This window comes from Pararge aegeria, chromosome Z (genome assembly GCF_905163445.1).
Source record: "Pararge aegeria chromosome Z, ilParAegt1.1, whole genome shotgun sequence".
NCBI lineage: Eukaryota > Metazoa > Arthropoda > Insecta > Lepidoptera > Nymphalidae > Pararge > Pararge aegeria.
In genome coordinates this window covers 12291632-12435810 of record NC_053208.1, presented here as the reverse complement: position 1 = coordinate 12435810, position 144179 = coordinate 12291632, and the positions used below count along the sequence as shown (strand labels likewise).

At 34.3% G+C, this 144179-nt stretch overlaps 8 protein-coding genes across 13 annotated transcripts; 5 read left to right on the top strand and 3 right to left on the bottom strand.

The window, feature by feature from the left end:
* The first annotated feature begins 17054 nt into the window (after nucleotides 1-17054).
* LOC120636557 lies at nucleotides 17055-29578 on the top strand. Its single transcript, XM_039908093.1, has 13 exons — nucleotides 17055-17118; nucleotides 18322-18475; nucleotides 19095-19267; nucleotides 19747-19860; nucleotides 20448-20648; nucleotides 23114-23268; nucleotides 23798-23942; nucleotides 24899-25050; nucleotides 25632-25845; nucleotides 26613-26828; nucleotides 27576-27740; nucleotides 27878-27969; nucleotides 29471-29578. The coding sequence occupies exons 1-13, from the start codon at nucleotides 17055-17057 to the stop codon at nucleotides 29576-29578; spliced, it is 1953 nt and encodes a 650-aa protein (XP_039764027.1).
* A 6808-nt stretch (nucleotides 29579-36386) lies between these two features.
* LOC120636538 (calpain-C) lies at nucleotides 36387-61189 on the top strand. 3 transcript variants are annotated; one of them, XM_039908058.1, is made up of 14 exons: nucleotides 36387-36498; nucleotides 43585-43723; nucleotides 48829-48898; nucleotides 51865-51976; nucleotides 53127-53267; nucleotides 54555-54723; nucleotides 55397-55462; nucleotides 55793-55890; nucleotides 56584-56816; nucleotides 57534-57753; nucleotides 58276-58615; nucleotides 58801-59065; nucleotides 60479-60537; nucleotides 61068-61189. In XM_039908058.1, exons 2-14 carry the CDS (start codon nucleotides 43586-43588, stop codon nucleotides 61092-61094), a joined length of 1938 nt encoding a protein of 645 aa, XP_039763992.1. In that variant the 5' UTR covers nucleotides 36387-36498; nucleotide 43585; the 3' UTR covers nucleotides 61095-61189. The 3 variants fall into 3 exon arrangements, with proteins under 3 accessions (XP_039763992.1, XP_039763994.1, XP_039763993.1); XM_039908059.1 differs by having other exon boundaries at nucleotides 36397-36507; XM_039908060.1 differs by lacking the exon at nucleotides 60479-60537.
* A 3298-nt stretch (nucleotides 61190-64487) lies between these two features.
* On the bottom strand, nucleotides 64488-87313 carry LOC120636020 (serine/threonine-protein kinase prp4). Of its 3 annotated transcripts, XM_039907250.1 has the most exons (13): nucleotides 87078-87294; nucleotides 83864-83899; nucleotides 78669-79776; nucleotides 78328-78471; nucleotides 77711-77995; nucleotides 76928-77016; nucleotides 75710-75856; nucleotides 73352-73620; nucleotides 72244-72620; nucleotides 71252-71413; nucleotides 66808-66811; nucleotides 65795-65976; nucleotides 64488-65335 (listed from the first exon to the last, which is right to left on the bottom strand). In XM_039907250.1, the coding sequence occupies exons 2-13, from the start codon at nucleotides 83872-83874 to the stop codon at nucleotides 65123-65125; spliced, it is 2991 nt and encodes a 996-aa protein (XP_039763184.1). In that variant the 5' UTR covers nucleotides 83875-83899; nucleotides 87078-87294; the 3' UTR covers nucleotides 64488-65122. The 3 variants fall into 3 exon arrangements, with proteins under 3 accessions (XP_039763184.1, XP_039763183.1, XP_039763182.1); XM_039907249.1 differs by lacking the exons at nucleotides 64488-65335; nucleotides 65795-65976; nucleotides 66808-66811 and having other exon boundaries at nucleotides 69788-71413; nucleotides 87256-87313; XM_039907248.1 differs by lacking the exons at nucleotides 64488-65335; nucleotides 65795-65976; nucleotides 66808-66811 and having other exon boundaries at nucleotides 69788-71413; nucleotides 87128-87287.
* A 1282-nt stretch (nucleotides 87314-88595) lies between these two features.
* On the top strand, nucleotides 88596-89650 carry LOC120636651. Its single transcript, XM_039908214.1, has 2 exons — nucleotides 88596-88786; nucleotides 88920-89650. Exon 2 carries the CDS (start codon nucleotides 88947-88949, stop codon nucleotides 89445-89447), a length of 501 nt encoding a protein of 166 aa, XP_039764148.1. The 5' UTR covers nucleotides 88596-88786; nucleotides 88920-88946; the 3' UTR covers nucleotides 89448-89650.
* Nucleotides 89651-95490: 5840 nt separating this feature from the next.
* Nucleotides 95491-97181, top strand: LOC120636555. Its single transcript, XM_039908092.1, has 2 exons — nucleotides 95491-95565; nucleotides 96726-97181. Exons 1-2 carry the CDS (start codon nucleotides 95491-95493, stop codon nucleotides 97179-97181), a joined length of 531 nt encoding a protein of 176 aa, XP_039764026.1.
* LOC120636222 (protein ALP1-like) lies at nucleotides 95611-98073 on the bottom strand. Its single transcript, XM_039907595.1, has 2 exons — nucleotides 97471-98073; nucleotides 95611-96626 (listed from the first exon to the last, which is right to left on the bottom strand). The coding sequence occupies exon 2, from the start codon at nucleotides 96500-96502 to the stop codon at nucleotides 95690-95692; it is 813 nt and encodes a 270-aa protein (XP_039763529.1). The 5' UTR covers nucleotides 96503-96626; nucleotides 97471-98073; the 3' UTR covers nucleotides 95611-95689.
* A 6440-nt stretch (nucleotides 98074-104513) lies between these two features.
* Nucleotides 104514-124809, bottom strand: LOC120636529 (importin-7). Its single transcript, XM_039908044.1, has 14 exons — nucleotides 124645-124809; nucleotides 123665-124216; nucleotides 123213-123397; nucleotides 120306-120479; nucleotides 119675-119820; nucleotides 118788-119591; nucleotides 118348-118571; nucleotides 114379-114555; nucleotides 113656-113792; nucleotides 112007-112209; nucleotides 109674-109813; nucleotides 109374-109485; nucleotides 107260-107403; nucleotides 104514-105621 (listed from the first exon to the last, which is right to left on the bottom strand). The coding sequence occupies exons 1-14, from the start codon at nucleotides 124726-124728 to the stop codon at nucleotides 105566-105568; spliced, it is 3138 nt and encodes a 1045-aa protein (XP_039763978.1). The 5' UTR covers nucleotides 124729-124809; the 3' UTR covers nucleotides 104514-105565.
* Nucleotides 124810-125953: 1144 nt separating this feature from the next.
* LOC120636583 (inositol polyphosphate-4-phosphatase type I A-like) lies at nucleotides 125954-143636 on the top strand. 2 transcript variants are annotated; one of them, XM_039908125.1, is made up of 19 exons: nucleotides 125954-126324; nucleotides 127607-127765; nucleotides 127853-128044; nucleotides 128322-128473; nucleotides 128833-128994; nucleotides 130805-131160; nucleotides 132086-132276; nucleotides 132561-132717; nucleotides 133181-133374; nucleotides 133916-134031; nucleotides 134415-134852; nucleotides 136443-136608; nucleotides 137676-137860; nucleotides 138276-138487; nucleotides 139639-139735; nucleotides 140110-140296; nucleotides 141077-141199; nucleotides 142086-142221; nucleotides 143193-143636. In XM_039908125.1, the coding sequence occupies exons 1-19, from the start codon at nucleotides 126207-126209 to the stop codon at nucleotides 143323-143325; spliced, it is 3474 nt and encodes a 1157-aa protein (XP_039764059.1). In that variant the 5' UTR covers nucleotides 125954-126206; the 3' UTR covers nucleotides 143326-143636. The 2 variants fall into 2 exon arrangements, with proteins under 2 accessions (XP_039764059.1, XP_039764060.1); XM_039908126.1 differs by lacking the exon at nucleotides 127853-128044.
* The last annotated feature ends 543 nt before the right edge of the window (nucleotides 143637-144179 follow it).

Sequence of the window (144179 nt, the reverse complement as noted above, 5' to 3'; positions counted from 1 at the left end):
GAAAGTCGTGAAGTGTTGTGCGCTAAACGAAGTAGCCTTAATGATTCGCGACTGTTACTTGTTGATTATCTGTGCAATAACTTATATTTATAGCGTTAGATGTACCTACTGTGTAATTCGCATAAAATAGATTTTTATTGTACAGTAACGACAGAAAAACAGTGGTTTATGTAATACGATACATGTTTTACACCGATGAGAATTTTACGCTTGTGATATTACAATAATTAGTGTTTCGCCTTTAACTAAGACCTCAAATTACAAAAAAATTACCGTACAAGCATATCCTTTTTATCTATACTTACTACATACATACTACATTTGACGAATAAGTTTTATTAGTTATTGTGGTTTAAAAATAGCATATAACCAAATTCATACAATAGTTACAGATTAAGTTATAGCATCCGGTACAAAGCAGGTCTTTGATCCCCTCCCACAGTAAATTCTGATAGTATATTTATATCTTGAATGTTTGTGCTTTATTTTACAAGTTATTTTATTTATACATACAAATTATTATTTCATTGTTTTTCGGCTTGAGGCCGTAGAATTTAAACATTTGTGGAATTTGCAATGACTATGTCCCTTATTTTACAAGTCATAGAGATCTGATAGGTCGGGTCGGTCAATTATATAATATTTTAGATGTTATTTCATTCGTAATTCGGTTGTTGATTCGGAATAATGGATTGCTGTGAGCGTTAAGGTAAAAATTATACATGAACTAAAAAAATATTTCGGTACCAATTAGGATTTGTAGGAAATCAGTTTACAAATAATAATTTTATTGATTGTTCGCTTATATACTTTATCAATTTGGCATATTTTGTATGCCAAAGTGATAGAGTTTGGCATATATAAATATGCCAAAGTGAGTATAATACCTCGATAATCCGAAGTATCAAAAATCTATGCTTATTCGGATAAACGAAGAATCCTCTGAGTAGATAATAAAACCTTCTTAAAAAAAGGCGTACATGAAAAAGAATTTGTAGTATTTAGAAAGTTCACTTTTTATTCGAAATGAATTACAAGCTTTTAAATTTTACAATAATATTTACCCGTATTCGTCGGATTATCCTTAATGCTTTCTAAGTTATTTTGCGACATAAACGTTACTTCCAGTCGAATCAGCAACCGAATTTGATTAATATTTTGGACATCCTTCAATGTCGATGATCTAGCTCAAAAAACTTTATTTTATATTTAATTGAATGTTTTCGATATAATTTATGACATACGTAATATCTGACATCATAACGTTATATGACGGCGCTAGAAACACGTAGCGTACATTTTAGTGGGTGAGAAACGTGATGATTATGTTAAAAAATTAAAAAAACATCGGGTTGCAAAACTTTGGCTTACTGCGAGCTTGTGTACTATTTTATTATTGTATAGTAAATACCAAATTTGTTTTGGTTATTTTTTTTTCCTAGGAAAAGTTATTTTATTATTTATAAATAGGTCTGTTTAAAGACCGTAATAAAATATAGATTTTGCTTTTTTGTTTTGTAAACATATTTAAAGTAATCCATATTCTTTGGTGAAATGATGAATTGCATGAATTTTTATAGAATAATATATCATAATATTTTAATTAATTTAATATGTGATTAGATGTATTTATTTTTAGTATAGATTTATTAACAATTTTTGTGATTCTTCATTGAGGTTGCTTACCAAAAGTAAAAATATTAACGAATTTACAACTGTACCGTTTATAGTGCTTTGATAAGGCACCAGTAACACGTTTGTATAATAGGAATTAATAATTCTGGGTAACTTTTACTCAATACAATTGACGTATTTTAATGAATTTAACAAATTGTAGGACGGTACCTCGCAAGCTATGTAACCAAGTAAAACTGAACTGAAAATATTTATATCAAATTACTGTAATGACATGCTTTATATCCGATGTAATATGTTATGACTTTAGGTGGATTTACGTTGTGCCCTGCTCCGGACCTATGGTGCACCTGTGCATGAACTGAATCTATGCTAAGAGTACACCAGATTGCTTCGGTACTCTGTCTGGGCATATAACTAATAACACTCATTCGTTTGAGATGCGCAAGGTATAACGTGAATCCATCTTTATTGGATCTAAAGAAGACTACATACCACGACTGGTGTAGGCCGCGCGGTTAGGATGAATGTATCTGCAGCGATGTAAAGCCGGCAGACCTTTGTATAATGTGTGTGTGTCTCCTATACATTCAATATCCTACGTAAGCGAAAAATGCTATACTGGTGGGTTGTACATGAAGCAGCCTCCCAAGGCAAGAGTGATAGTATACATATTATTATTATAAATAATCAAATATTACATATTTTATTCCGTCGATAATTCTTTACGGAGCTTATAATAAAAGTAACAGGGTTTTTTTTATACAACTTGCCATCACTAACGAACGGCCTATGCACGCCATATCGACTCAACACTGAAGCTATTGACAGCTTACCGTCACAGCCCTGTGCTCTCGTTCAAAGTCGTAACAAAATTTTGTAGGTGTTTAATATCTTTAACACACTCTAGCAGGCAGCAATTCAACACGATTTGCTGTACCTGACATTCTTTCGTCGGTATACCTTAGTTGCTAGAGATCGTGTATACGCTCTTCTCAATTAACATGATAAATGTTAGCTTGCTTGTTTGATCTAGCTTGATGATATAAACTTCGCCTTTCAATGCTGCAATTTATGTTATGTGTTGACTGGACATGGTGTACGATAGCCTTTAATTGCACTGATACGCATATACCGCTCACGTAGGAGGATTCTTTAAAGCTAAATTAATATTTATATGTATATTTTAAAAAGCATCGAAGTGTAATTCATCAAGAGAATATCATGTTGCCAATACATTATACCTTAAATGTATCCTGTAGCAATTTGTCGCGTATATGAAATTCATATCAAGTATATTTAGATGATAGCGACTTGCTTCACATTGAAACCGGCGTCGGGTTGCGTCTTTCAGTTTTATTTTTATAGAATTTTATTGGTGGCACGGTGTCGCCGATCGAATGTCAATGTTTGCATTTGTTTAAGAATGCATAGATTTTCCTTTGATAATATATATATTATGACTAAAGATCGGATGTTCGGATGCGGCTTCTATAAATTTTTATTTGAATAATTTACCTCGGCATGCAAAGATCCGGGAACGTACAGCTAATTGGATGCATTGTATTAAAGCGACTTGCTTGGTATTTCAAATGAACTTAAAGTAAATATGCATCTGAACAGTTATACCGATTATTTTTTGTATTTAATAAATAGTTTAAAGAAGTCGCTTCAATACATCCGATTAATTTTATTTTCCCTGATTGTCTCGTGATTAACTTTTCAGAATAAATAATATTTTAATAATTAGCTTCCATAGTGTCTGAGTATTGTTACTTTGGGAAAATATGCATCCGAATATCCAATCTCTAATTATGACCTATAAATAAGCGTTATAAGCGCTTGTAGTGACTTATATAAATTAAAACATAAATAGGTATATTTAAAAGAAATCTTCATAACTTAATTGTAATAAGTTTGTGATCTGATTCAAGGTGGAATTCACTATGATTAACTAGAATTTTCATGTACAATTAAATATCTGTTGCTTTAGTTGTTGCAATATAACTATTTCGCAGTGACGTCGCTGGGGACAAGTGATGTTTCCATTGCCTTCTATAGATAAAAAATACAGTTTCATAGATAAAGTAAATAGTATCACTATTTACTTTATCTATGAAACTGTATTTTTTTGGATTGTGTGTAAGCTGGTTTACCCTGGCTAGTTTTTATGTTTTCAACAGAATATCGTAAATGGGGCTCTGCTAGGGATGAGTTTGAACCCTACAGCTCGAAGAAGCAAAGGGATCGTCGGCTCTAGGGCGCCTTGTGTGGCCGAATCTTGGCATAGGCGATACTTGTAGTGACGGGGCTTCGGGCGGTAATTAGTCCGCTTGACTCCGATGACATAGTGTAAGCCCAGGACCGGATGACTTCAAAAGTCCTATTTCGCGAATAGGATACCACCGGCGCTGTCATATTATGCGTTTTCTATGGAGACAACCGGTTGTTATATTTTTGGGAAAAACGGTTAATCGGGCTGAGTTCTTAGTGGAAGGTTTCACATTAACAAAGGCAATGCCGGAGTTATTTTTATCCAACAAATTTGGACTTGACAATTCGTCTATACAAAATTACAGTTTTCGCTTACACTGATTTGACGCATCCCTAGGTCTTACTGCGCAGGTGCTTGTTTATACAAATGACATAAGATGGGTTGACTTTAGCATTTTTTTATTTTTATTATAAAATCTAACATTAATGTTTATAACACCAAATAAATATTCGTTATTTAATAGAATCGCACTCACTAGCATGCAATCGTAAAATTTGTTCATTGCGCACGTCGAACGACATTGACATTTTTATGGGACACAAGCTACACATGTCTCCATGGAAACCTGCACTTGGGCAGAGATTATAGAGTATACTTTAACAATACTCAGATTTACGAAACCGTTTGTACGAGATGGATTTATGTCTGATAAACATCTGTCTCGGATTACTACTCAGTAAAATCCGAGCAAAGACTACGCTATATTCATGTCAGCTTTAGAGCACAGAATAAACCTTTTCAAGATTTCATCACTTATGGTACACTCCTTAGCGACGTCTCTGGTAATTTGTGTAATTTCGTAAGTCCCTATGTTGGACCAAATGAAACAGTTAAGGATGGCGCACATTAAAAAGAGCAGTTGCAGTGCAATATGTAACTATAATCCACCAAATTAATCGACTGGTGTGGGACGTACAAAATGTACTAAAGTGATTCTAGTAATTCGCCCCGTTACAATGTGCGCTAACCTTTACTAGTTATTTTTAATGACATGCTAGAGCCTAGATGCATTTTCCTACGCAGTAATATTATATTATTATTTGTTGCTTGAAGAGTTTTGTTTTAAATCCTTATCTTTTATGAAATAAATTGTTTTTGTGGTATGAATTGTGTTTTCTTTTATCATAATAATTTTACTGAACGGCCATCATCCGGCCAATTACAGAGCACGGGTCTCCTCTAAGAATGAGAAGGTTTAAGGCCGTTGTCCACCATGCTGGCCTAGTGCGAATTGGTGGAGAGGATTATGGAGAACTCTCAGCCAAGCAGGTTTCCTCACGATGTTTTCCTTCACCGTTAACTTCACCTTAAGCAAGTGAAATGGAATTGCTTAAATTTAAACGCACATAACTCCGAAAAATTGAGATGCATGCCGGTGCTCGAACTCTCCCTCGAAAGGAAAGCCAAATCCTCACCCAATAGGCTATCACCGTATTAATAAAAAATAATAATATTACACCTTTATGGTTAAGTAAGTAGGTATAAAAATCTTGGTCACTTTATTACTCACTAAAACTAACTATCAAAGTTTGTTCATGGAGTAACATTGGCTTAAAAACACACCCGTTATCCCGAAGGAACCCTATGGTTTAACAGGTTATGAAATAAGTCATAGTGTTTAATGTAGACTATAGGCTACAAATTTAGGTAACATAAGCAGTCAAATCTTTAGATATTGTGTGAGCAGCGTAATAAAATACGTGAACAGACAAAATTAAAAAAAATACTATTCTAGTTCTGCTCCCAAATCCATATTCAAGCTTAGTCCAAAAGAAAATAATGTTCCGAAAGATCAGTTGCACCTATTTAAGTAGGAGTAGGTACATGGCCTCATTAATCAACGTGGCATAATGTTGGAATAGCAATCACGCCTTGAAACTTGAAAGGCACTGTCAGATGAATCGTGACAAAACACTGCTTAATTAATCCGATGTTAATTAATAAGGCCCAAAGAGTTCTAGTTCTTTTTTATTTAGTTATAAGTTGGTTCTTGATAGTTATCTTTTCTGGGTATAAAAGTAAGGACTGTTTAGCCTACAATCCTATATGTGTATAACCGTGTACAAAGTTTATCACAAGTTTCGTAATCGACTCAATAATGGTGATTCAAGATGGAGTTTAAGATGAGAGCGCAGTGATTAACATTGAATCTCAAAAATACATTCCAATCTTATCACACTTAACAACGAGATGAGAATTAAAAACTAGCAGTCCTTAAATGTAGAGTAAAAATTTAAATCATCAGTCAGCTATTTCCGTTCCGTTCCGAGTATGGGTAAGGGTGTATATAACTGACACTTCCCCCCCCACCACTTATCGCCAGATGAGATTGCAGTAGACTGGTGGGACAATAAACGGCATTTTGTGTGTTGTTATGATTGTCACATAATATAAAAGTGTTTTGGGTTCTCTATCTATATTAAGGCTTCTTAAATTAAAGCTATTTCATGTACAGGAGTCTTCTAGATACAGTTTTAAGCACGTGTAGATTAAAACAATTTTATTTTTTACGCTGCATTTTATGTACCTTAACATTTAATATGTATAACATTGACGTTACGGTTTATTAAACCAAAATAATTTTGTATATTAAAGTTTCACCACACTTATAAATTGTAAGGGAAATAGAACGTCGCTTTCCTATTACTAGCGTTTGGCATTGACTATATTAAACACTGGGTTAGAGTGATTCACGAATAGGAATGCCATACGTCCGGAATTGTCCGGACATGTCCGGTAATACAGGTTTTTGTCCGGAATGCGGGGGGAAAGTCTAAACCGTCCGGAATTTTTACATGTTATGCACTGACATGTTAATGCGAGCGCGGGCAGATGGAGAGTAGAGGCGCTTCCCCTCACCTCACCCCTTGCCCCGGTCTCGTTCACAGTCATAAAGTCCGCACGCGCAGGAAAAATTTGAAAATTTGCTTCGTTTATTCATAAACACGATGTTTATCAACAATATTAAATTTATAAGAAAGTCAGGAAATTTCATCAAGTCTCCGGCATTTTCTCCGGAATTTAGATTTTTTGATCTGGGAACCCTATTCACGAATGAGTCACGATACACCCCTTATCACAACGTGGCACCCCCACACCGACAAACAGTTCTTCGAACTTTACCAATTACTCATTAACTCCATTAATTTCATAATGTAGAAGTCTGTTTGACGTGTACTTACTAACATAGTGTTAAGACAATGCCTTTAGACCTATTTCATACAATCGATTTTATTATTTATAGTCCATGTTCAATCCATAATCCATCACTGAATAAAAGTCATCTTTCTTATAGAAGAGGGAGTTGGCGGACTTTAAGGATAATTATCATATATACTTATCTGGCTTACTTCGTCTGCACCACATCGGTTATTACAGATATTAATATCTTAAAAAACCTAGAACCAAATTGCATCGCCACCTACCACCTCACCGGGTCCAGTTTTATTTCCAAACTATAATATAAACGGCCGGGCAGCCAGCGGTATTTTTCTTGCTTTTATTACTTCTATAACCGTCGTTACTTCTAAACGATAGGTCTAAGGTTTGCAGGTACATAATCAATGTTAATAATTATAAAACTATTTATTTTGGTAAGGTTTGATATCATGACAGGATTAATGTCACCATCTTGCGATTGTACCCGTATTTTGATTGACAATATATATCAAAAAGCGGTTATTAAAGCTTAACTATAACAGTTAGACAGATAGCCTTGCTTTTTTTTGATAATAATGATTACTTTAAACATGTAGTAGGTACTTATATTTTTATGTATCATCAAGCATTTATGCGGCGTTCGCAAGAGAAGCTCCTAGTTGGTACAATATGTTTAACAAACATCGCTATATTTACAGAAAACCATAACAAAATGTTCACTAAAACCTTATGAACCGTATGAAAAACCGTTCGGTAGTTTTTCAGTTTTTCGCGCCCCGACAGACAGACAGACGCGGCGGAGGTGTTGTTTTATAATATCTAAAGATATTAGTTATATTAACACGAACCGAATGGCATTGTGTGTACAACTTAAATTTATTAAACCCAGAGTATTTTAAAGTTTTTTTTTTTTTTAATGTAGGTACTTGGTGTATTGAAGCAGTTTCCTGACTGACATGGAACTACCGCGAGCGCTAAAGATACGATGACTGATGATGATGAAGATTGGACGAGTTCTTTATAACGGGGTGCACTATGAAAAGATTTTTATTCGAGATATATAATATCCTGAATATTAACGTTATTAATCATCGTCATCATCATCATATCAACCCATTACCAGCCCACTACAGGTCACGGGTCTCCTCTTTCAATGAGAGGGGGTTAAGGCCAGTGCGCATTGGTTGACTTCACACACCTTTGAAATCATTATGGAAAACCTTTCAAGTATGCAGATAACTTCACCGATATTTTAGTAATATGATAGAACACTATCATATTCGGAAGTATTTACTATATGAATAAAATATTTTATTTGTGCAGAAAATAAAGGTTTTAATGATATAGGCGTTGCACCGTTCATAGCAGATATTTGCGGTTTTTTTTAATTAAAATAAATACCGTTCTCACTTCGAATATAAATAAAATACGTTATTCATAATACATGTTATAACTGTATGAATACAATATTTTAGCGATTCTTTGTTACTGTCATCATGCGTTTTCCTGCGTTCCGGCATGGAGGTTGTTGATGCCGGTGTTATTACAAATAAGGCTTAAAACCTACGCCTCAGGTTTATGGGCACAGGGCGAAACTTTATAAAAGTGTTGCTCTGTTAGTAGTCGATGGTTTTTCCATTAAGTGTGTTATTCGTTTTTTCCATGACATATACTTATCTATAAAACACAAACTTGGCGTCATTGCACTATTTTGTTAAACATTGCACTATGCTGTTAAAGCTTACAGTTTCAGTTGTTAAGCTCTTACTCATATTTTTTTATTATTATTAGTATTTTTTGTGTGCAATCTGGATAAGTAGATATTAGTGTGTAATTGTTCGTAAGTATGTATATAATAATAATACACCCCACAAATCGGTTTTCCTTGGTTTTTCTAATCCTTAGGTTGCCTGGAAGGGATCGCTACTAAGCGATAAGGCCGGCCATTGTATCCTCCCTTATATTGTTTCTTTTGGTTGTGTCCATTGTTTTTTTTTCTATTTGTGGTGTACAAATAAAGTGTAAAAATAAATAAATAAAATTAAAATATTTTCCTGCACAATGTCGTATGTTTGTTGATGTAAAATAAAAATACTACTCCTTATTACCAAGTTATTCTTCCACTTTTATTTTAGGTATTTCTACCTGCCAGTTAGGTATAACAGTAATATATGTGGTGTTAGCGCATTAGGCAGGAGCTCGAGTTCTCTTTCGGGAGGCAAAGTTCGAATCCCGGCACGCACTGCTAACTCTTCTAAGTTATGTGCATTAAAACATCGGAAGAAAACCTGCATGCCTGATAGTTCTACATAATGTTCTCAAAGGTGTGTGGAGTCCACCAATCCCCACTAGACCAGCTTGGTGGACCTTAACCTCTTCTCATTGTTAGAGGAGACCCGTGCTCTGTAGTGGGCCGGTAAAGGTTTAAGGTGAAGTTGATTATGATGAATTAGCTATATGATGTTTGATGCTATGAAATTTTAATGAAAGTCTTGATCGATTTAGTGCAAAGATTTTGCAAAATCATGCTCACTTCTATTGATTTATTTATTTACTTTACTGTGCGACCAAAAAAAAAACTTTAAATAGGCGGACTTCATGCTAAAGCATTTTCTACCAGCACGTCAGCGTCTGCGGACGTGAGAGAAAATTAGAGTTCAATTTTCAATTGTGGCGTATTTTTCGTAAACATTAACAGCAGTTTGAGAATACGTCTTATTTCCCATTACAATACTCAAAAAAAATTGTAAGTACTGACCTTGAAAAAATAAAGTAGGGTGCATGGAAAAAATTTGGGGTGATTTTATTTTGTTCAAATTGCTGGTCTTTTTAATGATCCGTACCAAAAAGGTAAAATAAAAACTCTAATAATGTAATTCGAGCTTTTGTTGAGTTGATATGGTTTGCGAAGGCCATTATGATCAGACTTTGTAGTCACAGCAACGGAAGGTGCCCTGCAAACCTATCTATCTATGATGCTCTCTATACGATACGTCCCAATTTTATACATATAGTATAAAAATTTAGATAGCTAGGTATAAATAATGTTTATCCAAAAAGATACCTAACAAGAGGTTCCCCAACCTACCCTAAACATGGCAAGTTTCCATACATTTATCAGATGCAATTATGAAGGCAAAAGATCGAAGTTAAAAGTACTAGAAGATTGATGTAAAAACTTGAAAGAACAGCCTCGGGGCTCATCCGGTTGATGTCTTGGTGGCTTCTTAAAAAACCCAAATTGAACTAATTTCCGCACCAGTTGGTTCATCTAGCCTTGCGTTAAAATCCCCTATCACAACACTCTTGTACGTGATTAAGGCATGGAAAAGGCTTTCGGAATATCCTTTTGGTTGAGATCGATGCGTATAACCTTCAACGAACACCGTATGGTAATTATGAGTATGAGAAACGCACCATACTGGACACACTTCCGACTTTTTTGTACAATGCTGTTGAAGAGGGACTTGTGGACAATGAATCCGTCACCACCCTGGGACTATTGTTGCCCTCGCGAATTTCAGGATGACCGACGCATCCCCGGACTTAAGATGACCGGTCACGACCCAACTCAGCTTAATCACTGCTTCTTTTCAACTCATTCACCTTTTCGGCTATCCTCAAATGTGTGTTATGTTGACAGGTTTAATTATCGAGGTTAGCAGATCTCTCTCTCTCGCTCTTGACACCGTCTGCCAGAGCCATGAATAGCAGGGCTGCCTTGGTCTATGGGTTTTGTGTGATTTATAGCTACCATCTACAAAGCTTATGCTTAAATCGCCACGCTTTATCGGTCAGTGTATTTTGGACCAGCAGATATAGGAGGGCTATACCGCCATTGGATGGTAGTAAATTTCCAGGGTATCCACGTTCGTTTCACACACAAAAAAACTTACCGGAAGGTTTTATTTTATTTGTATCCTACAAGTTCACTACAATCTAACCTTGTGGTAAGTGATGATGCTGTCTAAGGTGAGCGGGCTGAGCTATTTGATGTTTGGAAGTTATATTAAACCCTTAACCCTTATCGGTTCTACGCTACATCGTGCCGGAACCCCGTAACTAGCCACGACTTAGATAAGCCTTCAGACAGGTGAAGTTGGCAATTCTGGAGGATGTCTGGTACTGCCCTCTTCCTTACCTCTTTATAATTGGTGATAAGGCACTTAAGTAAAAACATCACAGCAGCATTCGACTATACAGGCGCATTATACGCAATAAGTAGACATAGTTCGAAAATTCTATATAATATGGTGTAAACATTTTAGTACTCACAATACATGGCAGTATAGGCAAGGCAAAACATGAAACAAATATTTTTAATGGACAAAGAAAAAACATGAAACAAAGAGCTAAAAATTTACTTAGCTAAGCTTTATTCGCCTTTTAATAAAAATATCTTTGACATGTTTTGTAAACAAAGCGAGTTAATCGCGATATTAAATCCAACCGTCACTAACGAGGGTTGGTAAAAACACGTTTCCAGATATCCAACGTCAAAGCGATCACTCGAGTTCTTTATGTTCCACGCAAGGGTACGCTGTAGGTAGATGTATGTGCTCTAAACTTGAACTGAGAACAATATGGCCCTTTTAAACGCGTTTGTCGGAGGCGGGCATGTTAGAGTGTAGGTATTATACCTATACTTACCCTGAAATGCTGGCAATTAAGGCATATTAGCCGCTACATGCACCTGAGGCTAAAAGAGACGATAAAAGAAACCGATAATGTGGATGACATGGTTTGACGAGGCCACATCTATGCGTCCAGATCGCGTCAGTCTGCTTTGCCTCCTCCTTGCGCCAGTTACTCACCAAACTCTTGCCCCCCCAGCGCCCCTTGTAGTTGGTAGTACAGGACTCTGTTTAACGAGGGCTGTTTATTACTGACTGCCGACCAAGTTATTCCAATGTCATTACAAAATCTATATACTGACAAAATATATATGTCATACCAACCCTACATAAACCTACAAAATCTGGTATAATTATTAAATATAACATTCCCTTAATTAAATTAGTGAGGTCAATTTAAGAGCACTTTGAACCGTGGATTAAAAGACCACAAAAAACGGCCTGACAAGGCCTCCTAATTGAAATTGCACGAAAGCACACATACCTACTTAATGAAAAGGGTTTTAATGAACTGGCGATATGCGACTCTAGGGGAGCAAGAACCCACCTCAGGACTGTTATCCAAACAATATAGACCTTATTGTAATCATATAAGTTAGTGATGAAGGATCATTATTTTTGGTTGTGATACCAAACATTACAAAGGGGCCCGCCCGTGTATTTAAACGACTTTTGTTAACCCCGAAAACTTTTGAGATACCACAGTATTTTTACAAATTCGGATGTGTTTGTAGGTTATTACTTGCACAGTAAAGTTACAGTTATAGGAAGAGCACCAGATTAACGATGAGAATTGCTCAAAGCAATATAAAGAGCCCCGCAATGTCGGATAGAGGAACAGAATCTCAAATGGTTGATTAAGCTTTTATAGTTACATTTCACATCAGCAATCACCAAAAAACGATGTAGGTGGTACACAATAAGAATGTATCAGGTATACGGCTCATAGGCAGTTTATCGATGAATATCAGCGGTCACTTTGTTTTGCGTTTCTGGGGTTTGGGTATGCCTTTGATTCCAAGGTTGCTGGCTCACTGTAGATTTGTAAAATTGACTTCCAGTATATCAAAGTTTTCAAGTATTTGTAAGAAAGAAAACCAGATTAAGAAAGAAAGATTGCTGTTTACCGCTCCGTTGGAAGACATTTTTAAGGATTGGAACTGAATTGGTTGATACCGTTTACATGGATTAGGTATATCACACAACTTCAGTTTATCGAGGATGTTATCTTGGTGGCAGAGACCTAATACAATACTCAATAACCTGCAGATTTTCTCCCAAGGTGGGACTACACATGAACATGAGCAAGGCGAAGATTATTTCTGATGCTTATGTTCCGCTCCACCCAGTATCACAAGTATTTAAGTGCTTTTCACTGGAGTTGGAACCTATATTCAGTTACGTAGGGTAGGTCAATTTGAGAAAGATGTGAACCACCGAGTCAAACATAGCAGCGCTCGAAAAAAATTGTGTAATTGTTTCCTCCAGATTTCCTCAAAATCTCTAAATTTATCGTGTTGTCAGTGATGACTTATGACTCTGTAATATGTTACTTATTATGGACCTGATAAGAAAGCGTAGAGTCGCTAAGAGGGTGATGGAGGGAGCTATGCTAGAAGGATCTCTAGGTAATCAAAATGAAGATATGTGAAATGCAAAATTTTGACTAATCAAAGTTCAAAAGTCCATCGGTTAATATGATGATGATGATATAGTTTTGTTTTTTACTCACGTGGATTATATCTAGCTTTGTAGGGAGTGAATAAAGCTATCCTCATAACAGTTAAAACAAATTTTACGTGTATATAAATTAATTAGTATAACCTTGGCTGTAAGTGGGTTAAATGTATAACTAATGTCTATGTACTTAAATAAATAAATAAATAAAATAAATAAGTTCCTTTCAAAGGTTGCCCTCAACAGAATGGTTTGCCTACTAAATATAGACTTTATTTTAACCACTATTATGATTAAAATAAACGTAACAAACGTGCTTGGTTTACCCCTGGTCGGTTAAAATAAGGCATTTTTATCAATTTGAGTATAGCTAAGTTACTATGGATATTTTTCGAAAAATTATATTATAATGCCTACTTAATAAACTTTAGTAATCAAAATCTACAGAAATGAATTATTTCAGACTTATTACTTGACAATTTTTTATTACTGCACCTCTTTTTTTAATTTTAAAAGTAACGTTAGATCTTCTCGCTATCGTAAAAACAATGAGTAGAGAAAAAAATCTACTTACTCAAAACTTTTACATAATCGACTTTTATATAATTGATAACAAATAAGATTATTATTAATATGACTTAATGTCTAAATTTTGCATGTTGATGTATTAACAGAATATGTTGGAACTTTATATCCTAAACACCAATAATTAACCCATATTTAGCTCAATAAATATTTCATTTCATTTCATTTCATTTTGATATCTGTTTTTATTTCAGCGAACACTTAATAGGACAACTCACTTATTATAGATCAGTAAGCGTTTCTCATTTGTCAAAAGGAGGTATTAAATAGCTATACCTAAATGTAACGAGAAGATAATTTGAATAAAACGTCGTAATATTCTAAATATAATAGGTACTAGCTGACCCATGCAACTTCGTCTGCACCAAATCGGTTATTACCGGAAAACACGAAAAAAATGTTATTTTCTAAAAATGAATCCTAGCTAGATCGATCTATCGCCCCCGAAACCCCCTGTATACTAAATTTCATGAAAATCGTTGGAGCCGATTCCGAGATTCCAATTATATATATATATATATATATATATACAAGAATTTCTCTTTCTCTTTCCTTCTCTTTTCTAAAGATATAAGATATATTAAAATAAACTTAACATTATTAAATGTTAAAAGTGTTCTCCATACTTTTCCACCAGAAAAACCGCGCTGTACCTGGCATTAACGTGGGACTAAAAAGTTTATTTGAAAGAAAGTTTTTGAGTGTAACACACGCGTGCTAACAGTGATTATATTACGATAAGATATTTGAGAAAATACAGTACATGATGTTTACAGGTAAGATTTTGCCTCTACTTCATTCAAATAATTTTATTTAAATAATAATAAATAATACTGATGCTGCAGTCCATTTCGAAATATTTTCTTTAGATGTCAATACAAACGCTATAAGCGCTAACATCAAATAAATACTGATTAATTATTATATAAGTTTACGGCAATAGTTAATAATTAATGTCTCTCTGAAATGATTGGAATCCACCTAGTTACTTATATCGGAAGTGAATAAACTTCGGATGCTGTACATTTTTAATTCTTAGACTAACTTAAATTAATTAGATATACATACCTATTTATTTAATACAATTGGGCCATTATAGATTATTATATAAAAATATTATAAGTTTATTTTATGTTATTCGAATATTCGATTCGAATATTGATAGGTAAGTAATATCATCTAACTTTCTTCTTAATTTTACTTTTTATGCTTAAGTACATTTATTTGTTTCTATCTTTTTCTTTTATTTCTCTAGCTCCATATTATTATTAAATTTACACGTGCTTTGCGATTATGAGTAGGTATGCAATTCGCTTGTTGTATGATTTGTTGATTTGTTTGATATGTTACAATCGTTATAATTTTTTAACTCTGTGAAAGCTTTGCGATGTGATCGATAGAATATTTTTCAACATTTATGGAGGACAAGGCGTCTAATCTCGATGAATTAAAAATAATAAAAAACATTAGTTTTCATTAATATCTACATTAAGAGAGTATTTGGATGTGGCTACTGATTTGCCCGCTGAGGAATTTTATCCTTCTTCTCCGGAAATCTTCTTAGAGTTTTCATCAATTTCAAATTTACGAGCCAGATATCGTGTATCACTATATAGTTAGTTATAAAATAATAATTTAAATGAGTGTAGATTTGGCGGAGTCATGGAATATAACTTTCTAAACACACGTCGTATTGGAAATTAAGTAGTAGTTAGTCTACGAAAATTGTGAGTTTTTACGTCAAGAAGACCCGGGAAACTATCGTCACTCCGTGCCTCAGCGTGGTCTTTCATTCTCAGTCATATCACAATAGTAATAAATAACTAGGGTTAAAGGAGAAATTCAACTGTAAAACTTTAACGTGTTGTTCGAAAACGGTTCTAGAAAGGATTTGTCGGACGATTTGTATTTTCCGAGTTTTGAATTTTTAAGATTTTTTTTTATCTATCAGGTACCTACTGATTCGCCCGCAAATACACAGTTTTTTTTTACATAATATCGTAAATAACGCAAATATAACGAATCAGAAACTTTACATACCTATGTTGGGTTGAGAATGTAAATATTTTAAGTTAACCTTTGGCTCTAGTGATATCTTTTATAATAATTATGTTCTCCAAAACAAGAATATTACAAAAAATTACACAAAAGCGCCCAGGTTTAAATTCGTTTTTTCATTTCCCATGCAATTTTATTATCTACGATACTGGGTTTAATTACTCTATTTCACGTAGCAGCTTCATTAATAATTGTCGTAAAAGGTGCTACAATAGTTTTCTTTTTGCTTACCCCCTTTACACACTACAATAGTGAGTCATTCGTAAAACGAGGGAGGTTGCGTGTACGAATGCACTTCTTTGCCTCATTCGTAACTAGAACCGCCTGCCCCCACATTACACTTACTAATTGGATTAGCCAGGAAGGAAAGCTTTACCGGCAGAGGCCTAGCTAAGCTGGTACCTACACGATACACCGATAGGGCTGTATATCCGATTGGACTTATTTATATTTTGTTTGTGTGACTCATGATGATAAATGTTTAGTCCATTTTTAAGATAACTTTATTTAGGGTGTAGTTATAATTTAATATTAACATATCAAATTCTTTTATTTTATTTGTGAATTCCGTACCAAAATTGAACCTTAACTTGTTTTACGAATTCGTTCGTAAAGTCTTTCCGTCGATCTTAAACATTTAAAAACTATGATAATATTAAAAATGCGAAAGTGTATCGGCCTGTTGGTTTGTTTGCTACCTTTGTTCGACTTAACCACAACACATAAAAATGAAAATATAAATGAAATTTGGAACATTTAAAGCTTGCATTGTTCACGTGTGATTTAAGAAAATTGTACATACCGCAGAGGAATTTTCTGGCAATAGCTAGTACAGTAGGTATATGCTACAAATTGTGCGCTGGTGACACACGGAGGGACGGGCGAAAACATAGTCAAACAGATAACGGAGTGTTCCCATATATTATGTTATAAATGACTTTGATAATTCTATTATGACTTAAGAATCTAGTATTTTTTAGGCCAGACCGACTATTAGATTAGTATATTGCGTTTTTGTTTCAGCCCTAAGTATGATTTTCTACGGCATCTTCTTCAGTATATACATATCAAGATATGTGGCTAGCCTAGATCCAGGTAAGTACTTTGTTTACTTCCTTATAATATCGTAGAAGATTATCTTGACGAGCATAGCAAAATGGCACCTAGTTTCGTGTTTGATTGAGTTTATATATTTTTGCAAAAATATTCATTACTAGCGGATGCTTGGACTCATTCGCGGCATACACTGGGCGTGCACTGGGTTTTTGATCAGGGTATGAAGTGCACGCCACTAGTTCCATAGTACCTTGAAGTAAGAAGTGTGGGAAGGCAATTACAAACACCTAAGGGAGTTTTCAAATAAATAAAAAGATAGTATTTGTAGGTAAACTTTAACAGTGTCTTCTGAAAGGTAAATAAATTATCATTCTTTTAACGACTACAATCAACAATATTAATTAATCTCTATATAATCAACTTTTTTAACAAAAACAAAACCCTTAAAACACTTTTTGGACTTTCAAAAAAGTCTTCATTACAGTTAGTTACGTATGCATAATATGTATCGATGTTCTATATTATTTATTTGTTTTATGTATTTAAACTTTACTTTGTCATCTGTGTCGTTTTAAGTCTTCTCTATCTTAGCACTATTATTACAACCCTGTCAATCCATATTACCAAAGATTAGACTGGTAGAAAATGTTTCGCCTGTGTAGTTACATATTACTTTTTAACTGTGCAATGAAGTATTAAAACAAACAAACAAACACATAGGCGACGACGGTGAGCGTTGTCTTATAAGTAAGAGGGTCTGAGCTTGATCCCGTGGAAACTAAGGTAGTTTATAATTTCTGAATTTTCTCTGGTCTGGTCCTGTGGCCCTAGTTACACCCCTACCAACAAAAACGTGCTGCCAAGTCATTTATACCATACCCCTAACCAGGTTAGCCCGCTACCATCTATGCCTGTATCACTATTGCACTATTGCACTATTATATTGCCTGGCTAAGTTTATTGTGGGCTCTTTTAGAGGGCGCGTTTGGAACCCTCGTATCTTTAGAATTAAGTTAGCCACCGTTGGCCCATTACGTCACAATTATGTAAACATATATGTATGAACGCTTCATAAATGCTTGTGATAGTACTACATGAATAAAGAATTTTTGAACTTTGTTTTTCTCCAGCTGAGATTGCAGTCAAGGGCTTACTTGTAGTGAAATAATAAAAAGAAAACGTCAATCCGTTGTTCTATAATAAAATTAAAATATGGGACTAGTATTAATTTTAATTTTATAGAGGTCGTGGTACTTCGTGCTGTGCGAGGAAGAGACGCTCGACTTCCGTGTGGCCAAGGAAAAGTATTCTTAGATGGGCCAGACTCATACGTTCTTTGGTTGAAAAACGATAGAGATTTCCTTTACCGGTTTCCCAACGAGGAAGTTGAGAGGAGGTTTGTAAATATATGATATAAAAAATATATGATTGCTTTAATCAACAATAACCTCATGTCTCATGGCTGGGAATTGACCCACATATTAGGAGAAATTAATTTGGAGCTTCGAACTTCCACGCTATTCGATTTTTTTTAAAGTCTTTAATGATTATTACCTATATAATGTACTTACATACATCTTAGACCATGGGGAGAAGAGCGCTCTCAAATAGGAGAGTACCCGTCCGGCCACAAATGCGCTGAAAAAACGACGTGAACACGGTAGCCGGTTCGAATCGGATACAAATACTGCGAGATGGTGATAAAAATAACTCCGCTAAGTTTGCTGTGGGCTCTTAGACCATGGCGCGTTCAAAAACCTCCTAGGTTTAGGTTTAATTTAACGAATTTGAATTTGCAAACAGCTCAATGACACGTTAAAAAACGCAGGAAAAGAAGAAGAATACAGCTTAATATCTCGCCAATGAGCGGGAATGGACAGAGCCGTTTTCCTAACTTCGGGATGGTACCATTTTTGGCAGGGTCCTCGTGATTTGTAGTTGAAAATGCTTCCCACTAGACAATCGAAGCAGAGTAAATTAAATTGAATATCTTATTATTATATGTTTTATCCTAGAGCCGTGAACCGCGATCGAATATTTGGTACGTCATGCGACGCAGGGGCATGTTACGATGACACCTCTCTCCTTCTGAAGCGTGTATCTGAGCAGGATAGCGGCATTTATCGATGTAGAGTCCATTATCAAGCCTCCCCCTCGCTTGACTACGTCATTGACGTGAGGCTGGTGGGTAAGTAATAATAGTTTTAATTACTTTTAGCTATAACTCTAAAGGCATTCGCATATCATATCGATTCGCCGCAGACTCGACACCTCGACTACACTACTCGAGGACAACGCGTTGCCAACTCGTTGTCGACGCGTTGCTGACTCGTCGACATCGCGTCAGCAACGCGTCGCTAATGTGATAAAAGTAATACTTATAAATTGACCACTCGTTGACACCAGATCGACCGTCTAGAAGACTGCTCGTTGACGGTATTGACCCGGTTGGAGTTGACCCGGCGCTGGAACGATGGCGACGGCATGACGGATGGGCGTAGGCCTTTATTTCGTCGATATCCCAAAACAACACTTTTTGCTACCAACATTAATTGTATATAGTTCCTGAATTAAGATTCCTTGTCTTATAATAATTCACTATTCTTGCACACAAGGAAGAATCAAATCGATGAAGGAGTTAAAAATTATGCATTTAATTGATTACAGATTCCCCAGGCATACCACGGATTTTAAACGACGCGGGAAAGGAGATTAAACGGGGTTATGTTGGTCCTTTGAGTCTTGGAGCAGACCTCACTTTGATCTGTGAGGTAGACGACGGTGTGTAGATATATATATTTTATAATTTAATGAGTTAATATAACTAACTACAGATCTCGAGGTCCTATGTTCGATTTCTGGGTTGGGCATGGTCATAGGACCATGCCTAACCCAGAAATCTGATCCAAAATTAATATACCGATACCAACTAATACTTGTTCTGACCCTGTAATCGAACGCAAAGTTCGTGATTCGTTGAGAATGGACTCAAATATCTTATTATGAGACCAACACTGCCTCATTCGTCATCAGGAAAATTTATAGACGCAGATATCATCTTCATCATATACCCACCAAGTTACTTTAATGTGGGTTGAAGGACTTTTATGATTTCTTATGTCAGTGGTTTTAAACGGTACCGACAATTTATTAATATGCTTTCTAAGGCACGTGGGTGGAAAGAATAAAGACTTCGATTTATATAACTTGGAGTTTTTCACCCGATCTGGAAATTAAATTAAGGACTTCAGGATCCCTAGTCTAATAACCACCAGATCAACCAAGAAATAAACGAGAAATTCCTTGTAAGAGAGATTAATTTGAACTACTTGTATACTAGTATAAAAAACAAAAATGCGATTTTTCAGATCAACCCGATACGTTGGTGTACTGGCGTCGAAATGGCATAGTAATCGAGCGTGCGCACACTATACGCGCGGGCGTACTTCGCGCAGACGTGCGCGTACACAACGCGACCCGCGACGAACTTGACGCACACTACGAGTGCCTCGCTCAAAACGCTGATGTCACCGAGCCGTTAAGCGCTAGTGTCGTCGTCAAAATGTACCGTAAGTACAAATTCACCATTTATTGTGTTCAAGTCTCTTATACTTTATATCACTTTTGTTACTTCAAGTTTGATTCTGCAGTTTAACTCTACTAAGAAGAAGCCGAAACTCAGCGGTTGTTCTTTTCAAACACGAATGTGAGAAATTTAAGAACCTTTTTCTATTTTAAGGAATGTACGAGCGAAGCTATAACCGTTTCCAAGTAATTTTGTCATTAATGACTACCAAAGGGAGGACAATTAGTGTTGCCCAAATGCAAGAACAAGACGAGACTTAGCCAGTCTTGGTCTTGGTCTTGCGCCAATACACCTGGTCTTGGTCTTGCGCTCCCAGTCTTGGTCTTGGTCTTGGTCTTGCAGCAAGAGTCTTGCAAGTCTTGCAATTACCTATTAGTCTATTACTTTATTAAAGTTTACTTTAAATCTTAGAAAAACGTATTAGAATTGGAACATTGTGAGCTTGAATTAACATAGCCATAGTAAAGATCAAGCAGATTAATAAATAACTGAAGATTTGATAAGAAATTCGAAAAATCAACTGACCTATATGTCGTTTTCCATGGAAGTAACTGTTTCTTAATAAACATGTATGATTTATAAGCTTACATTTGCTAAAACATGTAAAAAAACAAATTAATTACAATAACTTGACTGTATTTTAAAGAACAATACTTATCTGTCTAGAAAGAGATTGAACCCTCAACTTATAAGAAATTTAATAAAAGAGTTTTACGATTTATCATTTATTTGAATAAAGCTGAAGAGTTCGTTTGTATGTTTGATGACAGAAGTTTTAAAATAAATAAATAAATCCTGAACGTCACCTCCAAAGTTACTATTCCTCGTGGACGAAGTCGCGGGCACAGCTAGTAAATACTTACTCTCATCATCTCTCTCAGAGATATTCGAACACTTTTTTGCTATTTTTTCTTGTAAAAACTTAAGAAATATAATGACTAAATGTACAATAATAGTACCTAAGTAATTAGTTTAAAACCATATAAGTAATCAATATTATAATTACTTACTAGAATGAATTATTATGACATCTACTACCTATCCTCACCATTTTATCCTAATCATAATACTACTTGCGTGATCAGTATAATGTATTCATTTTCATTCTAAGCACTCTGAAACTTATTTATTCTTTGGAACACCTGTAGGTACTCTTGAAATTCGAAATTATTTTGCATGAATAGTGTCAAATGTTATGATTTCGGCGCGGCGGCAACGATTGTTTTAGATTTCAAAAGAAGCCGCCGGCGCGTGTATCATAACCATGTACTTCCGAAAAGCGGCAAATTTCTTTGAGAAGTAAGTACAAAACCTTTGATGCCGCATTATCAAAGTGCCGATGGTTAAAACATAACTATGCATGCACTCAGTTTGATTTTAATAGATATTTTTTTATTCGCTATGTTTATGGTATTAGTCGTAATGCGCATAGGTCCAGTTTTTCATATTCTTTGATATAGTTTTTTGCGTCTCATAGAATTCCTAAGCGTACCTACCTACCTATACACCGAACTGTTACACCTAACTACTCCGTGAAATAGCGCTAAGTCCTAGCTGCAAGACGCAAGAGTCTTGCAGGCTATGTCTTGTTCTTGCTCAAGTCTTGCACGGTCAGTCTTGGTCTTGGTCTTGCTAAAAATACGCGGTCTTGTTCTTGGTCTTGGTCTTGCAAAAACGCAAGAACAAGACCAAGACTGCAAGACCAAGACTGAATTTGGGCAACACTAAGGACAATTAGCCTTTTTGGATTACTTGTGCTATAAATGCTTCATCCGGGACTCCTACACAAAAATACTACAACAAAGCATTGAATCTAAAAACCCAAATTACAAAAAAAACATATTTCTAAAAATACTTAGTTGTTTTCAAAGCATGTTAAAACATTATATTTTTATTATATTTCATAATTAAAAGCAATTATGCCTAAGCTACAAAGGCTTCCTAATTAATATTTTGACCCACTTTTTTTTAGTTAGCATACCAAATACTAGTTATATAAATAATGTCAGAAAATGTTTGCTATAATATTAATAGACACATTAGCATCTTCCTCGCTGCAATTTCTGAAAAATTGAATACATGCAATGCAATGCATGAAAAGCATATTGTGATTTTATTAAATCTATGTGTATAAAACATATCCCGATCATTAAGGCTAAGATTTGATGTTTAATAAGAATAACAGTGGGCCAATAAGGTTGCCCTGTCCGAAACCATATATGATGATCTATGACTGTAAGCCGTTTAAAATTTCAAACGGCTTTAAGAAAAAGGGAATAGACGTTATTAGCTTACACATGTAATGTAAAACGTAGTATTTGAATACGGTGTATTGGTATGCGTGTAAATTTGTATACGTGTAGACTACGCAAATAGATAAATAACCTAAAGAAACTAGAAAGTTTTAACACATTAATCAGAATTATCAATTTCTCTATTATTTTACAGTGCCTCCCCTAAACGTAGAGATCCGATTAAACAATAATGTTGACTTTGAAGCTGGTCAACCACGTGTAGTCGACTGCGTGGTGGTGGGATGCGTACCTCCGCCTGCCATCACTTGGCATTTAGGAGATACCTTACTTAGGCCTAGTGTGCATAAGGTAAGAAGCTAATTAACCTAGTTTAATATTTTGCTTCATCAGCTTTGATAAAGCTTAAATTACTTTAATCCTCACCATTCACTCAGTTTTGGAAATGCGCACGGACTTATTATTATTGTTTGAGAAATTTCGTTCTCGTAAGATTCATAAAATCATCGCTAATAAAAAAAAGCACACTCCACATTAATTAAAATCATTAGTTATTATAAATTTTAGGCGCAGATATGGAGTTCGCCATGCCAAGGAGTCCGCTAACACCTCATTGTTAGAACATGGGTGTTCTTAACTCACTTCTTTTGTAGAACACATAAGGCCTACGTTCTCAATTCTTTAAACCCACATGCGATAATCAACACCCGCTAATATATATATAAATATATATAATATATTTGTATATTATATTATATGGGCATGGAGGGTCTAAATTAAGGCTTTAATCCTTCTTAGATATGAGAGAAGGTCTGTGCCCGGAATGAAGATAAAGAAGTATCAACAGAATTTAAAAGTCAACTAAATGTTTATTTACTAGGAGCTACACGATGGAAACTACACGGTTTCATCTCTCACTCTGGCGCCATCTCTTCGCGACAGTAAGCACGACCTAGTATGCCGTGCCCACAATTCGCATTTACCGACCTCAGTCTTCGAAGATAAGGTCACCTTGAATGTTGGATGTAAGTTAAGATTAGGTATAGTTTGATTCCCACTAATGGAAAATCTTTGTGCGATAAACATGAATGCTTTTCAGTGTCTGGGTATATACCTATGTCTCATATGAATATTATAAGCATTTATGTATAAGTATTATTCATAAAAATATTCATCAGTCAACATAATACCCATAACACAAGCTACGCTTACTTTGGGGCTAGATAACGATGTGTGTTTCGTAGTGCTCAAAACGTAAACTAAGTAAGATCCCGTTTCCCATTGGAAGAAGTAATCAATTAAAATGACTCTTAGCTAAGATTCATAAATAACTGTTAAATCGTTAAAGATGTAGGGATGTAGGGAGTTTAGTCGTTATCTTGCGTTTGTAATTAGGATAGTCTGTGAACTACCTAATTTCACGACGACTTGCAGTTGACGCGATTTGTTTGCAGTCCGGTTTTTGTAGAATAAGACTGTTGGAATGGTCGGACGGTTGATAGAATCGACTCCGTATGACGCAGTTTTTTACACTGCAGAGCAAGTATAGACTACAATCACGCCTGCATGGCAAGCATAGTCAGCAGGGCTAGCACAGGCAAGAAACAACAATTATATTCCCCGGTTATATCCCCTGACAAGGTTAAAATTAACGTGTCCACCTGTCAAAGCACGGTAACGGGGAACAGGAGAAGTTTACCCCATTTATTATGACACGTATTATGTTTGGATATTATTTCTACAAGTGAGCCAATGCTCGGGGAGTTGATAAACCTGTGGGAGAAGATAAAATTTTGTCCTTTACTCGCCAAGAAAAATGTCTCATGCATGGGCATGCAAAACATCATTTTAAAAACATATATATCAAAGAAAAATATTTCTCCAGTCTTAGGTGGCTCTATTCACAACGTTTCACGGTTGGTTTATAGGTGGCCCGGGAGTTCTGCAGTCGTAAGTTTTAAAACTATCCATTTTTCTATAGATCGGCCGATCTGCCTTACAACTCGAGAAGAGACAGTTGGAGCAATTGTTCAGGAGGCAGAAACAGTTACATGTACAGTAGAAGCCTCGCCAGATCCTTTGCAATTTAGCTGGACCTTTGCTGACTCGAGGACATTGTATACTAGTGTCAAGGTAATTTGGAATTGGTCAATGTATTGCTATTAATGCATGAGGCAGGTGTGGTTAAGGTACAGAATTAAGAAGATACAGAAATCGTATTCACCACTAATATAAGTAACATTCCACGGATGTGTAGTGAGGTGTTTTCTGCATGCAATAATGAGAATTCTGTATGTTCTTATTTCTGTGAGTTAAGGATGGCTTAGCATTATTAGTAACTGGATTGGAAACGATCCAGATTTTGTGAAGATCTTAAAAGTCAAACGTCAATAATTTTGCACAAAAGCAATTACGCTTGAAATCAGGGCAACTCCTTTGTTGACAGTAGGTATACTTTTAACAACAAAGTAGGCCTAGTAAATTACGTCTTTAAAAAGATAGATTCATCAGTAATAACTTATACCAATTTGATTAATTTTTAATTATTATTTATCTCCATTAGTTTTGTTTACGTATATAAACCTTCCTAAGTACATTACGTTTATAAATTTGGTCGGCTGGAATGGATCGCTATGTAGCGATACGTATCTTCTATGTGATTTGCTCTGTTATAACGATATTTACAGTGTTTTAAAATGTACTAAATATTACAGAAAGTAGCCGGTCACCACAATCGCTTCACATCAACACTCACATGGCTCCCTCGCGACAGTGACTTGGGTTTACTTCTTTGTCGAGCTACCAACCCTTTTGGGGAACAAAAGCGCCCGTGCTCCTACACCATAGCACCGGGAAGTCCACCGCACGCCCCAGAGTGCGTTGTGTTACGCTCCTACCCCCATTCGATTCGAGTTCAGTGTCAGAAAGGTGTGTATGTCTTCTTCACTAACTCTGTTTATCCGCTAACTGCTCCTAAACCACGCGACGGATTTTTATTTGGTTTCCATCATCGTGGAGAAATGTTTCTGAAAAGATAATTGGGTGATATAATCATCATAATTATTATGTAGGTACAAGATATTTTTTTTTTAAGTTAAAAATATATTAGAGTATTTTGCACCCAGACGCTGAAAAATAAATTTGTTTGCCAAAATTTCACTCTTTTTTTCTAATTTTCTCGAGGCGGGTCGCGGTCCATATCGTCTGGATAAAAAGTAAAACTAGTGGTAGGTCTTTTATCTAGGTATGGTGATTAGAAATGTGCACATAACCTTAGCACTATTATCTCTAAAAATGTGCTATAAGTAAGCAATAGTGAGTACAACAACCCAATACTGGCCCACTAGAGGGTACGGGTCTCCTCCCAAAATGAGAAGGTGTTAAGGCCGTCCACACAGACTTATTGGAGGATCCATTTGCCTTTGAGAACATTATGGAGAACTCTCAGGCATGCAGGTTTCCTCACGATGATTTTGTAATTTTAATTGCTTAAACCGCACCTATCACCGCTTTAGGCGGTTGATTTGTGTTTATTCAGATATAAATCTAAAATTTTTGGCAGCTGTCCTGTAAAGCTGAATTTCCGTAAACCTGTTTTTGTGAAAGGCTTGAAAACTTTAGTTTTATTAAATATGTGTTACCTAGTGTACTTTATAATACCATAATTAATAGAACTATTTGATTCATTTATTAAGGTTGGGATGGTGGAAGACAACAGACAATCCACCTAGAATTATTGAACCCCGACGGCACACTTGTCCATAATATATCCAACGTTGCTGGTCATTTCCACTTGCCCGATATCGAAGACGACAGAAACTTGACAGCCACAGTTTACGCGAGCAGTTCCAGAGGGAGGAGTGAGACGAAGAATTTACATTTACAGACGATAACGCCATTGAGTGCTTCAGGTAGATATCTCTAATGAATTTAATTAGAGGCTCCAGAGTCAGCATGCCATTTTCCTTTTCGCATGAATTAATATTTCGCCTCTTTGTATTAAAATTGCACGTAGTGCCTAATCGGTTCATGTGTTATAGGATGCTTATATACATACCCCATTGTAATACCATCTCTAATTGCAACTATTCAGCATTATGTGCAAATAAGAAATAATTGGAAATGTGAGAAGATGTGTGTGAAATATGCGACATCTACTGTGACATTCCAAGGTTAAGATACCACGTGTGGTTAACAACGTAACAACCTCGCTTATATTTGTATGATTTTGCTAACAAAATAATTTGATTTTACCCTGAAATTGTCGGGTCAAGTAATCCTGGGTCCAGGCCCGTTTCTTACTACCTTGTTCTGCCCGTGGCTAATAAGCTCTACCAAAAATCATAAGTTCCTGGTTTCTATACCCTGTGGTATGGTTGAATGTTGTAATTTACTGTAAAGACATTCTTTGTCCTACCAGCGCGAAACTTTGAAATTGGCGTTACTTACATCTTTGCCACGACATATGCCGTTTATTATAAACAACTTGTGGTAATACCAGTTAAAGCTCGACATCACATATTGAAACATCGGATATTAAACTTTAAATCCCCCTCATCTATTAAAGAGGACCCTGCAATGGGAACTTAATAGTCATAGGACAACGATGGTTAGTTATTTATGTTACATGAAACACATCCAAATTCTAATATTAGCAGTTACAGAAGCCGTGCCAGTTCGATCGTGGACCCGTTGGCTGGAGGCGTCGGCTGGCTTGGTGGCCCTCGCCGCTGCCATCGTGGCAGCTGCCGTCTGTATCAAGCTGATCAAAGCAAAACGAGATAACCTGGAGCTCAACCCTGACTTAGTCCCACGGTCTGATGGTAAGCGCTACTGATAAATATAATGCTTTTTCAATTCCACCACAAGTTAGACCTTAACATCAATCTAACCTGGTTTATATTATTAAATATCTGTATTTTGTATCGGTATTTTTTACATTGCTCTTTGGTGTTCTAAGGTTCGTTCCATCGAGAGCCTGATTTTGCCAGAGAGGAACGTGTTTTGGGAACCACTAACATAACTGTTAACCAGCTCGCTTCATGTCAAAATGTAAGTACAACGATGGTTACAAAAAATTAAATATTAAAACTAACTAGTAGTTTGATTTTTCATTATTTTTCAATGTACATCTAAGTATTTTAAAGAAAACGTTGTAGGATATACTGAATTATTGCATGGATGTTATTATGTAACTATAATTTAATAGAATGGCATTAGAATAAAAATTGAAAAAACTATAACAACATTATAAATTAAATTGAATTCAGCAAGTCATTTACAGTCATTAATGCAGTACCAATAAAACTAATATATTCATTTATTATTTGAAGTAAATTAAAGTAAACCCGCATTAGTATTTGGAGCCGTGTGGTGGGTCTATCTTCCAATGAGAGAGGAGGTCTGTGCTAGAAGTAGAAGCGGTGATAACCAAGTGGTTAGGACTTCGACTTCACTTACGGGGCTGAGTTCGAATCTCAGCACACACCTATAACTATTCTAGGTTATGGGTGTTTTAAGTACTTAAAATATCACTTACTTCAACGGCGAAGGAAAACATCGTGAGGAAACCCTCATGCCTGATAGTTCTACATAATGTTCTCAAAGGCCTGTGGAGTCACTTTTGTGCAGCGAACCATTGCGATTAAATGTTATCTTTTTTCTCAACGAGATTTTATTTTCCTTCGGAACACACTATCAAGTTGCATTAGAAATAGTCTTAATCTTCCTGAAAACTCTACTTCTTTATATATCGATTTCGGTTCTTTATTTCGCGCCAATGGTCTAAAGAGACTAAATTGCATCGAATTTCTTCTTATATTCATTGTTAAGAGTAGTTAAACTGTATTATGAACATTTGGAATAACAAAAATTAACGTTCAAATTACGATCGTATCGAGTTTAAGAAAATTAATTCGACGGCCGATTGGCGCAGTTTCAAGCGACCCTGCTTTCCGAGTCCAAGGCCGTGGGTTCGATGCCCACGATGAAATTTGTTTGTGATGAGCATGAATTTTTTTCAGTGTCTGGGTGTTTCTATGTATATTCTAAGTATTTATGTATATTATTCATAAAAATATTCATCATTCATCTTAGTACCTACCCATAACACAAGTTACGCTTACTTTGGGGCTAGATGGCGATGTTGTCGTAATATATTTATTATTATTATTAATTTCAATTCAAGGTCATTTGGTAAGATCGTTACTACTAGAAGAGAGGAGATGATTAAAATTTCACACAATCATAAGTAGGAACATATAACATAAATGTTATCACGAACGAATTTACTTGACGTCACACTTGCATACGCTGTGTTATTAATCTAAAAGTAGTGTTAATTATTGTTTTGTGTTAATTTTTATTTTATCTAGGACCTTAATTTTTTTACCTCAAATTTAAGAAGCTGCTTTGTACAGTTATTTCTATCAAAAATTATAAAAATCTATGGATTTTTATAATTGTGAATACTCTCAAACCCCGTTGGCAAAGTGTCTCGTAGAAGTTTTGTAGATGTAGATTATTAAAAAATGTTTTCTTTTGATTCTTTCAGCAATATTCGGCGTCACCTGTACCGTCGTGCCGTGTTCTAGTTGGTTGCGGTACTCACGCGGCCCCTCAAGACTCGTGTCCCACGAGTCAACACTCCTACTATGTTTAAACATTCGCACTTGTAGATCCTTCAAAGATACTTTAAGAGAAAATTTCAAATTCATCACAGCTTACTTATTCATTGGCGTGATAGTTAACTACAATGTGTATGGTATCGAACGTGCGCCATCTAGTGACAATACTGTTTTCCAGAATTATAACTTGGATTTTTTAGATATCTCACACTTCGCAAGTACTCATGCCTCTCAGATAAGCGGTGGGCGTCAAACGGCATCTACAATTATAGGACTCTTGACAATTGCTAAAATGTATTTCTGTTTGTCTTTTTATTCAATGAACATGTAATGATGTTAGCAGGTGTATGTGTGCGTATTTTTATACACCTACTGACCATTATATTATCATTGTGTAAAACGACAGTCGGCAATAATATTTATTGTTGAGTCGACCGTTGTTGTTCCGATCGTCGTTTCAGTCAATGGTCTTCTCGCGAAAAGCTTTGACCAACATCTTAAGAAGCTTTCGCTTGGCTGTTGGATCAACGGTCGGATACAGAAGGCAGTAGTCCTTGAAACGGCGCGTATTGTGAAGAGGTTCCTCACTCTGGAGCCCTGACCACCGGTTGCTTAAGCATTCAAAAGCCCCGCAAGAGGAAGGTGAAAGTTTTTTTTTATAAATTTTTAATAGTGTTTTTTAATTTATTTTTAAGCATTGTTAATAATTTAAAAAAAAAAAGAAAAATAATAAATGATTTATCATAATAAATATTATTAGTATCGTCGAAATAGTTAAAGAATAAAAAAGACTTCTGGACTTCCAGGCTTAATGCAGATTAAGTATTGTTACCGTTAAACTCAGGATCATGAGCTCCTGATTTTGTTTTAAGTTACTTACGATTGCCATTAATTAAACAGTCAAATAATGTAATTTCTAATCTAAATATAATAATACTGGTATTATTGTGATAATTCTGTTGTACACAAAGCACTAAATTATAAAAGGTTTGGCCAAGCTATGTAGCGTTCCGGTACGATACCTTGTAGAAACCGATACATATAGTACAGATTAGCACGCTACCATCTTAAACTGCATAATCACTTACTATCCAGTAACATTGCAGTCAAGGGCTAAATTGTAGTGGAATAAAATAGGACACCCTACATTTAGCCCTGTCAATATTGTTTACTTTAGAGATTCACTTCAATTCAAATAGGTATACAAAATAATTGAATGGATCCCGCCAAGCCACATTGAAGCAGCGTAGTGGGTTTCAACTCCAAATCACTGTACTTCTTGCGAATCTTGCTTCAGCTCCTTGATGCTCATGTAAAATTGTATAAGCACAATCCACGTTACGTCGATAATAAGTTTTACTAATGTAATGAGTGCTAAAAAAGCAGAAATACCTACTTACCCACCCATATATAGGAAAGGCTCGTGTTATTATGCCTCAACATAAAGCCATTCTTGTTATTAAAAATATTAAGTATCCAATTCCAATGAGATGTTATTAACTCTGGAGTCTAGATTGCAATCGATAAGTAAATGTTTGAGTGTGAAAGAAAGTAGGTATCTATATATTAATACGTGAAGCAAAAACTTTGTATCTCTTTTTACGAATATTGCGCGGACGGAGGAATATGAAATGAATTCACTTAAAACATACCTACATAAAATTAAATAAAAACATTAGACACACCATGTACTTGGCGCACACACGCATACTTACTCTATTTAATCAGTTTTTGGTGTATAGATTGTTTTAATAAAAAACAAATTGACAGTGTAGCCTTGGTGATATCTGTGGTTGAATTATTCCTTGACAATAGAACCTCAATAATTTTTAAACACATAATTTTTATTATTTATGGTCTAATTTCGACCTGTCGGCGGCCACTAGTATTTATTAAATTACTTTGTAGCCGTATAATAAAACATGATTTATGATTGTTGTGTTGAGTTGTACATAAATCTTGTTTAGTCTATGTTTACATAAAAATATAGATAATTAAGTAGTTTTAAGTTGCGTCTTTATATGTCGTCCGGTGTTTTCTCACTTGGCGTTTATCTATAAGGTAGGCCTCTAGAGGTAATAACATATTAACTGCTATTCTCTGTATTAGATATTGAGATGTGTCTCATCTAGTCAAACTAGTCGGAATTTAATGTCATATGTATATTTAATACACTTTCAAAAGCAGCAACGGCTGCTTGAATCTTCTATTCTCGGAACTTGTTACATAATCCAAGCGAAAATATATGTTAATCATAACCTTTTATATAGCCTTAGATACCATAATTGTATCGCGAGGCAGGTATAATGTATTATTTTTAAGTGTTATGTAAGATAGGATAAGCGATGGCCACACCAATGCGTTCAAATAACGGGCGTCAATTTTTGCATACTGTAGGCACTTACTCTTGCCTTAACTAGGACGTATTGTGATTGGATGTAAATCTTCACAACAAAATAGTCAGAAGTTAGACGTGTTGATAATGTCGTAAATGAGAATTGAAGAGCGTAAGAAGATTTTAGAAGTAATAGAGCTTTCCGTGACAGAGCTCCTCCGGATAAATACTATCGCCAAGCGTATTCCTGCCATAAAGCAGCATTGGTGTTTGCCAGTCCCTCGCATACCTTACGAAATGTCGCTCACTGAATGTCACGGACATACATGGATTTTCACTTTCCATGAATAAGCCATGCGTTCGTTGCCCGTCAACATTACCATGAAAGAAAAAAGATTATATGGAAACATAACACACGTTAAAAATTGATTGGAACCAAATTTTTTACCGTCGCACAACGGATGTCACAACGAAATTGACACAAAAAATGAATGTAGCGTAAGCTGTTAAAAGATTATCCGTGTCCTTTGTACTTCCAAATTGGCAGATGTAGTGACATTCTCTTCAGTTTTATTAGGAAACACTTCGTCTGAATTAAATTAATTAACAAAAATAGTCACTCAGTATGTCTCGGCCTACTATCTCGCTCTATTAAGTACTATTATAAATGTGAAAGCTTAAATGTTTGTCACAATGAGTCAACCGATTTAATTGATAATTTAAAGGTAGCTTATACCCTGAACTAATACTAAGTTTATATTTATATTTAAAGTAGAAATAACTCTTACTCAATTTCTATGCGTAGTGTGCCTACTGGCCGCAAATTTGCGAACACAAGCAGTTATAAAATATAATAGCGTCAAATCGTACTTTTTCGGCTTTGACAGAAAAACGTTTTTTAGTTGCATCAATATATTTTAACGGACACGTATTTACAACCTTTAAACATGGCGCAAAAGACATTGTTTTACCGGATGTCAACTATAACGTGCGCCAGAAAATTACGCTTGCATTAACCCGTGCTAAAAGCACAGCTTATATATTTGGGTTTGTAATCTTGTTTACAAGAGAATCATCAACGGCCTGCAACAGTCCATTGCTGAAGTAGGTGTCCCAACGGAGGGTTTGCCCATAAAAACCACGCTGGGCAGACTGTTTGGTGATCGCAGTCGGTGGTACTGGTAGTAGGAGCACAGAGGAAGTTTCTGCCCGTCAGTGAACGCCTTGTGTATATTCCTTTAGTCTCCCTCATACCCGTGGGAAGTTGTGGAGTGATGACAACTGTATTCTGACCTGCCGTCACTACACGGCACATTAAATGGGACATATTAAACTCAAATTTAATTATCGAACCTTAATTATATGTGAGTAGTTACAATAGTAAGTACTTAGTTATTAGCGATGATAGCGCAGTGGGTAGGAGCTCGACTTCATTTTCGGGGGGCGACTTAAAATACCAACACGTAACTCTAACTTTTTTAATTCTTTTTGTTATTAAAAATATCACTTGCGTGAGGAAACCTGCAGGCTTGAGAATTCTACATAATGCTCCCAAAGGTATGTGGAGTCCACCCATCCGCACTGGGCCAGCGTGGTAGACCTTAACCCCTTCTTATTATGGGTGGGCCAGTAATGAGTCGATATGATGATGAGTTACAATTTATTATGAGAATATCGCCTGGTAATAATTATATATCATAATTAGCTTACTCATAGCAGAGTGGCCTTTATATAGGCGCTTGTGATCTCTCTCTATTGCTTCTATTCATGTTAATTGTGAGAACAATCAGTGATTACGGAACGGGTGGCAGTTCTAATTAGATCGGTCGGTCGGTTGTTAAAGATCAACCGCGTGGACCTGTCACCTCGACTCGACCTCATAAATCTAGACCTTTTAAATGTAGTTAAATTGAATGGTCGGTAGTGCATGCTAACTGTCGGAAAAAATACGCGGTACTTTAATGAAAAAAAAAAATTTTAATTCACTCACATAGTACATTATAATAAACAATAATAATTTTCTTCTTGTTGTAAGTAGATATAAAGTATATGTAAATATTCCTTTATTTCACTAATGAATTATCTATGTGCCTACTTTGTTTCGTACCTTTTATTTGCATGCGACTGAAACTATGTAAAATGTAAAGGAAAATATTACAAAAACTATACTTCCGCATTGTTTGTTTTACTCCCAAAATTCAAAGCTCATTTTCTCACGTATGATTATAACATAAGGAAACTAGTGAATTCATATTAAAAATAAATCCGAAAATAAAACTTTAAGCAAATAAAAACAAACAGATATGAAAATAAATATAAGTATTAATTGTGAAAGTTTTTAATCGTTTAGGATAATGTGGTGTTGGAAACTACTTTTACAATGAAGAAAACTTTATTTAAAAAACAGTTTTCTCTTGCATATCATTAGCAATTTTTTCTGTATTGCATTTAACTTAGTCAAAATTATGAATTCACTACGTTCTTTATGCCAAAAGATAAAGGGATCTGATAAAGAAATCGCCTAAGCACTTACACCGTAAGGCGTCCGTACACGAAATGGGTTTCGTTCGGTCAATATTACAGCGTAATATCTGATTCATCATCCGAAGGTCCGATTGAATCAATAAAATCCGCCTTTCGAAATGTAATCGGCGCGAAATTGAAAAGGAAAAAAAATCCTAACAGCCATTCACAAAAGAGGTTTTATTCATTAAGTCCCAAATCGCGTTCTTTAAATAGTTAGTATACAAATGTTGAATTTAAAGCATTGAATTGTTTGTTTTACGTTCCTGTGCAGATATATATATGCTTTATTACCTAAATTTTATAGTCGTAATTATTGTCGTAATATTTCTATAATGACTTGAAATTAAAATCGATATCGGTAGATTTATCAACGATAAATACTGCACAAGCCAACTGCCAAAGTCATTCGAAATAAGCTCGGTATGGAATATTATTAGAATGTTGATAATTTATTTTTATTGTCGTAAAAGTACGATAAATATAAAAGTGTAATAAAGTCGTTAATATCGGCGAGTTAATCGGCAGTTTTGTTTTGAACTAAGACTCCTCGAAACGTTTCCTATGTGATAGACGAAAACTTATATATAAGCTATATTTATAGATCTAAAACTAAGGGGTGTACCCTAGAGCGTAATTCTGATATTACCAATTCAAGCTACAATAGAAAGGTTTTAATCCTTCTCTATTGTAGCTTTTCTATGTATCTTATTTGGTCATTGTTCATTCAATTTTCCATACATTAGCTAAGTAATCAGCAAATTTCGAAAAATCAAAGCGAATTTTCAACATAACGACCAGAGGCAGTGTCCGGAATCAAAACAATGACATTCAAAAAGTACGTATGCAAAGCATATTTTATCTTTTTAGTTCCTGATCAACAAACCTCGAACGGGACTGATAAGTTTGTCAGTAAAACGCTATACATAACGTAAACGTTTAAAAAAAAAATTTAATCAAGGTACGGGCTGGGCAACTTGTTGCTAATAGTGATTACTTTTTACTATTTACGCTTTTTAACAGCTGAGTTACTTACACGAAGTTCTAAAACCGCGATTACATTCATGGGTCAATATTACACCTACTCGAGTACTTGACTTATAATTTATTAAAAACTTAGTGATTCTAGAGCGAGCGAGAAAGTTAAGGGTTGTCGAAAGCAACCGACCGATGCCGAAGGCTTTTGTCGCATGAGCCGCGCACGGTCTATACACTTTTCTGCGAAAGGAGGTCACTGTCAGAGCGGAAGCGTTTTATCATAAGAGCTTTGGTGCACAAACGTAGCGTTAGTTTTTGAAAATATCACGTATAAAATCTCTCATACTTATATCCGAATTTAGGATACCAGCAAATAGCAATACTGTGCTTTCCAACAAGTTACAATTTTCCGAGATTAATAGCATCCTAAGTCCGCCTCCAGGTTGCTATGAAATTGTTTATTCCAATATTTCTAATAATATAAATAGTCACGCTATTAAAATATTCACTTTTTAAGAAAAGAATAAGAAAAGTATCATATGGAATGGTTTTTTTTAAATTCAAATTTATATAATAATTTCTAAAAAATATTTATTCTGCCAGTTCCGGACTTGGCAAATACGTAGTAAGCTGTAATAGTATCATTATGTATTCAAAGCCCTCAAATTTGGTGATTTACAAATAACTTATAATCAAAATGAGTTTCGAGATCACGATCTCGAGTTGCCTTTTTATTAAAATATCCGTTTAAAATAATATAATTCAAGTAATATTTTTATCAAAAAGTTCAAAAAACGCTAAAGTAGTACTAATTATTCTTATTTTGCTAGTTTTTACATCTTTAAATTGAAAATTTACCTTTCACATATTACCTAAAACGACAGCGTGGTATCATTCTAATATAATGCATTTGTAGAAGAAAATAACATAAGTAGGCTTTATTTTTATTTTCCGCTCTCACGCTTGTTTACCTACTGTCTTAGCAAGCAGGAGGGGGAACCTCTTTCGAGAAGTTCAGTGGGAAACCAGTTACCTACTGACGGCGTGGCGTGCGCATGAGTGGATTTTCAACTTGTGTAAAGTGCTGTGTTTTTTAGACAATGTATCACACTGAGTAAGGTGAGTGACGTAAGTACTGTTTATCAAACTTGCGATTTGTTATCATCGTTACGCGTGCATTTTTAGGCGTGGCTAAGCAATTAAATTTTACAACTCCATTAAAGTAGACGTCTAAACACCGCTGGAACTTAGCTTTGTTCGTTCGACGTAACGTCTTCTCCTTATTCATAGAACCGATAATTTCAAATCCAAATAAGATATACAAACTCAATACTTCTTATTCGAAATATATATAACGCAGGCGCCTGATTATCGTTCAATACATGATTTATTGCATTAATGAAGGGTGATTATAATAACTGCACGTAGGTATTATTTAACTTACATTACCTACCTTAACAAATTATTTACCTACTAGGATATCAAGCACACACTTGTTATTATGAAGCCCATAATTACATAGATATAAGTTAAAAAGACTAACATGCTTTTATTATTCAGTTTCTCCGCGGCAATCGTAGGTACTTAAGTATATTTTGGCAAATGAAAATATTTCGAAAATAGTTTAGACCTGGGGTCTAAACTACTTCTCTAGAATAAAAATAATCGCATCTCCGTCACAAGAATGCAAGCTAATTTTAAGCAAGTAAAAACTAATAAATAAACTTTCATTTACTTTATTTGGAAGGAAGCATGGATTTAGCTTACCATGTACCTACCTACCTGTCACGGTTTAAATATATTTCTGTGGATCCGTGTATGTTACGTACAATATATTGATTCTTAAAGTAATTTTAGACCAACCAATACATAACTTTAAGCAATGTGTTAAAACACAATAATTAATGCGTGTACTCTATAATGTCTAGAATCAATACATTTCTAAAATGATAGAAAAATGAATGATAAATTGTAAATTGTTGATGTTGGAGAGCCACTACAAGCAGATAGACTTATCGTTTCAAAAGTGACTAAAAAATTCTTGAAAAAAAGAATTTTGAATTCAAATTTAAATTTTGTTTACCACGTACAGCGAAGGAAACTAAGACTATTATGGATAGTAACATTTATCAAGTTCCGGTATTTAAATGTAGAAAACAATTAATGTATAACGTCTTAAGTTAAATAGAATATATTACAATAGAACCAAACCATGAGAGTTAAGTTTCTCTTTTACTGATATATAAGTAGGTATCTACCTAAGTAGTTTATAGAGCATAACCCATTACACTATTTTCCAGAGGATTGATCGATTAAAGTGTTTTGTGCTGGATTGGGCACAGCCAATTTATAGAAATGCATTGAAAATAATAGAATTTGTGCCTTAAGCCAACTCATGGGCATCGACGCCATGCGTGTTCAGACAATTAAAATCCTAATATCTTCTGTGCGTCAATCACTTACGTGATATTGTAAAGTTATGGTGATGCGTTTTGCAAAGCATGTTGAGTAAGATATTAAAGATTGGATTTGGCTCACACTCAGTAGCGTGCACTTCATACAAGTACAAAAGCACAGCCTATCCTAAAATTTATGTATGTCTCATAAACGAGAAGGATTTTTCCATTTCGTGCGATTTATGCATACCCTGGTCAAAGACCCTGTGCACGCCACTGCTCACACTATTCCACGTTACGTGTATGGGAATAGCTATTTACTTGCATGTGCCAATATTTAATTAATTTTAATATATAGCTACCTACCCGGTAGTAGTGAGATTCTTAATATTAATTGGGTCATAATATTTACTTCATAATAGCTACAAATCATATAAGTAGACTTACCTATACTTATGGACAAATGGTTACTTACGGTGAATAGGTGGTAAAGTAACAAACTTATTTTTGGCTACTAATCTATATTACACATATTTCATACAAACTTTATTTAAGTATGTACTTAATATTTTTGATTTAAGATAGATATTCTAAAATCTCAAAAGATGCGAGTATCTTATACTCAAACACCTTTTTTAGACATACCTATCAAACTGTTTTTATTTACATTTAATAAAAATGTTATGCAAGATTCAGAGCCAAATAATAGAAATAAAATAACCATTTTTTGTAGACGAAGAAGAAAATTTTTGAAATTGTCTACCGAAAATTTCACAAATCTTTAAATTTGGAATTATTTCTGTTCTCCTTGACGTTGACACATAGAGAAAGTAGATTGACAGGTGAGATTCATAGTTTAAGATAAAGTTCGAACCAACGAACTTATAATACCTAATATTTTTAGTTCGTTGGTTCGATGTCAGTTTTGCAAACATCAAAACTTGATATTACACTCTGTTTTTGGCGTTAATATTAATTACTTATTTTTAATTATTTTTATGTTGATGAGCTTTTCTGTTTAAAACTTTTCGTACCTGCCCGGAGTTAGTTATTTTGTAGTAAGTAAATTAGTCTTAAACATCAAACCGTCGGTCTCGTTAATGCCCACCAAACCGAATGGGAGCCGCGATGTGGATCTTTGCTCTAATCCGCTTTATCTCCACTTAATCTAGTACATAGACTGATGATGATTTGATAAACCATTTAGCCACACAACCAACGAAGACCAGTCCATAATTGAGAGTAGTTTGATGTTTCTATCACGTAATCGAATGGCGTAGTTCTTCCTCGTGCTTCGGAAAGTTTTCAGTTCTAAGGTGACATGTATAGGCCGTACTTTGACTTTACTTTTACAAAATTATTGTTAAAACGAGACATAGTTCTTCTAAAGCATTAGGTAAGTAGATAGGCTGAAGATAATTATGATAATAAAAAAAACGCAGCCATTTTTTCAATGGCATAGAGACCAGGGCCTTGATGTTATAGGCATCTAGTCCAACTTGATTTCAATGCAAACCACACGTTTTAGTTTAATAATACTTGCATACTCGTATGTAGACACTACATACCAAACATATAGCAGATTCTACTACCCTTATAAGCATAAGATAAAATAGCTCCGGAAATTCTTTGAGAATACCTTGTAAATTAATAGTGTAATGTAACCCGTCGCTTCGATAAAGGCCATAAAAACCGACCGACCGACTGCTCTGACACAACATTAACATTTTAAAGGCTCTTAGTCAAGCAGAGTGCTAACAATTTTGAAAACAATGGGAATAAAGAACTGGATGCATATCGTGGATGGGTGTAACTGGATGCATATATTCAAATTGAGGCCACCTTCCAGTATTATACCTACAACTACGTTCACGGTATCCTTACATGCCCCTACGGATATTAGTGCTTAAATTGGTTATAAGTCACATGACCTTACTTCTTTTATATATATATATATAAAAGAGAACAGAACCAGTCGCTGCTGCTGCACGATAACGACAATGATAAATCCTTAAAATATTGAGTCTGTTGATATAAATAAACACAAACAACGAAAATAAGAGTTTACAGTGCAAAAGAAGTTAGAAGGCAAAAAATAACCCGAATTGTTACGTATGCAAAGGACTGATTCCGTCAATAATTTAGTCAGAAATATAATGGAATTGAATTAACATCTTTTTTTTTTATTCCTGTTAACTACTGCATGGATTTAATAAATTACTATGTCGGTTGAACCGCACTTTGCAATAACCAGCATGTTAAAATTAGATGCGGACGATTCCTTAAGTAAGGCCCATAGATAACCTAAAATCAATAATCAAATTAGATAAACCTACACTTAGTGTTCGGATACCTTTTGGGACTTTATAATAACGAGAACGTCTGCATACGGATGTAAGATATAGTTAACTAAGTACGAATTATCTTTTTTATTGCGTAAATTTATTCGCAAAGACAAATGTACTGTACGCAATACACACAAAGTGTAGCCGCATTTAGCTCATTTTCCACACCAATGCGGAGTGGAGAGTTGAACAAGTGGGTCGGTTAAACTTGTTCCACTCTTTGGTATGTGTGTGGATGTTGGTCGACGTTTCACCCACTACCACAGACAAGCTCCACAAATGCATACCTACTATTTTTCTTTAAAATTAATAACCATTTAAACCCAAAGGGTACTTTGAAGAAATCGCCGTTGGGGTCTAGATGATTTACTTTTAGTAGCCGGTTAACTAGTTCTAATACCTCTATCTTCTAAATTCCGTTCTTTGTTTATATAAAGTTAAGGATTGAAATAAACTCAAACGTAAACTACTCTACCATAAAAGCAGAACCAAAACTGAGAACCCTCCGTTTGCATTCAAAATAAAAGATAAGAATATTTCTTCGTCCTAATACATACATCACCAATGTTTACAAAGGATGCAATAAGCTAAAAACCAAATCTGTATATGATATGGCTTTGTGAGAAATCATTATAAATAGTTTTTATAAAATAATATCCCAGAAGTTTTGCATCTAGGCATCTATATAGACACAAACTTTCTAGCGAATCAGGTTTTTGTAGATAAACCAGTTAGTATTTCTAAGACTTTACCAAGACCCTTCATTGAGATAATGGCTGTAAGGCAGCTAATGTTACCACTTCTCTGTTAGAAATTTAATATCAGCAAGACATATGCAAAAATATAACGATATCATAATACATAAGCATTAAGCGGTGATAGCCAATGAGTAGGACTTCAACTTCACTTTTAGGGGGCCAAGTTTACATCCCAGCAGTCAGCACTCACCTCTAACTTTATTAAATTATATGCGTTTTAATTGGTTGTAATATGCTCCAACGGTGAGGGACAACATCGTGGGGAAATCTGCATGCCTGAGAGTTCTCCATAATGTTCTTAAATGTGTGAGGAGTCCACCAATCCGCACTAGGTCAGCGTGGCGGACTAACGGCCTAAACCCCTTCTCATTGTGGGAGGAGACCCCTGCCCTTAGGGCCTGTAGTCAAAAGTACCAATTGTGCCTACTTGAATCAAGAAATATTTGACTTTGACTTTGACTTGGTAGTGGGACGGTAATGGGTTGATATAAATAATAAATAAATATACTACGACAATACACACATCGGTACCTAGCCCCAAAGTAAACGTAGCTTGTGTAATGGGTACTAAGATGACTGATGAATATTTTTTTATGAATAACACCTAAATACTTGTAATATATAGATAAACACCCAGACACTGAAAAACATTCATGTTCATCACACAAACATTTTGCAGTTGTGGGAATCGAACCCACGGCCTTGGACACAGAAAACAGGGTCGCTGCCCACTGCGCCAACCGGCTGTCAAATGATATAATTATGATGATGATAATAATACATACATACTAGTGTTTATATTATTTAAGAACGATATCTAAACTGAACGCAATCAACTAGTGCTGTACTTTCACAATTTTTTCAGTAAAAAAGGATAGCCCAATTTTAGACCTGTCAATATAGTTTAGTTCAGACGTTTGCGCATAAATTCATCGATTCTATCGATTGTAGGCACAGGTAAAAAAAATTTAAGCTATCAACTCAAAGTAAAACGCAGACTGCTGCTAGTTTGTAAGTATTTGGAGCCGCATGCGCAGCTGCGGACGTAAGAAGCATTTAGAAGAAGACGATCATCAGGCCAATCAAGGTCATTCACAATCCTTCCGCTGCTCAAATAATTCTCTATTGAGAAGGTGACTAGAGCCTTTTGTGTGGCTTTTGCGCAACTTACGGAAATCCGGCAGTGTGCGATCAACATTAGTGGTCGTCTATTAGCACCTCCATCTGTTAAGAGTACAGTACAAACAACTTAAACTGAACTCAAATAATGATACCCAAAATGCTAATGGCTATTATTGTATGTTTAAATATGAATTCATAATTTATTATAGAATAGTCTCCGTTTGAAATTTGATTTAGACAGGGGACTGAAGCCCGTTGAAATCTTTTTAAAGTAGGCATATTTGTTATGAAGTATTTTTGTTATAAACAAAATATTACAAATAAGAGTTTGTTTGGTGGGTTGTATTTTATGTTCTCTAGAATACTGATCCTAGAAATATGTAATAAAGCTGTCTCTGAGTAATATCAACCATTTTTTTTTATTATTCGCGTTTGCAATCGCTAACTGTATAAATGGCAAATACAATTACATAATTAAATTCAACCAAAATTACTACAAAAAAATACGTAGTAGTATTTTCCTTAGAGTGATTCTGCTAAGAAGTGGATGTTTGTATGTTTTTTGAAAATCCGCCCTCGAGACGATTAGATGAAGTTTCGAAGGCTCCAAAGGGTCAAAGGTGGACCCTTTTTCCACCACGTTCCACGGGTCTCCTCTAAAAACAATAATATTTTAGGTCGTAGTCCACCACGTGTTTCTGTACAATATTGTGTTCATAATAAGAATATAAAAAACATAGATCAAGATTTCACCTACTTACTGAACAAGTTGTACTGTGAATACAACTTAAATCACAATAAACAATAATAAACTAAGCTCATGATGTGTCATCAATGAACACAATTCATGTTTTCTCCTTCGATGTGTAAAATAGAATCAATTGTTTCGACTGACAATGGAAATAGCTTCTCTCTTTGAATACCATCGATTCGGTATCTTAATTAGACATGCTATTAAAATATCCGTATGCTTATACGAAGTTTGATTGTATTTAAGACATATGATGTCACAACAAGAAGGCATGCACTGACTTAATTAAGGCCAGGGTTACACTTTATGTATCGACTATAAAATTGGTTCATTATTTACGATATAGGTGATATTGACATTGATGCAATTATTATTTTTATTATTTTGGCGTGATTTTCTTAACCTCTATTTTGTTACCTTAGTATATTATATGTGTTGGTATTTATTTCTATATTCTTTATATTTGTATTTAGTTAATGTAGTTTATGTTATGACATAAAATATTGTACTATCCCGTTTCCATAATCATTTATTTTCTTCTTTCATAAAGGGTTGTCTGGAGGAGTTCGCTTAAAGCGATAAGACCGCCTTTGCGCATTTTTATTTTTCTTGTATTTCTGTTTGCAATATTTATTATCTTTATCCCTTAATTGTGTACAATAAAGAATTTATCTATCTATCTATATTTTTCGCGCCCATTCGTGTTTTTCGTCATCCCTCAGATCCGCTTTTTAAATGCAAACGATAGCGAAATATTAGTAACAATCTCATTCTGAATTATAAAGTGTGTTCAAGTTGTACTTAGAGTAAAAACATTTTTCACTCAATTGCAGCATGACGGATTACGAAGTCATCAAGGCAGGTTGCCTTCAACGGCGGGAGCTCTGGGAAGATCCAGATTTTCCAGCAGTGCAGCCTTCTGTATTCTATCATCAAGTCCCACCGTTCACATTCGAATGGAAAAGAGCTAAAGTAAGTAAATGTTTAACTTTTCATCACCGAAAACCGATATGGTTTTTAATATACATTTACATGTTTAACTTTTTATCACTGAACCGAACCGATATGATTTTTAATAAATTTTATTTACCAACCTATTACCAGTCATCTACCAGGTCTGCTCTCGATATGAAAGTGGCTTAGGTCGTAGTCCACCAAACTGGATAAGTGTGGAATGTGGATACTTCACATGCCTTTCAGAACATTATGACGAACACACACAACATGCAGGTTTCCTCACGGTGTTTTGTTTTCCCTCACAATTTTTTTTTTCAGTTCAAAGTCCTAGTTAATATTGCTAAAGTAATTTATTAGAATCTATTCGATTTTTCGTAATATAACCGGATTATTATTCCTTAAAGCCACTACTACTAGCAGAAAATAAGTCTGATAAAGGGTATGGTGCTCTCGGAGAAAATAAGTCTGATAAAGGGTATGGTGCTACAGCTTCATGTTCGAAGCTGCCCAAGAAGCGCAAAAATGTGAACATTTACGCAGTTGGAGATGAAAGCTTCATTTTTGTGGGTAAAGATTCTAGGGGGAGGAATCGAGTTATCGAGACACGTAATTATAGTGAACAATTCTCTAAAAAGGGTTATAGAGTATTAACTTAATCAGAGCATCTTAGAATTTGCAGATACCTAGGCTCAAAAATCAGATATCAAAGTAAAATTCTACATTTGTTTTCGTTTAAATTTACTTAATGACAATAAATAAGAAACTTAAAATATTTATAGGTGGTAAATATAGTAAAATGAGTGTGTAGGTATCACGCTAAAATGAACAGTTAGAGAAAATTTTATATATTTTAAGAGTGCGTAAATATGTAAGTAGGCATAAAGTTACTATAAAATGACCAAGATTAAAATAAATAACTTTGTTTACTGTTTTTTTTCACGCATAACAACTTAAGTTACCTATAAATATTAATAGCTGAATAAAAAATACCTTCCCATTTATACCATCTAATAATCAGCTGCGAAAGTGCGTTTGTTTAAAATTTGGAACATACCAAATATTAATTATGCATGCGTTTTACTAAGAGATATACAATATATCCCAAGGTTAACTGTTAATTTTTTCAAGATTTATTCCTATGTTCCTCCGTAATGCACTACCAACTGTATGTCAACTACGTGTTACTACGTGTGTACTGTACTACGAGTAAAATTTCACCAACATCGGTTTAGCTGTTAAGTCTTGCATAGGTAACAAAGGCTATATTTAAATCCCTCGGGAGCGTTACCATGGTGCAAGTTAGCCGATATTACTCTACATCCTTTCAAATAACTCTATGCCAAAAATCAAGTCGCTTAGTTAGGGCGTGAAGGAAGTACAACAAAAAAACACCCTCGCATTTATAATATTAATAAGGACTTGATTTTGTTTAACGTAGCATGAAAATCGGTAAACCAATAAATAAAAATTTCAAATATGTGCCAGATGTTGGTTCTTTTGGGCTTGTTGTGGTGTTAATATAGCTTCCAAAAATGTAGGTATGCTGATAGCCTCCGACATGTGTTAAATATGTGGGTCACAAGCCACGAGATTACTTTCACCTTTCTTTTCATGTTTATTCATAAATTAAATCATAAACATAAACTTACGGCTTTGAATATTTTATGTGATCATAGTCGTTACTGATATAAAACCACGTCTACAACCATAAATATAAGTAAGAATAATTTGAAAATTATAGTATTAATTATATAAATATTTTTAAACTACGTTTACTTTTAACGCTTTTAGCTGTAAGTTGGGTTAATGTATTAGTTGTCAAATATATTTTTTCTTCAATGGAATGTCCGCGTGTTTATCAGAATTGAACTTATTAGCAATTCCAGACACGTTTTAGAAAAGGAAAGAGCATGGCGAGTCCAACTGAACTGGGGCTGTACCGTTAACCGTGTGGCGCTACTAAGCGTTTCAACATTAAATTCTGCTCTGTTGCGCGCACTAACAGACGAAAAATAATTGAAAACTACACCTTTTTGCTGGATAAACTTATCATCGGCCTAGTTATCGGAAATAGTTTTATTTATATAAAAAGGGGTCTAACTATTGTAATATCTGTTACTATGAATACATACGATTAATTTATCGAAATACCAATCATAGATATTTACTTGGAGTTACAAAGTCTAATAACAAAATTAATTTGCCAGAAAATATCTTCCTTTAAGAAAACTGTAATTTTTAACATCATGTTTCATAAAATGATGTCAAAATTTTAAGTCTGTATTTTAATGGTCTTTTAATAAATTAAACTGACACTACTGGTCACTAGCCTGCTCTCTTAAGAGAAAGGGATACGAAGCTTAGACCCATCACGCTACTATAAAGGTAACCTACTTCAAATCTAAAGAAATGCGTAGGTACTATCAGCGTTAGTGGTAATGACCGACATCGACAGCGTAACGATAATGGTCTCTGAGACGTGGAGGAAAGATAAATGCATTATTTTACGTGCAATCCACTAATTTGAAATGAAGCGCCACCATTCTATGACTCTAATAATACCTACCAATAATTATCAAGCATACATTGCCCGCGACATAAAAAAAAAAGCGAGTCTCTTTGTTTAGCGTGACTTAAAAATATCCTTTATACGTCTCCAGAATACAAGCTATGTCTATGCGAAATTTCATAAAGACAAGTTGTGCTGCTGAGCCTCGATAACCCTTCGTTTTTCCAGGCAAAAAAGTATCATACTTATGCCCATGTAAAGGATTCAACTTATATATATATATATATATATATATAATAGGTGCCAGATTTCATTTATATCGGTCCGTTAACCGAACGTAGTTACCAAATAAACACTCAATTGGTCAGAGATATTTTCGCTTTTATAATATAGCAAAATGTACCACCCATCCGGGTTCTGACCTGGGACAATGTTATAAAGTTAAAACATTCCATATTTTATCCTAAAGGCTAAAACGACGTAAAGCAAAAACTCGTAGGTTAGGGTGATTCGAGATACTATTCGATATACCTTTCTGCGTTTGGACACAAAGTATCGCGCAATTGTTGCCTAATCCGTTTCCATTTTTCGTGTTAAATAGTAATAAAAGGCTTAGCCGTTGACCTTCGTGTATCCATCGCAGTTTGATATCCCCACCTACTTAATGTATATAATATATACTTCATAAGGGCAGCGTTACGTGCTTTAAAATTAGTTAACAACTTAAGTTACCTATAAATTATAATAGCTGAATAATAAATACCTTCTAATAATCAACTGCGAAAGTGTGTTTGTTAAAAATTTGGGACATAATATTAATTTAGCTTGCGTTTTGCTAGGAGATATACGGTTTATCCCAAGGTAACTGTTTATTTTGAACAGATTTATTCCTATGTTCCTCCAGAATGAAAACTGTCTCTACGAGTAAAATTCCACTGACTTCGGTTTAGCTGTTAAGTCTTGCATAAGTAACAAAGGCTTTTTTTTTTAAATACGAGTAAAATTCCACCAACAACGGTTTAGCTGTTAAGTCTTGCATGAGTAACAAAGGCTTTTTTTTTAAATAGGAACCTGCCTCCTGCCTAGTCGTTAGCATGTTCGACTACGATAATGAGGTGTAGGGTTAAATTCCCGGTTAATGCCTAAAACTGTGAGCTGTTGGATTTTTCTATCAATAAAGTCTCAGTACCAAGCCAGGGTTATGAAATTTGCAGTATCCACCCCTACACTTGACAGAGCCCGGTTCATTATACGTCTCTAACATCGTTGTAATTAACAAAGCCCGCTAACCCTGTATTTCTGTAAATCATTACATTCATTTTCATTTCATTAATTTTATTTCATACGCTTAGTTTCGGGCTAGATGACGATGTGTGTCCGTAGTATATTTATTTATTTAAAGGTTCATCCTTATTACCCTTCACTATATAACAAATAATAAAATGTAAATTAAAGAAAAAAAGAGAAGTTTTTCTTTGGTGTTTTTGCTTGATTTTGTCCGGTGGGAGGCTTTGGGAGGTAGGAGACCAAGACGTGCCACTAAGCGATATAGTGTTCCGGTGCGATGTCGCGGAGTAACCTGTTAGGGGTATGACTAACATACTCCCTAACAGGATAGCCCGCTACCATCTAAAACGGCATCATCATGTACAATATATTTGTTTATGTGAAGGGGAGAGCGCTGACGACTATGAGCGCGCTGATACGAGTACGTATCAATGTCTTAGATTAGACACTAGTGATCAAACCTACTATAAATTTAATAATTTTTATCGAACAACAAAAATATTTTTATTTTATTTATTTACCATCATAAACTAGTGGGCTAACTTGTAGTGGAATTTAAAAAAAAAAATGTTATGCAGTGTTCCATACTAGATTCACCTTCGTACATAACCCGTCGTATCCAAGGACAAAATCACGTACCCGGTTTTAATTTGTTTAATCTATATCAACAATAGGTCTAGCAGCGATTCGATTAAAATTTCAAATCAGATGAGTAGGCCCTTACTCACTATTTCTAGTATTGATTAACTGCTGTGTATTTTAGTTCTCAATGTTGACGTCAAAAATAGTTTATACTTCAAATAGCAGATTACGGCTACCGTTACGGCTTACCGGCTGAGCTGCCTTACGTATATAAACTCGCTCATTTAGGCACTGGGCAAACATAGACACTTTTTGTTACACGCCTACACTATAAGAGGAATCTGAGATTGCTGTGTCCGGTATTGGCAACTAGACAAAGTACGGTTGAACAAAAGTTCACTGCTTGTTTCTCGACAATTTCAATATACTTCAATTAACCTCGTAACCGAAATTGCAACGGAATTTATTAAATTTGTTTAATGATATCTACTGATAACTTTTAGTTTCTATTTCCTTACACCGAACATTTTTTAATTTTTATCATGTATGTCGAATGAAAGCAACTGGTCACCAATAATATTTACGTTTGAACGTAGTGGTTGATTTCATATTGAACTTGTATTAATCACAAAGTGTATGTTTGCACTGCGCCTTAGTTGCGAAATTACAATTCGGAATTTCAAATAGGTTATGTCTTAACTATAATTGTCGCTTGTTAAACGAGTTTCACAATTGTTCACAGGAATTGTACGCCAACCCAAAGTTTATACTCGACTGCAATGACACTTTCGACGTGGTGACCGGTAGACTTGGTGAGTTGACAGAACTATAATACTTCCTGCAACTTTCGAAATGTAGCAATAACTAACTAAACGACCAGCCGTTTATGTTAATATTTGTTGATATGAACCTACCAATTTTTGCTAATATAGTATAATATATACACACTTATACCATGCTATTTATGAAATTTCTGACCAAATTCTTAAGAGAAATATTTTCTGCTTAACATAATCGTAGGTACATAACAGGTATAGTCTACATAAACCTACATTGGAACACCTACGATCTCATAGTCTAGCTAGTAGGTATCTATAATCTTGATACTTTATAGAGCTAGTGAAAGTGCGATATAATTGTTCAGTATATTATTATCCACTTATATAATATTATGCATCAATCGGTTATTTCTATAACGCTAGGAAGCTATGTGCTTAATAATTGTCATAAGCCAAGCGAACTGTGTCTACTGGTGTTGATAATAATTGCTATGCGATGTTCTATATATGTTTATCTAAAGGTATAATATGTTTGTCCCTTTTTAAATATTTCAGTTTAACAGGTTTCTACAGTGAGGTTTTAGTAATATATAAGATCAATAGGTTGCCAGTATTTTTTTTTAAGCAAGAATGTCTTAAGGAGTGTTCACACGATAGCCGCTGACCCACCAACAGAGACCGGCGTAAAATAAAAATTTAGAGAATCTTTTCAACTTATGGAAAGTCGCAAACATGCCACCGACATATACGTGTTTATTTGAACAGTGATTTCGGAAGTGGCTGATTTCCTGCCACAGTTACAAAGTTTTTCAGTTTGTTACGGAATGTGATGCCAACAAAGCTCACGGGCAATGCCATCGGGTTTGGCGGCTCTAGTGTCTAGATTCCATTAAATATAATATTTAAAGGATTATATCATTTGTTAAAGGAAAATGTATTATTCCTGCAAATACTTAGACAATTATTTAAACCAGCTAAGGAAAAATAGACTACCTAAATGGCTTTATAACTTAAAAGGGAATTGTGTGTACAAGGCGCCTAGCGAATAACAGTTTTCTTTATGAGTTTAGCTTAATAGTATGTATAGTTTTCGTCATCCTCCCTGGCGCAGTGCTTAGCGCCGTGGTCTTATATGTATGAGGTCCCGGGTTTGATTGAGAAGGAGAAGACGGTTCATTAGTCTGGACTGGCTTCGGCAGCTTTTTATTAAACGCATACAAGAAGATTGAGACCGGACTGAACCAACCGGTGTCGTGAGATGTGGAAATAAATATTCATATGTTATATTAATATTTCTATTTTCTCCAACTCACAGACCTCCAAGATAAACTTTATTATATCTACTATAAACCTAAAAGTCCGGTTTTTGCATTGTAGCAAATATTATATCATGGAACATGAAACGCCTGCTTATAAGTTATATCCAATATTTTTATAGCATATTTTGCTTAATAAATAAAATAAGTAATAGATAAGTAAACGTTACATTTTATTTTTGCAATTTTCAATATATAAATTGATTTTCTATCTGTTCTGTTAATTTTATTTAAGCACTGCGAATGCTTTGCAAACATATTTTCTCCTGGCATTGAATAAAATCAAGTAACACATTGACTTGGTGCCACTTCTTACGGCATATATTTATTTAAATAAGTAAATATTGTACCTACCTATATGCCGTATGGTGTGCTCATGAGTTAATATACAAAAATATATGAAGAGAAAATATTAATAATATTTTGCCTTTGGGATCTACAGAAGAATTCCAATGATTATAAACCTTTTTTTAATATACGTGAACTGGTAATCATGGTGGGATTTTTGTACAATACCTACTCACTTTATCTCGTTGCCTGTGTTATGGAAAACATAATTTTACTGGTAAAAGCATCAATCATCTTTATAAGTAAGGCGTGAGAAGGAAGCCATAACGGTCTTAAGCGATATAATGTATATAAATGAAGCACTTCTGTACCGTCTTTTATTTATTACTATACATTAATAACATTAATTGTTTTCACAACGCACGAGGCGAAGTCATGTTTCTATGTTTTTGCTATTTTATAAATTGGTTATATTGTGCAATTAACAATTACCTTCCTATTATGTTGATCGTGAACTTTTCTAATAAAATTAAAAAACATTCTTTATTCATATTAGTTCAACCCAGACAGTTTCCTATTATTACTACCATATTACCATTCGTGAACTTAATTCATTATAACTTCTCCTTCCACCGTCCTTTGTGCCGGGCCATAGGATAAATACGTATGTACGAGGATGCTTAGAAGTATATAAATATGTAGTATCTTTACTGGATTTTGCTACGGCCTTACTTTTGCTGCATAGCCTACCTTCTTCTCCTCCTCCGTTCTATCATACGAGAGAGGTGGTTTATAGCCAAAATCATACACGCTTATAATGCAAGACGGCATGTGTGGATAGCGAGAATTTTGAATTTGATTATTTATGCTAAAATTAAAAAACTATAAAAAGACTTATTTGAATAAAGGATTTATTTGGGATAGTCCATTATAATCATAATATACTTTCTTTGTTATATGTGTATTTTATTTCTTACTAGTGCGGTATTTGACTAAGGACTAATTTCACCATTCGCTGTGAAGATCAATCACGTATATAGCCAAACGTGGTTGATCTCCAATGCGAACATTGTTTAAACGATCAACATGCAGCCCTGATTGAAGCCCTGTTAAACGCGTAGCTAAGCTTCCTTAAACCATTTTAGTTTAAACGGTGAAATCGGGCTTTATTGGGGCGTACCCATACACCCTATCCTGCAGTGCGTGTAGAAACTGTGGTGAACGCGTGCGGTGGGTGCATATAACTGGACGAACCTGTACCGGTACAATCAATCTGCCAATGTGTGTTTTTACGTACGTTTGGCTCATTTATATGTAAACACGGGTCACAGGTCCTGAGGGTCACAAGAGTATCTGTACTCTCACCATACGATAATCAAACTAAATTTGTTATAGGTGACAAGTGGCTACTGTCTTGCGTTGGAGTATTGTATCTATGCAAAGGACTTTTCTACAGAGTGGTGCCGGCTGACCAAAGGATAGACACGAATTATGCTGGTGTTTTCAGGTATATAAAAAACTTATAGTCATCGCCCATTGAATCGTAAAATAATAATAATTCACCCCCTCAATCCTCAGACCGCTAACGAGCCGCGTTCTTATATATATATTACTAGCGTACCCAGCCCGCTTCGCCGGGCTATATTTTGCTTTATTTTATTTAAACAATAAACTTACATCTTTAAATTTTTTATTTAAGTCTCATAATATAATTAAATCATTTATTTCTCTCCGTATTCAGTCTCTTCTATTCTCTTCTCGAGCGGGTGAAGATCATTATGTACACCCAACAATAGAATATCATCATAGTAAATAAAAGCTGTATTTGACAGTTTGACAGTTCAAAAATAGGAGTGCTCCGACCGTCACCGAACTTTACAGGATTACTCGCCAGGTTAAGTACTGATATTCCCTGAAAGTATCATTGAAATCGGTCCAGCCGTTTCGGAGCCTATGCGGAACATACCCACACACTTTCTCTTTTATATATATAGATAGAAGATAGAAGACAGAATATGTATAAAAACCTCTATTTACAAAAATTTACACGATGTTATTACCTACCTACTTTAAAATATCGCCTTCTATATAAAATAAACTACTTATTCTTTTATTTATTCCATTTTATTGTTTCCCGCAAATTAGATAATATACAGTACATTTAATCGGAAGAAAATATACTTTTATTTATTCTATTTTATTGGTTTCTTGCCATAGTGATAAAATAATAAATTGCTTTCATTCAGGCTTGCACAATGCACAATAGCTTAGATACCGAATACCGATATTTCTCACCGAATAACTAGCAACGAACAGTTGTTAAAAGAAACATTAAAATCGTAGTAAATGGTGCTTAATACACCAACAATTAAATACTAACATAATTCATTCAAATAGTTGATAATTAAATACCTACTAGTCATGGGTACCAATGACTAGTAGGTTTTTAATTATTGCTAATCTTATACTTTCAAGTTAGTTTAATTTATATATGTAGGCATGTACCTACAATATAATTAGCACCATTCTTCAATGTAGGCAAAGGCGGCCTTATTGCTCTATATATAAATATATATTATATCTCTTACAGGCAACCTGTGAATGAAAGGACTAGCTACAGTGGCATAGTTTTATTTAATAAAATAAATATTTTCCAGATTTCGTCTCTGGTGGTGCGGGCAGTGGGTAGAAGTTCTAGTTGACGACAGATTACCAACGGTTCACGGCAAGTTGGCATTCATGCACTGCAGTCATTCAGAACAACTCTGGCCAGCTCTACTCGAAAAGGCTTATGCAAAGTTTGTATTCCACTTCAAACTTAGTCTAAATGTGATGTCATCACCATCATAACAGATTATATTTAAGTAGGACTAGTATTAAGTAATGGAAGCGGTAGTAGCCCAGTGGTAAGGAATTAAAATAAATAAATATACTACGACAATACACACATCGCCACCTAGCCCCAAAGTAAGCGTAGCTTGTGTTATGGGTACTAAGATGACTGATGAATATTTTAATGAATAATATACATAAATACTTATAATATACAGATAAACACCCAGACACTGAAAAACATTTATGTTCATCACACAAACATTTTTCAGTTGTGGGAGTCGAACCCACGGCCACAGAAAGCAGGGTCGCTGCCGCCTGCCCACTGCGCCATTCGTCCTTACTTTCAGGGAGCCTACTTTTAGAAGTTATGTGTCTTTTATGCAGTTTTATATTACTTGCCTAACGGAGAAAAACATCGTGAGGAAACGGAGCCTGAGAGTTTACTCGAAGGCGTGTGAAGTTCACCAATCGGACCTGGCTAGCGTGGCAGTCGACGACCTAAACTCTCTTCATTCGGAGATCCGTGTCCTATAGGCCGCTAATGGGTTGGTAAAGATAATGGTGATGAGTTTAAAAATAAAAAAAGAAACTATAAATAATGAAACCATTAAAAAAAATGCATATAAAAACTCGCGACTCTCTGTCAATTGCGTTCTATTTAAGCGCTTTACCACTAAGGTACGGCACTCTTAATTTCGATTTAATTAGTATATGCCTTTATATCAGTTTACTACTCAACTAGGAAGTAAGTAGATAGATAGTAGGATAGATAGATATAGGATAAAGTAGGAAACATTGCAGTTTCGTGCTACTTTTTCAAAGGTCCATATTAGATAGATATAGGATAAAGTAGGAAACATTGCAGTTTCGTGCTACTTTTTCAAAGGTCCTTATTACAATGAAACAAGAGACGATTTTTATTAGTGTTGTTACCTAAGCTTGTAGGAAGAATCGATTAAAAAAAAATATTATTATTAGCTAGGAGATCCGAATCTAGCGAACTGCAGAATTTAGCGATCCGCCATGACAGGATGCCTATTGCTATGTCGACGAGTCAATACGTATGTCGTGAAAAAATGAATGTAACTTTGAAAAAATGTATTTAACATTGGGAAAAGTTGCAAAAGGCAAAGGAACCGCTGGTACATTTGCGGGAGGAGAATGCATTGATTCAACTGTCGACCGTCCTACAAATTTCTGTCTACAGCAAGTATGGTTAGCTTCACTAGCATTGTATTTTCTGTCCACAGGATGCATGGATCATATGAAGCTTTAAAGTATGGCAATCTGCTTGATGGCCTGGCGGACCTTACGGGCGGTATCACGGAGTCACTCAACGTTTCAGACCTGACAGACGCTGCTTCTCTCCACAACCTCATGAAAACCACGAGTATTGTCACTGCTTATCGCTTACCCAATGTTAGTACGTATATTACATTATAATGTCTGGAATATTTTTGCAATTAGGTGTCAACAGTCAGTGATTGGTATGGATATGTTAAAAAAATATACCGATGCATAAAACCGGTGTGGTGTGGTACTGAATGAAATCCTGTTTACAGAGATATCCTAAAAACAACTTTTTTTTATCTAAATATTTAAGTAATGATTTTGATGAGTGGGAGTAATAATATTTACCTATGTTCATAGATAAGGGTATAGCCCAGTGACAAAGACTTCGGCTTTGCTTTAAGGGGGACGAGTTCGAATTGAGTTATATACGTTTTAAGCATTTAAATAAAACGGGGTTTCATCGGTAACGGAAAACATCGTCAAAAACCTGCAGGCGTAAAATTGCTCAATAATGTTCTCATAGGCGTGAAGAGTCCACCAAATCGCACTGGGCCAGCGTGGCGGAATACCGACTAAGCCCTTGTCATTATGGGAGGAGACCCGTGCCCTGTAGTTGACCGGTAATAGGTGGATATATATGTTAATGTTCATGGATAAGCACAAAGTACAAAATAATTATAACTTTTTTTTATCAATTAATTACAAATAACACTTAAGTTACCCATTGATAGAAACAACAACATAACTACTTCTTAAAAAATTGTTTACCTTTCTCATACAAATTATGTTTTGCTTCCAGGCTGTAACACACTCTGTTAAAAGTATCGAATCGGGAATGAATTACAGACTTTATAATGTGGAAAGGGTAAGTTCTTCATTATAGTATAATTTCATTGCCTAAACTTTATGAATTTGTATTTAAGATTTAGCAAGCAGTTAACGTTACGTTTGGATAGCAACAAGTTAACGTTGGATTCGTCAAGGTTTTCGAGGATATATATAGGTTGTTCTTGTTCAACAATTCAAAATAAACATTTTAAACTAACTAACTAATTTTACCGACTTTCATAATTTAAGCATTCAATTGTAACTGTTACCTACGTACACGCTTTTCAGTAGTAAAACCAAGACGATCACTGTTCATAGTTAGAACATACCAATCGCAGACAATAACGTATAATTTATTTTTTGGCAGATAGATACCACAGAAGGACCAATATATATGGTACGACTAGCAAGACCACTGGCCCCTGGAGACACACATATAACACACTTCATCTTGGATCACGAAATGTATGAGTTTTTTTATTGAATTATTATGAAATCATGATCCTTTAAAACCATTGGCACATCCCACCTACAAGCCCAAATTAAAAAATTATTGAACCATTTGATTATTTTTTAAATCCTATTTTCTAGGTTAACTATTATCATTTCACATTTTGTTCGTCAGCTCTATTGTAATTAGGTCACAAAAAGATTATAAATCGATATCTATATATATTTATATAAAAGAGAAAGTGTGTGGGTATGTTCCGTATAGGCTCCGAAACGGCTGGACCGATTAAAATGAAACTTTCAGGTAATCTCCGGATTGACCTGGCGAGAAATCCTATATAGTTTGGTGACGATCGGAGCACTCCTATTTTTGAACTGTCAAACTGTCAAATACAGCTTTTATTTACTATGATGATAAATTCAAAAATTGGATAGAAGTAGTGATTCACTCTTGTTTAATTTGTGAAAAAACTGTATTCCGTAGGCAAACTGAATATTCTAGCTTAATTTCCTACAATCCGCGACCACCAAAAAATCCGTGCGTTCAAATACATGAGTATAACGAATTGCTCGTTTAAAGATATAAGATTTAAGTTGAAAATACAATCATTAAAGATCATTCGTCAGTGAATACTTAATTAATTGAAGGGGTCATGAGGTATTAGATACCAGTAGCAATCTATGATTTACCTATCCAATAACACCCAGGTGGAGTTCTATACCGGTTCACGAACGAGAGCGACTAACTTCGACAACAAAAGGCTTCTGGATGTTATATAGTGACTTTGTGTCAATGTTTTCACGCGTGGAAATGGTACATCTTGACGTTGAAACCTGTAAAGCTGAAACTTCGCTAGCTGATAAACAAAAATGGCAAGTCAAAAGCCACCAAGGGCGGTGGAAAAAGGGCGTATCCGCGGGCGGTTGTAGAAATCACGTTAGTAAGTGAAAAAAATTATCATCACAATATTTAATGATAGGTAAAATAACACACAGTTCTATTGAAAATATTGTACAATTTACTCTTTAAATATTATCAAATTTTACTAAATAGATTAGTTACCGCAATGAATATCCTGAAAGATTTGTTTTAGCATTCTTCTTAAACCGCATTTGGAACCTTAAAGTTATAAGTGAACGAATGCAGTTAAGCTGATCGGTGATAACGCATTGGGTAGGACTTCGAGTTAACTTTCGTGGGGCCCAGTTCGAACCCCAGCACGCACCTCTAAGTTTTTTGAGTAATGTGCGTTCTTAAGCAATTAAAATATCAGTTGCTTCAACGGCGAAGGAAAACATCGTGAGGAAACCTGCGATCCTGAGAGTTCTCATTAATGTTTTCGTGTGCGAAGTCTACCAATCCGGACTGGGCCAGCACGGTAGTGAACTACGGCCTTATCCCCTTTTCATTATGGGAAGAGACCCTCGTCCTGTGGTGGGCCGGCAATGGATTGATATGATGATCATGATGAATGCTAACAACATTTTCTAATTTTTCTCTAAAATAACAGAAAAATCAATTGACATCGGCAGGTTTCAATAAAGAATGTTTTGACTTTCTCGTTCTTTTAAGTTCAAAGTATTTAATCAGAACCCTACCTAGAAGGTAAGGTTCTTAATACAGGTACATCCTCTATTAATATAATACTGTTTTTCAGATTTCTTCCACATGAATCCGCAAATACAAGTAGTATTAAATGAACCGGACACAGTCATTATATCACTTAACCAGCACAGCATCATGGAACCGAAAGTTATAGGATTTAGCGTGTACAAAATTTCTAAATGTCTCACCGAAACCGCATCGCCACTATTTTTCAAAAAGACAAAGAGTTCAATAAATTCTCAATATACAAATAGCCGACAAGTTAGTGAGAGGTATGAAAAAATACTATTGTATCGTAATCATTAAGTACATTTAATTATTTCGAAGCAAAATATAAATGCGAATTTGACTCATTAGCTTTGCGAATTAACACTCAATGAATAAATGCTGCATGCCATTTCCAGCACCGGTAGGCTAGTACCGTAATGAAGCTGTGCTAGCCCGCCCGATAGATTAGTACTTCAGCTTCAGTTTCTGAGCAGCTAGGTTCGGATCTCGCACACACCTCTAACTTTTCGGAGTTATGTTTGTTTTAAGCAACTTAATATCCCTTGCTTTGACGGTGCAGGAGAACAGCGTGAGCCTGAGAGTTCTACATAATGTTCACAAAGGCGTGTGGATTCTATTAATTCGCACTTGGCCAGCTTAGTGGACTATGGCCTAGACCCTTCTCTTTCTGAGAGGAGACCCGTGCCCCGTAGAAGGCCGGTCACGGGTTTATATTGATCATACCCAGTACCTGGTATCTCCTATTATCTGTTATTTCAATACATTTAAAGTTGATTTACTTTCAGATGTCTCTTAGATTCTGGAGCCTACTTAGTGATACCAACAACATTTGAGCCAAGACAGGAAGCTAATTTTTCTCTAAGGGTGTATTCAATAAGGCAATTGAAAATGAGAGTATTAGATTGTGCCCCACTGATGTTAAAAGCCGCTATACTTAAGGCACCTCCTGGAGTAGAGTCGAATAGCTTCGCCCAGTACGAGTCGCAATTTCTCCAATTGGCAGATGAGCATAAAACGATAAACGCCTTTGAACTACAAGAACTGCTTGAAAGATGTTTACCCAACGATTATATAAAGAGTTGCGCTACGATGGAAACGTGTAGACAGATTGTACTCTCAATGGAAGTATCCTTTTAAAATACGCATATTAAGATTTATTCCGTAAAATACTGGATGTTTTGTCATAAATACCTACGTAATTCATCATCATATCTACTTATACTGTACTTTAAATGTTTAATATCTGACTGCACACTTAACTAACTTTGCTAGACATTTTATTCCAACGAATTCCTTAACATAAAATTCAGAAAGACGGATCTGGTCGAATAACACTTTCAGATTTCAAGGACCTTATTTGTAGCCTAAAGCATTGGCAAATGGTGTTCAGATCACACGCGCCTGAAAAAATGAGCGTGCTGAGGATCGAAAGGTTTCGGGACGCGTTACGAGAAGTTGGTTTCGCAATACCAGAGCGGGCGCTATCGTTGCTGGTTCTAAAGTACATGAGGAAAGACGGCATGCTTCGATTTGGTGACTTTGTATCAGCAGTTGTCCTGCTTCATAGAGCATTTCGTAAGTAGTCTCACAAACAATTAGAGTTAAATGGGATGGCGCGAACTCAGAGGGCTTGAGTGTGGGGTTAGACAGAGTGGCTTAACATCACTTGGTCTGTTTAATTTATATCTCAACCAGCTTATTGATGAGCTCAGTGGGACTGGAATTGGTTGCTTTATAGACGAAACTATAGTTAATAATACAAGCTATGCAGACAATATGATCTTGCTGAGCCCATCAATTAGAGCACTTAGGAAGCTCCTTTGGATATATGAGGACCATGCAGCGTCTCATGGCCTCATATATAATCTTAAAAAGAGTGAGCTTTTAGTCTTTAAGACCTCTAGTAACTATATTTTAATGGAGTATATTTTAATAGAGTGACGGAGTCTAGGTAGGATCTGGGACATTTGGTATCAGAGGACTTAAATGATAAGAAAGATAATGACAGGGAGCGTAGGCGTCGGCGATAAGATGTAATATGTGTTACACTTTTAGAGCATGTTGCCAAACATTTTATATGTGCAGCTTGTAGGCCTATAACGTAACCTACGTATACAGTACAATTATGGCTTCACAGTATTGATGGGGCTGCCGCGCTTCTGCAGTGCATAAAAAATGTTTGCAGAGAATAACGTTGATGACTATTAAGTAATCATGAGAAAAAGGTCTTACACCAAGTGCTCAAGTTCTTACCTTAATTAGGAGATATGTATGACCAATTTTAATTAATAAAATAGTTAAAAAGATAATTATTGTTACAAACAATAAATAATTTAATAATCTAACTGCGATCACAAGCTATGGAATTGTATCCGAAATTAACGTTATTATTATATAATATAAATATGCATAACCCAAGCAGTACGTACGATGGCTTTCGTTCCTACCTCTTGTCGTATAACGATATTAACACAACTTTTATATAATATCTACAAGGTTACCAGTTTAATTACCGGGGAACTCTAAAAAATATTTCAAAAACTCTTGAACTCCCATTTAATTTGTAAGGGTGTATTTTAGTAATAGGTAGGTGGGTACCGTTTTCTAGCGCATACCAGTTATACCCTCGTCCCTAAATCCAAAATTGTATGACACTAACGTTGAAAAACAGCACATTCGAAATTCCAACACCCATTTTACTCTCCCATGGGTGGATTCCCGGAATAGGTACAAACCTATCAATGAAACCGTCTGTAAAAGTCACGTCAAAATTTTTCTTCCAGTTTCGACGATTAGCTAGGACAAAAAGACACCGATAGACATAATTTTGAACACATGTGATTTTCATTATGAGAGGCAGTTATTTAGACAGATTAATTATGTGTATAGATGTAAAAGTTCCTTAGAACGTATTAGCATCATGAGGGTGGGTCCCTGATTGCTAAATAAACAGTATTCCTTTTACATTACAGCAATGTCATATTTCAGATATGTTCTTCACTAACTGCTCTACGAGTTCATTCAAAGTCAATTTAACATTCGCTGAGGTAGGTCTGACACTAAATATCCATTATGGCGCTGCGCAAACGCAGATATTTACACTTTTTGTTTTCCTATAGTTTTCCACACGGGACCTTTTTGACCTACCAAGGCACCGAAATGATTCATAACGTTAATTAAATAAATAAAAAAGAAAATCAAAGATATAGATGGCTTCAGCCTTCACTTCGGTAAACTGGATAGTATAAATTTTGTAAATGTTGAAATTGTTTCTCTATTTAACTGGTTTAATGTACTAAAACTAATTGATTCATTAAATGAACCCGTTTGATTTTTTTAGCGGTTTCGAAGCCCGGACATTTTTGACGTAGAAAACGTCAGCGATTTATATCAATTATTATACCTAATAATATGAAAGTAAAACATCTAAAGGTTTGTATCCACCACAGGATACAAAAATGTATCAAAGTATTTGCGCAGCGCCTAAATCACCAGCCTTAAATCATAATGAAATCACCCTTAAAAAGATTTATAGAATACTGCTATTAATTTAATTTAATCTTTTGTTTTGTTTCAGTGGCTGAAGTCGGCTTTGACATGCTAATTCTAGGCTAGACTGCATTTAGTGAAAAAAGTGTTTATGTTGACTGCATTTAACAATATCTCAGTGTAAATAATTAATAAATATGGTTATAGAAATTCGGTTATATTAACATTATATTCCCTCTCAATTATACCTAAGAATCTTAAGAGAGCTACTAGAAATAATCGTGAGAACATTTTTGGCAGTAAAATGTTGTTAAGTATCTCTGACTCCGGAATGTCCTCAAATCTATTCAATGATTTTGAATCTTTGTAATTATTTTTGACGCCAGAAATATTAGGTCTATAAATAATAACCTATGTGTAGAACAGTGGCGTGCACTTCATACATGCACAAAAGCACTGCATACCCTTAAATTGATATAAAACCCGTATAGGAGGAGAATTTTAGCCGTTATATTCAATTTTCTTGCAGTATGCATACCCTGGTAGGGAACCCAAAGCACGCCACTGGGGTAGAGCAACATTAGATGTTATGAGATCTCACTTATTACTTATTGGTGGCTTTGTGCGGCTGGTAGATAATTATGAAAATTGAAAAATAACTTCAAAATGACGTATAAAACATTAAATGTAATACAGTGGGTATTAAAGGAAGATAAGTAGGTAGGTATACCTACAAGCAGCGAACGGAAAAAATCCTTCGCTATATAAGCAAACTAAGATCTGAAGATTTAGGATTAGACTGTTAATTTATTTCGGGAGTTGATTTTTGGGAGTTGATTTTCGGGTTAGGTACCCGAAATGCAACGATTGCAGAAATTAAAAACCGAGCAAAAAGTAGGTACCTGGTTGACAATAGCCGATAAAGCCCACCTGCATTTTTAAATCGAATAAAAATTAATAAACTAAGGACTGAGGACGACGCAGATCAATTCAAAATTTGTAAATAGATAAGTATCTACCTTATAGAAGTAGTAATACAAGTAGTAACTAATGTAAAATTCAAGTTTCACCGACATTATAATGAAAAAATAAATATTAACTATAGTATCTAATAAATTTTTAGTATCAAAGATAAATTTATTTAGTACCTTCTTAAATTACCCTTTAATTACCTTCTTTACAAAAAAAATATTCTCGGGTGGTAGGATCCGCCAATGGCATCGCCAAGCGATTGATTATAAACCGATAGGGGTATAGGTGTTTGAGATACAGTAGCCTTAGTAAAAGATTGCCACGCTCGCAATCGAAGAGTCGTTTTCGAAAATCAAACTCGGTACCGTAAAAATAAAATGGACCAACTAGAAGTATTCCACTTGGTTTAGAATCCTGTACTTCTGATTTTTGTTTTACTAACGTTCTGCCAAAAGATCGAGCCAGGCAATTATAGGCATATTTAAGCTTTCATCACCTCAACCAATTGACGTCCACTGCTGGACATAGGTCTTTTGTAGGGAGTTCCACAATACACGGTCCTGGGCCGCTTGCCTCCAGCGGCTCCCAGCTACTCGCTATCTGTCCACCTAGTTGGGGGCCGACCTACGCTGCGTTTAACGGTGCGAGGTCGCCATTCCAGCACCTTAAAACCCTAACGTCCATCGGTTCTCCGAGCTATGTGCCCCGCCCATTGCCACTTCAGCTTCGCGACTCGCTGAACTATGTCGGTAACTTTAGTTCTTCTACGGATCTATGGGCCTCATAAGAAATCCCAGTCCCTCAGCTGCCAGGGAGCCATGGAGAGAGCTATGTTAGGAGTATTACGTGATCAAATCAGAAATGAGGAGATCCTTAGAACTATTAAAGCTTTTTTGCACTATGCTAAGTGCAAAAAAGATATTAGTTTTTTCAAAAAAGATAATTTGTTTTCTTTATTAAAGCATTGTAATACAATCAATTTTAACTTAACAGGCACCCCATTGTGATTTATACCTACTTAGGTAAGAAATCCGTTATTTCACTAATATGATGCAAAATTACCTTTCAGAAAAACGGAACATACAGAGCTAACGTTATTTCATACTCTGACCAAATTATAAATATGGGTTCAAATTATTGAAATAGCACCTCAAAAGCAATTATTTATTTATTTAAATCTCCTAATAAATTAATCATGACTAGACTAGATCTACATAAATTCTACTTACACTTCAGAAACATCACAATTAAATAATTATCATACAAATAGTTGAATACTGAAATAAATATTAAAAAGTCTTGCAATAATAGCTAAATCGTTTTCATGCAGATTTTTGTATTTGTGGTATAGTGGATTCCATAGCAGGCAAGCATACTCCAGCTGAGATCTTATTAAGGATCTATATAAGTGCGGATAGGTAGATGGTTTTGAAAAGTCCCTCGTGGAGCGCATCACAAATCCGTACAGACGGTGCGCATTATTCACGATTTTAGTTATGTGGGCATCTAGATGTAACTTAGAATCGAGTAGAATACCAAGATCGCGAATAGAATAGACTTTTAATTATTATTCATTGCATAAGGAGTAAGTAAAATTAGTAATGAGTTGATTTTTAGTAAAGCTTATGACTTTACATTTGGAGATACTGAGATAAAGTTTTTTTTTATACAGTAGGACGTTAAACGATGCAAATCTTCCTGAAGATGGAAGCAGTCCAATACTGTCTTAATTTGTAAAAATATTTTTAAATCGTCGGCGTATAGCACAAAATTTGGTGTGTTTGAAACAGTTTCGTATGTCATTTATAAAAATTATAAATAGTAAAGGCCCTAAAATTGAGCTTTGTGGTACACCGGATGTAACAGAAACACTGTCAGACTTAAAGCCGTTTAAAATCACACGTTGACTCCTTCGTGTGATGTAAGACGCAAACCATCTCAATACATTACCTCGGATACCATTATATGCAATCTTCTGAAGCAGTATCTCGTGGTCTACTTTATCGAACGCTTTGCAGAACTCCGTATAGACGGCGTCGACTTGAATACCCCTGTCTAAGCTTTCGAAAAGGTGAGTGGTAAATAATAATAAGTATGTGTAGACCTGCGTTTGAAAAACCGTGCTGTTCGGGAATAAAGACATGGTGTAAAAGCAGGTATAAGTTGTTATTCATACTATGTATACCATTATATTAGTTCAATTGAATATTACACATGTAAAACACCAGATGCTGTATGGTCACATATAAAATATGACAAATATCTACTATGCATAAAAGATGCTCCAAAAAACCTACTGGGACAAACTGGGTTCAGCTGTTTCTTAATAATGCACTATTCTCTCCAGCCTTTTTGTAAATATAAGTAATTATTAAGTATTCACATTACAGTACAATGAAAGTAAAAAAATTAACAGCTGACATAAGCATATAAAATAAGACAATGTAAGAAAACTAAATAAACAAAAAAAAAAAAAAAGATAATGGTGCTTGCATATTAAAATCAACAATCTCAATAATTAAATAATGGACTTTCTACTGAATGGCAACTAGTACATATTACTGTTCTGACTGTCTACAGGTATATCATTTTTTTATATAAGAATAATTGAAGGACCCTCCAGATTACCTGATGGTAAGAGGTAAACCATCATGTTTAGATAAAGCAACACTGTAGAGCATATAAGACACACATCCTACACAGTACACCACCCTTGGTCCATCAACCGGTGTGTTCGTTTAGACCAAAACCTACTCTCTTCAGATCTAGAAATTACAGCAATACTTCTTGGCCGCAAGAAAAAGCATGGCAGTAGAGCTTCCTCAGAAGAGATCTGTGACAAAAAGCTCTAATACTACTAAAATCAATATTATTTCGTTATTTTAACGTTATTGTTGTTGTCAAAACTAATTAACCTTTCAGTGGAGCAAATTGTGCATTATATAATGAACCAGTTTGTTCCTAATTTGTCCAAACTAATCAAAGGTTTTTATTCCAAACATTCCATATTATGATCAGTTAGAAGTACTAGTCTATGCATGAATCAAGGTTAAAAACTACCACAATAGTTTACTGACTTTTGCCAATTTGTCTCTGAATTTACAATATTAATTTTATTAACAATATGCCCCTATTGACTGACGTGATTATATCTATGAGACAAAAAATAATTTATCTATTATCACTGTCTTCTTTTCTTAATATTTCATTCTTGTTGGAAACATCATCAGTGTCTGAAGAGGCAGCTTTGTGTAGTTCATACAACTGTATCAACTGTTCATCATTCATATATTCTAACATTTCAGGTTCTAGATATTTACCAACAGTTTTCTTCTTAGCTTGATGTAAAGGTTTGGTTTGCTTAGCAAGGTTGATTGCATAATCCTGAAAAATAAAATTAAACTACTACAAAAATTATACAGTGATACAAAATATAAATTTAATTGAAGTTATTCTACATTGTGTAACTGACATGACAATTATTTAAATGTTTTAGACATAGTTACTCTTCTTGGTTTTTAAAACAGTGTTTTAAAAAACAAGAAGAGTAACTTCTAACATACATAATAAGTTCTTTTCTTTTTTATATTTATTAAAAGTAAAGAAAACATTTTAAAGAATTGTCTCCTAAAGACTTCCCCAATTAGTTTCCTTACTTCATTTGTTTTCCATAACAATCAAAATAATCTTAATTTTATTTCATAGCAAACCTGCTCTATTAAGTATAGTGTAAAGTCTAAATAAAGGGCACTACACTTTCACATCGCTTATAATTGTAATCAAAATTTTATAGTAAGTACTTCAGTCTTATACATAGTTACCAGACTACCATAAATGACTTACAGTCCATTCAGTAAGAAATATTTTGGCTTCAACTGGATTACAGTTTTTGTGCCGTTTGAACTCGTCTCTAGCATAGTTGTCTCCCAGTACACGCAACTCTCCTGGCAATGCACGATGGACACGGAAAATTAACTTGTACAGAAGTCGGACTCGTGCAACATGGTCTGATGAAAACATTTCAACTTAAATCTTAATGAGGCAATGGTTATCTGTAAATATTTTAAATTCTGTTGATATATTCTTTACAATAAGTTATTTTATTGGGTTATCTAAGATCTTTAGCCTTTACTTCAGGTCAGCGAACAAAAAAAAATTGTTGCTGCAGGTTATGTCTCTACCTTCGGAAGCACTTGGCGTATAATTGGAAAATAAAATAAATACCTATGTACGCTTCAAGTTTAGTTATTTCTTAAATATTTATTCATGTTTTTCTAAATTTATTTTAAATTTTCCAGAAATACAATCAAGCCAGATTCAAATAACAATAACCACAGACAAAACTCTATTTTGTTTTTTTACTATAGTCGTAAAAATTTAATAGGTCCGTTTTGACATTTATGCAAGACCATAGAATTATGGAGGGTAGAGGTAAGGAGGACCATCTGTGTATATGAAAAAGTGTTGTCAAAATGTATTAACTTAGGATGGCGCCACATTTGCATCAAGGTAACTCTTAAAAGAAGCGCCAAATATAAATAATGTTAGAGTAGGCTTGAAAAATAAACAAGGAAGTAAGGTTATATTTACCACAATATTTTGTACAACGTAAGTTGTTGAAATTCTCAATAATTAACTACTTTAGTCGATAATGACATTAATTTTTTTAACTCTGCATACTTCAATTCATCTACGATTGCTACATTCATACCATACCCTGTGCATCCACCAGCGCCATTGTGGAGGATTTTTGAACTGTTATTTAGCGCATACAACTGGACACTTTTTCAACTTTTCTCCCATATAAGATGACTCTCCTTACCTCTACCCTCCATACATAGAATGTAACTTGGAACAAAACTGAAAGAAACAATAAAATAAAAACAATTACATACAGTGTTTTAAAAAATACGTAATTTTTTTTTGGGACGTTAAATAATATGAAAGAATATATCGCGAGTATTCCCTTTGCGCTTACTTTATAGAAGCATGCAATTTATAATTGTTGCAAAACGTTTCGAAAACAGTTACGTTCTCAGTCTTTTTTTTTTATTCTAGAGTTGTAACCATTTTTTTTACTGAATATCGAAATTAAATATTGTGTAGTAATCTTTACTGCAAAGAATAAGCTTGGTTCTCAAAGCCGCAAATAAAATTTTGAATTGACGACACTGGGTTCTAAATAATGAGTCTGAGTTGATGTATCTGACCAAGCAGCGAATGACTGACGCGTCCCCGCGCGCACTGCGCAGTTTTTCGTTCCCCATCTTGTAAAGTTGACTGTGCGCTCGTTTAAGTTAGATATCTATTGTTTACTGTTGCGTAAACTTTGGCTCTTCTACTTTGGACATTGATTTAAACATAGTGATTTGACTCGATTTTTGTGTTTGTTGTTATATAGTACGAACTCTGTTTCAACATGTTGAAAAGTGGAAGTATAATCAACAGCCAGTCACGCGAATTGATTGTGAAGTTAAAGGAATACTTTGAACGAACGAACACTTTACAATACATAATCATATCAATCAAGTACTGATACAAACTTGAATTGATTTATCGTGAGTATCGAGTACCGAGTCTTATGGTTCCATAACTAGTTACGTCGCGATGACAAATGTCAAAACTATGGAGGGTAGAGGTAAGGAGAGTCATCTGTGTATATGAAAAAGTGTCGTCAAAATGTATTAAATTAGGATGGCGCCACATTTGCATCAGGGTAACTCTTAAAAGAAGCGCCAAATATAAATATTGTTAGAGTAGGCTTGAAAAATAAACAAGGAAGTATGGAGATACAAGGAAGTAAGGTTATATTTACCACAATACAATATTTTGTACAACGTAAGTTGTTGAAATTCTCAATAATTAACTACTTTAGTCGATAATGACATTAAATTTTTTAACTCGGCATACTTCAATTCATCTACGATTGCTACATTCATACCATACCGTGTGCATCCACCAGCGCCATTGTGGAGGATTTTTGAACTGTTATTTAGCGCATACACTGGACACTTTTTCAACTTTTCTCCCATATAAGATGACTCTCCTTACCTCTACCCTCCATAGTCAAAACGGGCCTATTACTTTTTACGACTATAGTCTGTGTATCACCCTATATGTACTAAAGAGTACAGGTTATATTCATTTTATACCACAGACTAGAAAGGAAACTCAATGGTAAAGACCATAGAGATATCAGGACAAAAGGTTAGGCTAGAGACTGCCATAATAAGAAATAGAGAGCTAGAGAGTAGGTTCACTAACCTATTAAACTATAGAAAGCTTTACTGTAAAATTCCAACTGAGAACTAAAAATTGTGCCGATTTGAAGCGCTGATACGATACTACAATAGGGATGTAGCGAGTATTCTTTCGATAGTACTAATCGACACTATTTCTGTTAAGATTTCTCAAATATTGAAGCTACGACTTTAATAGGTTTCCACGATCCATCTGATTCTCATCATCAACCATTTTGTTCCAAATATTTTTAAAAGGCTTTCCATACGTACCACTAAATAATTATACCTTAACAACATCCTTTATTGGTGAGTTAGAATGGAAATAGGCAGATGTTTTGAATTTTTTAATAACTTACTTATATAGAGCTTTAATTTTTTATTAAATATTTTATGTTAGTTGTTTTAATTGTTGCTCAAACGGAAATGCTGATAAGTAAAAAGGGTTTAAGGGGTTTGAGGTGATTGGTGTTCATCTGTATTTTATTTAATTTAGTAAAAAAAAATTGTCTTTGTATGTGTTCTCGTAGCTCACTCATGAGTGATATATATTTTATTTGAATTGAATGACACAATACATTTATTTTTAATTTAGCACGAATGAAATCACATCTAGTGGTAAGTGTTGATATAATCTAAGATGAAGTAGACTAACCTGTTCATTTATATGGCAGTTGTATTAAAACCATGCTTCTAATCGGTTTCTACGCAGCATTGTACCGCGCGTAATCGATTGGCGGCTCATCTTTGTTGGTAAGAAGGTAACTAGCTAAGGTCAAAACTACCCACCAGACAAAATGACTAATTAAACTTCTACCTTGTATCTAGATTCGATCCAAGTGATCTTGAAGATCATTTTCAAGAAACTTTGGTGTTTGAGAATTTTTAAAGCTAATTTATATACTAGTTTTTCAGTATTACTAATTAAATAAATAAAATGTAAATTTACTACGACAATACACACATCGCCATCTAGTCCCAAAGTAGCTTGTGTTATGGGTACAAGGATAACTGACGAATAATTTTATGAATAATATACATAAATACTTATAATATACAGATAAACATCCAGACATTTAAAAAAGTTAATGCTCATCACACAAGCATTTTCCAGTCGTGGGAATCGAACTCACGGTCTTTGACTCAGAAAAGTCCACTTCACCAATCGGCCTTCAAATTATACGGATAAGTAATTTTTTGTCATGCCAAATTATTTGGGATAGCATGCTATAAAATAAATAAATTGCCCAATTTACCTACTTGCTTTTTACTTCAATATCCATTTCTGTTAATAATACCATACGTTCTGATCGTCGGAAATCTCACTCAAATCTCATTGGGCCAAAATATCCTTATTTATTCCTTATCCCTTATTCTGCGCGATATCGTACCGGAACGCTTAAATCGCTTTACGGCATGTCTTCGTCGGAAGAGTGGTAACTAGCCACGGCTGAAGTCTCCTACAAGACTAGACCCGAGAAATCCAAATTGGATTTGGGAAAACATAAAAGACAGCTCAACCTAACTGAAGTTGAGTTCAGCCTGAGCGTTTGTTATGTGTGAAAGCCTTTATTTGTACAAAATGAAAATCATGAAATTCGACAAATGATTAAAGAAAAGTTTATTTCGATCCGGCTTCTTAGTGTCTAACACATATAAAAATATTAGCCAACTTGAATAATCCGGCACTATACTCACATAAAAATAGCGAATTTTGTGATAAATCTATTTAAATTAATAATAAACCCAGTAATTATAAAACCATGCAATCATGAGTACTTTAAATAAATATACACACATCAATTCATATCAATAAGAAATAGGAGTACTACAAGTACTAAATGCAAATAGACTTCATAGAGCGCGATAAAAAATATTTCTCCATCAAATTACTTCAATATGAATCTCATTGTCAGCAAAGCTCTAATATAAATTACGCAAATTCAATTGCGTAATTTATACGCGTACGTATAAATTCAAACGCGTACTGGTAAGCGCAGCGTTGGTCGACCCCCAACGAGGTGGACAGACGACATTAAGCGCGTCGCAGGTAGCCGTTGGATCCAAGCGGCTCAGAATCGTGGAACTTGGAACTCCCTACAAAAGACCTATGTCCAGCAGTGGACGTCTATCGGTTGATGTGATGATGATGATGATGATGAAATTCAATTTGTTGACTTATTGTCCGCAAAATAAATTCAAAGAACAATCCTCTAATGGACTGTGAATACTAATCTTATCAGTAAAGAAAATACTCAGCTATGTTCCAATTATAGATAATAATAACTTTTAATTCATTATAATTTTGCTCACACATAACTTGGATTGAGTGCCAAGTTTGGGTGAGACCACCATCAAATATAAATAATATTTTTATTTTCAAAGTATTTTTCACACCACTCGCTCGACAATGCCTTCTTACCTAGAAGGTTAAGTACGTCATTACATTCTAAAGGCTTAGTAGGGTTGTAACGTTGTACTAAAATCTATTACAACCTTGGCCTTAAACTGACTCATAATGTATGACAATGAATTACCATTATGGGAGTTAGAAGTTGCCCATATTCCCCTCGCCTGTCATCAGTATCATAAGCATGGGGCCAGCCAAACAGTTTGTTGGTAGTACAAGTCACGGGTTTTCACTCCGCCTAGTACCCCAGTAGAATTTCAGTAGAACCGAAATTACTGGACTCACCCACCCATAAAGTTATACTTGCACGGCCTCCCACTAAAGCTTGTAAATGGAATATTTACAACAATCGGGAATCCAACCTACATACTAAATCCATTTAGAGAATAATAATAATTAGAAAAAACGTATACCTTCTTGGCATATATATTAAGGATTGAGAAAAAAGATACAGTCTACTAGTACATTCTGTAAAAACTATGTTTCTCATCGACGACATACACTCGTACATTTAACTGATCGTACTATTTTGCACGGACCAGTGTACTTTAAGATTTACAAAAGGACCCGACGTGCCGGATTATCGAGTTGCCCTTACACAGTGAATTAGATTTTTTCCTGGATGAAAGGGTGACCGAGACAATGATTGACAGATGCCCGTTTCGTCGGATCCAGCATCAGCATCCTTTCCAAAAGATTATTGAGTTGACTTATCTTCTTAGCCTCAGGCGCAGGTAGTCGGTGGTGGGACGGTGATAGTTCGGAATGGAGATCGCGCGTAGGCTTTATGCTTGACATTATTACTACTTTTTCCTGCAACAATCATATGGTTTGCTTAAATTAAGCTGAGAATTTGTAAGCTATTTTAATAAAGTGAAGATAATCTTTACGCAAAGACTAAAAGTTTGTTGGTTTTTAAGGAACCGTACCGAAATAGTTAATATAGAACCTTTATGGTCCAAATTTAGTCACAGTTTGCGCTCGTGCGTTACAGTCGTTTATTGCAATAGCCACTAAAGCTATCGTCGTGATTTTTTTAATAGTTGTGTAAATATACAACGTGTGAATGCAAATCGAAAAATTACTTCAGAGGCTTTTGAAGTACATTATTTGCTGTCTCTGGGACTTATCTGTGAAACCAAAACGCTAGTAGTTTTTGAGTGAATCACTGCCATAGTACTAAAACAATTAAGATACAGACACACACACGCACACACAACACACGTAAAATCGAAATCAAGTTACTACTGTCACTTATTTAAAGATACGTGTCGGTCTCTTAACTTAAATAAGGATGTCATACGTAAACACTTGAAATATTTAAATGAGTTTGTATGGAAAATGAATATGCTTTCGATTTATTATTTCTACAGGGTTATACCTTATGAAATATACTTATTCACCCTTTAACAGTTTTTCGTAATTCCGTTACACGTTGTATAGTAGCATTCCAGGATTAAAGGAAAAAAAATCGAAATATGTACTCTATTGCTGTTCATAAATTGAGATTGCGGAAAGAGAGATGAAGCAATAGAGTCCGGCTGGTACCCTTTGGGTATGAACCTTAAAAATTCAACCTACCTTCTGGTTCGTAGTTTTATAAAACAAAACTTATGGATAATATTAGCGTTTGCATTACATACCCTTTCTGTAACTCTGTCCAATTCATGGTATAAGAAATTGCAGTTGCTATCGAAGTGTTGGTCCTTGAAAAGACCCTTCTTGATTATTTTATTCGGTAATTTCCCTTTCAGATCCATAACATACTTTAGCATCTCATTATTGGATTTGCCGCTAAACATAATTTTTCCCGTTGACAGTTCATACACAGTACAAGCTGTGGACCACATGTCGATACCAAAGTCGTATGGCACGCCGAGAATAATTTCTGGAGCTCGGTAAAATCTTGATACGAGGTACGGTGTTATTTCATTTTCAGTAATGTGCGAGGCGGCCCCAAAGTCGCACAACTTCAGCATCAATTTGCTGTCGTTAACCAGAATATTGTCTGGTTTTATATCTGAAATAAAACAGCGAATGTCATTTCATAATAAACAAACGCATAGCAACAACTAGAGGTGCGCCGAGTATTCGTTTGGTGTTCAGAGTTCGGCGTATTCGGCATCTTTTCAAGTAGTTGTATACGGCCAAATTATTCGGTTTTGTTGTCGGTTCAAGCATTTCTCTTAAGTTAATCCCCACTAATATTATAAATGTAAATGTAAGTTTGTTTGTTACGCTTTCATGCAAAAACTACTAAACCGATCATCACGAAACTCTGTACACATATTCCTGAAGGTATTAGAAGTAATATAGGATGCTTTTTATCCCGAAATTAAACTCAGTTCTCTTGGGAGAGGGGACGAAAATGTTTGACGATTTTACACCAGGCCTAGCTATCCTAAATACATACGTGCTGCCACATTTATGAGGCACATGTCTTTCGAAAAACAAAAACAAAAGCGGACAAAGTCGCGGGCAACAGCTAGTATTATCTAGCCCCAAAGTAAGCGTAGCTTGTGGTATGGCTACTAAAATTACTGATGAATATTGTTATGAATAACATACATAAATACTTATAATATATAGATAAACACCCAGACACTGAAAAACATTCATGTTCATCACACAAACATTTTTCAGTTGTGGGAATCGAAACCCACGGCCTTGGACACAGAAATCAGGCAGGCAGGCAGGTCACAATTTTTTGACAACACTCAGACATTAAAACTAAAACTTATTTTTTACTACCTGCATGTAGAATTCCAGTCTTTTTCAACAATTTTAAAGCAAGAAGCATTTGTTGCGTGTAGCTCCTCACAGCTTTGATGTGAATTCCACTGTTTTTCCCATACTTTTTGAGCACTTCCCTTAGGTTCATAGAAAGAGGTTCCATGACCATGCAAAGATGTCGCTTGTGGAAGAAGTGACGGAAGAGACGCAGGCAATGGAACTTGTCATCGGGGTCAGCGTCGTTCAAACGTTTGATGACTTCCAATTCCTTCAATCCAGTTTTATGCCTAAAATAAATATTTTTTATATTCATCATCTCTATTGTTCACTTCAGAGTATTGATGGGGCTGACGCGCTTCTGCAGTGCATCAAAAATGTTTGCAGAGAATCACGTTGATGACTTCTACGCAATCATGAGAAAAAGATCTGCATCAATAATGAGCAGAATGCGTGGAAGCTCCAACAATATTTGGAAAATATTAACCAATAAATGGGAACATCCCTTTATGGAGCACTGGGTTGGTACACACTCACACACCGAGTGCTGAGGGTTGCACCTTAGTTAGGAGATTCCTAATTATTTATAGGTTTGTCCAATTTTAATTTATATTATAATAAATAAGATAATTGTTATTGTTGTAGCTATGGATTTTTATCTGAATTAAACGTTATTATTATTATATTATTATTATTACTTCCTCATTCCCGGCCCACGAAAGGGGAACTAGCAAAGTGCAGATTGGTGAAATAGAATACAAAGAGCGGCCTTATCGCTTAACACCGATCTCGGCCAGGCAACCATAGTGTCAGGAAAATAGAAGAGGAGAACTGAGGAGACTGCAGGTGATACAATTTTTAAATACATGTTCATATACATGTATGTATTTAAAAATTGCACTTACATGTACGATTAACTACATCTCGGGTCTCCTCCTACAATGATAAGGGGTTAAGGCTGTAGTCCACCACGCTGGCCCAGTGCGGATTGGTGGACTATGGTGGCTTAACTAGATACTAATACATAAACTAGTTTACAAATCAACATTGTGCATAATATAATTAATACATATAAAAATAAACTGATGAATATAATTACTTTATCATAGATTAATTTTTTTCTATTAAGAGTCTATTAAGAATATGCTATTAAGAGTCGTGCCTTTTTGGGAACATTAAGGAGAACTCGCAGACATGCAAGTTGCCTCACGATCTTTCCCTTCACCGTCAAATAATTGCTTAATTGCTTCAATATGATAAGATTGTTTAAATAAAACACTCATAACTTCCAATTAGGACACTTGTGTCTTGTGACGGATACAAGGAATTTACATGTGTTTATTATTAGTAATATATTGCTTGATATTGCTTGATGTAAATAGCAATAGTTAAAATAGTAATAGTAACATTACTAATAAAGTTATAGGTTTAAATAAGATTGTTAGTTAATATTAAAATATATTTATAGTACCTACCTGCCTACCTACTACCAATTTTAAACTTCTGATGTATCTACCTAATTATATTGAGGGAATTATATTTATATGGAATATATTGATTGATGTAGTAAGTAGGTGGGAGTTAATTAATTTCTTTAGATGTTACCTTTTGTCGACGGCACGGTGGTGTACGGTAAAATTCGTAAGAATTTATGATTACACCATAATAATTTTAAGTCTACTTGTGAATTTTGGTTAATAAATTTATATATATATATATATATATATGTCACTCAGTGTGGGGATTTAAACAATATTAAATAATATCTATATATATATATATATATATATATATATATATATATATATATATATATATATATAGATATTATTTAAGTAAACACACACACACACAGATAAACAGTGACAAGCGAAGCGTGCAGGTTTTCCCATCAATACAGAGAAGAGTTTTATTTTTTATTTATACGAGATAAGACAAGACAATGGGTAGACCTAATTATCTCGTGGCACGCATATACTTATATATACTATGACAGAAATCGTTCAGAAACATTTATGCTCGAAAGGTAAGCTACAAATGTTATTTTAAATCTTGCAGGAATCCCATGTTTAATCTGTTTGTTGTGGGCTCTTCTTAGACCAGGGCGCGTTTGGAACCCTCGTAGCTTTAGTGTTAAGTTAACGAATGTAGTTATCGGCATCACCTAACATTAGTGGTAACCTGTCATATGAATGAAAGCTTCATAAGTGCCTGTGATAAGGTCTACATGAATTAATTAATATTTGAATTTTGATGCTTCGGAATATTTCGGAAGAAAGTCGCAATATTTAAGAAAAAACTACGATCGCAAAAGGGGCATTATTATCTTTGAGGAATAAACTAAAGCATACAAAAAACTCCTATTAAAAAATAACTCACATGATTTCGTTGTTCCTGATGATCTTGACAGCAACATCTGTGTTCGAGCGAGACTGATCGCGAGCTCTGATCACGTTTGAAAACACTCCTTGGCCTGTGTAACCATACACAGTGTACCGGTTGTCCAAAGTTTCACCGATTCGTACTCTGAAACACAAAAAGTAGGTATGTTTTTAAGCATCGATATTTAACGATTTTTTATTTTTTTTATTACATTTCTTCATTTTACATTTAGGTGGTAGAAATGAAGGTATTTCAAAAGTAATGTTTACATATTTTAAAACGTCCCCTGCCTCGTCTTCCTGTCTGTCTACGCGTGAAATCTACCACATGGATTTTCATACGGTTTTAACTAATTACTATTGCCTCATGCGGAAGGTCTTAGTGTATTTTTATGGTTTTCTGTAAATTGGCTGAAATATAACGATGTTTGTTAAAGATGTCATACCGACTTGGAGCTTTACTGGCGTACGCCGCGAAAATTATTGATGATACATAAAAATAATGTATTACATGTTTAAAGTAATCATTATTATCTAAAAAGAAAGGTCCGCGAGGCTATATATCTCAGCGTTATGGTCAATACAATAACCGCTTTTGTAATAATTTGTCAATCAAACACTCATTATCAATCATTTAGAAGTTATGACGGGTATAGAAATGCCTAAAGCAAGAAAAATGCCGCGGGTCACACGGCCGCGTAAAATATAGTTTCGTAATGGAGCTGGATGCGATAGGTTCTAGGTTCTTTTAAGAAATTAAAACCGGTAATAACTGATTTGGTGCAGACGAATTTGCGCGGGTCAGCCAGTTTAAAGCTAAAATTCATCTGTATGCCTTAAAAAAATAGGCCCCTAAAGTGAAGCACTAAAAATTATTATAAAATGATAATAAATAAATAAAATATTATTTTAAGTCAGTTTAAAGTATTTTTTTGTTATAAACTATTTACTAGTCATAAAGTTGAAGACTTTATTTAAGTATGTTTGTTTAAATGCGCTAATCTGAAGCTACAATCAGTACTTCAAATAATTAATGCTAATTTGATAGCCCAATTATTGAAGAAACTTACAGGCTTTTTAACATAAAGCTACACACTAATGAGTCGCGCAAAGGGCGGGCGTTGCATATCGGTTGGTTGTAGTATTGACGTTTGTATGAGATAAATTGGCTTATCAGAAGTGGTCTTGAAATAAATAAAAAAAAAGAATGACTTACCTATAATAGCCTTCAGCATCGTCCCAGTTATCAGTAAGGGACGGATTTTCTAGAGCATTTTTACGTCGGGGCTTACCAGCACTTGGAGTCTGTAATAAGAAGTAAATAACACTTGTCTTAGAAAGGTGAATTGAATCTCTTGCCCAACTACTTATCTGCAATTTCTATTTATCCAAAACAGCGGTCACACAAATACCTATTTTAATAAACAACTGGGATTAATACAAATAAATATAATAATAATAAATATACTACGACAATACACTCATCGCCATCTAGCCCCAAAGTAAGCGTAGCTTGTGTTTTGAGTACTAAGATAGCTGTTGAATATTTTTATGAATATAATACACATAAATACTTATAATATACAGATAAACACCTAGACACTGAAAAACAATCATGTTTATCACACAAACATTTTCCAGTTGTGGGAATCGAAGATGCGAAGCGCTTCGTACGCGTCCGCGGTATATCTACCATGATGCAGATCCTTACGAAGCCTCGCGGTTCGATAGTAAAAAAGGCGAGGGGGAACTAGATCAAATAGTCCTTGAGCACACACTCCGAAATATATCCTATAGAATATCGAAAGGAAGTAAACCTTGCGACGATGTTCCAAACTCTGGTTTTTTATTGGCATCAAGCTGAAACTTGGCAGAGCCATCCCATAAATGGAAACAGTACTCCATACGATCGAACAAAATACGATATTTTGCAAGCCAATTTTACGAATACATACAAAATTATTTGTTTAAACTTATAAATTCACTATTAATTACTTACATCCACATTGCCGAAATTGTCCTGCTCCGCAAACATATCCCATTCACTGCTTCTCAGAGGTTTGTCCAATTGGACGCCAGATATGGAATCATTCTCAATGTTTTTTATTAGTTCACTGCTCTTTTCGTTTTTTAGTTCGACATTGCTATCGTTTTTTGACTCTAAATTAATATTTTTAACTTCCTTTGGGCTTTGAATTTCTGGAGAGGTAGCTTCTACTTGAATTATGTCAAATGAGCCCTGATTTTTACCTGTTGCGGAATCACTATTGATACATTCCAATCTCTAAAAAAAATCGAAAGATATTTTATATATTATGATACATATCATAAAGATATTTAATTCAGGCCTCAAGAGTTTACTAAAACTAAGAATCAACAAACTGAATACAACATATTGCCGTAATATTAGCCGTAACGGAAGAGACTTTCTCATCAGAGTGACATAGACAATATAAACGAATGTCAATTAAAGTGTGATGGATTTACGAAACTCCATTTACCATTAATTTAATCTGTGTTATAATACAAAATGATAATAAAAATATAATTAAAAATTGCCCCTTATGGCGCCCGCTGCAGTACTATTAACAATTACTACAAATAACAACCAAAGACCTTTAAAAGGAGTTCCCGTTGTTTCCTTCTTTTTTCAATGATTTGTTCCTCGGATTCTTCTTCATCATCAGTGTTAATACATATATCTAACTCTTCATCACTGGAACTGGGCACTATTTGAGCGACTTCATTTGATGTTGTGTTCTGAAACAAACAAATGACACCCTACTAAAGTCTACAAATTAAAACTTATAGTAAGAATGACTCACACACACACCAAAAATAGTGTGTCAGCCTTATTAAAATTAGTTACAGCCTGTTACAAAATAATGCCATATTTTACACTGAAACCGCCTCCGGATCTACTATCCCTCTTACACCAACCTGTCTGCTTTACTTACTTTGTTTCTGTCTCTATTTTCAGATCTAGAATAATTGTCTCGTGAACGAGGTCTGTTCCTATCTCTACTTCGTTCACGTGATCTACGATCGCGATCTCGGTCAGAGTATCTTCGATCCCGACGCGAAATCAGCGATCTTTCTCGGGATCGTCGACTACGCACTGCATCCCTATCACGTCGTCTCAGTTCAGAAGAGCGACGATCTCTATCTCTCTCACGTTCCCTCTCTCGTTTTCTTTCTCGCTCCCGCTCTCTATCACGATCTTTTTCTCGCTCCCTTTCCTTATCACGCTCTTTTTCTCGTTCACGCTCTCTATCTTTCTCTGCCTTTCGACGTTCTCGCTCTTTGCGTTCGCGATACTCCTTTTCTTCAAATCTCTTTTCCATTTCCTTTCTACTTTCTCTATTAATGATTTCTCTTAAATCTTCTTCTTGTCGTCTAGACGACCGCTCCTTGCTATACTTGTATTTTTGTCCTTTTAAATCAAGATCTTTTTTATCTTTCTTAGTTGCAACACTCTTCATTTCATAATCATTAATTTCTTTGTTACTTGATTTTGTACAGACTTTTTCGTCGTCACTTTTATCAGAATAGTAAGCAACTAACCGAGCTTGCAACAGTTCCTTCTGTTTCATCAACTCTTCAAGATCTAAATCGTCTTCCACCGCGAGTTCAGGACTAGCACAATCTTCTTGATAATTTTCTGCTTCAGAGTTGGACGATATAATTTCCAAAGAGTTATCATCTTTCTGTGTATAATCGTTTCTGCTGCTGCTACGCGATTTTGTAACGGTTGCGTTACCATTTTTTGGTTTCGTTTTTGCACTGTCTTTCGATAGAGTGTCTAGTGAAGAATCATTTTTCGCTGGCTTGCTACAGCTTCTTGATTTTTTAATTAATTCTTCTACATCGGAGAGCGATGTTTCACTTTCCAACTTTGGGCTTTTGTATTTTTCCTTTTTTGACTTCTTCTTTTTCTTGTAGGCTTTTTCATCAGAGTCATATGCATCTCTTCTACGTTTTCTATGCTTTTTACTCTTTTTCTTTTTTTTACCGTCTTCATCATGGACATCGCCATTTGCCGATTTATCTACGTCAAGTTTAATTCTGAAACAATATAAATGAGTGTATGGTACTTACAATATTTGATTGAATTATTTTATCTTCCATGCCATTAACAAGATATTGCACAACTCTGTAATGTTATTTGTGAATTAGGTTTTAATATTTACGGAAAAATAGATATGTATCTTTTTCATTACAATCACACCTTGTCTTAACACTAGGTAGGTTTGTAATTTGAATACTAATATCAAGTGAAATTTTTGAGGAAACCATTTTAATGCTAAAAGTATTCCTATTCACTATCTAGGCATACAACCACAATTCAAAGTAATCATTAAAACAAATAGGACCAGTAATCAATTCAATTCTTGTTTATGGCTTTTGTCTGTGCCAACTGGGCACAAGGTACTTCGCCAATGTCTTGTAGATAGGACCAGTAAATAACGTGCGAAAAATATATACTTTCACATGACAGTGACAGATTGTTACTTTAGCAAAACCTAGATAAAACCAACCAATACAAAAATAAATATTCAAATATAGATTATATCGATTAATTAATTGACTGACTAAAATATGACAGACAGGTCGAGCTTGAATGGACGATGAAACTCTTAAGTTGGGATCCCTTAGGATTAAAACCACTTGCATTCTTTCAGCGATGGGTATCCCTATCAACCGCTGCGCCTGTATGCTTAGCCTTCCGAATAATCACATGGCATTCGATGCGCGGTGTGGAGCGCGCTCAACTACTTTGATTTTACCGCTGACCGCTGGGTGACTGATGCAAAGGCTTTATTTCCACGGAAAGAGAATCGAACGAGTCCGTCTTTCTATAGTCGGATAAATTCCACGGTGCCGCGTGACGCGTTACTATGTTCGAAGAGATCTGATTGTTCGACTTCTATGTAGTAATTTGCGTTAATCGTGGGTCAATAATTATGTCAATTAATTATGTCAGATATATAATTGGAATATGAATCTTAATATATATAAATCTCCTGTCACGATGTTTGTCCGCGATGGACTCCTAAACTACTGAACCGATTTTAAATTAAATTGGCACACCGTGAGCAGTCTGGTCCAACTTAAGAGATAGGATAGCTTAGATCTTTAAGTAAAGTCACAATTTTATTTTATTGCAAATTATTTGTCTATAATTAATTGACAGTCACATGTTATATGTATATACAACTATACTCATTTAAGGCTTAGCGATACTGAATACTTTAAAAAAATAATCAAACGCAGACGAAGTCGCGGGCAACAGCTAGTATACAAATAAAAATATATTGATGAACAAGAGCAACGATGGTATATCACGTTTATTATTGAATTTTCGCAAGATACATCTTTGAGGAAAAAGTTCACACTAATGTTCATGTATATTTTCTTTTTACTTCTTTAAATCAATCGATTGACGTCTACTGCTAGATAGCGCTTCAACACATCCCAAAAAAGAGTCTCTGCCGCATATGTCCAGTGACTACCTGCGTCTCTCTTGATGTCTTGTCCACCGAGTGGGAGGTCTACAACACGCCGCTTTTTAGTGCGGGATTGCCAGCACTTTGCTACCCCAACGTTAATTCATCACCAGTGTAATGTGACACCCCCCCCCCCCCCCCATTGCCACACCAGCTTTGCAACTCGTTCAGCTATGGATTTCTGATTTCGTAATGGAAAACTACTCCGAGCGTAGCTCTCTCCACTAGTGACTAGTGCGTCTACTCTACGTTTACTTAAACGTTTTTTTTACCCACGACGCAAAAACGACGGGGCATTATAAGTTTGCAAATCTGTGTCTGTGTGTGTGTATATGTGTGTATGTGTTTGTATATGAGTGTCGGCCTGTGGCATTTTGATTTAGTTGTTTTCGTTTGAAATGTGAATAAGTGTTATTGGCTATGTTTGATGAAAATCAATCCAATATAGACGCGGCTACAAGATGGCGGATTACTCACATATGTTTCACAACAACAATATGGGTATTAAATAAAAGGGCTTGACTAGAAGACACGATATTGAAAGGGAAAAAGAAATAAGGGAATATTTGTGCCGGGGGTTTTTTAATTTCTACTCTACCAACAACCGGTATCATTGGTGTTATTAAATATTGATTTCCTTTTTCTATATATATAAAATATACAATATCTTATCTAAGAATATAATAAACTGACTTTATTTTTGTATCATTACATGAATAAATATCGAAATAAATATCTTATTTAAAATATGATAGGTGCTTTTAATCGTAAGTAACGATTGTAAGGCTAGTTAGATCTCAAGATATCGAGTTATTACGCATCGTATTACCGTGTATAGGCGAGAGCTTCACCCTCCCGCGTCCCATAAACTATCAAGAAGGCCAAGGTTATAGGTATCTAATAGCTATATATACCTACTCGCTGTTTCACTCCCCTGTAGCTTTGCATTAACAGCTAAAAACCATTCAACTTGCTCGCTCACTCACTCACTGACTCATGCACTACTGACAACAATTGGTCCAACAATTAATGTTTTTGTGAATGCCATAGGAATACTTAAAAGTAATGGAGAAAACAGTTTTTTTTATTTCTTAAATGCAAACTAATGAAAATATTATCTAAAAACTTTATCAAGAGAACAAAGACTACCTTATACTAAATCTTAGAAGTTATAGTACTGTTTGAAAAATAACAACAGTATGCAACTATGTTCATTAGGATAATGTACAAAAATTTTAAGCTTATCCCCAAGTCGCCCAATCTCCTTTCCCAGGATTACAAGAAGCCTTTATCTAGTCTATCTCGGAGATAATTGACATCAACATCGGATTTGACTATTTAGTTATTTGGTTAAATAATAATAAAAATAAATGGCAAGATTCAAAGTTAAAAACATCTATACTTATAATAAAACTGGAACAGGAAGATTTCTGAACATTTAATATATTTTGAAAATTTTCACCGGGGGATTCGATACTGAGTCCAAAACATTTTTATTTAATTTTATCTGTCTGTCTGACCGGGCATCACTTGAAAACTACTAAACGGATTTAAATTAAATTTGTTATTCCGGGTCAATATATAGGCTACTTTTTATAAACAATAAGCTGCTCGGGAAATTAGATGAAATTTTTTATCAATTTTACTTCATAGCTCCGTTAAATTTGAACCGATTTTAATAATTCTTTTTTTATTTGAAAGTGTGTACTATCAAGCATGTATTGAGTAGTTTTAATGAAGATCTGATAAATATTGTCGGAGATAAAGGACATAATTCTTCGCAGATAACAGTGAGCCGCAAGGCATATTATGTGACAACGATCGAATGCATTTGTACCATCCTACTAATATTATAAATGCGAAAGTTTGTGAGAATGGATGTATGGGTGGATGTTTGTTACGCTTTAACGCTACAACGAATGAACCGATTTGTCGGAAATTTGGCAGAGACATACAATAAAGTCTGGAATAGCTCAAAGGCTTATTTTTATCCCGGAAAATCAAACAGCTCCTACAGGATGGCATAGCTATTTTCCGCATTTGTCTTTCAAAATCCGCGCCACGGAGTTTTAGATTGACGTAGTTTTTTGGATAGGCATAGTTGAGGATTTGAAAAGTGAAATCCTATCATGATATTTATCCTTATTCAAATAAATAGTTTTATAATTAAAATTGATGATTCATCTGGAAATTCCTCTTTAAATTATTCAAATTCGACCTATTGTTTAGAAGTTACGACGGTTGTTTAGAAATATTAAAAGCAAGAAAAATGCCGAGGGCCGCACAGCCGCGTATTATATAGTTTGGAAAATAACTGGACTCGGTAGGTGGTGCTGCAATTAGTTTCTTGGTTTATTTAAGATATTAAAACCGATAATAAGTAATAACCGATTTGATGCAGACGAAGATGCGCGTGGCAGCTAGTATTACATTCAACCATTCCAAATCTGAAGTCTATAGCATTAAAAGTGACTTTTAAATCATAAGGAATTTTTCAAAAGATCGCTAACAAAATTGGGCACAACCAGGATTGAACTTTAACCTAGGGTTTATTGACATAATCAATATGCCTTCAGTGTTACACTAGAACAATCATTAGTGTTCAGTATGTTTAAAAGCTAAGTGTATAAATGTTGAATACTTACTCGTCCCCCATGTTCCGCAAAAGATGACTGCAAAATCTGGAAAATTTCATAAAACAATTATTTAATAAGTTTAGCCCCAAGCTACTGGTAGGTAACTACCATCTTGAAAGCAGTATTATTTTAAATATCAAGTTTATATGATTAACATTAACATCCTAATAAAGAATAAAATTTTGAAACAAAACATGAACAATATATCAAGAATATATTCTTCATGTGATGGTAGTGTCTTCCTTGTAACTTAATTTAATTAGGTATGCCTAGTAAGTACGGCTATGTACAAATTGGTTAAACAATCAATCTCTGCATGATCATAAATTAATTGATAGAAATAACATCTATAGATAGTAGATAGGTACTTATAAAAATATTGTCGACCAAAGAAAAGGTTTTTAAATGAAAATAATTTCTAAGTCACTCTGTTTGCCTAACACAATTATTTGGATTTCAGAGGTATGTGTGCCAAAGTGATTATGTACGATTGCTAATTGATTAATAATATAAATTGTTATTTTATTCTACTCTTGACTTGACTTAGGATTATATCCCTGAAGAGTTTGTTTATATGTTTGAACAAACCACTCTCAGGAACTAGCAGTCCAATTAAATACAACTTTTTCAAGAATGATGATGATCTTGTTAAATCTACAGATACATAGCAGAATAATATATAAATTTATCAATCTAGGATAATTTCAAATATTTTGCAATGAGTATTTTGTCATAAATTTTCAAATGTATAAAATGTGCAATGTATAAAAGAAACAACAACCAAGTAACAAGAAAAGTAGCAAGTTTGACCTACGATGGATTAGATTAGGCAAAAGTTGCATGTCCTAATAGTGCATGTATTTTGTAAAAATTACACTTCGAAGTGACTAAAGCCTGGTTTTTCAAAAAACGTGTACTCTCAGACTGAGCTCCCTCAAATAACTGGTCGGACACAACAAATCAGTATCCAATAAGAATGATAATGACTTAGGTGTGGTTCCATTTATTTATGTATTTTTGTATTTTGGATGGATTATGGAATTTATTTTGAATTTTAAAAGCTCACACCACCTATTTTAAGAAATTAAGCACAGTCAAGGAATGAAAAGGTTCTTCACCTTAGTGTCGGTTTTGGCTTGCACTAGTACTCCAGTCTATTATGCCAACTTACCAGTGCAAGACAGTGCTACTAACATTTAAATAAATATGACATTTGCTGTTGAATAAGGTTTTGCTTGTTTTTTCTATCCCATCAATGCAATGTTACAAAATTTATTAAAACAACAATAAAATTACAACTATAGAATAACAAGCAAAAGTTCATGAAAACTACAAATAAGTCTGATGACATTCATTTTTAGTAACAGGTATAACCATCATCATTTACACATTGTAACCTATTTCTCATGGAACTTACTATTAGAGAGCACAGATTCGTGCCTCTAGTGTCTTCCCAAATAATCCGGCAATGGTTTTCTAAAGCCTCTTTGGTCCTTTCGTTTCTATATTCCCATTTCTGTACCCTTGAACCCTATAAGTTTTCTATTGGGTATAAATCTGCAGATCTTGCCAGCCAGGGTATTACCACTATATTGCTATGACTGTTGAACCTTTTATTCACAATAAGGGCAGTGTGCGTGCGCATTGTCCTGGACATATCTGTGCTCGGGAACCTCAGCAGGTGGATACACGGTACAAACACTTGGTAGCATACTGTCTTCTAAAACTGACAGATTGTGTGTTGTGTTTGCCCTTGAAGGAAGAAGAACAACTCCTCCATCGTCTGACGTTCACCCCCAAATATTGGTTTAGTTGTATCCAGAACTAAAATTTCGCACTACATAGTGCCAAATTGGTGTTCCATATATCTCCCATGTTTTGAATTTGAATTTTGAATTTTACTAACCAGTTAAACATAATTTTCTCTAACTCGAGTCTATTCTGTAACATAGTTTCAAATAGAAATATGAACTCACAATATGTTAAAGAAATTAATTTGAAAATTTTTGAACCTTTTCATTCTGTGACTGTACACGCAAAATATGATAAATTTACAAACACTCATTAACAAGCATTTAAATAATCAATAATGCCATTTTTAGCACTGAAATCACTGCACTATCTACTAAACCTAGGTAATAAATGGTCAAGGTTATTTATGAACAATGCACAGGGTACCGAGGAATAGGCCCAACAGTTCTGATTTAGAAGTTTTATTATGCCACTCTAACCACTTTATGAAAACTTACTTAAAAACCATAACAGATCATGTTTTCTTAATTTGTGCATACACCAAGACTACTTGGGCACACCTGACCACCTGTCCGATGATAATCTATCCAATAGTACTTGTATATTGAAAACCGGGCTATAATTAAGTCTGGCCAGTTAAAATGGTATTATTAGATTTCAATGTTCATCATCATTATCAACTAACTATGGGCCCAATACAGGACATCCATCTACTCTCAGAATGAGAAGGGCTTAAGCTGTTATAGTCCACCATGATGGCCCAGTGTGGATTGGTGGCCTTCACACACCTTTACCTCAACCCATTATGGGCCCACAACAGGGCACTAGAAGGAAGGTTTGGGAAGGTAATATAAAATCATAATACCTAACAATTTATGGCCCAATATTATTGGACATCTATTGTCAATCCAACGTTGTGGTACAACAGTACTTGGAGTCAAAATTAACACAATCAAAAATCAAAAGACTGAATCAAACAACAATTTAAATTTACAGTGTTGATTGGGACATAAATACATAGATTAGCAATATTGATTACTTCATTATTAAATGTGAGTACACTTTAGCTAATTTTGCAGGAAGGTTTAAATACTAAAAAGCCGAAACAAAGAATGGACTGCTGTTCAGTACCATTTTCGTCTACTTTCAACTAGTGCAATAATTGATTATTTTGCCGCCATTTTAATTTGCATAAAACATCATGATGCTTCACACATCACCGCATTGTGCGTTATGACATGGCATAGGAAAAGATTTTTTTCGAAATTGGGTGCAAAATTTACGCAAAGGCACATTTGATAGTAGAATGGCTTTTTGTACCAACAAATAACGATAAACACTTAGTACTGTTCCAAAGACAAAAATAGCATATTCAAATACATAAACGATGAAAGCATTTCGTTTTGTTAACTATTTACTAAGATTATTTTATGTAAAAAAGAATGATGATAAAATTTTAGCAGCTTCATACCGTCTTGTAAACACTGGCTGTTGTAACTCCTGTTTTGCAATAAAACTCACCGATGGTCCACCACAAAACGTTATTTTATTAGAGTAGTATTTATTCCGATAGTCTCCGATTCTTTAAAATAGATACAATATGCATAAATTGTAAGAGAAGCAATAATTTAATTTTCTTATGACATTACCGATCAAACCTCCATTGCCAAAGAGTAAATGAGATAGAAGTCAGAACAGTCAACAGACCAAGAAATTAGTAAATACAAACACCGTACTGTCTGGTGGATTAAGAGTGTATTAGTCTTTGGTGCCAGCTCAGATGTATACTTTAACCGGATTGACTTCTAAAATAAAAGAATGCAAAAGTATGGAGGGTAGAGGTAAGGAGAGTCATCTGTGTATATGAAAAAGTGTCGTCAAAATGTATTAAATTAGGATGGCGCCACATTTGCATCAGGGTAACTCTTAAAAGAAGCGCCAAATATAAATATTATTAGAGTAGGCTTGAAAAATAAACAAGGAAGTATGGAGATACAAGGAAGTAAGGTTATATTTACCACAATATTTTGTGCAACGTAAGTTGTTGAACTTCTCAATAATTAACTACTTTAGTCGATAATGACATTAAATTTTTTAACTCGGCATACTTCAATTCATCTACGATTGCTACATTCATACCATACCCTGTGCATCCACCAGCGCCATTGTGGAGGATTTTTGAACTGTTATTTAGCGCATACACTGGACACTTTTTCAACTTTTCTCCCATATAAGATGACTCTCCTTACCTCTACCCTCCATATGCAAAAGAGAAATAGACTCTGTTAATAGGATGAAGATATATATATATATGAAAAATAAGCTGAGTAAGGCCTAGAAACCAGTGAGTGTTATCCCACTCGCACAATTGCTACTACAAAATCCAAGTAGGTTTGAAGTAACGCGTTGATTGTAGATTTCGCGTTGAATGTTCGTGATTTCTTTTCAATTGGTTTGTATCGAGAAGGTATGAGAGGGTAGAGACGTCCGAGAGACTTGTCGGAATTAATTATCGAGACTTTTCTGAAATATTGAATGATAGTGGAGAGCTTGAGATCCCTGTAGAGATCGACGTTGTGTACGAACCAGGGGCACCCAGTAGCATTGCGCATAAGGCAGTTTTGGAAAGTCTGGAGTCCAAGCCCAAAGACGACGCGCTCGCGACGCTTAATCTTCTTTTTCTTTTGATTTGTGGGACATTACGTATCTCACGACACACTTGCGACAATCTTAAATCTTGGAATCTTTTCTGTCATACGTTGCTTTTGCATATAAGAAAAACAAAATATTTTTATGCACTATTATTAATTAATTTAAAACACAAATTGAAAAGTAGTCGGATTCCCTATTAATTGATACTACTAGGGTAACTATAATGTTCACGCGGCAAGGTAACACGAACGGAAGAAAAGCCTGTGACAACTGACAGTTTAATTGTAATATTATTCTGTGCGGTTCACAAATCACAATAGGCCAATGGCCAGCTGCCGTTGTTGTTTAGAAAGAAAATGATGTAGGTAGTAAATATAGTGTTTTTGTAAATTTAGTAGATTTAATGAGTCTGTGAATTTATCATTAATTAATATTAAAATTTACTTCATTACCTCCTAAAGTGTGTTTTAATTTGAGGCACTAAATAAAATTTCTTTCCTTCGAGCTTTTATTGTAATCTCCATTGAGGTAAGTTTTTTATTGAAAGTTCTTTGAAGTAATATAAATAATACGATACTTTCATTTTACCATTTTACTCTGTAAAAAGATAATATTAATAAATAGAACTAAACGTAACAAAATATGAATTGGTTGATTTCAGTTAATTTCGGAATACCATTTACTAAAAATGGCCAGATTAAAGAGGTTCTGCTGTGATGACGAAACGGGCGAAGTTATAACCTATCAAGTGAACGATGAAACTGGAGAGCGGGCGTTGATAAATAAACTTCCAAAAATATACCTTGTTGACCGGTTGTCGAACAATCGCCAATTCCTAAAATTTCCCAGTGGGTATGTTAGTAAGACCAAAAAATTTCAAGATCTTAAAGAAAAAATCATTACAGGAGCAAACACCACCAGTCCAAGGATGCTACTTCTAATACCCACACTTATGATTTTCCCAAGTGTTATCTGTGTAGTACTTATGCTTTTGGAAATATTTTTGCACATCAGGTGCCATAAAAAGAACAAAAACTTGAAAGACAAAACTTTATATTACCGAAGTCCATTCCATGTAATTACGAGTACATTCTGTGGCTGGTGTCGTGAATGTGATATGGCATCCAAAATTGGGCAAATACAAGACAAAAGGCGATACAAATATGATTATCTTAGAGGTGCACTTTGATCTATTATACAAATTTAATGCAACTTATGTATAATGAATTTCCTACAACACTACATTGAGGAAAAATAAGTATTTATTGATTCCCTATGTTTTGTTTGGGTTTTTCCTCATGCTGCATTATTTATGAACACTAAGTGTGATTTTTTTATACTTTTTTTTATACTACGACAATAAACACATCGCCACCTAGCCCCAAAGTAAGCGTAGCTTGTGTTATGGGTACTAAGATGACTGATGAATATTTTTAGGAATTATATATAAATAAACACTTAGAAAATACATATAAACACCCAGACACTGAAAAACACTTATGCTCATCACACAAACATTTTCCAGTTGTGGGAATCGAACCCACGGCCTTGGACTCAGAAAGCAGGGTCGCTGCCCACTGCGCCAGTCGGCCGTCGATCGATTGTGTTTCTTGTGAAAAAAATGGTACATTATAAAATTCTTAGGTGATGAGTGTTTCTAAATTTCTTTGTTGTATAATTGGAGGAATTGAGTCTTTGGCTAGAACAATTCTGAAGGGGATGGTTAAAACTAAGTGAGACCTTTCTTGCTAAAGGTCTAATCTTGCTAAAGTTAAATCATGGTCTAAAGCTCTAATAGGTTAAATCTTGAATCTTTAGTTAGAATTATGATATTCATTGGCACAGGTTTTGTTAGGTTATTGGTCTAGCTTGGATGATTGTGAAAACTGTTTTCGATTGTTAGCTCCTAATGATATAATATTTAAGGTTATAAATGTACATTATGTTTTTTTTTACTTTTCCTGTAAGTTTCAATGCAATACTGTAGTAAATTGTATTTTTTAATCTGTATTTACTAGGTTTGATATTGATTATATTATCAGGTGATGAGTCATAATGGAAATTTTGGTGTGTGTTATTATTTTATATTTTAGTTTCAATAATAGGCATGATAACTTAATTTGAAAAACCTGCCCTATAATGTTAGAAGTATATATTAAATACAAAAAAAAAAAATTTGTTTTTTCCGAAATTTAATGCATTTAATGCATAATTTAATTTATAATTATATTTTATGTTGTATTAATAATACTTAGTCAATCATTTGTTGTACAAAGATAATTATGCTAATATATAGGGTACATGTTTTAATGAGGAAAATAATAATTCTATGTTTCATGGGACAATATTGTAGATAGATATATTTGGTGTTATTAAAAGGTTCCTGAGGTCCCAACGCAGAAAAGTTTCTTGTACGTAACACATAGTAGCATCGTAGGTAGGTCATAGCCTAATTCATTGTCGATGCACTCAGTGTCAGTACCCTTAGTACGAGATAAGGATGTTGACATAATGACCGCGTCCCGTCAATGGGGATACTGATATTTGTTTTTTGACGTGACAACGTCTTATAATTCGATGGAGCCGGCTGCACGCACGAAAAAACATGACGTATGCGGCGCTACCTCGCTCTGAGGCGTTCCATTCAAGGCTTGAAGTGCAAGCGAGAGCGCGGAACGAGCGACAAAGAGGCACAGTCGGCCTCCGCGTTCGACATCTGTCTCTCTCCCACTTGAGTGAGCGATGCGTCCGCGTGGACAGCTTCTATACAATAATACATTTACATGTTTTCGGCAAGGATGACGTGCAGTGAAAAGTGAATGTGGTGTCAATTGTTTATAATCTATCAAACAAATAAAATTCAAATTTTCTTTTGAAAAATACAACCATTCCATTCCATTTTCTTACGACGTTGTCACGTTCAACTATCGTCAGTAAGCCGACTTTACAGACAACCAATTTTTTTTAAATACTACATTAGATCACCCGTTATCTATTCTCGAGGAGAGTAGGATTATAATAAAATTACAAATAAATGGTCCCGCCGTCACGCGTCATTGTTAAATATCCTCGTTAACTAATGATGATGCTTATTCATTTTAGAAAAATGTTAAAGTAGTTTATTTACTTCATTCATTCATTAATCATTTTTATTAAGTACTTTTTACTGTTTACTGTTGCCCGCGACTTCGTCTGCGTTTGATTTTGTTTTTTGATGTGGTATTTAGTTTTAGTTCTAAAAAAATTTAAAGTGTTCAGTATCGCTACGCCTTAAATGAGGGGTTTGCTGCTGTTCGCTGAGAAGTTCTGTCCTCTATCTCCAACCGCATTCATCAGATCTACACAAAGTTTGGGAAAAATTACATACATATTACAACTTCTATAGTACAAAAATAATTATTTAAATCGGTTATAATTTGTCGGAGTTATGGTGTAAAATCGTCAAACACTTTCATCCCCTCTCCCAAAGGAACCGAGCTTAATGTTGGAATAAAAAGTATCCTATATTAGTTCTAACACTTCCATGAATATGTGTACAAAATTTCATTAGGATCGGTTAAGTAGTTTTTGTGTGAAAGCGTAACCAACAAACTTACATTAACATTTATAATATTAGTAGGGATTCATTTTAATCTAAATATTAGGTACATTGTTCGCCTAAGAACCAACAGTCACGAACAATTTATTAATAGTATCACCTATACAAACTTTAAACTTTTTTTTTTTAAATAATTTATTAGCAAAAATATTATTGATTTTGAGATAATTTGCATAGACTTGGAATTTCGATGGTTTGAAGTGTTTCGATATGCCAAGATTGATGTGTTTGCTTACAATGTCGAAAGCCAGGTTCATCGAGAAGTGCAGAAATTGAATTCCGTTGTTAAAATCCACTATCGTTAAATGTTCGTGAAAGTTCGTGAAAGTGGCTCTTTGAAAAAAGCGGTTGCGAACATGCACACACTATTACCGCAGGGATGCTAATTCAAATCCTGCCGGTTCTGAAATTGAAATATTTATATGCATTTTAAAGTTAAATAAGTAGGTACGTTTTTTATTTAATCAACTACAACATTTTAACAGTATTTTAACAGTATTTTAATGAACTTTGTTATTAATTCTGAAACTAAATTTTAAATTATAACCGATTTTAACTTTATTTAGATCGATATCATATATTATTTATTATTTATATATATATATATATATATATATATATATATTATATATATATTATATATATATATATATATATTATATATATATATATATATAAATAATTAATATATTAATTAATAATTAATAATTAATTAAGTTTATTTATATATATATATATATATATATATATATATTATATATATATTATATATATATATATATATATTATATATATATATATATATAAATAATTACAAACAAAGTTCATTAAAATACTGTTAAAATGTTGTAGTTGATTAAATAAAATGATAAAATTAGAAAAAAAATGTGTTTTTTTTGTTATCCTTGATTTTTAGTTCATCTCGTGGTGTATTTTTATAGATTATTGTACTAAATAAAGGAAAAAAAATGGCCGGAATTTTAATTTTAATATTAAAAGGTCACTCGAAAAAATCTATAGTCATTTACTAATAAATTAAAAAAAATTATGAGCGACCTTTCAAAATTAAAATTTTTAACTGAAACTTTCAGAAACTTATTTTTTTTTGGTCTATAAAATTATACCGTAACGAGAAAAAAAATTAAAAAAAAAAAAAAACCGATTTTCGAAATTTAAAAAAATTTGGAGTGACCTCTTAAAAATTTTTTTTTGAGCTGTCCTTTGGAGAGGGCTCTTAAAACATCAAAAACTAACATTTTTTCATCCGAGACTCAAAAAAAAAAAAATAGTCTTTTGCGCCACCCTAATATACATATATTCGCTGATTATCATTTACAATAAATTGTAATTTCATGTTCTAAGTGGGAGTCTTATAAATAAAGGTTTGTTTTACAGTAAAAATAATCAAATTTCAAGTCTTATAGCCTTCACTTCGTATAAAATTTGCACATTCAGTAGTCTGTACGCCCGCTTTCGCATATTTAAATTATTTCACACTTCCACCAGATCGTTTTATATTTATAGAATAATTATTATTATTGTCACTATTTCAGTTAATTTTTCGCAAACATAATTATAATATCTCTAGCGGTCTTCATAGCATTATTTTTTATGGGCTCGATTTAGATTATTCCATATTACACAATCACCCCTAAAAACACTTTGACAAGGTTAAACGGTACAAGAATACTAGCCCAGTGGCTTCAGGCGGCTGACTACCATCGTTCAAAGTAGTATTATTTGAATAATGTTGGAGTTCTGTTTGGGAAAAAAAATTATGGATTATAATGCATAAATTATCGACATCAATGCATGCCAAGGCATGCTTTAAAAATCAGTGTTAGACCACTAATATACTTTTTATATGATGTTAAGGAATAAATAATCCCTACTAATTTAACCCCCCTTAAGGAATCCATAGAATTCTTGTTGTAATTAAAGGAAACAATAATATATTATTGTATATTATCGATTGCACTTAATTGCGTGTATTTTCTAGTTAAGCACTTCAACATTAAAAACGGTGGGTGGTTTTATTTAAATGGTAAGGGCCTAGATTGTTATTGCTTTAAAATAAAACATTTTTAAATCAATATTATATTTTATTACTGAACCCGAAGCCGCCCTCCAAATAATATCGGTTCTGTTCTGCCTACAATATGGTGTTGCACTTTGTTTATTTAACAAAAGAGTATTAGCCATAAAGTTTGAGAAAGAATCTATCATTATAGCAGACTTAAAGGATCTACACGGCTAGCATGGGCAGGGAACAAGTATATCCCTGGAGAAAAAAAAAATTACTTTAACTTTATTAACTCTCAGAGCATTTGCGCACAAGTGGAAATTATATCCAAATAATATAATATGTGTAATAATCAACGGGGATATACTTCTCCTATCCCTTGTTGCTTAACAGGTGCTTCTCTCGAGCAGTTGGATACGTTAATAATATCCCTTGTCAGGGGATATAATTTTAGTCCCCTTCATGTGCTAGCCCTGCTGTGGTACCATCAAAGTCTGTTAAACATTAAGTCTCATCTGATCACAATTTAGAAGGTAGTCGCTACATGCCGATAAGTTCTCTAAGTTGTGACTACCACCAATACCCTTCTCATTCTAAGAGCCGCGTGCCCTGTAGTGGGCCAGGCTGTTAATGGTTTGATGAAGATGGGATCATCTATATATATAAAAGAGAAAGTGTGTGGGTATGTTCCGTACAGGCTCCGAAACGGCTGGACCGATTTCAATGAAACTTTCAGGGAATCTCCGGATTGACCTGGCGAGTAATCCTGTAAAGTTTGGTAGGTAACGTTTTGAACTGTCAAATACAGCTTTTATTTACTATGATGGTATTCTATTGTTGGCTGTACATGGGTGTATATAATGATCTTCACCCGCTCGAGAAGAGAATAGAAGAGAGAAATAAATGATTTAAATATAATAAAGCAAAATCTAGCCCGGCGAAGCGCTGGGTACGCTAGTAGGTTATAAAATAATCAGTTAATATTTTTATTCAAGAGGGTTATCGTTTTAATCGGAAAAATCTACCTTCTTCGACTTCTATGTCTGAGGTCCATCCATTAATTACCATCAGACAATGTGGACCTACATACCATGTAACATCAGACGAGAATATTCGAGCTGTTGTAAGGGTTACTATTTTCATATACAGAATTTATGCTATATAATAAAATTTAATAGTATGTAGCTACATTTGCTCTACTGATCGAAACGTCACCGTAAAGTTTTCATTGTTTAGTAAAGCTGCTATATCGTGCTTCATGCAAAATAAATTAGCTATCTACAGGGAGGTTTCCTACTATCTCGAAGCAGTATTATATTAATATTGTAGACGCTGTTGTTTCAGAATTATAATATTTATTTTTGGGACGTTAGGCACTTGTCTCACCGGCAACGATTAACGAGTATCGAGTAGAGCTAGAACTAGAAACGAGTTAGCGAGACGCGGGGAGCGAGTGCGTAGTTCCGATATTTGTGTAGCTCGGCTATAAGCGAGTGTGCGAGTGAGGCGGGCGATTACTCGCATCACTCGCTCGCGGCAGTCAAGCATACAGTCACCAGTCAGTCTTGCGGCCTCATACGCGATACACGTGTTCCCAATTTTCCAATAAAAATGGATGAGTTTTTTATTGAATGTGTCCGACAATATCTTTGGGACACAAAACTGATTTCATATAAACAATTAGACGTGAAGGACGCAGCTTGGAAAGACATTTTAAAGAAAACAAATATAGAAAGTGGTAAGTTTTTTATTTAACATACATCTAACTCAACATATACCTATAGTTAAATCAATATTCATTTTGCAGAGTCTAATGTAAGTTATGTGTTATCCTATCAGAATCTAATACATTTTGCACACGGTTATTTTGCCACGAAACTGTTCCAACGGAATTAAAATATTCCATGAAATATTCTCTCACAAAAAAGCCGTCTTCAAAATCTGCTGAGTTTTGTTCAGATACCTCGGAGTAATTTCTTGACATATTATCAGAAAAAACTGACTGTGAAGGCGCCTTTTCGATTTCATTCTGTAATACATAGTTATGTAGAACGCACGCAGCCTTTACAATTTTTTTGGCGGTACTTATTTTAACATCCAATGGCCTAAAAAAGATACGCCATTTGTGCACCAACATACCAAACGCACTTTCTAACATTCGGCGTGCTCTGCTCAGTCTATAATTAAATATTAACTGGTCTTTATCCAACCTTTCATGATCAGGATATGGTTTTAATAAATGTGTCATCAACGGAAATGCACAGTCACCAATAAAAACATAAGGCTGAGGCAAACCTCCTTCATATAGGGGTTCATCTGCGGGTAATCTCAATCCATTGTTTTGCAACACATTGTAGAAATTACTATCTGTGAATATTCCGCTGTCACTGTATCTGCCCATTGATCCAACATCGATCATTATAAATCTTCCATGAGCATCAGCAATTGCTAACAGTACAATCGAAAATGTTTTTTTGTAGTTAAAGTATTGTGATCCCGATTTACGGGGCGAAAAAATTACCACGTGCTTGCCATCAATTGCACCAAGGCAATTATTGAAATTCCACAAATCATAAAAGTCTTTTGATATAACTTTCCATTCGGGTTCAGTAGGGAGCTTCATTACTTTTGGCTGCAACTTGATCCATAAAGATTCACATACTACTGGTATTATTTCGGAGAGCGTAGAACGGCCTATTCTATAGCTTTTTGACAATGCTGTATATGTAGTTCCGGTTATAAGATATCTGAAAATAAATAAAAATACCAAATAATATTATTTATTTTTTTAATATTTATTTTGATCTGGTGTGTTATAATTATTTGTTTTATTTACAGTTACACAGGCAAAGTTAAAATGGAAAAATTTGCGAGACACGCACCGTGAAAAATTAAAAAAAATCAAGAAGACAACAAGTGGACAGTCACAAAAACAAATAAAACCCTGGAAGTACATGAGTCACATGGAATTTTTGCTTCCATATATGACAAATGCGGAACGAGATACAAATGTTACACCACATCCTGATATTTCGACAAGTTTCGAGGAAACATCTAATACAGATGTTAGTAGAGATTCAGCAGATACGATAACAGCTCCAAAAAAAAGGAAGACGGATGAAATAATTCATAATGACGAAGATTTGTTAAATTTTTTAAAAGATATGGATGATAATCGAGCAAAACGAACTGCGCAGAGGGATGAGTTACGTAAAGAAGTACTAACCTTCCTTCCTTCCTATCCTTTAAAAGCTTTTTTTGATTCAATGTATCATAGTACAAAGCAGATGCCGGAGTATTAACAAAGAACAATAAAAAGAAAGTTGTTTCAATTGGTAATGGATGCTGAAGACAATATTGCTAATACAAACTATTCATATACCGGTTACTACTCAAACGATTATTCTTACAACTCTCGCCCTTCTACGAGTCAGACAAATTTTTCTTCTGGACACGGTTCTGCCTCACCTGAACCCAGCGGTTCTGGTGTGCAGCAAATTGGAATTGGAGAACATACTACTCGTAGCCAAAACGAAGAGATCCAAGATTCAATGTCTGCCGCTGAAATCACTCCAAGCGATGGAGCCTTACCTTAATGTAATGACGAGACGCTTTCTCTATAATTTGTATTTTCTTTTTTAATGTCATCTTCTATTAAACTATGCAAATATTCAAACTCGTCTCTTGTCATTCTAAAATATGTGCGAAAGCCATGATTTGTTAATTCATAGAATAGTTTGAATTCACTGCATTCTTTTCTGAAATAATTAATGTTTTCCATCCATATTCTTCTTTTTTTCTTCATTTTTTCCTTACGTTTATTCAGAATTGCCGCAGCCACTACACAAATCCTATCATAGAATTCATCATCATCGTCGTCTGAACTAGATAACAATGATAATTCAAATGATTTTTCGATATTCATATTAAATTTATAAAAAACGTGTACTTTCAGATACGCACTGTAGAGAAATGACCACTGGTTGGCGGTGGTTCGGCGTGAGTTCTAATCGCTTGGCGAGTATCGCCGAGCGAGTGTTATCTTTCATAGCTCTTGTCGCTCAGCGACAAACTAGTGAAGCGAGTGCTCGCCGGCAGTGTGAACAGTCAGCGATCAACTGTTTGTATATGCATCTCTTTTGTTCACACAGAAAGTATACCTATTGTACGTTTCTTGAGCGAGAAAATAGCCGATAGTTAGTCGTTTTCTCGTCGTTGGTGGGACAACTGCCTTAAGGTAAATCATGTGAATCTGTAATTAACAAATACGGCTTCAATCGACAGTAGTATGCCACCAAGACTGTGTTTGGTAGGTGAAAAGGAAATAGTGAAATAAAAGAGCAATATTTTAAAAAATACAGATTACTTATAATAGTGTGTATGCACCTAAGCAAACATCAAAATATTATAAATACAAAAATCCCATTATTTGACAGATAGTTACAATAACTAACATAATTTAATCACTGATGTTTTATTGCTCTTTACTGCTGTGAATTATAAATTATTCACATAACAAATGATATAAATTGCTATGGCTTTAATATAAGTGACAAGTACAATAATAACAAAGCATTTGCAATGTACATTAACAACTGTTTTCTAAGGCATTTTAAATATTGCATATGTTATAACCTACTTATTAGCAATTCAATAACACAATATTGTTCACCAAGGGAAGAAAATTACAGATTACTAACGAAGGTACAGAATTATTTATTTACTTATTATAAAATAACAAGGGTTTTTTATTTAAATTATTATACAAATTAGTTCGGATTCGCATTTTCTCCCGAATGATACGTAGTCCTCCATACTATACATACAAGGAAAATATCAATGAAAAAAGAAATGCACTGTTACTACACGACATTTTGTGTAAAATCGTTTAATTATTTCAATCAAATAAGCCAATGTCAATCAGATAGTCTTATACACGATTATCAGTTGTAATTATTTTTAATCACTTTTTTTTAATTTGATTTAAATAATTATTTAACCAACGAAAATCCAAAGTGGCCAGTATTATTTTGCCACAGAGATACAATCTCTTTATAAATTTCGACAGCTATCTTTACAGTTGAGATAGAGTTTAAAACGTAGGTATGTAACATTTACTAAACTGATATTAGAATGTCATATTAAACACATTATCCTAATCGGTCTTACTGATGGTGAACTAATAAAAAAACGACATGTCAATAATCTTCTGCGTGACATTAACGAATACTTTTCTGCCTTGTTTTGAAATAGTGAGAAGGTATTTTATTTATTTATTTATTTATTTAAGAGCACTAACATGCATATTACACGTTTTTTAAACATAGGACACACACGAACACATGGACTGATATGCACGTCAATGACAAGTGCACATAGCATTGACAAAGCGTCATATAAACTTAATTTGCAAAAAAAAAAAAAAATTTAACACAAAATTTAACTCACCGATAAATGTTCGGCGAGTTTTTTTTCTAAAAGCTGTGGGTGAGTCATGGAAGATATCGATGCTAGGTATCTTTTTAGATAAATCGTTGTATTTCGCACAAATGCGTATAATAGGCGCTTTATATTTTCCAAGCAGTTTAGTATAAATGTTTTGTTAATGTGATGATACATTATAGCGCTCCTAATATATGAAGTATGTGAAATACGTCATTTATTAGGACCACGTGCAATATTTTATTCCTGCAAAATAAAATTACACACCTGTGTCCGCTCAAATATATATTGTACCCAACGGTAATCTGCGAGGCGATTGTGCAAGAAAATAATATTCATTAGATAGCTTAACTAACGCGTGTTCATTTCTTTATTTATTAAGGACACTAAAAATATACATATTTACCATATACAGTAATAAGCTTGTACAAAATTCTACACATTACCTTCATGCGGGTTCTTAGATGCTTCACGATGTGGATCGTTAAATAATGTAATATCAGAAGAGATCGTTTGGTTACTTAACTTGCATATCCACGATCGTTGTCCTTAGAATTCAATGTATGAAATGAATAAGTACTATATTTTTTTTATAAATATCCAGTCACCTTTATTGCTAAACAGTGAAGGTAATGGTATTTTTTCCTTACTATCAAACCAATATATTAGCTTACACAAGCGTCCCTCTGATCAGATAAACATCAAATCTTTTTAATGCATATTCCGAAAACAGCCCTTTATATTAAATGACAAGAAGTCTTTTTATAAGTCTATGGTTTACATAATAGGGATATACATAGTTTTGACTACATTTTATATGTCAATTCCGTGAATTAAACTTACGCACTTTAGTGAATTTAAGGCAACGATTGTAATAAATTAAGTCTCATCATATACTACAAGTGAGAAACTTGTATAACCATTCCAACAGTTAGTTTAACGGTTTTGTTGTAAAGGAACAATAATTTTAAATGACAAGATAAAAAATAGCTGGTACCAGTCATTACACCAATATCCACAACTATGTACAGCATTTATTTAACTAAAGTAATATCGTAGAACGTAATGTAACCAGAGTAATATTTATCATTAAAGGACCAAGCAGATGGCCCACCTGAGAGTAAATGGAAAACCACGCCTATAATCAAAGCAACACTTCACAGGGCATTCAAGGAGCACGTCCTGTAACACGCCGCCCTGTGTTCATCAATCCGAGCCAAAGGCGGTAAGCCTCATTTGCCTGTAATTACACCGACAAACACGCCTTTCAGACTGGAACACAGCATTGTAACCATGCTAAATAGCGACAGAATTAAACATGGTGATACTTCCCGGACGGGCGGTCACAAAAGGCTTCACTCCTACTAAAATATATGATATGTAAACTATAGTTTCGTCATGTGGCAGGAAAATATTTAACTAATTACTTTGATATTTAGGACTATTATCTGTATTACTATGTTAAATTACAATAAAACCGTTTAACTTAAAAAAACAATTTAACTAATTTATTTCAAGTTTTTATTATTCTTTTTAGTTACTTAATAATTCTTAATCTATTTATTTCATATTTTCGTACCTCATTAATTTTATTTGCAAGTTTCTTTTTCATCTGTTTATTGCAAAGCACCTGAATTGACAAAGACCTTTGTTTCGATTACATAACTAAATTTCAGTTTTATTGTATTGACTTTTAATTAATCAATTTGTTACGGACGCTTTATAGTTCCTTTCTCACCGGGAAAGGTGAACGATTATATAACTATTGATTATATAAATTCCCTCAAAAACTCCGAAAGGTGGTGAAGTGTGTATTGGTATTCATTATTTATTTTATTTAAACTTGAAAAATTCGAGTCAAGGCGATAGCAGCAATAAACTACGGAAACTATGAAAATAGATGCTCAATGTATAATCTTGCTCCCAGAAACTTCTAACAGTAGGTATGCTTAGTTAATAATCTGCTACGTTGCTGATTACATAGTTGGTTTTCATTATTTATCAATGCATACGCGTTTCATACGACTTTTTCAACACATTTAAGAGGAACAACGTGTATTTATGATAACTTTTAAGTATTTTTTTCAATGTAAAATTTTTGTTACATGCATTAAAAATAAATTATACATTAAAGCATTTATTTTTTCTAATTTTTTTAAAATTTATTTTATTAGATAACATTAAAAAATATTATTTATCGTAATGTAGGAGGCACATATTATTTATTCAACAAACTGGAAACTATCTAAGTTGCATAAAAACTCTTGGCATTATCAAAAAACTGTTTCCTGTTTAAATTAAAAATCATCTACATAAATATAACCTAGACTAACATAATTTAATTGGGATATCATAAAACACGTGTGCCAACAACATTTTGATTAGTGTCTACATACTTATCAAACATTTATTTTGGATACAATAATGTATAACATCAAACACCAGAGACATATAATTTTAAGTTTTTTATAGCCTTGGTTGTAGTATTGCAGTGAATTGTAAGTGCAGCTTACGTTTAAACGCTAGATCTCGAGATACTCTACAAAATGGTCATTGTGAGATAGAAATATATATTTTTTTCTAGTACGAAAGCGCTTATCGCCTATGCATCGTTTTTGATATTGCTTATGTAACACTACATTCGTTTACAATTAATTATTAAAATCTGAGACTAGACATGTGTATGAAATTTTTTTCACAATATGTGCTCTGTTAAAATTTACAAGATTATGTTTTACAGGTACAAAAATACCTTTTCATTACTGGAAATGAGTGTGATAATGTATTCCGCATTTCGTCCACGATTTCGAATTTTAAGTTCAACATTAAAATATAGCCACGTGCGAATCGGTTATGATGTATTCAACATTACAAGTACCTAAATACTGTGTTCACATAAGTATTTCAACAGAAAGAAAATACTTTTGTTTTGCTACATAATTTGAAGTCTGAAAATTTTAACTTTATAACATTTTAGTTTAAATAATCAAAATAGTTGTAAATGATATACTACAAATGCGTCATATAATATTTAATGCAATTATATAAATTTTAAAATGTTACTATAGCACATTTACACAAAACAAAACCGGCATATATAAGTCAGACTTGCTCATCGAGGTTACCTTAGTAGGAAACGCATAATATTATTTGATCAAATAATTCGATTTGTAAACAACTGCATAAATAAGTTTGTATGTAAAAATTCAGGTTACGTATGTTTTGAATTTTCTGCATGTTTCTTTATGTGTTATCGTTTCGAACGAAAAAATTGGCTACAGTGAAGCGTAAGTTTGCGCTTTACAAAACGTTTATTTTAATATATTTTATTTCCTTGTCCATATAGACATAGTACCTACAGCGAAAAATATAATTAACAACATTTCGATTAGTGTAGTTATTGAACTACACATTCGATATGTATAAAATATCTCAATATTTTCAATCATTGAACATCAACTCTAACAATTAACAATTTCAATACAATAAGTAACAGTGTCATAACATACTAGTGATAACTTTATTTTATGCCAAGATTATATACAAAGCAATTGGTTATTTGATTTAATCAAATAATCTCAAAAGAAAAAGAACATAATAACTATGATATATTCATTCACACTCATTTTAAGTTTTATTAGTATAGAATATGCAATTCTATGTTTTTTTTTAAATCATAGTCACAACTAACATTCACAGCAGGGTTTTTTATGGTAAAATTAATGGCAAGTAAGAATTTGATACTGTTTGCCGCTAACATTAGTTTAACGAGACTAATACCCGTTTTCACCAAACTTAGGAAAAGCATAAATCGGATGATGAATTCGGTGATTCCTAGAGAAAAAGTTACGACACCGATTCGGCGGATCATAAAGTGACACTTGACCGATTTAATAAATATAAACCCGATTTTTTTTAATAACCTTATATCCATACGAAAAATGAAAAATATAATAATACAAACACAAAATACCACACCTTGTGGCAAGAACCATAGACAAATGTATGGCAAAAATGTAAATGTATGGCTAGGAATCTTCTTAGATTAGGCGTTACTTATTTAGGCATTGCCTAGTCGGGCGTTAGTGAAAACGGGAATAAGTGTGACCAGCAGCAGGTGCTTTTCGTGTGCAATAAGATCCTGTCGGCCTATTCGAGTTAGCTGTGTGCATTGGCGCTTACAATACGCAATTTGCGCAACGCTATATAAGTTTTTCTATATATTTACAACATTGCAAATTGACCAGGATGCCTAGAGTGATATTTTTGCTGTGTTGGAAACAGTATTGTCCATTAAGATTCCATACAAATCGTATTTAAATTTCACGCGATCCTATAAAAAAAATCTCACACTAGGTGCGAGACGGTATTTTTGCGATGCCAATGCTTAAGATACAATGCAACGCGCGTTTAAATAAAATTATACCCCTTCCGTTATTTTACGTCACTAGCTAAAGTGTAGTAAAGCACACAGCTAAAGTGGCGGCGATCCTTCTACTAATTACTTACAGCCAAAGACAAAGTTTGTCTACCTCACATACCAGACGCGATAAAAGTATTTATTTAGATAAAAATAATTATCTATTATTATAAAATGAGCATTAAGGCAGTTTCATTGTACTACTTATGGTTCACTAATTTGGCTATATGTACAATAATGCCTTTCCAACTGTCTCATAGTGCAATCTATCTGTCTTATTCTTACGCCAAGATAGCTCTCAGATAGCAGATTTTAATCCTACTTACTTGACACCAACTGTTCTATTTTGCCCGATTTACGCAAGTTACTTATAAATTATAGCAAGCATGTGATATTCTGATGTGTAAACTATATTACTGTAAAACTTTATTACAATTTGTTCGGTATTTCTTGCGTGAAACGTAAGGAACATTCGGACCATGTATCATCGATATATTCACGTATATAGTGAGTTTTTTTTTTATTTACTCTCTACATGTTGGCCAAAGACTGCATTCACTCATGGTGATGAGTGACTATGTAATATAGCTGCGGGCTAACCGTTTAGGGGTAGAGGTATGGTAGTTATATTGAATCTTACCCCTAATTGGTTTCTAGGCGGCCGAACCGGGATGCTGATTTAAGCCCGGACCCTATCCCTTGTAACATCACTGAAGTCGTAAAACCATTGTTATTATATAATGTGACCGAACGTTTATATCTAAATCTGGTAATGGCCAGCAATCAATGCTTTTAATTTATTCGCAGCTCCTACTTAACAGCAGTGATTTATTAGGAACTGTAGTGAAACAATTAAGGCATCGCTCATTTTAAGTATTTTTTTTCGAACTACAACTACTCTACTTTTATACCAAGAAATTAAGGCGGTCAGTTTCCAGTTCTATGCTATTATTTTAACAGTGATCTATCTCAAAAGTACACTATAGTCCATTCGCGTTAAGAAAATAGTCATAAGGAAATAGTATATTCACAGTGGAGTAAAATTATATATTACAAGAGATTAAGTTTATTGGACAAAAAACTATCTCAAATGAAAGTTAAACATAATATATTAGAATTATTAAAAATATTATATTTTTAATTGTAGGGCACTATAATCTTTATTTTTATGGATATTATTAAAAAATGTGATTAAATACAACATTAGTCCATAGATACATTGTAAATACTGGAACTCTACATTCGCTGCGAAATATTGATCTCATTCATTTTTAAATTTAATTTGGGTAAAAAAACGCGCAGACACCTATACCTAGTTGCCATTGAACAACGAAGGCCAGTCTACAAAGATGAGTAACCATTTTCTTAACGAGAGTTAACCATAGTTCATTACGTAAAACTCCTAATTATGTATATTATGTACGTTTAAAAACACCGATTCATAAACCTGTACAAAAAATTTCAACGTACAAATAAATTAAGTTTAATAAATAATTATACGTCCCGCCAAGACACAGAACCGTGTAGGGGCGAGTCTGACTCACATTGGCCGGTTTTGTTTTTTTTTATAAGGTGCGATATTTTAAACCAACTATTAAAAGTGAAGGCTAGGTTGCTGTTTAGATATTTTCCCTAATATTTTTGCAGTATTCATTGTCGTAGTAAAAAAGTAAAAAAAATATTTATGGTCTGATTGATGGAGAATTAATTTTGTCAGACAAGAAAATTTTGCAATATTCAAACCAATGTTGCTCTCACACATACACAAGTGCTTTTTACGCATTAGAAATTAGATGTTTTCACATAAATGTAAAAGGTAGGGAATTATGAACCAAATTTGAATGTGGTAGGGACTTGCGCTGGAACTGTAAAGGAATAACCTGTAAAGAAAGAAAAAATTCATAGTCAAAATTTTAGAATAAAAATTCTTAGAATTTAAAGGTGAATTATCTACATCTTGTTTTACTAAGAACTTGAAACACTATTTCAGTTTAGCTAAGTTATATTGCAATGTATACTAATTTTAATATGACTAAGAAAAAATTAAAAGGTGATGGGGTAAAACTCCTTTATTACTGTAATTCATTAAGGAAATATAAATAGAAAATATAAAAAAAAATCATAAGACATTCTACTAAAAAAAAAACGGTTATAGTCTAGTGGTTAGGGCCTCGGTTTCCCTTTCGGAGGACTGAGTTCGATCCAGGCATGCATGATTATCGTAAGAAAAATCTGAACCTTCAAATCAAAGTTGCTCATAAAGCCCGAAGAGCCGAAGTGATTATCTTTGCTGACGGGCCGCTTAAGTAAATTGCCGGTATATAAGTCCGTTAAATATATAAAAGACGATTAGGTACCGCGAGTTCATAAAGTTGCACATCGTTATTTGAATATGAATATTTGGAAAAATTTAATTCTCTACACATCAGTGGTAATATAGTTCAATATCAAGATAGTTCAAGAGCATAGAACATTCACACATTCTTATATAAACATAAAACGTGTAAAAATTTCAAATGAATCCATTGACTGCTATTTGAGTTTTTTGACACTAACATAGGAAAGCTGAATTTTTATTAAGAAGAAGAAGAAGAAAAAGTCTTTATTGCACATACAAATATAAAACCAGGTTAACAAAAAATAAAATAAAAACGATACTAACTACTAACTAACTACTACGATATTAACTACTAATAGATAGCTGAAGTTTTTTAGTGTATTTTACTATCATTTGCTTCTACTAATGTAATAATTGCGCACGTTGCTGCGTGAAAGAAACCAATAAAAACACGCTCACAGCTTTGTCCGTGGGAACTAAATTCGCGTGTACTATTCCTTAGACTTATACTAGAATAAATGACAACGTTGCTGCGTGAAAGAAGAACAAACCAATAAAAACACACTCGCAGCTTTGTCACTGTGAATTTTTTACTATTCCTTACACCCATACTAAAAGAAATGCGCACGTCGCTGCGTGTAAGAAGCTCATATAAATATAAACCCATTCGCAGCTTCGCTCTTGCAGATTAATCGCGTGAAGATACTAAATTAATAAATGCGAGCGTTGCTGCGTGTAAAGCTATACCAATAAAAAAGCTCCTTTTGTAATTCAAAAATTAAAGCAAATAAATCTACTATGCTTTATTTTTGCCGCCAACTTTGTTAATATTATTTTTAACTAATAAAAAAAATAACATTTCATTGCATTTAACCTTTTTCGTTCATCATTTTATCCAACTAAACATTTCAGGAGGACTTGCGGAATAAAGAAAAAACCAATTTTATTGGTCGTTTTGAATGGAATTTTTGATGGTCTGTCAAATGTATGTCATAAAACGTAAATTATGATAACATCCCTGTTGATTTCGATGCCCCTTTGGCTAAAGCCTTGTTACGAAATTATTGGTGAAATTGGCCCTTAGTATTTTGAGTTGTTTCATTATTGGAAAATAAAAATAAATAATAATTAAACATGTAACAATTTATTTATTTTTAAACAGTTTCCAAACTTTAAATACCTCCACTTTGTTCAATGCGTTTGCTATCCTGTTGTGCCTTCCGTTGGTCGGCCAGAACAAATATAGTATTCAATTGCTTTTGCTGTTGATCTGTTAAGACACACGTCAGTGCATGGTATAGTGCAGGCTCGCTAGTAGACAATGCTGAAACAAGAATAGCTATTTATGCAATCGTTACGTGGTTAGTTATAGTCTAATTACGTATAGGCTTATTTACTATCGCTTAAAGAATTACTGTTGCATTACTCTTTCTAAAAAATTTAAATAAATAATACCTGAAGACTTTAATATTTAAGTAAAGTTTTCCCTGCAGTAGTCCCAAACGATTTTTTAAGTGTCCGATAGCAAGTCGCTAAATACTGAATTTAGTTCACCTTATAATTAGCAATATAAAACGTAAATCATCGTTGTACAACACTATCATGATCTTTAAGTCTCTTGTAATTAAGTACTTTCTAACATAGTGATACCACATTGTTTATAAGTCAATTTATTAATTAAAGTAACTGTATGCTTTTTTTTCAATTCAGCACAGATTAAATTCATTTATTAAATAGTAAGCTAAGAAAATTAAATTGAATATAAATGGTAAAATTAGACTTGAAAATATATGTTACTATAGTCGTAAAAATGTAATAGGCCCGTTTTGACATTCGTGCAAGACCATAGAATGTAACTTGGAACGAAACTGAAAGAAACAATAAAATGAAAATTAATTACATACAGTGTTTTAAAAAATACGTAATATCGCGAGTATTCTTTTAGCGCTTACTTTATAGTAGCATACAATTTATAATTGTTGCGAAACGTTCCGAAAAAAGTTACGTTCTCAGTCTTTTTTTTTTATACTAGAGCTGTAACCATTTTTTACTGAATATGGAAATTAAATATTGTGTAGTTATTTTTACTGCAAAGAATGAGCTTGGTTCTCAAAATGGGTTCTGAATAATGAGTCTGAGCGGCACATGACTGAAGAGTCCCCGCGCGCACTGCGCTGTTTTTCGTTCCTCATCTTGTAAAGTTGACTGTGCGCTCGTTTAAGTTTGATATATATTGTTTACTATTACGTTAACTGTGGCTCTTCTATTTTGGACATTAATTTAAACATATTGATTTGACTCGATTTTTGTGTTTGTTGTTATATTATTATGTATTGTAAAGTGTTCGTTCGTTCAAAGTATTCCTTTAACTTCACAACCAATACGCGTGACTGGCTGTTGATTATACGTCCACTTTTCAACATGTTTAACTAACTAACTCTGTTTCAACATGTTGAAAAGTGGACGTATAATCAACAGCCAGTCACGCGTATTGGTTGTAAAGTTAAAGGAATACTTTGAACGAACGAACACTTTACAATACATAATAATATCAATCAAGTACTGATACAAACTTGAATTGATTTATCGTGAGTATCGAGTCCCGAGTCTTATGGTTCCATAACTAGTTACGTCGCGATGACAAATGTCAAAACGGGCCTATTACATTTTTACGACTATAATAATTAGAGTGCACTTAATGTTTTTAGGTCCTACCTGCTTTTACGGTTTAGAAACAACCTTTATTGTAATGTTTTTTTTAACAAACAATAAATGTAATATATATATAGAAAGTTTAGTACAATAACGTAAATTTGCCGTTAATTTATGCTGTACATTTCATTCCGACCGATACAATGTCAACCTCTTAAACTATTCATATTGCGGCGTATAGGTATTACTTGAGTAAAATTACCTCGCTTTGGTTTTAAATATTGACATTTAGATATAGTAACTCCTATCAAACATACCCCCAATCCTTAGTACCAGACCAGAGTTAGAAAATGCTGATAATCTTCCTAAAATGTTTGTCGAAGCCTGCCAACCAACATTGCAGTAGGTTGGTCTTTGCTCTAAAATCCTCTCTCCTATGACTCCCTCTATCATAGGAGAGAGAATAGTCATCGGACTATGATAAGCTTTTGCCTTTGGCTTCTTTTGGTTGTCTGTTAGATTGGTTGATATGATGATGAGGTCTTGAAAGGGAGTTTTAACCAGCTTTAATCAAGTTTTCTGCCACATACTATTGTTTTAAACTGCCTAGAACATTACTGATTGAATTGAAGATTTACTTACTTGTTAATATGTTTTTGAATTTGATGTATTCGTCAATGGTGCAGTCACTTTCATCAAGAGGAGTTGTGTAGCACTCAATCGCAGTTTCGTCTGGCTCGAAATCGTCTTCATCCTAATCAATAAAGACAAACCTAAATTACTAAAGGAATTAGAATTACAACATAGTGGAATGATTTTATATATTTGTTTGGAAAATTTCCGAATCACTCTGATTTTTATTGAACTTTTTAATAATAACAAATGGAAAAGATGGTTATACCTTTGCAATTAAAAATATGGGTATATGACAAACAAACTTACATCGTCACTGTCATATTCTTCAATTTTGGCCGTCATATTTATGCCTTGTTGAGCAGTGTTTTTTGTCGCCATCCTCGCAAGGTTTACAAGATAATCGCTGTTCATTTGTTCGATATCGTCATCGTCACTCGAGAGAACCTCTGTGAAAAAAGAACAATATATTTTATAAGCAAATACTCATCTTGAAGTTGCTCTTAAAACGTTTAAAGTTTGTATTAAACATTACCACATAAAAAAGTAATATCTATATCTATACTAATATATAAATCTATAGAGTTTTATACTGTTGTTCCGTTAAAACTATAAAACTATACATCCGATTGAATTGAAATTTTGCAAGAGAATTTATTGACTTAATGGATAGGCTAACTTTTTTATAAGTGTTAAATCTCCGAAGTGTATAGCGGGGGCGTTAATGATTAGAAAAATCATAAAAAACTAAATTTTGAATTTTAACTCTTTTAGACATGAAATTTGGACAGAATTTTTTTGGGCTATGATACGAGCAAACAAGAAAGTATTGAATTAAGTTAAATCACAAAATCGGTAACGGGGGTGCTAATGAAAAAAAATTAAAAGGTACTATAATTCTCACAGACTTAAAATTTAATAAAAGTTTCATGTTTGTTAAATTAAGGTCACTTACTATCAGTTTTCGAAAAATTTTAGCCCTAGAGGAGATTGTGGGGGCGTTAAAATTATTTATATAATTATAATTGTTGATAACATCCTAAAGGTTTTTTTATAGTAATAAATGATGGACCAAGCTGTGGTAACCTAATGGTTAGTGAAAAACCATAATTTGTAACATAAACAGAGGAACAAATTGAATGCCATGCAAGGAACACATCCTAAGAAATGACACCCTTCGGACTGGAACGCAGCTTAGCAGCTTAAATAGGCATGAGGGCACAAAATGCTTTAATAGGTACTACTACTAAAACTTTCAGTGCGGAAGAGTCTATGTAAGATTTGCAGTCAATGATTGCAAATCTTACATAGACTATCTATAATTTCCAAATTATACTGGTTGCCTCTGGAAGTAGGAGGGACATCTTTAGTGCTAATATCTATATATATAAAAATGTTATGTTGGTTTGTGTACGCTTCAAAAACTCAAATAGTTCTGCAATGATCGGGCTGAAATTTTAGCATGTTATATAATACGCATCAAGGATTGTTTTTATCTATTTTTCTCAACCATTCAACCAAAACGTGCCACAGCGAAGCATGGCAGGGTACAACTAGTCATAGTATAAAGGAGTACGTGAGCGATACTAAAGCTTGTGTGTGAATTGTTGCTCTTTAAACCATGTTGCTTTTTAAATAATTCTAACTTGCAGTGTCAGATGGTGATAACAAAAAGATTTTTGAAAATTTCTTATTTTTATGTACTTAAACAAAAAACAGATTAGAAATTTTCAGTCTTTATTCAAATAGGCACATAGATGGCAATTTGAATTCTCATCTATCAAAGCATTTATTAATTGTTTCAAGATTTACATTTTCATACATTTAAAGAAACACAATATACTTTATCTATACAAATATTCTAGAGAGAAAAGATTTGTTTGTCTATTTGTGAGAGATAAACTCTGAAACATTGTTTTTTTAGTTTGTTAATATTCATTTATTATTTGATGTTTCCTATATCGACGTACCTGAATAAAGTGACAGTACCGGCATTAAATAAAAACGTAGGTTTATTCCACTCAATATTTACTGGATATGCGGACTTCATAGTGTGTGCTCGGCTGGCCAAATAATGAGACTAGTAGTTGTTTTTTTAATAATACATCAGGAAAAAATAATCTATTTCTTACAAAAGTATTTAAAATTACGTACACAAACCTTTAACATTGCTAACAAAACAACAAAACAGAATCCCAGATAAAAATCCTCTGAGAAAATAGTTTTTTTTTGCCGGCAGTTGCTCATCTTCCCAGCACAGACTTTGAACACCACATATCAAGTAAATGACGCCTTACTACCGTTGCAGCTCTTGTTAAAAGAAAATGTATGTGTATGCCTGTAAGATGATATCAATCCCACAGGAATCATAATAATAATCTCTGTGCTATTACCAGATCTGTTCAGTTTTCAAGCGTTATTGAGTTACAAATAACTATGCAAACCGTACTCCACCAATCTGTACTGTGCCAATGTGGTGGACTACGGCCTACACCCTTCTTATTGTAGGATGGATGGATGATGATGGTAGAAGTATAGACTTTAGGCATGTTAGTAATTGCAACTGTAATTTTTTATATGATACTACTCTAAATTATGGTAAGAGGTTAATAAGGCCCCTAAAAAACAAAACCTAAAAGTACCTTCGTCGTCATCCCCGTCTTCTTCTTCTGAAGAGGTGTCATCGTCGACTTCCGCCCGTGATTCGTATGCACGCTTTAATCCATCGAAAAGTACTAGGCACGATGGAAGAAATGACGGCAAAATTTCGTCGAGGTTCGGTCTCTGTGGACCCATTTCGAGAAGAGTGCAAAAGCCGAGTACGCACAGTTTCCTATCGTGTAACCTGTAAAAGTATAAGTATATTAGTTTTATTTTTCTATGCTGCTCAGGTTTGTCATGGGTGTTTGTTCATGTAAATGAAGCAAATACTTAAAAAGTAATTATTTACCAAATATAATCACAAATCTAAATTAATAAAATATCATTAAAAGTCAGATAAAAGTCATTTGGTGTTATAAGTACAGATTTTTATTTTACAACCTTTCAGTTTTGGAGAAAAGTTCCATGCTTTGACGATCGAAACCCCTATCAATTAATGTTGCAATGTCCGCCAAATAATATTTGCACATATCTTCAATTGATCACATATATTAATATATGTGATTAATTGAATGGAAAAAGACCATGTTTAAATTATAATTTAAAACTGCATAAACTAAAATGGAAAACTAAATCCAAAAAAATATTATGGCAACTAATTCGTATGAATATTTAGAAACGGCGCGAGCTCCGTGAGTAGGAACCAGAATAGGTTCCAAACTTTAAAATGAAAATGTATTAAATTATAACATAGCAGATAAGGAGAGGTAATTAAAATATGTCTGATCCGAAGAGGAAAGGATTTTTCCAGTCCAGAATGATATCATGCAGGTTCTCAGGGAGACTCAGACAATTTATAATTAAAAGGAGATTAATGCCTTATCTCTTTTAACCGAAAGGTGTCTGCTAAAGGCTGAGTCTTCAAGTTCGAAGAAGACATGTTGTGCCGACCCCACTTAACGAGAGATGACGGAAAGATCTAAGATCAACATCAAGGAACAGGTAGTGGTAAATCTAAGCTGACCTATATAAAAATGCTCGAATTGCATCATAGTAAACAATAATAAAATAAATACAGCCGTCAAAACTAGTATTTTGATCAAAAATAATTAATCATTCTGCTGTGTCAGAATTGAACAATTATTTTTAATTTGTATTTTATATCTATTACCAAAAATAATGACTTTTGTATTTAACTGAATATATATAAAAGATGACAAAAATGTCACAAACAATGTAACATTAAACTTTTCTTTAAACATTAAAGAAAAATAAAAGGGTATTATTTATTGGTATCTTTAATTCCTATAGAAAACTAACAACTTTAATTGCATTCAAAGAAAAGACATATAAACCGGCAAGTCCCAGTCAGACTCGTTCAACGAGGTTTCCGTACCTTAGAATGAATTATTAATATTTGACAGATTCGAAAATACTGAACCTCCTAATTAAAAACATGATATTGTTTTTCTGTAATCCTGTATCGAATATGTTATCACTACTATGGACATGCTAATATGTATCTATGAATGCAACATTTTATTACTGTAGTACTTCACCTTACCTCTCCAACTGCCTTGGGTGGAGAACTCCTAAAGTGATAAGTGTTTCCATGTCCACATCTTTTATTTTTTTCATTTTTTCGTTATTATCAATTGTAAAGTGCTAAATAAATAAACAATATAATTACCCCATAAAACAGTCAATGTCGTGAACCCACTGTTTAAGAAAGTGTTGCGTTATAGACGCATTAGGCACAGACTCCTGCAAACTATCGAGAATTGTAAACAGTAGGTGTGGATTGCAGTACATTATAGCGATCAGCACCTGCCGAAAAATATAGCAATATTAATATTATAATTGCAATTTTGTGTCCATTTCAATGATAATCATTGTCAGACTATTAGTATAAAAATATAATAATATCCTAATTCCAGGTGGAGGTCTCTTTAATCTTGTTTAAATTGTGATGAACCCAAACGCAGAAATGATAATAAAGTTTAAAAAAAAAAACATAATAACAGGCCTATCTGTAGTTTTTAGAATAGTATTGTCTCTCAGTATTTACCTTTAAAATTGCTTTATCGCAAAATCTGTAAGGTAAGCATAAATCTATAGTTTGGGTCATTGCGACTAACTAAGTTTTTGTTATTGGGGGAATGCTCTGTACTAATAATTGATGCATATGGGCGAATAGCCGCTTAATGAATGTGGTTCCATCTTTAGAAAATTGACACTTTATAGAATCTTTTATAGTATATTTGTAAGTACATATTTGTAACAATTCTACTTGTTCTGTGCATAGCCGTTACTGAAAATATCGGGCAGTAGTTTAGCCACTAATTTTATTTAAGAAGATAAATAAGAACTTCATTTTTATAAATGTATGTAGATATCATTTGATCAGTTTTACCTGTAGTAGCATTGTTCTAAGTTCCGAAGTCTTGACTTTCCTCGTGAGCCTGCTAAGTACGAGCTCGACAAATGAACGTAAGCAGTTGTCTATTTTACCCGAGCATTGTAAAACTATTACTTCGAGAAGTTTCGCTGCGTAGACTTCAGATTCGTCTTCTGCATCTGAATTGAGAACCTGAAATGTTGTGTAAACATACATTATTAAACGATTAACAATAACACATAGAAATTGCAGTAACTTCAAATGGTCAAAAATAAGTCTAATCGCAAATTAATAATTTAGCCTAAACAAAAAAAAATGTATTCACTTACGATTTTCCTGTGTCATTGCTAATAATTAATTATTTCAAACGTGATTAGACTTTAGACGCTATTTAAGTTATTAGTCATATTAGATAACCTAGGTAACATTATATGTATGGGTTATCTGTTATAATTAATTAACTTTAATGACTTAACAAAGTTATTACCTGTCTATATAAAGAGGCATAGTACTTATTCAAATTTTGTATATAATAAATATACGCCTTTTTAAAGAGCACAACATCAAAATTCGCATGAAAAAAGAATAATGTCAAGTGAAAAATTAAATTGAAAACCCACAATCTTGCCTCTGTTGGCATATTTCCATAGACAAGCCCAAAAACGTTCTTTTATTCATTATGTTACGCAAAAGCGCGTCGATATTGGCCCAGGTAACAAACATTGGCCCAGGTAACAAACATTTACACATGCCTATATATATTTATACCCCATTGCATTATAAGCGGTGTCAGCCTAGCACAAGTGGTGATAGCCTAGTGATTTGGACTTCGGCTTATTTGGGGGGAAGTTCAACCCCTAACAGGCACATTAAATTTGACTTGCTTAAATAGTGAAGGAAAACTACGTGTGGAAACCTACATGCCTCGAGTCCGCGTTTGGCCTTCATGTTGGACTACCGCCTAAGCCCGTTATATAAAATATCTTTTATTTTAACCCTCGCTGTGTTCTAAAGTGTTAGAATTTCAAAATGATTCAGCCAGAGCAGCATGTTAGGTATAAACATACAAATTTTCACAATCCATAAATATGAATTTCGCATAGCATTATGATGTCATCACTACAACGAAAATGTAAAATATTCTTTTTGTAGCAGTGTATTCCGTAGGTGGAGGTTGAAACTGAATAGCAATCACGAATATTAATACAGGCAGCAGTTAATATATAAGGAGGCTATGATTTATTGTACAAATAGGTATAGCCTTTTTTCAAATATCTAAAGATTAAAAATAACAATTTGATAAACTGGCGTGCATAAAAATTAGGCCACCTTTAAAATAGGATCCTATGGAATGCATATTTAATTTTTATCATTTCTAGCAACAACAAAGTAAAAGTCACAGCATTGCAATCTCTTTCTAAGGTAAGAAAAAAAATTGTTCTTTTTTTTATTCGTTTATTACGATATTTTCAAGAACCGCCATCTCATTAACCTATCAAGTTAAAATTAACGCAGTGTATTAGCACTAGACTCCTTTTTTATTTTTATTGCCGCAAGTACAGAGTATATTCTTTTAATTTTACGACGCTTAAAATGGATATTCAAGAAGCAGAAGTTGTTCGCATCATCACGCTATTGGAAACCGGAATGAGTCAACGAAATGTGGCCCGTACGTGTGAAGTTAATCGTTCCGCTGTTCAATGGACTGCCCAGCGTATAGTCCTGATCTCAACCCAATAGAACCTTTATTGGATGAGTTAAAGCGGCAGGTCAAACAAGAGAACCAGCACCGATGACTTTAGCACAGCTGAAAATCGCTCTTGTCGAGGAGTGGAACAATATTCCACAGTCAACGATAAAAAACTAATTATGTCAATGAGTAAAAGGATGGTCTGCGCTATCAAAGCTAGAGGAGGCAATACCCTCTACTGGTGGAGGTTAATTCGGTCCAAAACTAATTAAAAATTTCATTTGGCAAAAATCACTTGTTTACGAATTTCATCAACTTTTCGAAAATTTCGTGTAAAGCTTTGAATAAAGATGTTCCTTACCTGAAATGCATTTCATTTTTCATTTTGTTTAAAAGTAAGTAAATAATTAACTTAAGTTGAACTTTATTGACAAAAAGAAATTAGGGCATTTTATTATGTGGCCTAATTTTTATGCACGCCAGTTTAGAATAATCCCGCTGATCTGTTTAAACCATTTTCATCTAATAAATTAAGCATAAAACCCCAATGCGTGGTCCGAGACCAGCTACTGCAATAGTTTCAAGCAGGGCTCGGAAACCGAAAAAATTTCAAACCAGTTTCAGTTGTTAGTATTGTATCATTATACCCTGGTATATATGACTATATAACTATCATTTCGATTAAGGCTTCGGTTTCTTTTTTTTAACCGGTTAAACAGAGAAACCGGTTCTAGTTTAATTTCAATTGACAAGTTGTGCGAACTTTTATTTCAGTTCTTTTTGTGATTAGCTGTGCGCGCTGCTATGCGTACGAGTAATCAAAAGAGTTATAAATTTTATTTTTAAAATTAAGGATTTTCGATTTATACATCTCGATTTGTAGGAATCGACCCAAATCTATTTCAAAGATTTATAATTGATACAATTTTTGTTCTTTGCAGCGAATTCGCATTCACCATGAACTAGGATAGGCAGTTGTCAAAAAGACAAGCGCGTCTTGCATAAAACGGTTAATTTAGATTTATTAAACGTTATCAAATCGTTAGAAAGTTAGAACGGAAAACTATAATATCATTTCAGTTCGTTCCATCATTAAAATATAAACGTAAAACGCAAACATTAAAATGAACCGGCTATTAACCAAAATATTAAAGGTAAATTGAAACCTGTTCCGAGCCCCGGTTTCGGGTGAGCATATACGGTGTGCATTTTTACTGCAACTTGCGCAGAGCGTAGGAGAGCAAGCAAAAGGCGCGCAAGCAACAAGATCACACTCGTGCAATTGGGCAGTCGAACGTAAATATTCGCATTGCATTTTCTACTGTGTTCGATTGATAAAAGTGCATCGGTGTCCACCAAGTAAACGATATACGACAGAACATTACAATATTTAAGACAAACGCGTGCAGACGTCACTGAAGAGCATTTTTATGTTTCCCCTTTGTGTTAAGTTTTTGATACTGGAGATCCTCTTTGATGCCTTTGGGTTGTTGTCTTAAGATTGGAATTTTTATTTCGTTTCCACTACTATCGTGTTTATTTAGCGTATGTAATTATATAATATTAAAAGCTTTGCACTGCCCCCACTGTCCCCAGTAGGCGCTGGCTCTGCGCAGGTCTTTTTACTTTTTTAAATAGTTATCTTTAAGAGACCAAGCAGATGGTCCATCTGAAGGCGTGTGAAAAACCATAGCCTATAAACAGAGAAACAAGAAACATGTTCTACAAAGTGCCGCCCGTTCTACAAAGACGCTTTGGTGCTAAGCCTCATGTGCCCGTAATTACACCAGCAAATACACCCTGACTGGTACACCGCAATGCTGCTCATCAGGAATAAGCATGGCGCTAGTACTTCCACCAGGTACCAGTCGGTAGCAGTAACTTCCGGTAGGACCAGCTCTGTCACAAAAACCTCCACTACTACTTAGACGTGTAAGAGAAGTTGAAGTACACTCTATAGATCTCAGCGTTTAGTTCACCTGCTGTGCAGAGCGCAAAAATGTTCAGATAATATACTAAAGGCGCGCGCGACCAATTCGCGTGCAGCTTGTGGTATTTAGCAAACAGATATTCGCGACGCATTTGCCTATTTATGAGGTCGCCAGGTCGCAGACATCACAAAGTATTTCATGAAATACTGATTAATTATATATTCAATTATTATATTATCACATCACTGTACAGATGTCAATACAATTATGAATGCTATCAGCTTTATATGCACAAGTGAAGGAACATGATTTTATTTTCAATCCATGAACATATAACTTTAAAAAAGTATCTGGTAAACTTACCGCTTTGACCATGTTGAACATGGCTAGTATATGATTCTCATTTGACAGAAAGGCATTAGTATCAATAGTTATGTAATTGTGAAGGACAGGCATCATGTCAGTAAAGTAGTCAAATCCTTCCTTTTCAAACACCTGGTACAACATCTCCAGGACTTTCCACATGTCTTCTGATATCGTTTTTGCAGTTAAATTACATAGCAACGTCATAGCTTCTTCATAATACTCTGTAATACGTGCAATTACTATTAATTACTTCACTATTTTAGTGATATTGTTTTGTAAATAACTTAAGTCAGGATTGTACTTACATCGTTTTAGCCAGTATTACTTAAAATGTTTAGTTTAGATACTTGAAATGGCTAAAATAGGTATTATTAAGACTGAAACCGGAGCTAATACTGCTTCAAACGATTTTAAGGCAAACCAATATTTATACTTACCTATAATATTGTGATGCAGAATATGCCCAACAACACGTAACACAGTTTTTTCTAACTGTGACATTATGTCGGGATTTTCCTCCATGGCGGTCAGCACAGTTTGCATGGTGTTAAGTAGACCCATAGCAGTGATTGCCTTCTCGTCTGTTCCAGAATCAGTTTCTATAACTTTACTGAAAGTTGTCGCCAAATGATCCATGATCTCATATGCCATCAGCATCAACTGTTCAGTATATAGCGGCACAATTTTTTGTAGCACATTAGCAATATTATCGTTCTCTGTTTCACGAACAACATGAAGCAACTCAGTTGTTACTGCTTTAACTTGTGGTTCTAACAATTTATGTACTTTCTCCTGAGAGGACAAAAGCATTTGAAGTGCTATCGCAGCTTCAACTTTCACAGGTAATTCTGCATCATTAAGCAGAGCATTTACAGTGAGTCTGACAGCATCAATCAAAAGTGGTTCGCTCTTGAATCTAACACCAGCAAAACAGTGAAGAACCCAGCAAGCCCTAGCTCTCATGTAACCAAATTGACTATGAAATTCGGGGAAAACGTATTGACTAAGTAAGGAGTCAATTTCTTCCTTGTAGAACTTTTTCTTTATGAGGATATCGTTAAGAGTTCCCACCATGTGCAAAGCACCATCCTTTTGGCGTGGCCCATATTCTCCGCCTTGACTGGTAAGCACTTGCATACAAAGATGCATTGTCCGTTCTAGCATATCCTTGCGCTTTTTGCAGCACGACAAGAGGAGTGATTGTGCCGCCGTTACGGGAGAGACGAAATCTTCAAATATGTCTAGAATATAGAAAGCATATAGCATATAGCACAAATATTCAGAATTTTGTTTTATATATACAAAAAAAAGGTTATATGCTCACCAAATTTGATACGTATGTACTCATGTGGATCACTAAACCATAGCTCTTCATCAGCCTCTGAGTAAGACATAAGTGGAAACAGCACGTCTTGTATGATGGCAAACATATGAGGTTTTAACAATTTCCAAGAGTGTGCATGGCTAACACTGTCGATAAAATCACATTTAATATGAAACATTTTTATTTATAATAAAACAAATACTTAAAAAATACAGAAATAATTATAAATTAGTACTCAATTGCGACTACATCTATATAATGTTGTTCTTCGGGATTATGCTTTTTGCAACCCAAACATATAATCTTTAAACCATTCTTGATTTAAAGACTATACATATGGGTTGTGAAGTTGTCCTTGGGCATGTCCTGTCCTTTTTACGTTAATTTTTGGTACAAATAATCGAATAGGCATATTCTAAGTTCACTAGACCTAAGGCTGAATCTTCTCTCACGATCAGGCGTTTGCCTGCATATATATAAATTAAATCATCCCTGGATACATCAAATCAAAAAATATTTTCTTAACAAAGGCCTTTCAGATGTTCTTGAGAATCTTACATACATAAGTTTAGTATTATTGTAAGGCAGATAATTGTTATAGATATTTTTTTTACATAAACAATATACTTACCATTGGTCTATGTAACTTAAAGTTTGTTGCAGCACTCTTGGCGATATATATACTTTTTGTCTATATTGATCCAGGATTTGTAGCAATACCTCTAGAATTCCGCCAGTAAAGGTTGTCAGATACCATTCTGAAAACTGCACATATTCCTCGCGAGCATTGACTGGACTTCCATACCTACAAATTGAGTACAATGAAAATGTACACTAATCAGAAATATATTAAAATGATTGCCAACTTCTTAAACCAGCATGAAAGTGTCAGCACATCGTGTCTGTATGATATGTTCAGTAAGAAAAAAAAAAATGTATAAAAATATGCACTGGTGGCCATATTAGAATTGAATAAGAACAGATGAATAAAAAAAACACAGATTTTTTTGAAACAAAGTATATGTTCCTGTTTATAAATCCATACCAAGTAAGCGACTAGGCGTGTCGCCTGTTGCCAAGTGATAGCTGGACTCCATGAATATTGGAAGTACTTAAGGAAATGCCAAGGTGATGCAGGTTTCAGAGGGATAAGGGATACCTCATACATCCACAACTGATCAGGCATTTAGAAGTTATAGTGGAACAAAGAATACATACATACATTCATACATTACCCATTAAAACATTACACTCCTATTTTGATCTCCAAAAATCAGCTTCTGTATGAAACTATTTGCAAAACTTGAAAAGACTGGTTTTTACACGTTTTATTTCTAAATACTTTTTATCTCTAAGTGAGATGGATGATGGGAAAATAGTGAGACAAAACAAAGCGTAGTCGGGTACAGCTTGTTATAAATAAAAATACAGAACTAAAGTTAATATCTGTACTCATTATTTCTATGACTGGCTGCAGGATACAATTAATAACGATTAATGAGCAGTTGGATAAATGTATTATATGTTGGATGTATGTAACTTTGTATAAAGTTACCGTTTTTTCATTATGTATGTTCGTGCATCACGGGAAGACTACTCTACTCTATAAATACAAATACAAAAGGGACTTAGGCGTAAGGCACACGGCAGGATAAAGGCTACTTTATATAAAATAAACTATCCTAATTATAAGTGGAAGCTTGAATGTACGAAATTAGGGTTTTTCGCATTGATTTGTAGTTTTCGTGTAGCTATATTAAATAAATTCCCGTAATCGTAGTCGTAATCTCAAAAATCAGTCATCATACAGACGTTTTAAAATATACTGGGATCATGATCTTTACAACAAACATATATAACAACACACAATTATATACGTGTAACAACATATATATGTTTGTTGTAAGGATCATGATATAATTGTGTGTTTTATTATTTCGATAACATTTTTTTTAAAGAATATTTAAAGTGATACCTACCTACTACTGAGACACTGCCAATAGGTCTAAAAGCATTAATATTACCACTCACAAAAACAATTTCTAAAACATGTACATATTTTATTATATATAAGGCTCAAGAATCCTTGAAAATAATGTACATGCATCGTCACCGAATAATTTTCAGCTCTAGGTACAATAGTTTGGCTTTGATAGCATCTTCTTGCGACAATACTATTGTTAAAAGCATCACTATTAATAGTTTTGAATCTGATTTCATCGATATCTACTTATATGAACCGCCACACAGGAACCTAGTGTAAAGGATGTTAAACAACAGCTCTGCTTGCATGACCACAACCTATAGTATTAATAGTTTAGTGACATTACAATACCATCAGTAGTTTAAATATGAATTGTGAATCTAGTACACAAGTTTTGTGTGGAAGGACCTTCACACACCATATTAACTGAACACAAACTCATCTTAAAATAAGACCATGAGTTTTATGTTTTACAAAAATAAAGTTTATTATAAAAACTGTGAAAATAGTTGTTGAAGCATTGCAAACTTCTAGCCGCCTAGGGGACTTAAGCACTTTCTTAAATATAAAATTAAACCAGAGTGTAGTCATAAATCAATATAAAATGTTCATTGTGAATACTGGACAAACATATTTATTTATCAAATCACTTTAATATTTTAAGTTTAAGTAATTAAAAATAAGATTGTTTGCCAGTAATGATCACAATTCTATCTGCCTACTTTAATGTTTTTTATTGTCACATCTCTTTTTCAAGCACAGCTAAAACTAACCAAAGATTTGAACATGCTCCTTTAAATTTAGTAAAGAATTTAATCTGTTACAACAATTTATTTTACATCTTGATGGGGGTGCATAGAAATAAAATTGTTTGCCATATTAGGTACTATTCCATATTGGATTTAGAATGAAGACACTGTTACCTTTCTTTGTTATCTACGTCAAATATGTATGCAAGATTTCAGCTCAATCAGTTGAGGATAAACTGGCTTACAAACAGCCAAGGAAATAGCCTACATGTTCATTACATCTTGATTTGAAAAACTCTACATAACACTTGTACAAGCGCTTTTATAAGTTTTCATGCAATTAAGCCTATTTGCATCCTCCTTAATTTTTTATAACTTTACATAAAGTGTACAGAGGTTTAAAGCAGTGGCTCTTTTCTGTTATGTTTAATTTTTTGTAAACCTACTAATGTTTGAACATTTTGTAAATTATTTTTAAGTAAAAATTAAAATGCATTATTTTACTTTATTTTTAAGAGATACATATGGTTGCTTAGACCAGTGTTTTTGTTGTACTTTTGTACGAAGTATTTATTTATGACATACTATTTACTCATTGCACAAAGATACTGTGTACAGTAAAAACTAACTAGACTATGAGAAAGGCAAGGAAAAAACTTGAATACAAACTAAGACAAATTAACAGGTAATTTGGTTTAGTAATAGAGATTTTCACTAAATTTTTGATGGCAAAGTATACCACTATTTTAATAGCTTTTATAGTTTAGTTACGCAATTTGGTGTTACATATAATGAGAAGACTAACCTTTCAAACAATCTGTACAAAGTATGAACAGCCCACTTCTTGCACTTCCACCAAGGTAATTCCATGCGTTCATCCTCCTCAACTAGTAATGTATGCTCTGGTACAGGCTGTTCCATGACTGATCTCAGGACCTCCATCCACTTAGTAAATACCTCCTTAGTTATTAAACCCAGAGGCAATGCATACTGCAAAAAATCATCATTTTAAATAAATAGCATTTATATTTTTATGTATGACAAATATAATTGTATGACAATAACATCAATTGTTACACTTTCCCAAAACTACACATGTCACTGTTCTAGAGGCAAAATGTAAAAAGATACAAGATCCCTATCTTAGTGCGGCTCTGGTTTAGTGACCCATCTCAGCTCAATGGACAGGTTAAATGTGTAATGGAGGTGACAATATATGAACGACTGTAATCTTAGAATAATAGAAAATATAATTACTTTTATCAATCCATAAAAACATTTGAGTATCTGTTTCTGTATAAGCACAGATTCAACAGATTGATCAGCCTGGAGATTCACTATGAGATTATACATCATAGGCAATAGTAAGTTCATGGCTTCAATAAGAGGGGCCTTTTTCTCTATCGTATGATACTCGTAACATTTGATTAACTGGTACAGGCACAGGAGAGCCCCCATCCAACTATTTGGTTCATGGTTTTGCAAGTAAATGTGGATTTTATCAACAATTTGAGGCCAACGGGCTGGAAAGTCATGTTTGATCATAGTTTTGAGGCAAACACAAAGTTGCACTCTGATGATATCAGGAGCTTGAACAATTGCATCCACCATCATATCTCTAACCATTGCACGGTCCTGTTCATGAATGCTAAATGGTATAGGTTCTCCTTCCTCTGGTTCTTTTTCAAACCATCCGGATGTCACCAGGTTCTTCAAATACACAACTCCAGCCTGTCGCACTGGTAATGCAACATCATTTAGCATAACACCTTGAAGCAGTGATGGTGCAAATCCGATTATTTTATGGATCTGTAATTTTAATATCACTTTAAAAAAAACACCTTTATATTCATATTTACAAAAATCGGTCAACCACTTTTTAAGTAAAATTGTTTTTATGTTGTATTATTTATTTGTAATTGAATTCAATTTTGCATAAACTTTCGTGAACATTATTCTTGTTTAGGAAGCCATAATAATAATTCTAGCGAATATTGTGAATATAAGTGTCAAATCGAGAAATTTCCAGGTTATACATATGGAAAAGTAAAACAAAGCAAACTTGATCGTTTTAAGAAAAATACGCATGTTACAAGAAATCTATTCTAGAGCGGCATGTTATTATTCGGGAAAATTAGGTATTACAAGCAAAATAGACCATGTAAAGTGCTAATGAGCCGTGCAAATTGGTAGCATTGTAAATTTCTCGAGCATGTGGATGACAATATGCAATTTACCCGAGCGAGCTGTTCTTCAGCTTGCTGCCTCTGATTTGGGTCAATAGTTGCGCGTAATATTTCCGTCAGCTCTCTGGTATCCATTTTTCCGTAATGAACATTAAACTAATATTGTAAATTTAAATATAATACGGACTCAAGCCGCCTCCACCGGGCGTGGATAGAAAAGACAACTTGTCTTTGGTAATTTTTAGAAGACAAGTCACGTGACTCAGTAAATGTAAGCTGTAGAGTGTATAGATTGTAGACTTTAGAGTTGGGCTATACTGTTATAGCTTTTCAATCAATTGTAGTGTTGTGTTATATTTTACTCACTGTTATAATAATTATATGATGTAAAATTGAATCGAAATAATGTTGCTTGTTGTTTGTTGTTGTTGTGGTCTGTTACTTTTTACAAAAATTGCATATAGCTTTTTTTATTCTCCATCACAATATGGTTCCAAATTGTTCCAGTGAGTTGTTTTTATTAACCTCAGTACCTTAGAGAGCAAATAAACAAACCTAGATAGAAACATATTAAATCAATGAATCAACAACTTATCGACTTCCATAAACTAGTGGCTAAGGCTTCGGCTTTTCTTTTCGTGGAGATTGAGTTCGAGCCCCGCCACGCACCAATAACTTATTGGAGTTACTCTTATATGCGTTTTTAATTGCAATTTAAATATCGCTTGCTTTGAACGCTTATTCAGATAGTTATTGCTTTTTTATCTTGTATATTATATTGTAAATATAGTTGTGAGCACGGCTAGCATGGACGGGAAACATGTTTTTCCCCAAAAAAAAAAATCCCTCACCCACAGCTGTATCCACTCTCCGAGCATCGGCGCTCAAGTGCAAGTAATATCCAAATAATCACAGTGTATTAAGGGGTCAACTTCTCATAGTACTCGTTGTTTTATATGATTCTTTTGACAGGTGGACACATTAACTTTATCCCTTGTCAGGGTATATAATCAAGTGATATAATTTTTGTGCCCTACCTGTGCCATGCAATTTGATTTAGTAACACAAAAAATATTTTACAGTTACGAATATTTGTAACTTTGTAAGACCTCCTAAAGTTGTCTAAATAATGGAAATGGATCTTAAATCATATGTGTTTAGTACTGCATTGTTCCCTGGCAAGAGACTCACTCTTTTGGTATGTTTTTTACCGTTTATCGCTCTTATTACTCCACTATTTAATTATAGCTCAATTGTTTTGAACTCAGAGCCAAAAAACAAGTAAAAAAGTATTAGACAAGTAGACAGTGTTATGACACTTGACAGATGGATTTTTGCCTGTTGTAGGTACTTACTTCGGTCAATTTTGTACTTGAAAATATCAATTTAATAAAACCTAAATGTGCTGAGAAGCATTAAAATCTTCGTTTATTGTATTTTAGTTTTATTTAATTTTAATAATTTTAAAACACTAAAGATGACAAGAAAATACTCATTTGCTTTAAAAGCCCGATCCGTGCATAGCTAAACTATAATATGAGTTAAAATTTCTGAGACCTATAAAATTAGGTGTGGTTTGTTGATATTAAACGAATGTAAACAATTAATCTAAAATGAGATTTAATAAACTAGAGTTAGCAGCCTTAGCTTCTCAGACTTCCCAGAGTTTCGATCGTGAAGGAGTGTTGTTGTTCAAAGAAAAGCAAGATGGTTTTTTTCGTCGCTCTGAAGGTATGTTTAGGTAAATAATTTTTACCATTACCGACAAAGGTAACTAGATGGCAGAAAAACGTGACCGTATGTTCGTTTGTCCTCATTAATTTTGGTAAAATCGTCTGTAGGAAATAGAAAATAAGTATCCTTATATTCACAAATTTACGTTAGTCAATGACAAAGCCGAAAAAGAATATATTTATAGATTTAAATATGTATATCAAACAAGGGTTCATTGAATATGTAATATGACAAAAAATGATAGCAATTTGTATCAATAAATTAACCTTCTTGGTTTTTCAATAGCACTGGTAAAATTACCTTTATCTTTGTGCTTTTATGTATTGTCCCGCAGGATCAAAAATGGCAAAATTATTCAGAGACACAGTGTTCTACGGTAAAGATTCCTTCTGATGTTTACACTGTTAGTCAATCAAGGTATGCAGTTTAAATACATAAGCAACCACCCAGGAGACTATCTAAAACTTTTTTTTATTGAAATTTTTGGTGACAAAAAAAAGTAATAAACTTAGAACTAAACTGTCTAAGATATCTCTTTCAGATATATAATCAAAGAATGATAAAATTAATTGACTTTTTTTTAATTCTCCCCTTTATAAATAATTAGTAGTGTAAACAGCAGAAACATTTTTTTGGTGCCATTGTAAACTATATAAAGAAAACATATTGTTAGATGGGACTCAGGGTCACGGCATTGGCTGGGGTTAAATGATTTTAAAGTGAATATTAACAGTGTATAAAAATAACAGCTACTGATTATATTAGTTCTTCCATATTTTTCTTTTAAGTTTTGGATTAGTTACCACTGAATGTAAAATTTGTGAAATCAGTATAATGTAAATCTTTAGTATTAGCATTGTGGATGTGGCTAGCAGATTGCAATCATCAGTCATCACAAATGTTATGGTTACACTCAGTTTATCATGATGAATAACCTTATGGCTAGCAACACAACCTCAAAATAGATTTTGCAAGCATTCTGCATTGCATAAAATAATCTGTCATTAGATGACCCATGCAAATGCATAAAGATGGAAACCACAAAGCTGTAGTGCAAGTTACTAAGTCTGATTTGTGCACAATGCCTGTTTTGTCATCATATCATCATATCAACCGATAGACGTCCACTTCTGGACATAGGTATTTTGTAGGGAGTTCCAAATTCCACGGTTTTGTGCAGCTTGAATCCAGCGGCTACCTGTCTATGTTATGTTTAGTTACAAATTGTAATTTTTGTAGACATATTTTCTTAGCTGAGTTTCTAGATGATTTGTTTCAGGTTACTTCTGCGTGCGCTGGTTCCGCCTTAGAGGCAATCTCCTATTTTATTTGAAAGGCCCAGGGCCTTGGCAAGAACCGGTGGGTGTGATTGTATTAGGTCAACATAAAGTTAAAGAGCAACCACTGGATGAGAATGGGTATTGGCCATTTCAGTTAAGTATGTATTTGCTTTTTTTTGTGTAGAATTATAAGTATTAGTGGCTTTTAATAATATTAAATCATATCATTGTAATATTTTGTCTAGTCTGGGATAATGGAATATGCTATAAATTGGCTACATTTCATGAAGCTGAACGCACCTTATGGCTTAAGGCAATACAAAAAGCTCCATATACAGTTGTCAATTCACAGATAGTTGCACTTAAAGAGAAACTTAATAAGATACGCGCAACCACAGATATAACAACATATAGGCTACAAAAAGGGATAGTACTTGGTAAGTTGCTGTAATAATTAGTGATTTAATTCTTTATATTAATTAGTTCTTATTGTCTTTCTCATATTTACACATTTTACTATGTAGAACATAACAATCTAGTTGGTTCGGGATTATAAGCAGACTAGGTACAAGGACTGATATTGTTATCGCTGTAAAGAAGAGAGAAAGAAGAAATGTTTTACTAAGTTCATATGAATATTATAAATGCGAAAGTTTCGTTATTTGATACATAAATGTGATAAGATAATAATAACAACAAGTAATACATTTCTAGATATGAATGAGGTACCACTTTGTGAGTTGGCGCTTTCTTGTGATAATCTACTGTGTGATACACATGGTCGCCCACCATCGCCTGTAATTGTTGTGTATGTCAAATATTCAAAAGGCCTTTGTATCAAATATGGAACAACGGAGATAGTTGGAGTAAGTATATAAATACTGTTAATCTTTTAGGGTCTAATTTTCGACGCTATTTGCTCAATAAGAGAGTATGAAATCTCAATTACATTAATGTGATACCTTATATTCTAGGGCATTCAATGTAGATTGTACTGGTGATATAGAAGGATGTTAATTCTAATATATGGAGATATATGTATGTAAAATCATAGGTGACCGAAAAATAGTTCACGGAACCGAATCGTTCGGCCGTGTATTTTGTTCGTATCATGTAACGAAAATTCAGCTGCAAAAATTGTTGATGAAGATGTCATATAACCAAAGGCGTTGCGGGTCGCTATTTAAAGGAAATAACAAAAGTAAATATGTATCAACCTTTACAGACATGCAGTAATCCCTGTTTTTCAAAAACAGTTTTGTTTCGAGCTAGCGATGGTTTATCGAGAGAGACGGTTGTAAGGATAGTTGTATACGACGTCAAGGAACGGGTTTCTGAAACCGCCGTGCCGATGGGATCTAGTACATTGAAACTTAGTACTATACAGGTGAGAATTGTTCAGATTTTTTTAAATCACTTTTTCTCAGTCGGTTTGTTCTGGTCAGAGCGGTCGTGGTCATCATTTAAGTGTTGTGGCACGCTTGACTATCAGTCACCACGCTTCTCTGGTAGCTGCCTTCCTTTTACATTTATCTAAACGGATGGCTACTGCAGCATTGATTTGGTTGGCCCTTCTCATAGGCAGTCTTCCGGATGCTCTAGCGCCTCGACTCTTCAGCTATATGTAGGCTATTTCAACGGAAGCATCTAGCTTCGTAAAAAAAATGTAATGAAACATACCAGTCATGCCACGGGCAGCGGCGACCGTTGCGCTGCTATTATGTGTTTATGCTAAAACGGTTAAACTTATTTTATGATATTTGACGTGAAGGTGTCGTAAAAAGGAATAACAGGATACATTAGTAGGGCAGTAAAATTATAGCACATGCTTATAGAACACGAGCGCCAAACCGTGGGTAAAGCTATACTTAATTTATTCAGTATTATTCTAGATAGACAGTAGTATGAAGCATATTTGTTTCGTAATAAATTGCTTGGACTGTGAACAAGAGTCAACCATTATCTTATTATTATTCATTGTTTGAGATGATTGTTCAATCATAAATGCAGCTTGTGATATGCGCTAGTCACGTAGGTAATGCACGCACACTTATGTTACTTCTTAGTAGTTATTTATTATAAACTTTATAACGTTTTGTTGTTTGTTACTCCTGTCTGTATGGTTGAATTTCTTTAGGCTGAAGTTTACTATATTATATACATAGAGGTATATATATATATATATATATATATTTGATATTTTATTACATTTTCGTTATTATTATTTTTCTCTGGATCCTACTATGAAGTGAACTTAGACGAAATAGCGGGCAGGAGCTAGTATGTACATAAATTGTGGTATAGCGTGCATGCATTGTGTTATGTATTGATTCAGTACTTTCTAAGACATGAGTACCTATATCAAGTACATTCGGACGCGCCTGGGCTTAACACGTCTTAGCTCCATCAAAGCATGCAAAGAAAAGGTTATTAGCCTATTATAGTTTTAAAACAAAAATAATTAACGGGCGAAAGAATTTTATGAAATAGAACAATAATAATAATAATAACGTTTATTTTGGATTAAATTACATAGCTTGTAACAATTATCTTATTTACTATTTAATAAATTAAAGTTGGCGAAACCTATAAATATTAATATCTCCTAATTAACGTAAGTACCCTCTTGAGCCCTTGGTGTATGAGTGTGTACAAACCCAGCGCTCCATAAAGGGATTTTCCCATTTATTGCTTAATAATTTACTAAAGAAGTTTTTCTACTAAATTTAATGTACTTTTGTGATCTTATGAAAAAAAAGTGGTAAACTAATTGCATTAATGATTTTTTATTTCTGTAGTTCTTATTCATATGTATATCTATATACAAAAAAACCACTGCAACAGCATAACGCTGAGGCGATACTCTGTTTGGGAGAAACAACACCACAGACATGTTAACGTTACATAATATTATGTCACTGCCAACATAGAATTTTATTTGTTTGTTTTTAGTTTATTTAATTTTATTTAGTTCCTAATTTTAAAGTCTTTTTTTAAATGTTTATGTTCTCTCTGATACGTTTTTGTGTAGCGTATACTCTATAAGTTTATTCCTGTCTTCCGAAGGAAAAAACTCCAACGATTGAGTTGCCAATTTACATTAAGTTATTGTGTTTCAAGTTTAAATAATTCAATTTGCCAAAATAAATAAGCGCTTCCATTAATATGATTATGGATTTATATGAATTAAACCACAGGAAGCCCAAAGGTTGCGTGTGGCTCTAATGACACGTGACAATAAGACGGTGGGATTTGTAACGGTTAATGGTTGGAGTTTGGAGCCATCATACATTGGGACCAGTCCTAGCCATACAAATGACAAGAATTGTATTGACATTCCGCAAAAGATCCTATGCCACCGACGGTCGCAGTCGTTACCCCCGAGACTGGGATTAAAGTTGAAGTTCCCGTCTTATGGAAGTCTTTTGAAACAAAACTTCGTAAACAGTCACCAAGTGACCTATAGATTTCATTCTGGATTGGGTGGAGATATAACGGTACACGAAATAATGGCAGAACCGAAATTGTGCTATCAAATTCCAATGCAACTGTTGTAAGTTTGTTTTTTAATGTATTAATTATATAAAAGGGCAATTTGGGGTTCGGTAAACAGCTGCCCAATAATTAGGGCCGAGTCTCTACAGTATGTATCGTAAGCGTATAGAAAAAATAGGGTAAATAAACTTTGATGAGAAATGCTTTAACTATGTAACTACTTAGTTTTATGTTACGCTGAGATGGATAGCGGTTATAGCCCAGTGGGTAGAGCTTCGGCTTCAATTTCGGGAGGCCGAATTCGAATCCCAGCACCCACCTCTAATTTTTCCAAGTTTTGTCCGTTTAAGTAATTAAAATGTCACTTGCTTCAACGGTTAACGAAAACGTCGTGAGGAAACCTGCATGCCTAAGAATTCTCCATAATGTTCTCAAAATCCGCACTGGGCCAGCGTGGTACTGCGGCTTAAACCCTTCTCATTGTGGGAGGAGACCCCGGCTAGATTATGATGAGATGGATAACAGTGATGATCATAAATCGAATACACAGTTGTAAATTGGTTGTGGTTTCATAAGTAGCTTTAATATTCAGTTAGCGAATATATTCACGAAGCACGGCACCTCCGTGCTCTATAGACCCCATCTTTTTCTGATGGACGTTACAAAATCGTATACTTCACGATTTTGTAAGGTCCATCAGATTTTGTCCTTACAAAAAACGGACATCTATCAGTTGAAATTTTGACGACGATGACGATGATGATTTATTAATGCGGTCCAAATACCAAATTAGGCCTTATCTATTAGTTAGTATTACAAAAATTCAGTATAAAAATATAATTCAAAAGTTACGATGTGGGCCTTTGAAGCGGTATTGGATTCTTTATCGCGTTCGGATCTTGGTACTTTTACGAAATCGCGTCGTGCTTTAATAAAAGTAACAGCCAAACTTATTATTGATTGTGCATCTTTTTGTATTCAAGAGACATATATATTCAACGGGAAAAAGAGCTACTAGAGGAGCTATTATCCGTGGGCGACATATTCGGACACTGGCGGGTGAAGCGTATAGAATTGGCATCCACGCATATGGCGTTATTGCAGCATTATTGTCATTCGAAACAGTGTTTGCATCAAGCAGAAAACGCCTATTTTAAGGCAAGCAGTAAAAAAGGTATGCATTGTTGAAACTTCCTTTGTCTCCGATACCAATAAAATATCAATGTACAATTTGTATACAGAATACATATAATAACAATAATAAATCGTTATGGATGCGACCATTAATTAAAAGATCGATGTTGATCTGACCTTGCTTTCGCTATAATGAATGGTCTAAAATAACCTACTATAATGATTTCTTATGATTTGTATAAACTTGAAGCTTATCATGTTTTTCAAGCTACGAACGCGAAAAACAGATGTGAAGTGAATGTTGTTAATGTTTTTGTTTATTAGATGATTCCAGTTTAGAATTCGCTCCTGTCAATCTGCATTTACAACGAATGTGGGTGTACAACGATACACTCAACAAGACTGGGTTTCATGACGTCATCACTGCGGGCGCGTTCGCCGCGCACACGCATAAGGCAGAAAGAACTGGAGGCCTTATTCGGTATGTATGAACTACGAAATAATACTGCGAAATTTGTAAGCTATTGTCGAGTTGACTTGACATCAAAGCTAATTTCTAATAATCCCTTTGGTTTCCTTTATTCTGTGGTTAGACTGTGTTTTCAAAGAAGGCAAACTTAAGCCATTCGCTCTTAATAAAGTTTCGTGATAATATCATTGGATTGTGGATCGCCAATCATAAAAGAATCATCCGATGTAGATCGGAAATCGAGATAGTTAGAGATAGATAGAGATTATAGGCACGATCTAAATCATGAGATGGCAGATTGCATTTAGTAGTTTTATCTCAGAGGTGAGTAGGAAAAGGATAGCACTACTAAATGCAACCTGCCATCTAAACTTTTACGATTCGCTACATCGTGCGCAAACTTGTATGATATCCTTACAAAATCGCATTTATGTTCTTTGAACGAGTCGGTTAATATTGATGCTTTGATTTCCAGACTGGTACAACAAGTAAAGGATATAACAAACACGAAAGCTGCTTTAAATTTCGCAGCGGCGAATAAGATACAGGCTGAATATGATAACGTAGTAGCTGTGAGACGGTTGCGTGATGAAATCCTCGCGGATATGGAGAGGATAGTAGTGCTGTTACAAGCAAATCAACGCAAAGAAGTTGTTAGTGTCATTGGAGGTATGTAGCTGATGTAATTGTGAACTTAAAGGGTAATATAACAGTTGTTACATTCATAAGAATGTCTAAGAAAGTTACTTGTTTAAATATTCTATGCAAGATAATTTCGATTGAAAATCACCTTTTTATTTTTTTACGATACGCAAACGTTCTTTGTATGTGAGTGGTATATTGTTTCTTGGTTTATTTATTTTATATACTAAAATCAGTATTTATGTAGTAGATATGTTCGATTTGTCTTATTTAGTTTACAACTACCAATATTTTAAGAAATCTTATTATTAATGAAATAAAATGTAGAATTACTTCAACAAACTGGCAAACGAACGAATCTATATATATAAAAATGTTATGTTGGTCTCTGAGTTTTTGAAGCGTACGCAACGCTTCAAAAACTCAAAAAGTTCTGCACCGATCGAGTTGATATATAATACGCATCAAGGATTGTTTTTATCTATTTATCTCAACCATTACATCACAATGTGCCACAACGAAGCGTGGTAGGGTACAGCTAGTAAAAGAATATATTTATATTTTATAGTAATCAAGAGAAAGGTGAAAAGTATGCTTGCTCTATGGGAGCCTGCTGTTGTAGAAGAATCTTTAGCGATCATTGGATGGCCGAAACATCACTGCAACGATGATCCGGAAAATCAAGTATGGAAACTTATCTAACTTGTGATTGTGCACAATAATTCATCTTATTACAGAATCGATAAAGTCGGTAATATAATTATATTTATTATCTTTCTTTAGTAAGGGTCTCCTCCCTCAGAGGACCCTTCCCACATTAAAAAAAAAGGGTTTTTTTATTTAGGCTTGCTCAATAAATACTTGAAACGTCAAGTCTGTCTGTTTTTGGTGAGTCTACCACGGGTTCGGTCTTAAGGACCCCATTGCTTCTTTGCGTCTTGTATGCTCTAAACGCACAAGGTGGTTTCATTAATTAGAATATAAGAACTGATTTATACCTAAATTGATTATACATAAATACGATATTCTCTAACACTCAGGCCTCTGTCATTTCTGTCTTGTTTCAGACGCTATCAGCTATAATGCGTTTAACTGACCAATTGAGTTTGTTTGATGGTAATACCGACTGTGAGAACTTTGACGCCTCGTCCAGTTCTAGTTCTAAAGACACATCACCCATAGTTGACATCGCATCATTCCCTTCAAGTTCATTGAACTTAGTTCAGAATACCGGACTCAAGGACAAAGAGCCTTTTAAAAACATGTACGAAACTGAACTGCGTTTTTACAATGATTACTTCAAAAGTGAAGAGCGGAGTCGGTTGAACCATTCGTTTCGTTCTATTCGTTCGCCGTCAAAACTAAGCGAAGCTCAAAACTCGTCATTCGACTCTAATAGACCAAGACACGGCAGCTTGAGGCATGATTTTAAAAGTACAGCGTCTCTAGAACAAGTCTCGTACCGATGTTTGATGGAAAGCTTAAGTGGAATTGACAAGAAAAAGGTACCTATTACATATATTGTTTATACGGACTTAAAACTTAATTAAGATTGTGTAATATACACTTTTTTAAATCGCCCCTCCCGTAAAAAGAACATTTTTGATTTTTTTACTTGTATTTTAATTATTCTTCTTTATTTCATAATTAAGAAGATGGATTTTAAACGAGTAACGATTAAAAGTTAATAGTCACAAAATGACTAACGCGGTATTTCTTAACAATGCTGGATTATTATTACACTATATTCTGTGCAATACCCATCCCTGAATTTGTTTAAGTCAAGGCTGAAGCAGCACTATCTGGTTTCTCTATATAATTCTTTTATTCTGATTCATATATTGTAGTTTATATTTGGTATTTATACTATCGACGCATGCTCAAAATCAGTTGGACTCAAAAGGTTACCAATGAGGAAGTCTTGCAACGAGTTGGTTGTCAGCGCGAACTTTGGAAGACCGTCAAAAAGAAAATAGTTGCTTATCTAGGGTATGTGCTTTGGCATGACAGAGATACAGGCTACTTCAATTGATAATAATGGGCAAAGTTGCTGGAAAGAGACACACCGGTCGCAAGAGGAAGTCTTGGTTGCGCAACATTAGAGAGTGGACTGGGATCGCGAGTGCCGCCCAGCTGTTTAGCCTCGCGAGAGAAAAGGAGAATTATCAAAAACTGACGGCCAACCTTCACTAGTTGGAGAGGCACCTAAAGAGGGAGATTTATACTATATCTGTGTATATGTGTTGTATATCTGTTTTCTGTCAGCTATATTAAATATCTACGCGGCATTTACCCGTTAAATTTTTCTCATATTCTTCTGGAAGAAATCTCTATATAGACATAGTTTGGCCTTGTGCAAGTCCTTCTTCACGTTCGTCCTTACTTCACTTCATTACGATCTATCTGGTTTTAATAGTACGAACTTACTATTACTTACGGTTTTTACTTAGTAAATATTTCTGGCATTTTAGCTGTTAAACTTTGTGCGTTATTTATTAGGCGGTTAAAACCGCGATACTGTGAAAAATCAGAGGATCAGTTTAAATTTAGTGCAAGAAATAAATATTTCTACTGCGAGAGTATATTGTATATAGTTCAAATATATTTTACTGATTTTTTTGCTACATTATATAGCGAGAACTTGAAAATATTATTTGTGAATATAATCATGTCGTTACCGAGCAAAAGTAAAGTTAGGTATCCTTTTAAAGCTCATTGAAATTCAAGGACCTATTGCAAACCAAATTACTACTTTATAAAATATATATGTAGAGGTTTTTATTATCAGATTGTTGTCTAACCGTATTATGTCCTCAATGGAGCAAGATTTTCGGAAAGTAACTAGGCACTAATATTTTACTGGATTCTTTATAATTAAGTATTCTTGTAATTTACAAATAACAAAAAAAATCATAAAGAATTCAAAAACGCACATGAGCTTAAACGATTTTACTCCATTTTTTAATTACTTTTAAGTGTAAAGTATGTTTTAAGTTAGTGTGTTATAAAATTAAAATATATTTGCTCTATTTAAGTGTATTATACATATTCTTTAAAAAAGTTCCATTAATTAGAAGAGTCTCAAAATTTTCCAGAGCGCAGCATTGAGAAATGATTCCGCTTCACTGCCGACCATCGGTCAGATAGATTCAATAACACGGGAGAATAATTTAGCGTTCCTGAAGAGCATCGGTACAGATGTTGATGCGGCTATGTCGCTAGCTCTTGAAGGTGTCATGAAATATGTCGACAACAATAAAGGTATGTTTAATGAACATATTTCCCAAAGTCTCTGTAAATTAAAAATCGAACAACTGTTGAAAAATACAATAAACCTGGATAGTTGATACTAAACAGTCCGGAAAAACTAAATCTTGGGATATAAACTTTTGAGTTATTTAATAATAATGATGTGAGAGTACTATGATTTTTTTTCCAGAGTCCTTTCATTTTGCCATTCACAAAATCTACTTGTAGTCACTTCCTCCTACTGTAGCTCAAGAGTTTATTAAAATTAATGAATACAACGTTTTATTAAATTTTAAACATGTAATAACTTCATCGGTTATTATTAAGAACTTCAAGTTCAAGTTGGTAGAAAAAAAACGGATGATCTATATGGGTAGGTTTGTGATTTTAATATCTAACATTATTATCCCCATATTTTATTATTATAAATGAATATGTTGGTAATGCCAGAGTACCATTGGTGTTTTTTATGATCTTTGCAAAGCATTTGATCGTGTTAATCATAAAACCTTTAAGAGCCACCATTATATCCAAAACGTTGTACTAAGTGTGTATTTGGTTGCCTAAGTGATAGAAACCAAATGATGACCAAAGACATAAAATTCAGGGCTCATTTATCTCAATGGGGGCCGTACAGGGCTCAATTTTGAGTGTATAATATTTTGCTGTACATGATCTAGCACGTCTTCTATACTTGTGAAGCTGTGTGTCAGCACAATTTATGCAAGAGATTGAATTTGCATTAAAGTGGTGTATCAGATGGAAGATCTTAAGCCAATGGAACAAACTTGGTTAGGCGGTTCGGTGTTTTAGATCGTTCCATTGACTATTGAATCGAATAATTTACACTGCGCAAAAATACACCTCGTGTTAAGTATAACTTACCAAGTCAACAAACTTAACTTTAGAGTATTAATTATAGTAAATCTATCCAATTCATATGGCCTTGTCAGATTTTGAGGTATCTATATATATGTTATTTTGAATGAAAATTTACATGAACAAACAAATATACTGAACTGCTTGTTTCATGGTCACTGTGCCTAAATTGACAGACTGTTAAACAAATATTTTTTCAGATTTAACAGACGACGATCTCGAGTATCTGAAGAACGTTACCGAAGGTTTCAAAGTATCGGCAGAGCTGCTTGTACGTTGGTTGCGCGTTTCCCACGCGGCTTTGCGATTGCGGTGCGAGTCTACATCATGGGCCTGGGAGAACGCCGCGCTGCAAACTAGACGATACATGTGCTTCTCGCAAGCGGTATAGTTATTCGTTTATAATCTTTCCTTTAAAATATAACTTGCTTTATCGTGGCTGCCTCTTAATAAATATTTCCCCACTAATGTTATAAATGCGAAACCGTACAGGCGTGAAGAGGCCAGTTAAACTCTATCTTATAAGAACTATGCATAAAAAGTAGACTAGTATCACGCGCGTTCTATGTGTGATGATAAAACCAATAAATATACTTTCGCATTTATAATATCAGTAAGGATTTTGTATATTACCCGGCCAATTAACAGTAGGCGCGATGGGTCCAAATCACACCTAAATCGTAGTTGGTCCTATTGACATAAGGCCAAAAAAAAAGAACCAACCGCGAGTTCGGTGAACCGCAAGATGAGAATTGGACTATTCGCGCCTAAGACTACCAACAATCTATATTTCATTTTAGCTGGCAACATTGACTGCGGGTTTGCTTTGCTGGTTTTGCTCGGTATCTTGCGACACAGTTGTCAAAGTTCTAAGATCGGAACTGGGTCCCTTATGTGGTTTTGAAGGTCTCTTGAGCCTTTATTCAACGGAGAAAGCTATGTGGGGAGATATGGTCGTAGCTGTTGAGGACTTGCAAACCGTTGTATTTACTTTAACCAAAATTGGACACAGGTAATTTTTATTTTATTTATTATTTCTCTTTACTTAAATGCCCCTTACTCAGTTGCTAACTAGTGGTGAACTGGCTTATTTTTTATGACTTACCGCCGGTTTGGCGGCTTTCTTGGGTATTTTGCTGAAATAAACGCCATCTTTTGGGGTAGATAAAGTTGAAATCCTTTTTTAATCGCAAAGTCAGTCGGTCTTCTTGAGCATCTTCGTTCAAAGGTTCTTATCTTTTTATATTGCAAAATCCGTTAGTCTCTCTGAGCATACGCGTGATATAATTCAGGATCCTTTCGCTTAGATTAATTTTATTTAAAAATACAATTCCTTATTTGCTATTTTAATTGTAACAATACATTTTCATTTAAAATTCTTGATGCTATTCTGGTACCATTCATACTGCGTATAGCTCATTTCCCGAAGCAAGACTATACGAGAGTAAATCCACGGATTAGCTGTCGTTTCTTTTATATTGTTGCAACAGGTGTAGTCGCTAAGAGTATTACAAAAAATATAGATAAGTTAGACTCGAACATTGACATCGGAATTCTTTAAAAACAAGCAGCCATACATACATCAATCATTCTCAGCAAAATCCTAGGTGATCCTAATTGTGTACAAATACAGTGTGTATATTTGTACACAATACTCAACCAGACCAGCGCGTACAAAACACAATAACCATCAAATACTCAAATACTCAAATGTCTTCAAGGCCAGTATAACATTACTTACCCGCTAAGCCTATTGGATGTATTGAAGTACTTGACCTTTCAATACTAATAAGGCATTGACGAGTGAGTTGTAGGAAAAATATATTGCGCACGTGATGCAAGAAAACCTGAATGGGTTGGCTGACGTTTGCATATTGAAAAATCTGAAATAAATGGTGTTGGTAGGGTTTTGTATATATATTACAGGAAAATCATGTTTGTGTTACCATCACAGTATTTTTTTAATTTAGGAGAATAGTAGCAAGCAACTTAGGTGGATCAATGTTTTAGAATCAGTCAATTGTTTGTATATAATAGTCGCTTGTTAATAATTTACCTACGACACCTGACCCTTACTCGCAAATACTCCGATTACTAATGCTTGTGCTTATGCAAATCCAGGAAAAAGTTATTTTTGTGGGAAAAAATCTGTTCTTTTTGTAGCAACATGGCGATACCACAAGTAAGCGGGACAAGAGATGCTCTTACAGTATATATACCTGTGTCCGATTCACTGTATAGCAAGTTTATTAATAAAGAGGTAAATACATTACATACATTTTGTTGTAAAGTTCTTATCACAAATTTCGCATTGATTGTTTGTGACGCAAAAATGTTTTTTGTTATATTTGGTTTAAAATTTGTTAAAGATAACAATCTATTAAACATCGCTTTTTTTGGTAGTGGAATATGAGAGGTGACAAAAAAGCCAGTTATTCATTTGTTAAAGTCACACAAAATATCTCAAATAACTAATTAGCTAAACTTGGTTTTACTTATAACTCCTTCAATTAATTATAAATTCAACTGTACTCTAGTGAATTTCTATGAAAAGGGGGTTTTTGACGCAATATGCGAAATGTGCTCTTTTCGATATTGCACGATCAATTAAAGCTGACATTACGTTTCTTACAGCATTTGAGTTTCACTATTACACCAGTATTCTTCAACGTGGGTATTAATGAAAAGGCAACGCTGGCCGAAGCCTTGGGCGAGACTACACCGCAGTTTCAATCGAACAACGATAATTTGGATAGACTTTACAAATACTATTACAAATATAACAAGGTGTTTCCGGCTGACCACATGGCTCCCAACAGAGGTTAGAAATTTAAGTTTATTTATCTTAGACCGTACCTGTGACAAGACAAGAATTCAAATCAAACTCATTGACAAGACCAGCCTTGTCATTGGGTTTTGCAGATGATCCGGCGATTTCGCTGGTAAACACAAATATTATCTGCATACATCACAAATGAATCTGCCCAGTTTAAAAACACCGCCGTACATTTATTTATTAATAGCACATACACAAAAACATTAACTGATGACTGCACGTCAATTACAAGTGCACTTGGAAGCGAATTTCTTTAATTAGAAGTTTGCAAGGCTTCTCTATTTACCGTTGGTCAAAAGGGGGTTGAAAAGACGAAACCTTGCTTAACAACATAACTGGCAATGAAAAAATTTGTTTGATTGTTATGTAGAAGGCGTATCAGTCTTGCAATTTTCTAAAAGTTTCCTGAAGAAGCGTGCGCAAAATCCTAAACTCGGTTCAGTATCTGAATTCATCTGGAACTTAGTTCGGATACGCTCTTCATTTTATATGCGTGCGATTAGCTTCCAAACTGCTTTATTTAGCAGATTGCCGTTCTCTAGTTGTAACGTGTGAACCATATCGCTAACTGCCTGAAAACGGCTTGTTTAAAGATTGGCGTTTGCCCTAATCAGATTAGCTCAAAAGTGTGACGTGTGTCACGGTTGCTAATGGGCTGCTGTCGATCCAATATAATAAAATGATATGCCTGAACATCGACGATTCACAAACATAATGATTAATATAGTAGATTAATGTTTAGCTTTTTTAATTTAAAAATTTTAGCGTCTTCCCGAACAAAACCACTAGAAGAAGTAATGGAAAATCTTCGTATTGCTGTGCACAAGAAGGTTCCTAAGAATATTGAAGTGTTGCACCTCGCTGCTTTAGCAACGCGACTTATGAACGGTCAGTAAGTGTTTTGATACGCAACACAAAAGTTTGAGCATTGAAACATTAGGCGCTGCGCAAACAGTTTAGCGCAATAATTTGATGACGTATCTCTCATATACAACGTGTAAATGAAAACCGAAATTATACTTCACAGGCTTTAGAGGTACATTATGTACTGTCTCTTGACAAATATCTGTAAAACCGAAAACCTAATAGTTTTTGAGTAAACCACTGCCTATGTGATTGCTTTCAGAAGCAAAATTAAAATCATGTGACTCCTGGCACTTTATTAGGAACGCGTCGCGTAGCGTTGGTACTATGCATGTGTCGGTCTTTTATCTTCCATAGGTTTGTCATAAGTAAACACAAGGTGATTTTACAAGGTGATTCTTTATGAAATATACTCATACTTCCTTCAACATTATTTCGTAATTCGGTTAAACGTTTTATATGATTATTTTAGACACACACAGGACACTGCAATTATCGCTTAATTGTATTATTAATAGTGTCGAACCAGTGTCCTGTAGTAGAAACCAGTGGCTGTGTCGAGTTGTCGTTACCGGGCATAGCAACTGAAGCTATCTGCGATAGTGTCGGTATCATAGTTTCTACGTTAGTGCTACGCTTATATTTTAATGATATTTATAATAGATATTTCTTTCACGCGGCGGAGACTATGGTAGCGCATTGAAGGCTTCGAACAATAACAAAGCTGAAGAGTTGTCTTGGTATCTGTGTCATATGGCTTTAAAGCGCTAATCTTTGGGAGTACCAGTTAGATTTCAAAAACTTTTTTTTAAATTATGGCCCACTTTTTAAGGAGGGCCCCACCCGTTAGGAGTGTTAGCGGATATATTATATATGTTTACTAGATTATCATGCACTATAATTTTTTTAGGTATACGGTTCACGTCATGCAAAAGTGCCAAAGACAGAACTGGGATGTCTGTCACTTTGGAACAGTGTTCTATACTTGCTTCAGAGTACCATCTAGCTGAGCACGAAATGAAAAAGGCTCTGAATATCATGAGAAGGTGTGTATACGAAACTGCGATATATACAATTTACTAGTGTTCTTCTACAGTAATAATTGATGGGTTGCCTCATGTAAAGTGGAAAATCTACATACAGTCAACAGGATATAAACAGAACAACGCTTCGGTCATTTTCTTTGTCGGACCTTTTCCACGCATGCCCTATATGCATAGAAAACGTCCGACAAAGTGTTATTCTGGCTCCATCAACCTGAGGGTTAGGTGTAATAGCATTCATGATCCTAGAATAGCACCACCATTCCACCACCAACCACGCCATTTAGACTGGAACATACAACCTCTTGGCGGCTGTAATGAACAGGTTGGTAGTACTTCCCGGGACGGGCTCTATGACAACAATCTCTACTACCATAACTATATGTATATAAGCCTCATTCACATGGCCGTCAACGGAGGAACAGACTAAAGCCAGATCTGTGAGCGAATGTGGCTGGAAAATACAAATTATACTACTACTGAAAGTTGCCTGTGATTTCGTACGTAAACTTTCCCATACAAACTATTATTCCCTATTCACTCACCGCGTGGTGAACATACCTTCTAATGCATTTAAATGAAGGGACACAATCTACAATAAGAGTTACAGTCATAACGAACAAACGGACTGATTTTGTCGGCCGACTGGCGCAGTGGGCAGCCACCCTGCTTTCTGAGTCCAAGGCCGTGAGCTCGATACCCACTACTGGAAAATGTTTGTGTGATGAGCATGAATGTTTTTCAGTGTCTGGGTGCTTATATGTATATTACTATTTATTTATGTATATTATTCATAAAAATCTTTATCAGTCATCTTAGTACCCATTACACAAGCTACGCTTACAGTGGGTCTAGATGGCGATGTGTGTATTGTCGTAGTATATAAAAAAAGTGCTTATGAAGTAATCCTACTTGAAATAAATCTCTAACAAATGAAAATGATATAGGAGTTTTTACTTTAAATCTGTTTACAGTGAGGGATGTCGCCGCGAGAACACTTTTAAAAATATCGGTGTTAATAAATATGCTTTTACGAAAAAACAAGTGATGGCACTCCCAGAAGAATATAGACCACCGCCTGGCACTTACGGTTCGACGCAAACATAAACAGGATACGAAATAAATAAAGGCGGTAATGTACCAAAATATGATATAATATTTTTAATTATGTAAGTACTTAAAAATATGATTGTATCGTTACGTAACACGTGTGATATGAATTAGAGGCTCTCATGCCAACATAAGTGTTGTCTAATACAGGGTATGGCGTATAACCTTACAATTCTAAACAGGAACTGTGAGTCTCAAATAATAATCATGGAGTAAATTGAGTTTTGATATTTCGATTAATTTACAATTCTTTTAAATGGGTGTCCACAAGTGAAGCCAATTTGGCAGTTTATTTTTTGTTCAGATCAAATGTGCATTCTATTTTTCTATATTTTTTTTAAGTTACGCAAAGTTAACAGTTTCTCAATTCTTATCAAAAGTATATAATAATATATATAAGTATATAATATATATGTAATATATGGCTTAATATTTAAAAATTCTTGCTCTGTTGCTTTTTGCCGATTATATGGCAAACAAGGTCAACGGTAACGGTCAAGGGTACAATTAATTAGTCAAGATTATAAGTAATTCCATATTTAAAACAATGCCGGTGGCGTTAGGTAGGGTCAATATTTGCCTATTTGGTTTATAGTGTAAATAATAATCTTTTTATTACTCTTTAGTGTTAAGCTTGTTTAAAAATAAATAAATATATTTGTATTTTAATTTCACTAAGACACTTGTTGATTTTCTTTTTTTAAAAATTAACACTAACACGTAATGAAATGATTGTTTACTTGGTAATATAATTTGGAAAAAATAGAGAAAGGGTATACGCCGCATCCTGTATACTACTTTATGTGTACATGTTAGGGTAAATTCAAATTTGCCTATAAATCTGAAAAATT

What these genes read in the sequence shown, in the direction of transcription:
- LOC120636651 (XM_039908214.1), top strand. Translation starts at nt 88,947, where the DNA reads ATGGCCAGATTAAAGAGGTTCTGCTGTGATGACGAAACGGGCGAAGTT.
- LOC120636557 (XM_039908093.1), top strand. Translation starts at nt 17,055, where the DNA reads ATGATTTTCTACGGCATCTTCTTCAGTATATACATATCAAGATATGTG. An exon ending in GGTCACCTTGAATGTTGGAT is followed by an intron (nt 23,943 to 24,898) that starts GTAAGTTAAGAT and finishes ATTTTTCTATAG; the next exon opens with ATCGGCCGATCTGCCTTACA. An exon ending in CATTGTATACTAGTGTCAAG is followed by an intron (nt 25,051 to 25,631) that starts GTAATTTGGAAT and finishes TAAATATTACAG; the next exon opens with AAAGTAGCCGGTCACCACAA.
- LOC120636222 (XM_039907595.1), bottom strand. Translation starts at nt 96,502, where the DNA reads ATGAAGCTCCCTACTGAACCCGAATGGAAAGTTATATCAAAAGACTTT.
- LOC120636538 (XM_039908058.1), top strand. Translation starts at nt 43,586, where the DNA reads ATGACGGATTACGAAGTCATCAAGGCAGGTTGCCTTCAACGGCGGGAG. An exon ending in AATTATGCTGGTGTTTTCAG is followed by an intron (nt 51,977 to 53,126) that starts GTATATAAAAAA and finishes AATATTTTCCAG; the next exon opens with ATTTCGTCTCTGGTGGTGCG. An exon ending in CTCGAAAAGGCTTATGCAAA is followed by an intron (nt 53,268 to 54,554) that starts GTTTGTATTCCA and finishes TTCTGTCCACAG; the next exon opens with GATGCATGGATCATATGAAG.
- LOC120636020 (XM_039907250.1), bottom strand. An exon ending in ACAATTTCGGCAATGTGGAT is followed by an intron (nt 77,017 to 77,710) that starts GTAAGTAATTAA and finishes TTCTTATTACAG; the next exon opens with ACTCCAAGTGCTGGTAAGCC. An exon ending in TATTTCTTACTGAATGGACT is followed by an intron (nt 65,336 to 65,794) that starts GTAAGTCATTTA and finishes TTTATTTTTCAG; the next exon opens with GATTATGCAATCAACCTTGC.
- LOC120636583 (XM_039908125.1), top strand. Translation starts at nt 126,207, where the DNA reads ATGAGATTTAATAAACTAGAGTTAGCAGCCTTAGCTTCTCAGACTTCC. An exon ending in GTATTGGCCATTTCAGTTAA is followed by an intron (nt 127,766 to 127,852) that starts GTATGTATTTGC and finishes TATTTTGTCTAG; the next exon opens with TCTGGGATAATGGAATATGC. An exon ending in AGAACTGGAGGCCTTATTCG is followed by an intron (nt 132,718 to 133,180) that starts GTATGTATGAAC and finishes TTTGATTTCCAG; the next exon opens with ACTGGTACAACAAGTAAAGG.
- LOC120636555 (XM_039908092.1), top strand. Translation starts at nt 95,491, where the DNA reads ATGGATGAGTTTTTTATTGAATGTGTCCGACAATATCTTTGGGACACA. An exon ending in TTTCATATAAACAATTAGAC is followed by an intron (nt 95,566 to 96,725) that starts GTGAAGGACGCA and finishes ACAGTTACACAG; the next exon opens with GCAAAGTTAAAATGGAAAAA.
- LOC120636529 (XM_039908044.1), bottom strand. Translation starts at nt 124,728, where the DNA reads ATGGATACCAGAGAGCTGACGGAAATATTACGCGCAACTATTGACCCA. An exon ending in GTACATACGTATCAAATTTG is followed by an intron (nt 119,592 to 119,674) that starts GTGAGCATATAA and finishes TCTATATTCTAG; the next exon opens with ACATATTTGAAGATTTCGTC. An exon ending in TCTGCATCACAATATTATAG is followed by an intron (nt 118,572 to 118,787) that starts GTAAGTATAAAT and finishes CACGTATTACAG; the next exon opens with AGTATTATGAAGAAGCTATG.